The sequence below is a fragment of the Manduca sexta genome, chromosome 8 (assembly GCF_014839805.1).
Source record: "Manduca sexta isolate Smith_Timp_Sample1 chromosome 8, JHU_Msex_v1.0, whole genome shotgun sequence".
Taxonomy (NCBI): Eukaryota; Metazoa; Arthropoda; class Insecta; order Lepidoptera; family Sphingidae; genus Manduca; species Manduca sexta.
In genome coordinates, this window is record NC_051122.1 from 9,263,265 (window position 1) to 9,407,443 (window position 144,179).

Sequence of the window (144,179 nt, forward strand, 5' to 3'; positions counted from 1 at the left end):
GTCTGTTTTCAGGGGCGGTTTTTAATCGTGAAGGGTAGAACGTCCCTCAATTTTACATTAAAGAGGATTAAAGCCTATTCGATAATAAATAAATAAATCTTTGTTGCATAGTGATAGAGTCGGATATTCAAATGAAAGTGTAAATTAAACAATAGTAGTCATGTAGAAAGTCGTCGATACAATTTCCATCTCATTTATGTTGGTATTGTCTGGTATATACAATTCAGAAAACTAACTAGCCAATGAGTTGCCATTACAGTATCTCACTCGTGTCAATTAATTGTTTGTATTTTTGGAAAATTACCGAATATTGCATACAATAATATCTATTATGCCTGAATAGAGAATTAAAAGTAATTTTATGAAAACTTACACATTCTACTAGGTACTTATAATACTCATTCTATATTCCATAATATACAAATTATTATCATATTTTTAATAAAATGTATAGAACGTATGTATAGAAATTGTTAATTCATGCGTCATATTAACAATTAGCATTAACATAGTTATTTTATGAAGATTGACATAATATGTATGTAATTAATTCGAAATAGCATTAACAGCCATCACTAAAATATATTATAAAACAAAATACCCTTTTCTGTTTGGGGATAAAAAAAAATAAAATTAGACAATTTCGAAATGAGTAAATCTATAGACAAATCTCAGGGCAATGACTTAAGGTGCCATGAAGCAAGTGGATGAACCGTACAAAATACTAGTTTTGAAACAAACTTTTCCTTGCAACAATAAATCTTAATTTTAATTGCAAGAAGTTTTTAAACTTCTCAGAATTTTAAGTGATTTAACTTTAGAGAATTTTAACAGCTTTCTTCTTAGTATAATAATCTATATATATTATAAAACAAAAATCCTTTTCCCGTCTGTCAGTATGTTATAGATTTTCTCAAACCCTTCTGAACGGAATTTATGAAATTGGTATGGAGATAGTTTAAGACCTGGGAAGGTTATAGGGTACTTTCTATCTCGGGAAAATATATAAATATGATTTTAGAAAAGTCAGAGCTGTGTGCCCTTGGGATTTGAACCTGCGGACGTTCGTCTTGGCAGTCCGTTCCACACCCAACTAGGCTATCGCCGCTAATAATAAAATTACATTCTTAAAAATCTTTTTTTTTCTTGTACTTATTTTGAATCCAGATAAATATAACATTATATTTTTAATGTATTAAAGTCTGTTTCACAAGTGTATAGTCGTCACATAAATGTTTATAAACCGACCAAATACAAAAGTCTAATTTCCCTCCCAAATAAATGGTAATTTTTTTTATTTTCTTTATTTCTTTAAATGACGAGACGAGCCCGTCGTTCTCCTGATTGTAAGCGATACGACCGCCCATAAACAGCAGAAATACCATCCAGCATCTTGAATTATAAATATAAAGTATTGTTTGGTATTCAACTGCGCTCGCCATCCTGAGACATGAGATGTAAAGTTTTATTATGTCCAGTAATCGTAGTTACACTGGCTACAATTTCCTTCAAACCGGAACACAACAGGTAATAATAGAAGTAGTGAATAAAATGAGAAGCAGTAGAGAGTAGGGAGTAGGTAATAAAATGAGTACTATCTACATGAGCTATTAGGATAACTGTTAAATAAAATTTACTTGAAACTTGTGAAACAGACTCTAACATTAACGTATATTATACAGACACGAACGTCCGTATAAACTATTTTTTCAAAATCTGAACTAAACTGGCGACCAAAACGTCACTGTTATAACTTACTTATTCACTTGAACAACAAATAATTTTTCTTATTTGACCAATATTTTTTATTCAGTTCCAGCTTTACACCTAGAACTCGTTCTGATATCACGAGCGCTACTCCGTACAACCACAAGCTGTCAATATTGACCGTACTAAAGTCCGTTTGAATGGATTGCAGTTCAATTCTGTTGAACACATTGAATATTCGGAACGTCAAATCTAGTACGTAGTAAATATATATCGATGGGCTCTAAATATTGTTAATACTCACCACAAAGTCATGGTGGCGTACGGTAGCCAGCAGCAAGCGAACACCGTTACTATGGTAACCGTCATTCGAAGTGTTCTCCGGCGCGCGCGTGCTAATGGACGCTGATCTGACCGCCGCAGCATCACGCGACTGTGGTCTGACTCATTGCTCCTCTCTGCAAATTAAAATCAGCTCTTTATAGGGGATCATTTTGACATTGCGTTAATAGATGAAATCACATACTCGTTTCTACCTCTGCTACCATTGTGCCAAACACCATGAATAACGAATATTTTCACCAAAAAACCCAGTTTTACTTTTAAAATTTTATGATCATTTTGTTGTGTGAATATGGTGTGTGTGAGTGCATTTTTGACTGAAAGTGTGATGTTGCTGTTGCAACGAATTCTCTACGAGTATTAACGGTGGCACTAGGGCGCGTAAATTTTAAATCAATTTTTACTGATATTTATTTTGTTTGATACACTTTTATATTACATGAACGGTCAAAAAACATAATTTAAAACGTTATTTGAACTTGTTCTTGGATTTGGAAAGGTTAGGTTAAACAAAATTGTAGAACATTTTTTTAGCATAGATTATATTTTATTTGGCAGCATAGATTAGAACTCGACTATTCTACTTGGTCGGCTTATAATTCATTTGATGAGTAACATTTACTCGGAAGTTGTGAAATAGGCCCTTAATTACATACTAATTAAAGCGACAATTATTTTTTAGGGTAATTAGTATTACGGAAAATTTATTCAAGGTGAGTCTTCTCTGTTTACCTTTATTAAATTTACTTACATGGTTTCTTTTCATTTCGTTATTAAATTAAAACAAAATATTCAGCAAACAGGAGTAGTAACAGTCATTTTCGTAAAAAAACAAATCAAATAGCAAATTTCAAACTCTCATTTTTCTTTAGAAAATGCACTATAACAATTTTGTAACATACTTTATTTTTATTTAATAACATAAAAATAGCATACTCTGACAATATGGGTATAATTATTAATAGAACAAAGTATTATTCTATCAGGCCTGTCTCCCAAAAATATAATACTAATCTAACAAGAACACTAGAAAATATGACGTATAAGTATGTGTAATATTATTAGTTATTAAGAATTTATTAAAAAAAACTACTACATAAGACACCTTTATCGATGCCTATAAACTAATGAACAATTTTAATTTAAAAACTCATTAACGCTTATACGCCCTCGACGGAAACATAAGTAAATATAACATACTATATTGTGATATTGACGTGAGCAGCTGATGTAACTCCGATACACGTATTGTCGTGTAAATTTTGAAAGTAAACCTAGTAAATTACGTCTGGGGCCTTATGTTTACAAAGTTAACTCGTAACACGGCGGTGTTACGTTATTTTCATGAAATTTGCGTGGAATTCCGTATAATAATTCTTTTTAACTTCGCGACGCGGTGCGTTATGAGTTTGTTATAAACTGTCAAAATAACGCGAGGCATAGAGAATAAGGCCCAATGGCGTAGGTGATATTGTCGTGGAATCGTATTTCGTAAGGATATTTTTATTGTCTTAAACGCGACACGATGCGTTACGTACTCATAAGGCATTGACAAAATAACGTGTGGCATAAAGAATAAAAAAATATATTTTGCAATCAATAATTTGAAAGGAATATTTGAGGCGTATTTTTTGAGAAAATTGTGAGTGTTAATTTTTATAAGTATTTAATTTCCAGTTCTCTTAGCAACATATTATGTGTGTAGTTTTAATAGTCTCGCTCGAATGTTCGAGAAAGCTTAGGTTAACATAAGATCTCGATATACCTTTTAAATTCTTATGAAACCCGTCGGGCATGTGAGCGGGTGAAACAACAAAGACATGACAAGAAATGTTAGTCATCTTTCTTGGAATATCAGGACGAAAATAAAGGTCAGTGACCTGGGATCCTATCAGAAAACTATCTCGTCAATTACTATGAATCTTAGGCTATCGCTGGATATTAATACAATATATTAAATAGCCCTGTTCGGTCCGATATATGCATACAAGTAATCTAATAGTATTCCTCCAATAAAATAATATATAAACATGAAAAATCAAAATATAAATACAATTTCTAATATGTCTCTAGTACTAAATAAATTTAGATTTACATGTTCAACTAATTTTGGTATTACTTATATTCCCAATTGGATAACCAGAACTAAATATCGCCTCGAAATATGAAATCCGATCGGTCCTAATAGGTATATTAGGACCGATCGGACTGGGCTTTTTACATACAGTATATAAACATACTAAAGTTTTAGTTCAGTAGAATTTGTACTCGATGTAAAGAAAATTATGTCATATTTTTATAATTATTTTAGGACTATTTTACAATTCTAAGAAAATGGTACTCGTCACACAAAAGTCACTCTCTAATCGATGCTCCCAAATAAATGACAAATGAGAACTATCTATATTAGACGTTGTCTGTCAAGTTACATTTACTTGAAACTTGTGAAACAGGGGCCTTATTCTCTATCCCGCACGTTATTTTAACAGTGCGTAACAACACTTAACACAACGTATCATGTTTAGGACTATAGAGATTTGGCTTACAGAATACCATTTCACGCACATTTCTCGAAGATAACATGACACGGGCGTGTTACGCGTTTACACTATCATACAGAATAAGGGCCCAGGCCTATAGCGTTGTGAGATGTATATAATTGTGTGCTTAAGCCGTAACACAATCTTACTGCGGTGAAAAACTACCTTCATTGTAATGAACATGACAGTTGTAAAAGGAATTTAGTACTTTAGAATTAAGGTAATTACAATTCAAATTTGATAATCCTTTTTGTTGTTACTTTACGGAACACTCAGGTCTTCAAATTATTTTTAAATTTAAATGGACCGGCATAATTGTGGCAACTAGCGAGGGATAGTCATCATTCGTCAATCAACAATCTACTTGGACCGAGCACTGCTTACCATCAGGTGCCATGTCGGCTTAAACATAGAATCTGGTAAAATAAAATACAATTTACACAAGGCTACTCACAGAACCTGCGAATTCTTGGCCTTTACAATCGATATCTTTCCAGTACTATTGACATATTGGTATGCATATAAATTGTCTGCGTATTTTTATTTAATGAAATTCCTTCGCGTAGAACATACGAACATTAATACTTTCTCGTACAATCAAGGTATTTCAAAATTAATTATAGTTTGTGGGAAAATTTTATGAGAAAACTACAGCCAAAATATTAATAATATGAAGAAATAAATACCAATATTCAAAATAATTTCTAAGCCACTATTATTATTGAATATTAGAATCATTGTGGTTTTTCCATAGTAATTAATTAAATATTGTAAGATTTAACTCTGTTCTGACAATATATCGAGGTATTTGGTTAATGTATGTGGGCGAAAAATAATAAAAAAAATACCTATAAGAATATGTTTTAGTCGGTACCGACGCAAAAGTCAATAATGAGTCCATTTCAGATCAATCATTATAACACGAATTTTGTTAAATATTGTAATATGATACGATTTATTATATATGATATATTTGTATTGACAGTTTTTTCTATAAAAGATTATAAATACCGTTCCTAATTAAGCAATTGTATTGATTGCTTTCATATAGTAGTTTTATTATAAATACCCTCAATTCGAAGTAACGAGACATTCTGTGTTTGACCATGAGGTAATAAAAATATCGCAAAAATCTTGTGATTTGTCGCCGACATATACAACTCGCTTTACAGTTATCTACAGTCAGCAACAAAAGTAGCTGAAAATTTTGAAATTTTCATAACGCTTCTACACATTAATTACAATCGATATATTTATTTTGTAATCTTGTAATCTATGTTAGTGAAGATAAAACGATTGTTGATACGGACACAAAAGTGTAAAGGCGATTTGAAATGTTAAATTTGTTTAGCTACTTTTGTGCCTAACTGTATAATTAAAAGATATTTAAACAAAAACTATGCAACACTCACCTGAATTTTGTTTTGAATTCTTAAATATTTCGTAAAATATACACACGTAGCAAACACTTATAATCAACAATGGCAGAAAATACATTGCACATAGACAGAACACATTATACGCTAGTTCTTGACTCTGGTTTGCGAATGCTTCAAACGACACGCACTGTTCAAATTCGGGAACTTTCGGATGGTGCATCACTCTGAACACTAAACTCTGGAACAAAACATACTTGTAAGCGACACGAACGCCCATAAACAGTAGCAACACTATATATAACTTTAAATTACAAAATACTGCGTGATTACACTGCGCTCGTCACCAGTGGCGCTTGCGGTTGTCATCAATGGTGGTTGAAGTTTTCTAAAAAGGAACCCGACATAAAATATAAGTACTAATATGCGCAAATGTAGTCTGTACATCGATCTAATGATAATTATATTCTGTGTAAAGGACAGCCGCCAGGTATCGGGTTATATGGACCCTTCATTCAGTAATTACTAGCTATAATAACGATGTTTCTCTTTACCCCCAACGAACAATAACTGTTAAAAATACACGTAAGTTCGAAGTCAAACGTGTATGCGTTGGGTTTTGAACCTGGAAACCATTGATATATACGTCAATGCTGTGGACATTGTCTCGGCAAACGGATCCATTGCTAACTAGATTATCATTTATATTAATTATCATGCACTTTGTTAATCTAATTATAATTCCAAAATTATCTTTGAAATCCATATTTGATTCAGGGAATTTCGCTTACTGCCTCTCCGTGTGTGCCAATTATGCGTTATTTCTGGCATAGGTATTAACAAAACCATGCGACTTGGTCTATTTGAAAACTATCAATAAAAAAAAATAAGAAATATAATGTTAGTCCAGGACACGGTACCTGCTAAATTTAATTTTTATCGATTTAGTTGTGCGATACGTCTACTTACAACTTTAGAAATGTTAACATTTAAAAATATTTTTAGGATATAAGAGATGGCGCGGAGTATACCCCTTCTATTTATTATTTAATAGCCAAAAAGTACTTTAAGAAATTGTCATCCAACCATTTGTGTTGATAAAACAAAAAAACTATAAATCATAGTATGAAAACACTGACCCACGTTTAGCCTCTATTCGATAGATCATAATTCGACACTTGAAAAAAATTATAGCTAAGCGACAAATATACCTAAAATTAATTATATAAATATTTGTAATCCCCAGATTTTACTGCGTGGTTTTTTCTAGGTTTTATATCTTTTAGACAATTTTAATATCATTACATTATATTTTTATCAAGTAAAAAGTTTCATTGTTATGAAATTTTCTTGTGAACTAGAAAAGTTTTATTGGTTTGTTCTATGTATTAGGATACGACGGGACTGACATCCGCTGTGCGTAAATGTCCCTAAATTAATAAAGAAAAAAATCACATTAAAACTTTAAATTGCTCTATTCAAAAGTTAACCAATTGTCGCTTAGATATTATTGCTTTTCAAGCATCGATATATACTATAATAAGAAGGAAAATTACCGAACCGACTCAGGTGAATAGCAATTGACTTCAAAGGAAAACTTTCTAGTACGGGTGTAGGGTCAGCCGAATAGACGTGATTGAGGTCACTGGGCCAGAAAACGAAAGATTTTACTTATACAACGCAATTATAAAACTATCAAACTGTTCACATTAACAATAAGAACACCATATGGCTTGGGTCTTGAACTTCGCCATCGGAGAGTCATTATTTTTTTATATTCTAATATGCATGTTATTAAAGAATATATATGTAAAAATGTGAAAAAAAGCCCTTAAAATAAAGAGAACACCATATACCATGATATTAAGTTTGGAGACGCTTAAATTATAAAACTGAAACTAGTGCATAAAAGTAATTTAAATTATAATTAGAAGAAAATGTCTCAAGACAACTTTATTGAGAGTCGTATCACGTGTCCTAAAATTTAGGCTTGTAGCTTCAAGCAATACGTTGGCGGTCTATTTTTTAACGGTCACAGCAAACCGCAAGACCCCACTGTACCAGATAATAAGAATGTCGTCTGACGAAAGATAATTACCCCTCGACGGTCGACATTATTATGCCGGCCTGTTGGAACCGAATATACACAGGCTAATCCCGGAACGCGATACGCTTACGTGGAACACTGTGGCGGGTTTTTCCACCTTGTGTACAGCGGTATGGTATGGTACGCTATTCGGGCGGTATCCTACCACCAGCGGGTCTGACAATCAGTGTTAATAACTATTATAAAAATTTGTTGTGAAAGTTTTTATGAAATATTAGAATAACATTGGCATTATATTCGTTCAACCTTTGTACCACAGCCTTTGATATGACAAAGACGAGTTAAAATTTCCGGTGAGACAGTAACTCTTTTATGGCACAGTAGATGCTCTCTTTACTCTGCATTATATATTGCCGTCAAGATAAAATCTTAGGGAAGAAAATAGTCGAATTTTCCTTATATTTATTTTGATAACTCATTCGAAATGTTCTCAAAAGAAATAATAATTTAGCAACAGTCCCTGGGGATTAAAAAAACAAATTGGAAAAATTCGAAATGAGTTAATCTATAAATAAATCTTAGGGCAATGACTTAAAATTCCATGAAGCAAGTGGATGAACCCGACAAAATGCTAGTTTTGAAATAAACTTTTCCTTGCAACAATAAATCTTATAAAGTTTTAAATCACTTAGGAAATTATAACTTTCTTCGTAGTAGAGTAATCTAGACATATTATAAAACAAAGTCCCTTTTTCAGTCTCTCTGTATGTTAGCGATTTTCCTAAAATCTACAGAACGATTTCTTATGAAATTTGGTACGAAGATGGTTTAAGACCCTGGGAACGTTATAGATACTTTCTATCCCTGGAAAATATATAGAGCTACTTTTATCCAGGAAAACTCCTTCACGCCAGCGAAGCTTCGAGCAAACGCTAGTATATACTAAAGCCTTAACATTAGAGTTGAAATCTTAATGACTCTTACGAATGTTTTGCTAAAAAAATTCTGTCAGTCTTGGCCTACATGTGGGGAAGCCGATAGTAACCTTACCAGAACTTTAGTGTACGTCCCATTATTGTAAGACCTATCTTATATGGTTGCTAATTTAACAAAGCAGTCGCAATGTTTATTAGGCTTAAAGAGAAATGTTATTATTTTGCATCATTTTCCAAAGACGAATGAACATTATTTACATTTATTTTTAAATTTTATAACAAATATTTTCTCCTCATCATTGTTTAAATAAGTATCAAGGCATGTTCAAAATAGCGGGTATCCAATCTAAAATATTCATGTTAATATGTTAGTTAGAATAGGGTAGTTTTCTATGTTTGACTTAGTTTATTCTTATATATTATGTAAAGTAAGTAATATGAAAAATAAATTATTCTGTGAAATCAGCGTCAAAATTGGTTGTAAAGCATATTTGGAATATTGTTAAGGGCAAAGTGGTGGCGTGGTGGGGTTATAACGCTCTCCTTTTCTAACTCAAGCAGCGTTATGGCCGGTGGCATTGGATGAAGTCACATTTCACAAACCAAAAGCTTCGTAACCTATTTATCATTGTGTGCATTTTGAAAATTCTTTTTCCGATCGATATTTGATGGAATACATTTTTGATAAATATATTTAAAAAAAAGTCGTCAACTACCCTATTACGTACCTAAATGAACCTCGGTATGGATTTGAAATAAATTAACCACATAGATGTTTAGGATAACGATTTGTTATGTTTACGTGAATGTTGGACATTACTTAAGACTAGACTACCATAGGGAGAAAATTAAAATATAAGAGCCACGATAACATTCGAAAAATGTATTAATTTTAATAGATGTTTAGGATTTACGTATACACCACTATTGCCGCGACAAATTTTATATTGAGTTTTATTTAGTCAAGCACGCAAGCAGAACCGCGAGCAAACATAATACGAAATATTTTGAATCATGTAAACGAAGCTTTTACCTCCTATTACACAAATACGTCTAATGTATACACAGGTAGTCTCTATGAAATTATAATTTCATACTTACTCGGAATCGCAAAACTGCTTACAAAAAAGTCCAAAGAAATTAATCTTAAGTAAAATCTCATTCATTTCTTAGAAAACATAATTTGATTATAAAACATTCAAAATTATTTTGGAATGAATAACATTCGAATTATTTTATCACTAACCATTTATTTACACGTAAAGTAAGTACCGAATCATTACTTATTGAGTGAAATCTAACGTTTTATTTAACATTCAACTTTCAATATTTCTGGAAAATATTCGTCTTTTAGTTTAGTACTAAATTTAAAAGTATTACTTTTTTTTCGGTCACGGTTGACTTTCTCGCAAACTTTATCGTTGGAGGCTTGACAGACCTCAAAAGCGGTCACGAAATTATTTCTTTAATGTTTTGTGTGTACTCTATAATGATTTCTTATTGTGTGTACTCTATTTGTCGCTTAATCCGTAATGGGCTTTACGCGTACCTCTTAACTTAAAAATAAATAAATAATATTTTATTTTATTACAAGACTGTGGCAATAACAATTTGGCGGCTTTTTTTTTCAGTCTTTTTTTGGCGGGCGATCGGGTTACGCCCGCCAGGCAGAGACGGCCTTGATAGTGATGTGCCAACTAGGGATAAACACAACTTGAGCTAACTCGAGTTGAAATTCACGTAACTCGAGTTCAACTCGATTTAACAGGGAAAATGAAACTGAGTATTGATTTGTTTTCGGTTATTTTTACAAATGTAATGACTCACCAGGTGAATTTAAATAAAAAAGGAATTTATTTATTCATCATGTATTTATGTTTTATGTATTTAAGATTAAATCTTCGTAACATAAATAAAGTAAGTATTTAAACTCGAGTTAAAGAGAGTTCAACTCGAGTTGACTCGATCTAAACCCAACTCGAGTTAGTAACTCGAGTTGACACATCTCCAGGCCCTGACGCTATAGTGTATCCCAATATAGATATTGGGATCTGTTTATTTTTCTTAACATGGCGTATGTTTTATTGGAAATCAATTATTTCCAATAAAACATATAACACTTACTCTTTTATGAGTGTATTTAGAACTGTTGTAACAGGATAGGTTCTTAACGAGAGCGAGGCCACGAGGAATACATAGTATCTAATAAAAGTGCAAATATGTACTATATTTGTACGCATACACCGCTGCATGGGTATGAATGAAATTTGTAAAGAAGAAAATTCTTAAATAATACATAGTTTTTATCCGACAAAATTAGTTTAAAGGTAAAAAGCTAGTTTCTGAATAAACATTAATAGACTTTCTAGTTAAAATTACGTCAAAATAGAAATAGCTTTTATAGTGTCTATGTTTCAAATCAATTTGACAACTTTATACTGTCATCCAATTTTTTTTTAAAGGCATTGTCGCTTAGCTTCTATATCGCCTAATAAAAGAACATGGATACATTCAATGACTTCACCTTAAAACTAGCCTAAATATTGCTTTAGTTCTATCGAATCATCTTAAATTTAAGAATTATGTAGTTTGTGTTTAAAGGGTTTCGAAATTGAGATATTGAGAGCGAAAATCCGTTTTTTAAGACTTTTTAAAAGTAATTGCTTTCGCTTCGTACGGCTCAAATAACTTAAAGATTTTGTAGGCCAAAAGGCTTTTAAACGAGTCGCGAGCAATACCTAGTAATAAAATAGGGCAAATATTTTCCACATTTATTTGAAATACAGAAACCAAGTTATGTACAGTCCATCACGAAAGTGGTTGAACTAATTCAAAATTTTAAAACGCTTCTAATTTTAATCGAAATATCATTCTTTCTTTATCGAACAAAATCGTTTGAAGTATAATTTTGTAAATAAAAACCGATTGTTGATAACGAAAGAAAAGTTTAAAGGCATTTTTAAATTTTGAATTTGTTCAGCTAGTTTTGTGGCTGACTGTACAAGCGCACAGATTATTTATGACAAGATGTCACAGCGTCCTTAGATATTAATACAAAAATAATATTTTCAGAAAACATGCAATATTTGCATTAAAAACGTACAAATCATCAAGTATTTTACATTGGAAAGAATATGAAGTATTTTACATTGATGTTTAGCTATTTTACGGTAGATTGAGTGACCATCACATAAGCGCAAAATGTTTGTATGACTTTATATCTTCCCAATGTCCGCTCTATATAATTTTAGAACTCTTTGATAAAAAACAATATCGTTGAAATAAATTAACGGAGGAAACTTTTAAACAATCAGCCAGGTGCAGTTATTTCGCACGGGTTATACATTATTATAGGCCATATCTATTTTGAGTTGATTAATTCCGTTCTGAGAAAATGCTTTTACAAACATAATTCCAAACAAATCAAATATTTAATGGTGACAACAGGCATATTTGAGTGAATATTTGCTTCGATCAATCCAGCAACAATTCTATACTAATATACAGGGCCATTTTTACATTGCGTTTATAAATGAAACCGCATACTAGTATTCACCTTTGCTGACATTGTGCCAAAATTCATCCATTAATAATTAATATTTTCACGAAAAATCCTGATTTTAGTTTTCTGATTTTTTGATCATTTTGTAGTTTAATGCGAAAATGGCGTGTGCGTGGATGTATTTCTGACTGAAAGTATGATTTAAACGTTCTTTATGATCTAAACCGATTTTGATTTTTTTTATAATAGGAAGCTACATTACTCCTGAATCCTGTAGGCTAATTTTTATCTCGAGAAATATTTATCCCAGGAATCTATTTCACGCGGACGAACTCGCAGGCAAACGATAGTACATACTTAAAAACACAAAGTCAATATTACTTCGCATTAAAACGCTAATAATAATACTGTTATTTAAACGTGTAAACAAAATGTAAATCCATTATTGGCCTTAAGATAAGTGTGTCAGATTGTGTCACTCTAGTATTAAGGGCTGTGGATTTTTAATAATTAAAATAAAAAATACTTACTTGAGGCAAACTGCAGAGAAGTGCAATTAACCAGGCGAGGGACAACATAGTTTTGCTTCTTTTTCTCGCTACAGGCAATCTCAACGGGTGCAGAATTGCGAAATATCTGGAACAAGATATGTTTTTAAACGTTCCTTATATTACAAAAGTCAAAAATGCTTCTTTCATTTCTATTAACGAGGTGTGGAATCTGGTATGCAAGTAAACTACAAGTAAAATTACAATTTTAAAATTATGTTGAAACCAGTTTTTTATGAGCTATATTCTAGATTCACGCCTTTTAACCCCGAAGAGGTAGGCAAAGACGCAACTGGCGCACCCATTTTCCGCCGCGTGTATTCCGTCCCATGATGTGATAAAGAGCGAGCCTATCGTCACAACGAAACAAATTCTAGACTGCGTTGATACTGAGTAGAAAACCCACCATCTCTGCTCGACCTGGCATCGAACCCGAGGCGTTAGCGCTGAAGTACCGTTATACAACGCCACCGTGGTAGACTGGATCCATTGTTAATAATTCTGTATAACGAGTAGACACGCTTAAAATAATAATCAAAGCGGCTTAATAGTACTTGATGTTGCGTAAAGACCAAAGAAAATAATATCGATCCTCAAGAAACTTTGTATAAATGGATACGTCTAGAGTCCATTGGTTGGAAATTTTGTCAATTGTGCCAACCTGCCTTTTTTCTTTATGGGGGGCAATAGAGCTGTAATGTTGAGGTAACTGTGCCTTACGGTTCGGCGTTGAGCCGCCCGGATTTGATGGTGACCTTCGGGCGACCGCCGGGCCGGGCCGAGTCCCTAACACTATATACATCCTACACACGGCCTACGAACTAAAACTCCGCGAAGGCCCTCTTCTTTGCATTTGGGATGGCTGCAAGCTTCCTCCGTCGGAAGTTTCGACCCTCCGATGGCCCCTATTAGTCGCCTCTTACCATAGGCAGGAGATACCAAGGTGGAATTCTTCAAATGCTCCCAATCCACAGGGCGGGTGCCAACCTGCCTACTTATTTTACTTATATCATTAATTTATAACATCAATCAACAGTGACTATCGAGTTAGTAAATAACCTCGTTAAATTTTTTATGTGTTCATTTTTAATCATTCATTCTTTCTTAATGCATGTTTATAATTAAATTTTATTGATCATATACATCAAAGGACACAGAAAAACAAACGGTTGTTTGACAAAAGCACAATTTCTGTTATTGAAAACGTAAATAAATAACGTCTTTCATATTAATAGGATAAAGGACAAAAAGACAGACGTATTACAAAAACAATAAAGCAATTCTCACTACTGGTATAGAAACGTAAATAATTCTGTATTCGTTTATTTTTGTCTTGTTCTGACGTCAAATTTGTCCAAATGAAACGCAATTTTCAACCCTTATTTAAATGTATTCACATTACAAATATAAATAAGAATCTAATAAATCCAACAAAATGTTTGAAATACATCACATATATCCCTACGCAATCAAAATGAAATCATGTAAGTAGATTTCATCTCTTGACCTGTTTATAAGGGACAGAGAATTTAGATCAAGGATCGGGATAGGCTAGAAAACTTTTATGCCCACAATATTATGTATCAGGATTCGTATTATTATTTATTACTAGCTTTTGCTCGCGGCTTCGCTCGTATGAAGGAGTTTTCCGGGATATTTCTTTTTTACGACTTACTTGACGTTATATTATGACCAAATTACAAAAAATCATTATTAACTGTAACCGTTGTGTTATTTTCATGCATAACGAATTTTACGGTAAAGTTTTATCCAAATCTGTTCAGTAGTTTTTTCGTGAAAGAGGAACAAACACACATACATCCGTTCACAAACTTTCACATTTAGTTTTTAATAAAAGACAGTGAAATTCTGGAGGAAGGTTAGGATTAATAGTACATTACAGTTTTATGTAAATTGACTAAAATATAACGATTATATTTGAAAAGGTCGCGTGGTTGTAAATAATCTCTTGGATCGGGATCGCGGCTTTACCCGCTTGTAAAAGTTATTCCGCGTTAAATTCCCGCTATACATTTACCCCTTTATTCATAAACGTTTTTTATCTAACGACCGAGTAAGGCTGTGATAACAAGTCTGTTTCTCAGTGCTGACGGCATGGCAGTCTTCACAGTGCGTAGATAGGGCCGTTGTGATTGGCTAATATTGAACACAACAATAATAACCAATCACAACGGTTCTATATATTTCTCAGTGCCGTTGGGCACTGAGAAACAGGCTTGTTATCACAGCTTTACTCCGTCCTTAGATAAAAAACGTTTATGAATAAGGGGGTTAGAATAAAATGAAGTATATAATATCTTTTCCAGAGTAAAAACATCACCATATTTCGTCGAAATCCGATCAGTGATTTTTGCGTTAAGATGGATAGACGCAGCGAATATTTTATTTTATAATATTATGTATAATGTATAATAAAGTAAGTAGAGTGGGAATATCAAAGATTTTCGCCGATATAGCCAAATGCAAAAAAATGGTAAGTAGGTTAGTATTATACGTATTTTAATAATACTGGATTTTATACTTTTTAACGTTACGCATGACAACGCCCGGATCAGTAAGCGATAGATAATATCATATGTAAATTATTGTAATTTATTCTATACACAACAAACATAAAAATATTCAATTACTGTCGATGATATGATGATGGTGATGATGATGATATGATATGCACGGAAAAGCTCATCGAGTTTATGATTGCATCAGTTAGAAGAATAAGCTGTGTATGTTTTATCAAATATGTAAAAATAAAAAATAATACTATCTTCTTCAATTGAAATGTAGTAAAGAATTGAAAATGTCAAATCTATTTTCGTTAAAGTTAATTCATGTACAAAATTATGAGTATTCAAATATGATATAATATTTGTATTCAAAGTGTGCAAGGAATTCTATGATATCAAGACATCTTTGCAATATTTTAAGGAAAGTACGAAATGACGCAACATTACTAGAAATATTATTGTTCATAATTTCAATGATAATTCTGGACAAACTTCAAAAGCAAACGCACAATAATAATTTGAGTTCATTAGGCGCCGCGCAGTCTTTAAATTACGTCACTATGAACGGTTACAATGTTTCACAACAATTAGATCACGAGACGTTTCAGTCATCTAAAATATTCGAATTATAACTTCAGACTTCAAAAACTCAATTATAAGTTGCACTGACAGGAAGTTATCACGCCAGCGCTATTTGTAGACCTAGTAAACATTCACTGGGGCCTTAAACCAAATGCCTTTCTACAAACTTTAATAGGATACAAGAATAGTGTATGGGAATGACATATATAATTATAAGTCACGTTGTCAAAGTAATCAATCAATCATTTATTCACTTGTGATACATAGGTAATGACATTGTAAAAACTTAGGTACATATGTAATTACATTGTACAAACAGATAATAAAAAACTGTAGACAGATTATAAAAAGGGAACATTTGCTATCCAACCCTGGATCCGTACTCTAAGAGTCAAGAAAATATGGCACATAACACAGACCATCTCCTGCGTACCTGGCTGATCTCCGTTGAGATTGGCCGCCGTGGTCGAAATTTGGCTAGGAGAGATTCATTCATTTTTAAAAAATATCTATTCTATAAAGGATTTTACATATTTGACATTAGGATTTGTGTGCTGTGGTTACGAGGCTGTGTTTCTCTAGGACTGTAAATACGAAAATGTTTATCAGGCAAAATTAACTTCAACCTAATATAATATAATCAAATATATTTCGAACCCAAAATATATTCTGATTTCTTAGTTTCGTGCCAGCTTTCCTTTAGTTTACAATTTTCCTTCAAGCAATAAATAATGTACGCAATAAAGCTTCTGATTTTCTATAAGAAATAGCCTCAACAAATCTATTTGTTTTATTGTAAAGTTCCTTTATTAAAAAGCAAGAGTATGTCAAGGATTTTGTTACAAAGATTTTATTTATTCGCGTTTTAGTAAAACATTGCAACATTTTATAAGAAATAGCATTTATTTGTCCCTATATCGAGACAGTAGGGTTGTATTTGTTGTGTTAAAAGAAACGTTTTCCGGACATTCTTACACTTTTAAACATAAATAAATCTAATTTTATATTAGATGTGATTTCGAATCCTTTTTTCTAAGGGCCTGTGGACACTATGTAATTTAAACAAATTGATAGGGTGATTCAAATGCATTTAGTTCAAGCAGTAGCCGCAATGCAATCGGAATCTTTATTGAAAATCGAATTATTTGTTATTATTACCAAAACCCAAATATTTTAAATAATTTTGTCCCAGTTAATATCCCAAATTAATGAACCGACTTGTCAATCATTGTCACATAGAGTAGTATTTCCGCGACATGAATAACATGTTATGCCAAAAAAGTATAATTATCAACAAAATACTATATAACACTGATAGTAGGTCTTTCATATGTGAAAGTCCGCATGGGTATGTACCGCAATGTCTATTTCTGCCCCCAAGCAACAGCGTATAATCACTATTATGTTCCGGTTTGAAGGACATTGTAGCCAGTAACTACAGTACATAATGAGATTTAACATCTCATGTCTTAGGAGGGCAATTGTAGTGGAATACCAAACAATACTTGACATTCAAGGTATTGTATGATGTTTCTACTGTTTATGGGCGGTCGTATTGTTCACTATCAGCATAAGTTAGTCTCATCATTCAAAGCAATAAAATAAATAAATAACACACTCACCTATCAACAGAAATGCAGACTAAAACATTAGATGATAAATACAATCCGAAGGCTCGAAGGACCAAGAAAATTTTACAAGCTAAATTGCCAGCCAGCCAGGCGTTCGTGGTTCTCCGAACCAATCTGAAACAAAAAATATCTATGATTAGTATTTAGTACCACTGTAATTGGTAATTTCAAGAATCAACTCATTAAACAAATGAGAGGCTCGTGGCGTAGCTAGGTAACTATGAGTCCAAGGTCAAAAAAGTGTGTTTAATGCGAAGACTCGGGCCGGAACTAAGAAAAAAAACATCCGAAATTTCATCTCAATTCCCGTCGCGGACTTATTTACTAATGATGAAATAACATACATTTTCTACGTTAGATTAACATAAATTGTTATTTGATGTTCCTTTTTCTACCTCAATTCAAGATTCGTGCGCCTGTAATGTTTCTTATAGCAACATAATCAATCTACTTTACTAACACGTGTTATAAATTACTTACGAACAGCAATTTAACTGTCTACTCGTTATATAAATAAGATAATTTAAAGATAAGAAGTAAACAAAATCCGTGGAATGGATTTGTATAAAATTAACACATAGACAATTTCGCATATTATAATCATCCTTAAATGTTTTAAAACAATTCCCCCGCCGGGAGTATCTGAACGCGATAAATTTAAAAACTAAAATGAAAATTTGGTGTGGAGATACGCGCCGATTTAACGCCCTAGGAAGGACATAGGAAAGAACAAAGAACATAAGAAATATAAAGCAGATTTATATCCCCGGAAAAACTAACGCAGGCGGAGTTACGAGCAAAAGCTAGTTATGAAATAAAAACAATTTGCTGGATACTACCTCAATTTTGGTAGAATTTATTGAAATGACCGAGTTTTGATGTCACCATATTTTGTGCTTCAATTAATAAGCTTTCAAAGCGCTAATATTCTGTGATCTAAGTATCCAATCACAGTGCTCAAGCACACCTAATAAAGTAACTTTCCTGTAGTAGGGAATAATTAGGCAAGATTACTTTGACACAGTTATAGCCAATTATAATCCTAAATTAAATCCATACTGCAAGTTTATATATAAAAGTGAATCTCTATTTCGCTTAGTTACACCATAACTTGAGAACGATTTAATAGATTTCATTTTTTTTTCAGTTTTCTTATACTTCGTAGAAGATGTCAATATTGTAAAAGAGAAAGTTTTTGAATGTTTAGATGTTAAGATATTTATTAGAAGTAAACTCAGAAACATCTGAACAGATTTAGATGAAATTTGGACTATGGATACTGGAGACTCTTGTACCCAGTAAGCCTTTACACGCGGGCGAAACCGCGAGCAACGTCTAGTTTTACATTAATATTAATTCTTTTCGGTTCTTGTGTACACGCTATCACATAGTATTATAATAACACTCTTTATGTCTGTTGAAATATAAATGGTGTATACCTTTTATATTATAAATAATAGTTTCGCCTTTTCCCCACGGCCTAACAAAGATAGGTTTTATTAACCCTCTCATGTTCAAGGTTTTTCAAGCATCCGAAACCCATCAAGGTAATATAAGTAGTTTAGCCAGACTCAAAGTCCTTTGTTGCTTAGCGACAAATTCTACTCACATTAGAATATAGATAAAGTTTTATCAAGATATAACGAACCCGCAAATATTTAGTTCGTATGAAAAATATCTATTTATTTTAAAAATATTAATCTATCTACATACCTGGATCATATTATGACCGTGCTGTGAACGTATCAAGCAGGGAAAGAAACACGAAACAGACTATGCTCACTAGGACGTATCAACAGCTTATCATCATCACCATCATCATGCCGTCATGAGGTGCAATAAGGTTTGCTTCGCCGTGCACGCATAAATAAAAAAAATGCTACTGTTTATAAGCTATCGTGAGGCTTATCATCAAGTGAACGGCTGCTCGACTGATCCCACTAGTCAGAAGTCAGTTACCATTCCAGAACACATATATTAATCGATAAATTATATATGCAGTAACGAAATATAAAAGCATTAACAAAATCTTGTAAAGTAAATAAACAAATTATATAAAATAAGTATCTCCTCATGGATGAAAATGTACGTGGCGAAAAGTTGGTGTAGTCTACCTACCTTTTCGTGGATAAAACGCGAGCCTACGTGTGAGAGAGAGAAAGAAATAGCTCATGTTTATTGAAGCCAAGGAACGTACAACAATTAGTCACATAAGTGATTTAATAAGCAAAACATGACGAAAACAGTTCTACTAAACAGATACGTGAACGTAAGTTAATATAGCAGGGGAGAAAGGTGACATTTTCTTAAAGACAACCCGATACAATATATACGTACTAATATCCTTGAATGCGGTCTATAAATTGTTCTAATAACAATTAAATTCTACATAATACATTGGTGGTAGGTCCCTCATATGTGAGAGTCCGTCTGGGTAGGTACCACCGCAATGTCTATTTCTGCCGCCAAACAGCAGTGTGTAGTCACTGTTGTGTTCCGGTTCAAAGGCCATTGTAGCCATTGTAACTACTGGACATAACAAGACTTAACACCTCATGTCTCAGGATGGCGAGCGCAGTAGAATACCAAACAATACTTTGTAATTCAAGGTGCTGGATGGTGTTTCTACTGTTTATGGGCGGTCGTATTGCTTACAATCAGGCGAACGGCAAGCTCGTCTCGTCATACAAAGCAAAAAGGACATTAATTATACATAAAAGGAAGACGTCAGGAATCGGTTTACATAGATCCTTTGCCATTGTAATATAACACACAATACATTGTTAATTGGATCCAATTAAGAAAATTCGTGTAAGACAGGTTACGTTCTGAGAAAACAACGGGATTAAATTAAAATGTATGAGCGAAGGTTCTCCGGCAAAGGCATCGCGCAAACTCTAGCACCTCGTTGCTTTAGATCCATGTTTGTACTTATCTATGTCAATTTTGAAATATTTTCTAGACAAACAACAATTACGAAATGGACAGTTCTTTCAAGTATATTGGTGAACTATTTATAGTTGCTATATTATATAAAGGAGCATCTTCAATGTAAAAGTTTAAAAAAATACATCACGGTCTTGACCATAATAAAAATATTTAAAGTTCATAGACGATATCTTGTATATTCTATCACACACTTACATTAGGGAAGGAGTAATGTCTTTTAATTTACCTGTATATGAGTCGGTAACAAAAATTAGGGATATCACTTACCAGGCATTATATTATATTTTCGTGAACGAAATATATATATATATATTAAGGTGTATTCGGTTAATTTCGGCCGGCTTTTCATTAGGGTAAGTCGAGAAGCGCCGCGTTTTTTTTTTTATAAAATTCTTAAGTTATACCGGCATTTTATACATTACACTAGTTATTATTAAAATTATTCTATGTGATAATTTAATCATCTTTCAATTGTCTCCGTGTAAGATAAAAAAATAGGTAATATCTCCTTAAAAATTTAAAACCTTTAGGAAAGATCGGACGTTCGTAGGATAAGTTCGAACTTCTTTTTAATAACGTTTCTAAAGCTAGTACGATAAGGTCCACACGATCAATGTTAAGAAGAGAATTAATTATTAATTTAATTAGATTAATTTCCACCTCTTTTGTTTCATTGCACACAGCACACCTATTTTGGTTGTAACATCAACTGCGGTATATAGGGCAGGGTAAAAAGAAACAGCCTTTCCGCATAATATGTAGCTTAAACTAAAAAAAAAACATAGTTTCGTGGTATATTTACATTATACGATTTTATCCCGTATCCGATCTTACCCGAACGCGGTATATCGAATACAAAAAGGGTCAAACATGTTCAAAGTTGTGTGCGTGTTGTAAGTCATTCATCTAAATAACGCCTATACTCGCCGAACTAATCTGACCATAGTGTGTATTAATACATTGCCCTTCAAACAAGTCTTTGAAACTCAACATTGTTAATTGTGATAATCTAACTTGTTAATCCGGTTTAAAGCGTATATGCCTTACTAATATATGCTATAAACGTCTGTCCCAGTTACACGATGTTTTGTCTCGCTTCTTCTGTAAATCGAATTCAAACTCCATGTTTCATAGCCTAAACATACTAATAGACCAATGACAATAATTCTTTTTTTAAATATTTGATTTAATTTAATTATCGGTGGTTCTAAATAAGGAAACCAAAGGCAGGAAGTTTGAAGGACGAAAGTTCGAATGAGGAATGTAAAGCTCACCCTAATTCGTAAGCTGTTCATTGTCAAACTTGTAATAATTCAATTCGCTTTTCCAGCACGCTCTAATTACTTATTTTAATCCTAATGGCAAATGTTGCCAATCATTGTTTTAACTAATCACAATTTTGTTTCTATCTGAAGGCCTCGGTGACGTAGTTTTACTACATATATAGAACTATCGCGTTGAGATCTCGGATTTGAATCCCGGGTCGGGAAAAGTGATAAATTAGGTTTTTCTACAGCGGAATCTTGATTTTGCCTGTTACGATGAAAGGCTCGTTCCCTATAACATAAGACATAAAATACGTGGTGAAAAGTTGGTGTACTAGTTGACTGCGTCGGTGGCATTGTGGTAATTGTACACGGTACAAGTACGACTACCGCGCTGAGGTCCTGGTTTCGAATCCCGGGTTGGGTTAAAATAATTGTGACTGGGTTTTTCCATCTTAAAAATTACTCAGTCGCAGCTCAGGGTCGGGAAGTTGGCGGTGTGATACCCCCGTGCCTTGTAAAGCTGTTGTTGGTCCTGCGTCTGATCTTTCTCCGGTCATGTTGGATTTGCCGTCTCAACAGAGAGTGCACCTGTGGATTGCGCACACACTTGAGTACTATAAAATCTCCTGCTTGTGTGACTGATCGCCGTTGAGATTAACCACCATGGCCCAAACGGGGCTAGTAGAGATTCATACTAGTTACACCTCGGCTTGCTCCTGTGATAAATAGGTGGGTATTTGTTGTTTTCAAAAACAAAACAATTACTAGGTTAATACACGATTAAATGTTTATTTGTAAGAGTGTGATTCACAATTTAACTTAATGTTATCCTTCGCTAAGCGTATTATACCGCTAATGTAAATAGTACTCATTTGTTAAGGAGAATAGTTGACTTTGAAATATTTGTATTTGGCAGTATTATATTTGAATTATTGCAATTTTCTCAACACATTAAAATATGTGTTTAGGCGCTTAAACAGCTATGATAATTGTATCATAGCTGTTTAAGAGCCTAAATACAAACTAATAATTGTATTATAAGTGAATATTCTATTAATATATAATATAGTCATCTATTGAATATGGATATGGAAATTTCTGTACAGTAAAATTGATTACTTTTTATTGGTAATTACGCTGTGGCTTACATAAGTTTTAACACTTCAATACTCGTAAAAACATTATATGATGACGCCTGTTAAATCAAAGGAGTGAGCAGAGGCGCATCTTGTGTGTCCATTTCGCCGAAAATATTCATGTTCCTAAGTGTAATAGAAATGTATTCTACAAATTATAACAAAAAACGGTACGAACATTGAGTGAGAGAGATTGAGGAAACCAATTTAGAACCTCATTAATAACCTAATTATGATGAAAATAGACTTTTGGTGGTGGATATATTTTATATCCGCCCTGATAGACCATCGCACATAAGCTGACCAGTTGCAACAGGCCGGCATAATAGTGTCCACTGCCGAGGAGTAATCATCCCTCGTCATTCAGGTGCTTGGTCACTTTACCGTGCTCATATAAAAAAAGACTAATAAAGTGAAAAAACAAACTCACCTCAAGTGGTATAACAATAAAGGTGACAATCAAGTCAGCGACAACCAAGTGAGTCATCAACAGATTGACCCTGGATTTCCTCCGCCTTGATCTGACCAGGGAAGCGAAGACCCCAGCATTCCCCACAGCTCCCACCACTAATAAAGCACTGTACATCCCCACCACAAAGCCGTGCTCCGGCGCAGGCATCACGTCCGCACACTCGGTAGAGTTCAAGGCTTCAGTTGGCACATCCATATTGAAATAGTCCCATAACTTTTGTTCCGGATTATACTGAGGGGGTGTTTGGGTCATTTTGTAGATATTTTAAATAATCGGAGGTGTCCCTTTACCACAAATACTTATTTCGTACATTATCATTTTATTTTTATTATAAAACATTTTATGTTATGGAAATTCTTATTTTGAACACGTATTCCTACAAATATTTATATGCAACAGATATAGTTTAAGACTAGAAACATAAACTTTTATTTTTTATACGATAATTTTTTTTTGAACATTTTATACATATAGATAATCTACCTCTGATTTATACAAATTATACACAATTACTATCCAAATCAAACTTCAACAATTAAGTATATTTAGCTTAATTCACTTTCGAACGCGCCGCGACTCGGACACAAAAATTCGTAGCGGCTGCTACACGTCTAACCGGCGTAGCGACGTAGCTGAGTATAACGTAGCGCGAAACGCCGCCTACGACAACCGACTAGCTGTTGAACAAAATAGTGCAATAAGCTTCATTCATAAGTTACTGCTTAACTTGCTTATCTAATATTCATTGAAGATAAAATTATGTATTGGATTAAAATTAGTTTATCTTCGGATTCACGGTTAATATTTTCAGCAGTATCACTTTACAAACAAATGTATGAGATATATCTACATCACTTGATTTTTTCAATATCTAAAATTAATATGGGATGATTTATGAAATATCGTATAAAAAAACTTTATTTACAGTTTTTAATGTTATTAAATATATCTTTAATTACTATATTCATTGTTATTAAAATGTATATCTCAAAGCTCAAACTAACTAATAAAGAACTCAATTTGTTATTTGTGTTATTAAATAAAGGTCATAAAAGCCGCTTCAAATATCGACAAGGATATTAAATATATAATGAGCAAATAAGCTCCTTAGCCTATTATATTTCTTAAATTTTCTAAGTATCATATTTCGACCTTTTTTGCAAAAACAAAGTTGTTGTGGTATTTTGTTGAGTGTGTTGTGTATTAATAAATCACGAAGTAGTCCAATTAACTGAAGATTGTTGGTGAATATATCTGTACATATTATAAAACAATGTCCCCAAAAGCTGTTTGTCTGTATGTGATTGATTTTCTCAAAATCGACTGAATGGATTTTTGTACGGTTTTTACTAAAAAATAGTGTATTTCTTGAGGATAGTTTTGGTTAACAGTATGTACCGTTTTTATTTTAATTGAAATATAACGAACATTGTTGAAGAGGTGGCGTGGTTGTAATAAATTACGTGGGTCGGGATTTACGCCGGAAAAACTTTGTCACTTACTAATTTCCATGCGGGTGAAGCCGCGGGACACAGGTAGTAGTAGCAATAAATGCTAAAGTGTTTGTTGATTTCTTTCAAGTAGTAACAAATCAAATTGATATGACTTATTAGAAAGTATGTTTTGATATAACGACATGCTTCCTTCTCAGACAGATTTTAACTACACCGCTCCTGTAGGATTTTATTTCGGTTAAAGATATTGCCACGCAGTAGCGAAGGGTCGATGTAACCTGATTCTTGCCGGCTTCCCTTTCATAATTATGTAAAATCGAATTATCATTAGAACGATATGTAGACCGCATTTATACATATTATTAGTACCTATGTACATGTCGGCTTTCCTTTCGGAATATTGCATTCTTCGCCACTGATGCTACGAGCGGAACAACGATAAAAATATATGAATATATATTTATGCTATTTCTACCTACCTACTTTATATCCACACAAGTGTAGTGCTGTTTGCTAGTGGTAGGACATATTTTATATCTGGCTGGATAGCGACCACACACAAGGTATTAAAACCCGCCGTACTGGCCGACGTAAATATGTCGGGATCCGGGATTAGCCTGTGTTTCCAGTGCCAACAGGACGGCGTAATTGTGTCCACTGCAGAGGGGTAATCATCTCTCGTCAGTCGTTATTCTATTGAACCCTACTACATCAGATGCAGGGAAGTCACATTATTTTACCCGTATTAAAAAAAAAATACGCAGGTAAATATTTGCAATTATACGTTTGTTTCAATATTATGTAGATTGGAACAGGGTAAGGTATGTTTGAGATATGCTTTGCTACAGTGGTGAAGGGTTCATATAACTCGATTCCTGCCGGCTTCCCCTTCGTAATTGACTTAAAGACTAATTATCATTAGTAAGATTTACAGACCGCATTCATGCATTTACCTATATTATGTAGTGTCGGGTTTGCTCTCAGGAAATTTTGCCCTTCGCCACTGCTTTGCTATAATAATAATAATATCAGCCCTGTATTATATACTTGCCCACTGCTAAGCACGGGCTTCCTCTACTACTGAGAGGGATTAGGCCTTAGTCCACCACGCTGGCCTAGTGCGCTTCGTTCGTTCGCTTTAACGGTGAAGGAAAACATCGTGAAAACCTGCACATCTGAGAAATTCCTATAGAGAACTTCTCAGGTGTGCAGGTTTCCTCACGATCACCGTTAAAGCGAACGATGAATTCAGAGAATACACACATGATTTCAGAAAAGTCAGAGGTGTGTGCCCTTGAGATTTGAATCTGCGGACATTCATCTTGGCGTTCCGTTCAGCACCCAACTAGGCTATCGCCGTAACTAGGCTATCTGCATTGCTATATAACTATGTTATTATAGTTCTGGGAACGTCCACTAATAGATTTAGTTTGAATACGCGTTACCTACAAAGGAACTCTGGAACTTTTGAAAGCCTGATGACGCATATACTGTCTGCAGGTTCGTGTTGTTTAAGTATTGATTTTATAACTAGAGAAGTTCATATAGTCTGATTCTTACCGGCTTTCCTTTCGTTATTTGTGTAAAATCCAATTACCATTAGAATATGTAGATCACATTTATGTATGTCAGTACCTATATGTTGTGTCGGGTACGGAAAATTTCACTAATGGTAGGATATATTTTGTATATCGGCTCAAATAGCGACCACCGTAAACGATATGTAAAACCCGCCATGGTCCACGTAAGTGTGTGCCATTAGGGAATCAGCTTGAGTATATCCGGTTCACACAGGCCGGCATTATTGTGTCAACTGGCGAGTGCTATCACTTCTCGTCAGTCGACTTTCTACGTGAACCCTACCTCGCTTACCATCAGTAGCAGTAGGGTTACTGTGTGTAAAAAAAACCTATGAAAATATTTTTTTGTTTACATATTTTTAAGCTGACATATAAACGCAGGACGAGTTACATTTTGACATACAAATAGATCAAGACTAGAAGCCGTAGCCAAGACGCCTTTGTACAATCGTTAAAGTTGTTAAGTGCTAGTTTGCCAGTGGCAGAACCGATCCCTATGGCGATCAATGGAGAGGCCTATGTCCAACAGTGGACGATTCCCGGCTAAAAATATGATGAAATACGATATATGTATATGTAGATTTTAAATACATACTTTTGTGATAAATGTCATCTATATAAATAGTTCCAATACTAATTACTGTATAAATATAAAGATTATCAAAATTTATTATCCACTCAAAATCTTATCAGTATTCCTTTGAAGAATGTACCAGGATAAGATAATGCATCCTCAGTATCAAACAAATAATTATATTGATATTAAGTGTCTCAGATAAGTTACTGCGGCTATGGATATTACAAAATCTTTTGATTATAGCAAAAGAGGACAATTCAACAACCACGACAATGCTTCTTAAATAAAAAAACATAATTCAATATGAATATGGCTAGAAACTTACCAACACCTCACAAAGAACTTCTAAATTAGAGCTAGTATAAAAAAAATCCCCATAGTCAAACTTACATTACACGCCTAAAATAATATTGGCTAATACTTTTCAAAGTGCGAGTCTAGTTGGGAGTGGAACGGACTGCCGAGACAGATGTCCGCAGGTTCAAAACCCAAGGCACACCTCTGACTTTTCAAAGATACGTGTGTATTGTTAATCATTTATCGTTTGCTTAAATGTGAAAGAAATCATGCGGAAACCAGCGTAACCGAGAATTCTCCATTAGAGATTCGAAGGTATGTGAAGTCTGCTAACTACGCTAGGCTAGCGTGGTGGACTAAGAATCCTGTCAAAAGTAAGGAAGGCATCAGCTCAGTAATGAGCGATATGTAATACAGGGATAGTATATTATTATATTACATTATAGAAACATATAAGTTATGGACTTAAAGGTTCCGGGTTTGACTCTCAGGTTAGGTAACACGTCGTTTACGCTTTTCATACATAAAATAAAGAAAGCGGTTTTGTAAACTGAGTTAACTCGATTCTACAACATGAATGAAATGGCAAAGACAGCTGCTTGGAAGTGGAATAAACGCAATAGGGAAATAAATTTCTAATATTATCTTACTAATATCATAAAAGCAAAATTTTGTCATAATGTTTGAATGTTTGTTCGAAATAAACTTAGTAACCGCTGAACTGATTTAAATGAAATTCTGCATCCGGATATACCGTGTCCTTAATTCGTATATAGACTATATTTTATCAGGGTAATTTTCTCCCGATCGCATTGCTCCGATGGCGCTACGGATAGCTTCAGTGATTTAAGCACTTTTGTAACAGATATTCTCGCAGGCCAAGCCGCGAGCAACTCTTAGTAATTAATATTATAAATATTGATGACAGCCTTGGTGCAGTAAACATGAAAGCGGATATTAATCGGAAGGCTGGTACGAGAGCCAACGAATAAAATGCTTGTGTAATCTGCAAATATTTGTTTCACGTCTCATTGTTTTGACAGTTAGCATAATATATTGTGTTGGAAAAAAATCCGTGATCCCGCTGGTAAATAACAATGGAAAAAATAATACGGAAACTTAAAATATCGTTTCTTTTAGTCCGCAACAAAGGTTTTGTTATGATCTAATTATTCACACATGACTTCAGTTCTGTTGAGTTTCATTACCTAAGTCGTAGGCGATAGTAATGTTAGATAGTTGATACGTCTAAACAAGCGTATCTTGTATGTGCTTGACGATGTTCACTTAATTAGTTGTTTGTTTAAAGTTAACGCGCAAATATAGGTAAATCATAAACTTTGAGAACTTTCTTAAATTTCGCAGCCATATAATTTATGTTGATTTCTTTTTTATAATAAGTAAGTCATTGATATCAATTGGGTAGTTGACGACTTTTTATAGTAAATTTATCAAATCTGTATGGCATCTAAAATCTATCGGAAAATGAATTACCAATATCCACGCAATAATAAATAAGTTATAAAGCTTTGAAATTTGGCGGAAAGCTGTTAAATTACAGTAATAATAACATCATCACGTCACCCAGGGCTACTGGCCATAAGGCTACACGAGTGAGAAAAGGACAGTGCAATAACCTCACTACGTACCCACTTTTGGTCCCAACAATATTTCAAATTTGTATAACTCTTTAATTTTTCAACTAATTTTGTTACTGTTTACACATAAGAATTTCTTTTTCGTATACTATTCTGTAAATATAATTATGTAAAAAATAAAATATAGGAAACTAATCCATTACCTTCCATTTTAGATGCGAAAGTTTTTGAAGATGTTTGTTAGAAGTCATTTAAAAAACCGCTAAATGGATTGGTATAGAATTTTGGCACATATCTAAGATTAAAATATAGGCTACTATCCTGGTAGATTGTGATTTGCATCCAAGGATGTTTTTAACGCGGGCGGAACCGCATGCAATACGAAGTTAATTGAATATCAGATAGCCTATCTTAATATAATATCATTGAACATCGGTACTTTACCGAACATTGTCGTGATAAGAAGTTAATTATCGATTTCATTGAAAAGACGTGGTGTTGTGATTTTTATAAAAAAAAATTGTTAGCCATTGTGAAATTAAGTGCGTCATATTGAATTTAATTGAAACTTGATTTATAAAAGTGTTATACTCGTTGGTTAAAATTTTGTTTAGGATCTGTGTGTGAATTGTTTATATTGAATTACTTTGGAAATTTGTGTTGTTATACAAATATTTTAAGGTATTGTATTGGATTTAATTTTAACATAGCAGTGAAATTAAGTATTGTAATATTTTACAGGGTTATTATGACGTCACATATTCTTTATCTCTGCTAGCAATGTGCCAAAAATCATCCACGAACAATGAGTATTTGTTAAAAAAAAATCATTTTTGCTTTTCTGATTGTTTGATCATTGTGTAGTTTAGTACGTAAAATTTATTTCTTACTAGCAGCATGTCGTTTCCACTGCGATTAGTTCTTTTAGACCATGAGTAGTGGCATTAGGACGTGTAAAATTAATTTTCTTTTTACTGATATTATTTTGGTCAAAACTTACACTTTTTTTTACATCTACGGTTCGAGCACCTTATCGTAAAATGTTATTGTCACGATTAGTATATGGTATAATTTAGCAACGCAAGATCAAAATAACCCTGTATAAACGTAAGTCAAATCAACTCCAATCCATATAATAATATCAGCCCTGTATTATATATTGTCCCACTGTTGGGCACGGGCCTCCTCTACTACTGAGACGGGTTTCGCCTTAGTCCACCACGCTAGCCTAGTGCGGTGCCAATTCATATAGTCATGTGTTATTGATTTGCAGCACTTTGCTCGTCATTACTAAATCAGTAATACAAATCAGAAATTTGATAAGATTAGTTGTAAGACTACCTAATTTTATTGTTTTAACAAAAACAAATAGATTGTGCTGCAATATTAAAAGACAATAGTCATATAGTCTTTAAAACAAAATATCAATATGAATTGTTTTTAGGTAAAAACCTTTAAAAATAAGGTACGTAAATAAATAGATTCTAAACATGAATTCAGGCTACAGCGGACAAGACGCAGGATAAGTTAGTGCACAAGTGTGTGCGCAATACGCATGCGCACTCTTTTTCTTTTCATTCTCATTATCCGATGAAACAGTAATCCGACATGACCGGTGAAAGATCGGGCAAAGGACCAACAGCTTTACGGCTTACTTTAAGTGAAACTAAATGAGAGAAGCCAGACCTCGTCAGAGTTTAAGAGCTGTATAAATAAATCAATTCACTTCGAGCAAAATCTCAAGTTCATGAGAGGCAAAAGGTGAAAATCTCCGAAAGAGAACTCGACAACATATAGGTACTTATATGCATATATGCGGTCTGCAAATCGTTCTAATAATTATACTCTATATAACTTCTACACAAAGAAAAGCCAGCAGTAATCGTGTTATGTGGACCCTTCGCCATTGAAGTACATATTTTATGTATTGACTATTAAATAAATCAAGGTAAAGCTGCCATTTAAGAGATTGTTCACGACTTTTCTAAGTGACCATGAAGACTACAAAGTCTTCGAAACGACAAGAGAAGATAATATAAAAAACAACGATAAAATCCGGAAAATAGTTTTATTTCAACCTCATTTAGATTCTATGGCCCACTGCCCTTATATTACAGCAGTAATTTTATAACGGCGTTAAATATGAACCCAATCGAAAGATAGTTTGCTGCACTATGTAACTAAATCATTTTGCCGGCACATAATGTTCCCTCCGCTATATTGATCGCATTAAAATGTACGGGTAAGGCTATTACAAATAATAATAGCGATCATCGAGGTCTACATTAGTGATTGCCTTATATTTTAATAGGATTTCCATTTTCCATCGGATCAGTGTAATCTTTAGACGAAGCCCCGACAAAACAGCTCGATAAACTTATTTTTAGAAGCTATCTATTTATAATACACTTGGCTTTTCCTGCAAATACGCCCGCGTGACAAAGTACTATAGCACTCAGGCTATGTAGCTTCGTATTAGTAAAAAAAAATATTGAATATTTGGTTCACTAATTCATGAGATTAGCGCGTTCAAACAAACAAACAAACAAACTCTTCAGCTTTATAATATATTAGAATACATATAAAGAGTACTTAAACGGCACATTTCTACCATATGCTCTGTTTATTTTTTTTATAATATTATTTCATAAATTTCATAATGAGATTGCCACTAAACGTGATTCTGTGCATCTCTTGTTAAAGTACACATCATTTTAATGTTCTACCACTATTAGATAGACTTATTAATAAATAATACTTTGGTAGTTTAAAGTACTCAAAAATACCTTAAATTGTTATTATAAAGCAAATTCATAAATCTTTACATATTCTCGCCCGTAACTCATCATCAACCCTGTATCATTATATACTGTCCCACGGCTGGGTACGGGCCTCCTCCAGTACTGAGAGGGATTAGACCTTAGTCCACCACGCTGAAGTGCGGATTGGTAGACTTCACACACCCTCGAAATTCCTATAGAGAACTTCTCAGATGTGCAGATTTCCTAACGATGTTTTCCTTCACTGTTAAAGCAAGCGATAATTCACAAAGACCTCCGTAACTTATGAGCTCTTAATTTATGGAATGAATACTCAACGCCATCTTCTTAGAAAAGGGCTTTAAAGAAAAGCATATTATGCAATAATACCTTTTAGTGGGTACTTTAGCTATCTTTAAACATCTTTTAGTTTTTATCTGATGCATCCTGCTTGCCTTGTTGACTCATGACTGATAAATACTCAGTAATACTCAACAAAGGATACTAATCATTACAATAAAAATATTTAATGGAATTTATCAAGATTTTTTTTATATTATAATTACATTTTATATATTATGATGCTTATCATTTTAATTAATCACTGTTTTTATCAAATTGCTTTTAGTAGCAGTGTATAATAACATTAACTCGTGAAGTTCTCAGTTCGAATTCGACAACAAAAAGTTGATTTTTTTTCGAAATATGAAAATTAATTAGTCCTTAAATTTGCCCAAGCGCATTTGCTGTTTAAATTATATCTCAGGCAATGCGGTTTATTTTCATTTCATGGATATATTTTATAATATCACTTTATTTCTTATACATTACTATACAGTGTGTTTTCTCAACTAGGAGAGGATGAGGAAATCCAAAACTATAAGAGGTACAGGGAAACCGTTTTACTAAGCATTAGGTTTTTTATGAAAATAGTCTTGGAATGGTCATTTTTTCGGTCAAGCGTAAATTGTTTTTTTTTTTCAAATAAAACATAAAACAGTCGAATTGAGAACCTCCCCCTTTTTTGAAGTCGGTTAAATAAGGTACGTAATAAGGTATAAGTAAAATTGATCAATATTTTTTTGGGCTTGGCCTCAATTTTAAGGATCATTACGGCACACGATCCGGTTATCGGGACGTGAGCACTAATAATCCGCCAGCAATACTGAGAAATCATAATTTTAAGATATCAAACACTGGATAGTAACGTACAAAATCTCCCGCCGGGTTTTCCACGGTAGCCGGGAAATGTAAAAATATTATTGGAAATATTTTTTTATATAAATGACGAAATGAATATAGCACCTGCTGATAAGATTCACTAAATCCCAATAAACACTGGCAACATCGAATTACGAACTATAAATATTTGCGTAGAACCGCACTAAACTCGTCATCTTCACACAAGTCATAATGCAACGCACATTTTTACCTTCAACCCTCTGGTTTAAGGAAATCCAACACATCAACCACCAACATCTAGTCCCCTCCGTGACCTTGAAGGATGCAAAACATCTGGCGAAATAATAATATAAAATACCGCGATAACTGTAAAATAGTTTTATTTCAATGTCTAACATTCGCGTAAACATAAGAAATCATTATACTACACACGTCAAAGTTGGACGATATCGCTTTAATATTTTGACTTTTATAGTATTTTGTACCACTAGCACGTTTTTAATTTCTTCTATGATTTGATCTATTTGGCAGTACTCGCTTTAATCTAACAGGAGATAGGTGTAAATGGGCATACTTAATTAATATTATTCCTTATAATATAGTTAATTTGCATATTGCATAAAATTGTATGAACTAAAGTTTGTTTTGTTTTTAGATCAAATAACAATGCGAAATGATACCGCACGCGCCAAAAGCACGAGATGAATTGCAAGATGACGAACTGGAGTTTGCATACGAAAAAACCAAAAGTGAGTAATTTAATTAATATAATAAAACGCATTATTATTTATATATTCTGAAACAGATGTGAAAAAATGCAATGATAAAGATACCAAATCACGTCTGCCCTCTCAGAATGACCAAAAAAATGCGACTCGTAAGACGATGTCGTTCAATTTCCATGTTTATGATTGAGCGAGCGGCCAAAGCTTCAGTCACACGTCATCTCTCAACCAATCAAAATATAACGAAACGAAATCCTGTAGTATTTGTTTATCACACTCTAAGTACACAGGATATTTTCCAGAGGTCTTTGAAGCCAAAATAATTCACAATATTTTTTGAGATACAAAGTAAATTAATCATCTAAATTTTTTATACACTTTATAATGTCGTGCTAAGCTCAAAAGCGGTATCTTAAAAAAGAACAAAATCTTGATTTTTATGTCGTCAGATAGCTTAAAGAAATACCCATCCAATGAACTTACCGAAATAACGGTATATTGTTTAGAACTTATTAAAAAAAATCTTAAAAGTGTTTCTCTATCTCAGTTTTACATACAAAACTATAAAAGTATATTTACAAAACTTCCATTATCTCGAAATAAGGTTTCGCTGACATACCGCTTTTGCGCTTAGCACGGCAGTATAGACGTATTTAAGTGAGATATTATAACTAATAATTATAAACAACACTTGCGATTTTTATTATGTGTTGTAAGTTGTATAAAGGAGGTTCTTTAACTTTATGAATCATTTATTAAGTTATTATATAATATAGCACTCTGCTCTGTCTATTTTTACATTAAGGCGATACCTCAAGGTCCATTTTCATACATTTTGTTTCGGCTTTAATCTGGGTAACTAAACAAGTATTGGCAAGTAAAGAATTTAAATTCACGTCTAGTTAGTGATTAGTTCTCGCAGTTGAAAGAAAAATGTAAAAATAATTAATAATCATGGATATAAATTCTTTACTTGCCAATACTTGTTTAGTTACCCAGATTAAAGCCGAAACAAAATGTATGAAAATGGACCTTGAGGTATCGCCTTAAAATATTAAATACTTATTTGATCTTTAACATGTTAAAAGCTTTTGCATCAATGTTAATATTTAATTTACTGTAAATTTGGCCATACTGCTTTATTAACTTCAGAAAATTCACGTAGTTTCTATTTGTGTTTCACGCGAATTAGATGACATTTTATGTACTACACTCACATCCAATAGATTGTCAACGGACGAGAAATGATTACCTCTCGACAATTGACACAATTATGCCGGCCTATTGGAACCGCATGTACACAGGCCGATCCCGGAACGCGACTCACATGAAGGGGCCACTATGGCGGATTTTGCAACCTTGTGTACATACGTTGGTCGCTATCCGGGCGGATATAAAATATATCCTACCAACAGCAAATATAACACCAGCAAACTTCAATTAAAATCGTGTTGCTATAAATTGTGGTTAAAGAAAATTACTAGATTAGGGGTATTATTTTTTTAATAGAGTTATTTCAGTTTAGGTGCTGCTATTATTGTAGTACCTACTTATCAATATTTCTGTCTTATAAAATAAAACATATATATATGAATATACGCCGCAATGAAAGATGTTTACCTCATCTATTTTCAATACTAACACAAAATTCAAATTGAAAAATATATTGTAATAACTATATAACAATAAAGTCTACTTATAGTCAATATTCATTTAAATTTTATAATTTGACAATCAACACATTGTTAGAATAAAAATATAGTGAGGGTTTTTGAGACGTGACGAACATTTAAGTTTAAAAGATTTAAATGAACCCCGATATAAAAATAACCCTAAAAAGTAAAAAATAAAGTGTATTTGTCCTTTAAGAATTAACTAGTGATATTTTGTCCCAAACGGCGTCGAGCATTAGCATCGTCGGGGTTCGGTCCCCTGACGCAACGAAATTTGGGTAAAATATTACTAGGTACTTATATTATATTTAACACACACAACATCACGCATTTTATCCCCGAAGGGGTATGCAGAGGCGCAACCATGGCACCCACTTTTCGCCAAGTGTGTTCCGTCCCATGATGTGATAGGGGGCGAGCCTATCGCCATATCGGGCACAAATTCCAGACTCCGGGCTGATACTGAGCAGAAAAACCCAAATATCACTTTGCCCGACCCGGGATTCGAACCCAGGACCTCAGAGCGCTGCCGTACCGCGCATGCAGTACAACTAAGCCACCGAGGCAGTCATTAGTCAGTATTATATTTAATCCAGGTCATAATCTATATAATAACATATATAGGCTACTTTTTATTCCCAGTGGAAGTTTTATAGGGAAAGGTCACGCGGACAAAACCAAAAGCAACACTAAGTCTAGGAAGAGCTAGCCATCTTTTAAAAAAACTTTTCTATATTCCAGATGTGAAATGGCACCACCGCCTGCTTCTCAACAGGCCTTCAAAGGTGGTGTTGCTGGGATTATTACTGGCCATAGCAGCCCCACTTCTTATATACAGATACCTTTTCTTCGTGAGTATCGACCTGCCACCCTCTGACGGGTTCTCCGTCGGATCATGTCTCGTAGCAAGATCCTCGAGAATTAGATGTGGTCTCGGCAACGTCACTAGCGAAGAATGTCATCCCCAATGCTGCTATGACCTGAATAGCAACATGTGCTTCCACAGATTCCCGTCTCGCTTCAGCTACGTCATGGATAGAAAGTGGTCTGAGAATGTAATCATGAATCCAAGAATCGCAACAGTTCCCTTCGCATCCCAAAGCAGTATAACTCGTGTCAGGTTATCGATGGATGAAATATCTAAAACCCATCTATCGCTGACATTTTACAATGCAGTCGAAGCGGATTTAGAAGGTCAAAGACTTGAAGATAAGGAATACTCGTATACAGTTGCATCACCTGAATTGAACGTTATAGTCAGTTCGACTCAAGGTATAATTTTCAACACACTGCGAGGACCTCTTATAGCATCGCAAAACATTTGGGAAATGACATTCCAATTGACAAATGAGACGATGTTCGGCCTAGGAGAATTGCCTTTGGAAGAAGGCGTAACAAAAGTAATTTACAATCACGAAGGTGGAATGAGTACCATACCATTAATATTTGCGAAATGGAATGGATCCTACCACGGTTTGTTGTTCGATGCATCGACGCCGACAGAAATATCGATTCGAAGTGAGAAGTTAATTGTCGTTCGGAGCATCACCACTTTCGGGTTGAAGTTTCACTTGTTTGTTGGCCCGAAACCGGTTGATATAATGAAAGATGTAATGAAGTTCATGGGATCGACTAAACAATTGAGATATTGGATGCTCGGTGCACATGTTTGCGGGTGAGTGAACCTAACTAAGCTAAATCTCTTAGGTGATATTAATATAAGATATTAATTACTGTCAATGTTTGAGCATGCAAGTCATTTAATATATTTTTAAATATCTTGCATGCTTACAGGTTTAGGCAACCGTAAAATTGTTAGTCAATTCACACCGCGACGCGACGGTTCAAATTAACATTCTAGGCTAGGCCATTAATTTTACTGTGACAGGAAGAAAAAATGCCATTTTCTTTACATAAAAGGTTATAGTAACATCTTAATATATGCCGATTTTTATCTATTTATTATAAATGCGAAAGTTTGTGTGGGAGTTTTAATTTTTTTTAGAAATACGCTAACAACGGTTTAGATTTTGGATATAAATGGCTCAAAATAGACCAAGTCCTGGGCTAACATAATATAAATGGGACTGGTGTTTTGGTAAAGGTATTTACGTGGCTATAGCCATTAGCACCACCTAGACCTACTTAGAAATACGTTGTTGAATATATTGTTAGAAAACTGATTCGATTTTAATTAAAATAAAAGAAATATCACAGACCAACCGACCGGTACGACTGTCAACAACCAACTAACTCGATCTGTCAAACGCTCAGTGGTTTTATAGCAAAAACTGTTACAAATACCCTCACTAAAATGTTCTATGCTAACAATATTTTATATGCAAAAATAATTCCAATTCATTGCAATGTAAAATAATATTGTTCAAAATAATCGTCTATTTCATTTACATATTTTCAAAAGTTGCCAAGGGAGAGTTTGATTGCACATCTGGGATATCTTGTACCAGCTATACTCAACAAATGGCCGATCTGACTTCAAATACTTCATTAAAACTACTGAATCCTCCAAGAACATATGAACGTATAAAACTAAAATTATTTAGTTAATTGTGAATACTTTAATTTTCATTTACTTTTGTAACAATGTTGAATTCGCGTGTGCGGTTTGAGGCACAATAGCTAAAACGTTCTGTGGCCCGTATAAAAAAATATGTAATGGAATTGAGAACCTTCTCCTTTTTTTGAAGTCGGTTAAAAAAGGTTGAAGTACGGCTGGTTTCTATTATTTAGGGTGAGAGACGTGATAATGCGTAGTTAATTACTTATTACCCAATTTCTTGAAGTTACCCTTAGTTCTAAGAAATAAGAACTTAATTGATAAGCAATTAAGTTCTTATTTCTTTGGTTCAGTGAATCAAGTGAATTATATACTTGGAATAAACAAACCAAATGATATTCTTGGTATAACAAAAAAAAACATACTTTTTCTCTCAAAAACTTTGTCAGGAATCACGTACCATCCAAGCATGTGCTTGCCTACATACCAATAAATACGAAGGAAACATACATTTACGGTGATCGGAAAACAAATTGCGTGGGTGGTCCCGAACATTCTAGGTCACCAAATTACGGGGTACCTTAACCCAGCCACGATGTCAATAGATTAGTAATAAAAATTCATTGAATCTTCTACACGTGTAAGCATCTTGATATTCATATAATTCACGAACCAGACAATTATAATGCTGTAATATTTATTTGGTCCCTAAAGAATGTAAAGATGTCAAACTCAAGTAAACCACAAGCGGAGCAGTTTCACTGAAAGTGCTAGATACTATGACGCCAAAATGTTAAAATGTTTTGCAAATAAATAGCTTAGAGAATGTAGAAGCAGTAGATGCTATGGGATTGATTGCCTTCTTCGAGTAGTTGTATTGCGTACGTGATTCAAGTACGACTATCGCGCTGAGGTCTCAGGTTCTTGGGCAAAGTGATATAAGGTTTTTCTTCTCAGTATCCGTCTGTAGTCTGGATTTCTGCCCAATACGGTGTCAGACCCACCTCCTTTCACACAGCCCGAATAAACATTCATTTTTTACCATCCAGTTACTTAATTTCCATAACAATTTGTTAACTATATAATTATGGTGACATTGAGTGTTTAGTAGCGCCCTCAGAAAGTAGCGCCCTTCATCAACTGTCACTCACGTTAAAAGCCTTGTCGATATACGGTGAGTGGCGTAACTTCAAGGCTTTCTTCTATTATTGGGCTGACGTACTACGAGAGTTAATTTGCTTTAAGCATCAAGCCGCTGTCTGAAGCAGCGCACGTTGCGATAAATCATTGAAGCGCTTGATATAGTAAATACAAACTTACTTACATAAATCAATTTCATAATATTTTTAAATCCCTCTATCACTTATACTTCTGGGTTTCTGTATAATAAAAAATCTGCGCTGTATTATATACTATCCCGCTGCTGAGAACGGACCTTCTCTACTACTATTTATCGCCTTAGTCCACGCTGGCCTAGTGCGAGTTGGCAGTCTTCATATAACTTCGAAATTCTTAGGGAGAATTTCTGAGGTATGCAGGTTTGCTCACGTTTTCCTTTAAAGTTAAAGCAAGCGAAATTATTGCTTATATTTAAAATACAATCTGTCGCGGTTCCGCCCACGTATCAGACCTTTCCCGGTATAAAAGTAGACTTCATTGTTTCCTTTTCTGAACAAAAAAGGACCTTTTATCATATTATTATGTTAATCCATTGTTTATGAATGCAAATCCACAACAATTCAAATGCAAATCCAAATAACTTCACAAACTTCCACATTTATAAGATATAGAACTTATTTAGACGGGTCATTTATTGCCAGAAATAATCGTACGACAATCGGCGGCGATTAGATGCATAAAGCAGTCAAGCAGCAGACTGGACTCTATGGCTTACCTTGGGAGAGGCCTGTGTCTAGCAGTGGTCTACAACGGGTTAATGATGAATAATCGTATGCAATTAGTCCTTAAGAAAGTTGCCGCATCTGAACGTGCGTAGCTAAGCAATTTTCGTGTTAACCTATAAAAGTCTTTTGACGTATATTTTAAAAACGGTCGTAATCTTAATCTTTGATCCGATCCTAAGAATAAACTTATCAAAATAAGCATGTCAATAAAACTTTGTTTTGATTGGTTCATTTTCACGAGCGATAGAAAAAACGATTGGGATTGATTATTGAAAACGACTGTCAATGAGACTTTAGTTAAATTTCGAGATGTCCGTTTTCTTTTCCACTTCGAAAGTTCTGTACGATCTTGATTTTAATTGAATTATAACCATTCTTACAGAGATTATCGAGGAATGACGGTACAAGCAGCCGTGACTACGCTGAGGACCTTCATAACGCAAACAAACAATCAGAGAGTGCCGTATGACAGTCATTGCGGCATAACACCCATTATATTCGACTCTGAGTGCACGGAGAGGACTCGAATCACTCAGGTCAATGGAGGAATGACGCTGATCAGAAATGCGAGAAAAAAGGTCGTCCCGCACGTCTCTCCTTACGTAAGTAATAGAAATCAAGCATGATACGGATTCTTTATTTTCAATTAGGACGCCCTTAAATTAACAAGTCAGTCGCGCGTGTCTTCTTTATATGAATTTACGTCGCGCGGCTAATTTTTAAGCGCCCTGAGTCATTACAACCATTGACTACCACTATGTAAGGTGTAGTATATACTTTTATTAATGAATTACAAATTATATGACGGTAAATCCATACTTTATCAGTCTACAACATTGGGCCGTGTCTGAGTGTAATATAACGAAAAACTGGCATGAAGTTACAGCTCGCTCTTGGATTTCATAATATGACACAATTTGTTACTTATTGCTTCTACAAATTTCCTTAATTTCTTAAATTTAAACCCTGCATATCCATATTTGTTTAGAATAGTATGTTTTATGAACAACAATAATCACTTATAATACTCCATTGACTCACAGTTTCATATGTTTACGCAAAGAAAAACATAAGTGGATAGATATAAGTATGTTTCAATTTCCAAACCCTAATAAGTGTATACACCACACATATCTGAAGATATAGGCAAGGGCATAATGCATATGGTTAAATATCCCTTGATCTGATCTTGTTGGTAATTTATCATAGAGTATAATAACGCGTTACCCTTCCTTTAAACGCTTCAGAGCGCATCTAGAACGCGGTTCAAGGCTCCTATCATGTTATATTTTATTAAATTCTTCAATTCATTTTGCACTATTTCTTGGAGCAAGTTTCATAACGCTTGGCGTACTCCTGATTTAACCGTATTTCAAAGGATATAAGGTTGTGCCTAGCTGTTTAATTTTGCCTCGCCGGCAATCGATCTGTCTGGGAACCTTTATTAATTGAAATCACTGCCCTAGCTCTATCAGTGGTACTATATAAATTTGTATATTCAAAAAACCCTAAGGGTATACGCGTGGGCTTATGTGTATTTAAAAAAGTCTGTATATTATTATAAAAGGTCATAAAAACGAGCAAGAGAAGTTGCACCCGTCATCATCCCTCAATATGACGCATATCTATCTATCAATACAAAACTTATGTATTATGTATTCCATACCAAACGTTAATAAATTCAATTAAATAGGTTACCGAGTAAAACATAATGTGAAGTCAACTTAACTATATTCAAAACCCGTTTCACTGAATCAAGGTCGATAGAAAATTATATAACGTAATCTTATGCTCGGTCATATCCAAATGAAGTTACTCAACTTTATGTATCCATAATGTATCTTGTAGAATTAATTTGGTACATGAATAATGTATAGAGAATGTATAAACTGGTGGAAGGATATATTTTATATTCCCCTGGATAGCGACCAATCCAGCAAGTTAAGATGTCGCGTTCCGGGATAAGCCTGTGTATATCCGGTTCCAGGCCGGCATAATTGTGTCGACTGCCGAGGGGTAATTATCTATCATCAGTCGACATTCTATTGGATCCCACTCCACTTGCCATCAGGTACAGTGGGGTCACTTTGGCGTGCACGTACAAAAAAAGAGTTGATAATATGTTACAAGATAGCAGTAGCAAGCTTCCATACAACCCGATTCCTACCGGCTTCCCCTTTAAGTTTATTAATGTACGTTTATGTTTTTGTTTTCTGTTAAATTGATCGCGATATGTTAACTAAGGCATTTTGTTTGCCTTGGGTTACCTTTTGACAAATTTCACCCTTCGCCACTGCAAGATAGAAATAAAGAATAACACACTTATTTAGGAATCAGACCAAAATTGAAGACCATGAGTTTATTCAATTGGAACATTCTAATCATGTCTAACAAATAACTTACGTATATACCTTTCTATCAGCAGGTTGAAGCCATGCTATTAAAAAAGTAGTTATAGATTGCCTCGGTGGCGTTACTACGCCATATTATATGTATGTACGTACGTACTTATGTACGTATTGCGAGAACGGCACCACGCTGCTTTGCAGTCTCCGATGTGAATTCCTGGGCGGGCAAGTGGTATTTGGTTTTTTCTGCTCGGTATCAGTCCAGGTTCGGAAATTTGTGCTTCATAAGGAAATGTAGAAAATATTTTAGACTAGCTTTTGCTCACGACTCCGTTATGTACATCTATATTTATCAATGAATCCCTATTTCCCTTGGTCACGCCATCACGCGTGAACGGCTGGACCGATTTCACTATTTTTTTTATTTTAGTGTTTGTTATTGTCAAGATAAGGATCTTATGAAACAAAAAAATTAAGGAAGTTGAGCGGACGTTAGAAAATTTAAGAAAAATAATTACAGTGATTGACAGAATGCGCGCTGCAAATTCATAGTTAAGACGGGACAAATTCTGTCGGGTCAGCCAGTCCGAGATAAAAGTAGTCTATATCCTTGATTCCATGGGCGCCGCCAAGATTTGTTTTAGGGAGGTGCACTTATATTACATAATATCAATATGCTTTATCATAAAAATACCTCTGGGGTCGATAGTTCTCGATGTTGCAGATTTATTCAGGACTTATATCTTTTTGTGATTTATTTCTGGGTGCACGAAATCTATTCACCCTTCATTATGATTTATGTTTACTCTAACCAAAATTTCAACAAAATAAGCAAATAACAGACAAACGTACTTTCACATTTATTATAGAAGTGAGCATGGAATATGTGTGTATTAGGTATCAGTTGATACCCTATCAAGTTAGTCAGTATTTTGAGATCGTGTTTATTTAATACCTATGAATTACGTTACTTCAAAGCCTATTCCTGGTAGCGGTTACGTAAAATTGCTGGTTTTGAGAATTAGCTTTTATGTAGGTCTGATTTCTAAAAAACAATTTGATTTATAGAGTTAATTTATTTAACAGTACCGATTAAGCTTATAAAAGGGATCAAATTTTGTTTACGAAATAGTTCTCTATCATCTAAGCGCACATTGTTTCCCTCCTTCACACACCATTCATCACCGCTTTGGCTGTGAGAAGCGCCTTCCACTTGTGGTTGTATTTGTTTGTATTAATACTGATGACGCGCCAAGGACACGCTCATCAATAACGCACGTCTCTACCTCGTTTATTAAGTCTGATGCAAAAGCCCTTACATGTTTACTTAAGGCACTACTAAAAGATGCTTTAATTTTGTGTAACAACTACTTATAGACACCAGGTAGAAAATTCTGATGATACCCAGCATCTAACTACCGTATTCACAAACGTTACTGAGCAATGCCATAGAGTCCGTTTTTCAGTGCATTTGGCGTAACCACCTCCTCAGTGCGTAAGCATATGGTAGAATAGGGTCATGTGATTGGTTAATATTGAGATATAAATTGGCTATGAGATAAACAAAAGAAAACTATTAAATAGTGATCGCTATGCGTTCAGACTCGCTTTAATTTCTCATAGCATGGTTTGTGAATATCGATGATAGTCTACCGTCATAATATATTTTTTTTTATTGCTTTGAATGACGAGACGATCTTTCCGTTAGGCTGATGGTAACCGAGACGACCGTCCATAAACAGTACGTATACCATCCAAAACCTTGAATTACAAAGTATTGTTTGGTATTCCACTGCCATTCTGAGACATTAGATGTTAAATCTTCTTATGTCCAGTAGTTACGCTGGCTACAATGTTCTTCAAACCAGAATACAACAGTAACTTCACACTGATGCTTGGCAGCAAAAATAGACATTGCGGTGATACCTACCCAGGCGGAGTCTCGCATATGAGAGACCTGGGTGTATCATTCTCATGCACATTTTTGTTAGCCAGTAGTTATACTGACTATAGAAATGAAATGAAACTATACTCATACAAATCATCATAATTTAGATACATTTATCTGTATGATCTAAATACCAAATATCTTAGATTATCGTCGTTATTAGTAGATATTTTCGGCGTTCCAAATAACTTATTACCTTTCAAGACTCCAATCATCCGGCATTATTATTGACCCGAATATCTTTCCGGACTCCTACACGTGAAAGAAACATCATTAATTTTATCTATTCAAGCAAATAAATAGGTCCGTTATCGCTAGTAAACCGATATGAAATTGTTGTCACGGACATCATTTTTCGCTTTGTTTAATACACATATACAATTAGGCTGTCTATCCTCGAAAGGTTAGATAGAGGCGCAACCAGTGCATTCATTGTTCGTCAAATATATTCCTTTGCATGATATAATAATGGGAAAGCCTATCGCCATATTGGAAACAGATTTTAGACTACAGGAACAATAGGAAAATAATCATTATCAGACCCCAATACAACTGCGCCATTTAAATAGCCTTTAATAGGGTCATTGAAATTTCTCAATCGCCCATTTAAAACGCATATAAATTGATTATTTGTTTTTCAGATTTTTTACGAAGAAATAATCCCCGATATTTCTGAAGACAACGAAACCTCAATAACAAGAACCACAAATAATCTATGTTTCGACGTCCAAGATTACAAGGATTTGATGTTACACAAGCCTCAGTCAATGAAGGTTTATCACGGACTAGCTCGTAATCAGAGCGTTGTGTATCCAACTTACCAAAACATCTCCGAAAGGGTAATGAAAGCGTTGTGGGTGTTTAATAATGGGTTTGAGGGAGCCATCCTTGAAGACACATGGCCTTTAGATGAAAGTGAGAAGCAAGTCGATCAAATGCAACAACATTTTCCTTATTTTAATCAGGTTTGTACTCATCAGCTATGTATTGTCTCTTTATTTTTTTTGTCTGCAGTAAAATTTTATACTGGTGATCAGACGACTACGACAAATATTGTTTATTTAAAAGTTGTTCAGTCAGAAATACGAACGTAAAAAAGAGCAATTTAAAGAGTTACATACGACAATAATCATAATTATGTGTACTTCCAGAATTTCGAAACAGTCTTCGAACGCACACCGCTGTGGAACGCCAGTCTTCCTGATAACACAACGTATTTTTACTCTCACAATCAATATCCCAACAGATTTGCAGACGCTATGCAATTAGTCAGAGGCGAGATTGCTACTTACTCTTCAAGCCAATGGTTCAACTTGAACGTCGCTATTAATAGACAAAATATTCCAACCTCCTGGACTAGTTTACGTCGGGAACTAATTGCGGCTGCTTTAGGAGGCGCATCAGGACATTGGCTTTGGTCTTCGCCTATATGCGGAGACACAGAAGGCTTTGACAGTGCAATACATGCCTCCTTATGCATTAAGTGGTACATGGCAGGGAGCTACATGCCGCTTATTAAAATTCACACCAAAGGGGTTAATAGAGATCCCTTGTCCTTCACTGGTAACCCTCGAAACTTAGTCATAAACAGTTTAAATGTGAGACAGAGTCTGTTGCCATACTTCTTCACTGTGCTTCAAGATGGACCTTTACTTCGTCCAATGTTCTTCCAGTATCCTGAAGTGGAAGAGCTGGAAGAAATCCAGACTCAGTTCAGCGTTGGAGACGATTTGCTCATTGTGCCAAATCTTCAGCCCAGTCAGAGTCACGTGCATGTCACGATGCCGCCTGGATCGTGGTATGAACTCTGGAGTGGTTTTAGGATTATTGGAAATGAAAGTGAAACAGTTACCATGGAAACCACTGAAGCTGATTTCTTGACTTTGGTGCGCGGTGGTTCTATAATTCCATTACAAAGAGTAAGTTTGACAATCAAAACATCTTGAGTTAGATTTAATAGATTCGTTTATACACATTTTGTTAGAAAAATCATTCAACCAATACCTGCCACGGTTTGAACTGTCCGAGATTCTAGGATTACATCACGCAAATACGAACCTATTATTTAGTAACATTAACCGAATCTTTGTGACCACAGATAATTAAAGATAAATTAATTGAAGTAAACATAATATGATTACTTACTAAATACTATTACATAGAATAACGTGTAGATTTTATTTATTCTATTAATGCTTATATAAATGAAGTATTTGAATAAATCAATATACAACGAATTAATAACTTCTCTTTGCAGGATGTAAGACTGACGGCAGAAGAAACACGTCTTAATTCTCAATACAGTATCACCATAGCATTGCATTGTGAAACCGTTAACACTACACTAATGACAACAACAGCGCCCGACTACGAAACAACAATAGAAAAACTATCCAGAGACAAAGTAGCTGAGAGTCAAGATAAAAATAATAAAACGAGTGAAATGGAAACTCGGTGCGAAGCGTCTGGTCATCTTTACATGTCGCCAAACATGACGCTAGCTTTTAAAGCTGACAATGAAAAGTTAACAATAACTGCGGTGGGTGAGGATTATGCTGTTTTTTGTACGAACGGACCCAGAGTGTGGGCGAATCTAATCAGAGAAGTATATGTTTATGGTTTAGATGAGGATTCAAATAACCTTGATAACGACAGACGTGTTACAGCTAATATTAATTTGTGCACGTTACAAAACCAGAAAAATATTGTTTTTAATTTTATAACTTAATTGGAATTATATTTGAAAGGGTTAAAAAAGTATTCGATGTGTGTTTGTGTTTTATTATATAACATGTTTTAGAAATTGGAAAATCTTTATCATGTAACTGATTTATTTTACACTCGTATTGCATAATCGATCCCAATCTTAATCTTCAATCCGATTCTGAGAATGAAGCAATGAATTTAACTTATTTGTAAGCGTGTCAAAAAACTCTTCCGATTTGTCCATTTTTGAGATACACTGGAAAAAGCGATTGAGATGATTTATTGTAAATGGGTCAGTCCTACGAGCTTCAATATAAATTAAATATCAGAAACAATAATATAGCTGGCAAGATTAATAATTTACCTAATATTTTAACTTAGTCTCATCAATTTATTCTCCAAAAAAATTTCTAGGAGAATACTAAATTAAATAAATTCAGAAATATTGATATCACTTTTTAATTCAAAAAGTTTATTTCGTAACACTATCGGTGTTGAGAAAACAAAAAACAATATAGTTGTTAAGAAAACAACGACCACGTCCATACAAACATATCTATATTTACACAACGTTGATCACTGACGCAACATTGGAGTTATTCGTCTTATCATTGCAATAAGTGTCACAGGTCGGGGGCGATACTCGTTCGATGGCTTTATTTACCTGGAGGTAGCCCTATCATCAATATTTTGCTATACAGTTCGGTTTGGTTAAACGTATCTGACACAATTTTGAAAATCGAACCCTTGATTTAAAATTTTGTAAAGTAATTTTCGTTTTACATTAATTTAAACAAAACAAATTGGATTGGATACATAAATTTATTATGCTATACTTGGTTATTTGCAAATTTCTATACCAAATTTCAAACGCGGGCCTTCCATTTACAAATTTTACGAACATCAATTATTTTTAATTAGAACAAAATTTCGTGCTAAGGGTAATTTCCGAATGACTTGTTCCCATTTCCAAAGTTACAGAAAAAATATTCTCAATATTTATTGTAAATTATTCACTTCTTTTATATCTTAATTCACGCGTCTTCTTTTAAATATTAAATCGGAGTGAATTCCCAAGGACAGCAACATGGGTAATGTTACAAAACTGAATAAGAATTATACACCTACACTCTAAATATTGTCGGTACAATTTAACTGTTTATTATGATATAAACGGTTAGTAATATATCCTGTCGCCGGAATTCCGCCATTCGTCAACGGAAACGGCTATTGTTCCTGGACTTGTTTACGTTACTAAATAGGTGAAATAAATTATTGTCCTTAAATAAAACATTTATTATTCTTAATATATTAGTATCAGTGCTACGTATACTTAACACACGAACATAGTGTTTTTGTATTACCAGTTATAAATAATTTAATATTAAGATGAAAATATATTATTTTTGCATTATTAGTACACAAATTCAAGATCCGGCCGTCATAGACAATACCTACCTACAAAATAGCTTTTATGAATCCTTATACACAAAAAGGACATGATTTAACATAGATTGTATTTATAATATAATTTTTACTGCAATCATTGTAATATTTTATAATATTAACTGCCTCCGTGGCGTGCGCGGTGCGGCAGCGCTCTGGGCTCCTGGGTTCGAATCCCCGGTCGGGAAAAGTGATATTTGGTTTTGTCTGCTCAGTATCGGCTATGTCTGGGATTTGTGAGCGATGTGAATAGCCTCACCCCCTATCACATCATGGGACGGAACACACTTGCCGAAAATCGGATGCCCTGGTTGCGCCTGCGCTTGTCCTTTCAGGGATAAATGCGTGATGTGTGTAATAATTACTTTAAGTATAATCTGTTGGGCAATTTTCTTCAGGGGATGCAAACGTCATGGAATTCCGTAATTTTATAAATATCTTGTTAAACGCTCTTTTTACAGTAAACATTATATTAGCAAAATAATTACAGAATAAAATTTTTATACATTCTTTTGACAACGTCCAACCAGAAAGAATAAAAATAAAATAGTCGCCGCGTGACAATCTTCTCTTCTGCCAGCCTGCCCGCGCAGCCGAATACTTCCGTAAACGCCCGATGTCATCGGCTAGGTTAGCGGCGCGTAACAATCTAATTCTAATTTTATATCAATCTTTCAATTTTATCCCTCAACTTTCATCAATGAATAAATTTATTGCGTAATTGTTATCAGAGCTGTTATTTTTATTAAAGTTTAATATACTACGCGCTCATGTGATTACGTGAGGATTGACGTAAGTCCTAAGTTATATTGCATTGAATAATTAAATTATAATGCGTCCGTAATTATATTTATTATATTTGTTGTGTTAGCCATGGATAGGATTCTCTATAGTTATCAATAAACGATCCCAACTTTTATCTACGATCCGATCTCAAGAATGAACCAATATCAAAACCAAAACCAGTCGATGGGGACTTTTGACATTTTATTGATAACTAGCTTTTGCTCGCGGCTTCGCCCGTGTGAAGGAGTTTTCCGGGATAAAAGTCCGGCTATATATGTTCCTGGGATAGTAGCCTACAATCTTCCCAGGATCTTAAACTATCTCCATACCAAATTTCGTTTAGTTTTACCACATTGTATGTCACGTCCCGTTCCCATGGGAACAGGATAAAAAGTATCCTATGTCCGTCTCCTATTTCTAAGCTACCTCCACATCAATTTTCAGCCAAATCGGTTCAGCCGTTCTTGAGTTATAAATAGTGTATTTAAGACAACTTTCTTTTATATATATATATATATATATATATATATATATATATATATATATATATATATATATATATATATATATATATATATATAGATGACGTATTTAACGTGTATACCAATTTTCAGCTCTATGCGCTCTATAATTTTTCCTTATTCACATGTTTTTTTGTCTATTTTGACTGGACTACAATCCAAATTAGCCATTTGTAAGCGTTAAAAACTTTGTGCTGTTTGGTCTATTTTTGCGATGGATTGAAAAAAGCGATTGGGTTTCGTATGTTGGAAACACCGATACCTCTATAGGCCGTATTTTCCGTCTCACATTTTCCTGCTAGAATTTAATTTTTCTTCTCTATTGGATTTATAATCGCCTCAGAACAATGACAAGCTGAGATAATCGCACAGTCCATACTGTCTATGGATTTACGAATACTCATGAAGTCTGTCTATCAAGACTGCCTATAGCATTTTACAACCTTATTTATTAAACGGTTGTCATAGCACCGTAACAGTTACCATGGAATTCACCAAAGAGAATATAACACTACGTTAGAGAATTCACCTCAGAGAATTCACGAATGCTTATTGTCAATAAGACGTGAATACAGCAAATTTAGCAGCAAAAAATAATCCATGGACGAGAAATTGGCACGCATAACACGCATGAGAAGTAAGGCATCCATAAGAATTGCGTATGGAACTAGACCTGTGGTACGAACGGTTCACGACCTTTGAATATGATGAAAAATGAATATCAAAAGTATGGCAAATTCGTAAACGGCTTGATAAAGACATTCGTTCGGGTCAAACAAAACAGATGGGCATATACATGAGTAAATATGTTGATTTTTTGCTATTGATCATTGTTTACTTGAATAAACACCGATAAGAAACAGTATACTTCCATTGGGGTACAAACAGATTACCAAACTGACCTCCTCGAACTCAGATAAATCTTCGTTCATAGCAAATAACAGTTTATTTCACTATCGTTTGCTGACGTGAAGTGAACGCTTCACTTAAACGAGCGCTGATGAAAACTGACGAAAATCAGGAGAAAGAAGATAAACGAGAAAGGAACTTTAATAATCCAAGCGCAAGGATGCCGAACATTAAAGTGTTTACGGGAAGTTCTCACCCTGAAATTGCGAAGAAAATTGTAGCACGTTTGGGTATCAATCTGGGGAGAGCTACCACGAAAAAGTTCAGCAATAAAGAAACAAATGTCGAAATTGGAGAATCGGTGAGAGGCGAAGATGTATACATAGTACAGAGTGGATGTGGCGAAATCAACGATAATTTGATGGAGCTGTTTATTATGATCAACGCTTGCAAGATCGCGTCAGCTTCAAGAGTGACTGCTGTCATTCCTTGCTTCCCATACTCACGACAAGACAAGAAGGAAAAAAGCCGGGCACCTATCACGGCGAAGCTGCTAGCGAATCTCATATCAGTTGCCGGAGCGGACCACGTCATTACCATCGATTTACATGCATCACAAATCCAAGGTTTCTTCAACATCCCAGTGGACAATTTGTATGCTGAACCAGCTATCACTAAGTGGATCAAAGAGAACATTCCAGAATGGAAGAGCAGTGTGATGGTGTCTCCAGATGCTGGCGGTGTTAAGAGAATGACTGGCATCGCCGATAGGTTAGACATTGATTTTGCCATCATCCATAAAGAAAGGCAGAGAGCCCATGAAGGAGATTCAACCGTTCTAGTTGGAGATGTTAAGAATAGAATAGCAATTATGGTTGACGACTTGGCTGACACTTGTGATACAATCGTCAAAGGCGCGGAAGCATTGCGTGAAGCTGGTGCTAGTAAAATCTATGCGATATTGACTCACGGAGTGTTTGCTGGTAACGCTATTGAAAAGATCAATAACTCTTATTTGGAAGGTATTGTTGTGACGAATACGATACCACAGGACAAGCATATGAAGCTTTGTCCGAAGTTGCAAACGATTGATATATCTGTGATGTTGGCCGAAGCGATCAGGCGTACACACTACGCTGAATCCGTTTCTTATTTATTCACTAATGTTCCTTATTAATGTTATATAACAGAGAAAAATATATTGTAATTATTCTAGAATAAGTACAGACAGCCTTCAGTTAAATAGCTCCGAAGGTAATATTAAATAGAAATTGTGAAATTATAATTCTATTTTATTATTTTTTTTCAAGAATCACAAAAAACATAATAGATTTTTACCGATGTTGTAACGTAAAATTTCATCTAGTAACTAATGTACATTATTATTTGGAATTACAATTTCTTAGAGTTCTTAATCTGTTATTATCTTGAATGGGCAATTAATAGAAATCTTTTTTACTTATACCTACTTAAAAGCGATAAGTAACGTCAGATAACAATAAAAACATAAAAGATTCAATATTACAGCTCAAGAAAATACCAATTTTAAATCTTTTAAATTAGAAAGTGTGTTATAATAACAATTACTAATCTCAGTATGTTATATGACAACATCATACCAAATATAATATTGGATGATTATGATTAACCTCCCTTTTGGAGTTGAAATGGGTAAAGAATTTTAATTAAATTATAATATAGTAAGATGCCTAAATACCTATAATGAAATTTTTATTTAAGTTATTTCGGTCACACACTATTACAGACAATATATATTATATAGATATAATGTTGTACTGTAGATATGAAATATTATGCAATACTTGTTCCAATAGCAAATTATCAACAAAGTAATCAGTATCACACATGCACATATTGTACTTTATAAAGTCCACAAAACATAATTTAGCAGCAATAGATAATTATGTCAAGTATCATTACAGATAAAGGGAACTCGAATAATTCGTTGAAGGTTTGACAAACAAACGTCAGTAGTATCTGTATATCCAAAACAATAACGATTAAGATTATTGAAATAATTTCGGTACAGTACTTTTGAACATGATACAAACTACGATAACTTCTCAGTTCCACACATGATTATCGATATAAATCTCAACACTATTAGATAGACAATATTTTAGTAGTTTAATTTTTTAAAAAAGATCTTAAATTGTTTTTTTTTTTAGAATTTTTCCGTTATTCTGCATATTCTTGTAATTCATGCGCCTTAAACGATTGAATGAATGCTCAAAACCGTTTCCTATGGGGGTCTTAAAGATATATAAATTATAATACACAATTTGCGATGTTAATTTCTAATTGAAAGACTTGTTTGTGTTCTGGAATAAAGTTGCGCAATAGAAACTACTATTCTAGCCGTCGAATGGGAAACAAATAGGTAGGTAATACTTAACACTTCTTTAAGTCTACTTATTTTACCTCACAATACCACAGTAAAACTCCACGGTAAGTACAAAATAACGAGACAAGTCTAGCTAGTCTCGCTCTGCAGACATTCTGTAAGGCTCTTTCGCCCGATTGCACTTGTTGAAGTCTTCAACTATAAATAAAACTATTGCTCTTAGCTACATCCGTATTTTCATATGATAGCATATGAGAAACAACAATAAAACCTCTGCGTCACCTAGATGAGCCTTTGAAGAATGAACAGCAATTGTTCTCTTATGTGCGTTTTAGTAATAACTAAATAAAACATTGTCCGAGAAAATTAATAAGAATTTATTAATTGATTAGCACGCCATCTATTGGTATTACTCCAAACTAATTTATCAAATAGAATGTTATCATAATATTGCCCTGTATAATATTTTTATCTTTGATAATAAAAATGTGTATGATTGAGGTAACTACAAAACAAGAGTCAAAGTTCAGCTTTTAAAAAGAAAACAACTCAACTAGTTCGTATATAATTAAATCTTTTGTACTTTGCAATTAGTCTTCTTGCAGAGTTCTAAAAGTTAGGTTATAAATAATTCTTGATTACTAACAACTAGTTTCGAAAGTTTTAAAATGGGGAAGCCTCCGATATTGTATAAGATGGATGCAAGCCCCCCAGCACGGGCAGTGATGATGGTTGCTAATATATTGGAATTGAGTATTGACAAACAAGACTTGAATCCTGTTTTCCGGGAACAAGATACACCGGAATTTGTCAAGGTAAGTAGGTAATTGTTACCTACATGTTCCTAGGAACTTTCTTTTTTATAATGACTTATGTTTTAGCAGATTCATGTACCTAGGTATATGTATATCCATATTATTATTTTGTGAGACAATTAGATATACTTACTTGAATTTTCTTTATTACGGTACCTACTCATCCACTTTTACAATTTAGTACGTTTACTTATTACTATTGTCAGGTATTTTTGTTAAGCCTTGTTACCAAATCCTCTTCATAGTTCAACTTTACCTAATTTCCCCTAATTATTAATTGATTTTTATGCTTCTAGAAAAATCCAATGAAGACAATACCAATATACGAAGAAGATACATTCACATTGGCAGACAGGTGAACTATTACTTAACTTACAAATGTATTTTTTTATAAATATTTGATTCTAAGCCTTTCTCATCAGTTAGTTTGATATTCACCTAGTTCTTTTTCTTCATTTTACGAATTCAATTAATAAAAAAGTCATCACAACATTTGTATGGAATATGAACTAATAAACAAACGCTAATATGGCAACACGCGTATCTTTACTTCAGAGTTTAGACCGTTTATTTAGCGGGTCCAAAGTTAATAATGAGGAAGTATGTATTTTAGAATTACTTGTAGCAGAAGTAGCACTTGTAGAAGTTTGATAGCAGACATTTGATAGAAATTAAAAGCAGTTTTATAATTCTAATTCAATGGCGAAGGGTCCATATAAGCTGGTTCCTGCTGGCTTCCCTTTCGAAGTTATGTAAAATGTAATGATCATTAGAACGATATGCAGACCACATTGACGCGTATTAGTACCTACGTATATGTGGCTTGTCTTTAGGAAAATATCACCCTTTGCCAATGTTTATTTCATTGGTAACAAACTGCAAAACCCAAAACTTATATAGCTAATAGACTCCGTTCAGACATGTTAGACGTGCGTAACTTTATGTATTTCATGTCATAAGCGCGTTAACATGTGAACGGCCAGATCAAAATACACACAGACACGCACGTCTAAACCTTGTCATCTAAACGAGGTCATGGTGTCCGCAGTGTTATATAGAAATCATTTTTCTTACAGCCACGCCATAATAATTTACCTAATGGAGAAATATGCTAAACCCTATCATTACCATCTCTACCCGTCGCATCATAGAAAAAGAGCCGTTATACACCAAAGGCTATTCTTCGACAGTGGTATTCTATTTCCGAGACTGCAAGCTGTTATGGTAATTATTAATACATTTACTTATATCAACAATATACCAAGGTATGCCATTGCGTTACTAAATGAAACCACATACTCTTCTTTGAAATAACATTTTTCAAGTTACTCGAACCATAGATGTAAAATAAAAAAGTGTAAGTTCAAACATAATAAATATCATAAGACATTTTAATTTTACACGCTCTAATGCCACTACTTCAATCCTAAGAAAATTCGTCACAGCGACACCACACTTTTAGTCAGAAATACATTCATGCACACGCCTAATCGAACTAAACTACAAAATGATCACAAAATCAGAAAACAAAAACTGGGATTTTTGTTGAAAATATTTGTAATTCATGCATGATTTTTGGCACAGTGTTATGGTTTCAATTATTAACAATATATCGAAATGCCCCTGTCTTTGCGAAGACAAGATGCAGAAGGGGAAAAGGGGAAACGTGGCAGTCGGAAGCTATCAAATTAAGCACACCTGTCAACCAAACTTAGTAATAATCAGCAAAATACGGGCAATGACCTCGTGGAAACCTGAAGGTTGGAGGAGTTGGGAGACAATAAAACTTAGATTTTTGTGAAAGTTGCGTGAAGTTAGTTGTGATCTCTCTGGATAATTTTTTTGTAAAACCCAAATCGTTTCCCACCCAAATCTTTCGGTGTACTATCAAAGTAAATTATTAGTGGCTTAACTTATGCATCAAAATCGAACTAGTTTTCGGATTTTATTGCGGTTTTACGTATAATTTCTTGGAACGCTTTAGAACCTTCATGATAACGGGACGGACAGAAGTGTAGGCCGCCTCAAAATTAAGATCCTTCATTTATAATTGTTACAGATTTGTAAAATGAAGGTAGATAAAATCTGAAAACTAGTTTTACTTTGATGTCTAACATTTTCGTCAACCTAGGTGGTTTCTCATGAACTTATGCATGTTTCATATTTTTAGGCTCCTACTTACGTCGGCCGGTTGTCAGAGATGACGCGCGGCATGATAAAGAATATAGAGGCTGCATACGATATCCTTGAATCTTATCTGGCTGATACTATATACATAGCCGACGACTTGATTACTATAGCAGATATTAGCATTATATCTACTATGGGGACTTTGGACGGACTACTGCCCGTTAATGAAAAAAGGTTTGTTCAATACTTTTTATTGATAATGCAAGGATCATTCTTTAGTTAGGTTAAGGAAATTCGAAGTGTAAATTTTACCTCGAAATTATGATTTAGGTAGCGTAGTTATATTACAGTACGACTGCTGAGGTCTCGGGTTCGATCCCCGGGTAAGACGATATTGGGATTTTCTAATCTGTATTAACCGGAGTCTGGAATTGATCTACGATAACTCGTCCCTTATAACATCATGGGACGGAATACACACAGCGAAAAATGGGTGCACGACCTGCTTACCCCTTTAGGAATAAAAGGCGTCAGTGTATGTGAATTGATGGAAAAAAAAATCAATGTTATAACAATGATTTATGATACAATTGTTAATTCTCTGTAAATAGACTCGTGTATAGATGACGACATCGCGGACGGATATAAAACACACTCGAGGATTGAGGTCTTGACGTTTTATCTAGATTTAGTGATAATTTTTATGGTATTGCTGTCTATTTAATGGTGCTAAACTAATTGTTTGCAAAATTAGTAGATATTTAATGATATTACGCGAATGTTAAAATAATTTAAACAATAAATAAAACAGTTTTGCGGATTTTATCACGGTTAAATACGCAAAATAGTTTTATTTTAATATTTTAATGGGTAGATATTTCCATTATTGGCGGTATAATGATTTTACATTTCGATTCGTTTTCAGGTTTCCCAAATTAAAACGGTGGATGGAAAATATGAATAAAACGTATTATTGCAAGAAAATAAACATTCCCGGCGCCAAAATGCACGTAGAAAGCCTTCTGACGTGTATGGAACTTACTAAACAAAAGAAATCGAAGTTATAAATGTATAAGGCAAAATACTTGCACTAAAATTACTTTTAAGATAGGGATGGAATATATAAGGCGAAAGATCAAATGCTTACACTATAATTACTATTAACTAGCGCGGCGATAGCCTAGTTGGGTGTGGAACGAACTGCGGAGACGAATGTCCGCAGATTGAAATCCCACACCTGTTTTTTTCTAAAATTATGTGTGTATTCTTTGCGAGTTATCGCTCGCTTTGACGGTGAAGAAAAACATCGTGAGGAAACCTGCAACCTGAAAAATTCTCTATATTCATTTTGAGGGTGGTGAAGTCTACCAATTCGCAAAAAGCCAGCGTGGCCCACGCGTGGGACAGTATATATAACAAGGCTGATATTATTGTATAGGAATGGTATATTTATAACATATTCAAAGGTAAATGGCAACAATTAAAATCCAAATAAAGAATCACAGGTTTTCATTTATTTCAATAACTAAAAAGAAATGCAAAGAATTTTTTAACTTTACACTCCAGTAACGTCTAGGGCTACCATATGGATAACTTTAATGAGAAATTAATGATTACAAAAAACGTTACACATTTAAACATTTTCTATAAGTCTTGGTAGAGTCTCTCGTTACCGCCCGCACTTAATTCAAAACATTTAATACCACTTAACGATTACAGTACACGTACAATACTCGAGAAATGTCCATCAGTCATACTTAAACACATACATTGAAGTGCGCGTCGCGTGAAACAAACTTTACGGAATCATAGTAATACGCAAACTGAGTCACTAGTCGAATTTAGTGTGTTGTTGGGCGTAACTGACATGGTCGCACGTTAGTCTTAAATTACGACGGCTGGCGTGGCCGCGATTAACCATCCTCCTTCGGCGGTGTGAACCATCCTGGAATAAATGAGTTTTATATCAGTTTTTATCGTTTAAACGTTATATTTTGGTAATGAGTCGTTAAGGGACAAGTAGCACTTCTGCCTTAAGCTTAAAGCGTCATTTACTGCTATTTTAAAATTTTAATAAACAATCCCAATATCAATCTTCAATCCGATTCCGAGAATGTACCAACTCAAAAATAAACAAATCAGAACAGTTTTTTTTGGCCATGCTTATAAATGACTTATTTTTGATTGGTTCATTCTCGGAATCGGATTGAAGATTGAGATTGGGATCGTTTTTTGAAAAAGGCTGTTAATCCAAGCTAAAGCTGGATATATAAAGAATATTTTTTCTAGTCTTTAAACATGACCATTGTGTTGAGTAAACAAACAAAACATTCTTTTCAGCTATATTGTATTCATTATAATAATGCAATCAGACACCCAATCAGAGTAAACCAATTAGCAAACAGACATCATATCTTGATTTGTTACCGAGTCAATCGCAAATATGACGATCGGCATAGATATCACCCAATAGTAAGTGTAGTGAGTTACCATTCTTCTCATGTATCTGCACGAGACATTTGAAGCTCTGCTGCGCACGCGCAAGACTGTACTGCGACTGCGACACCACCTTGGTGGCTCCGAACTGGATACGCGCCTTGCCCTTAACCAGCGTCGCGGCGATCTGCATGATCACCGCCTCCACGGTGTACGCGGACGACCAGCCCTGCTTGGTCAACAGTTCCATGCATATCGCGCCGCCCACCAGCACGTAGCCTCCTGGAAACAATGGCAAAATAATGTTAATATGGTACATTGTCGCATTTTTTTATATGTGTTAAGGGTGGTACGGAATATATTTGGCATTAAGTTTGTACATTAACAGTTTGAAGTTCATTGTATACCTTTTTTCGGAGAAAAAAAAATATTACTTGTTCCTAACTACATTATAGAAATATATTACGTTCGCACCTAAAATAAAATTACTGGCAATCTTAATACGTTTGAGCAACTTCGAGATTAAGATGAGAAAAACATAGGTAAATAATTAATATAAATAAAAAATATATTTATTTGGCCCAATATAAAAATATACAGTTACAGGTTTTGGCGTCTCCTTTTGAGTATAGCAATACTTTAATATTTTAATCTTAGCTATATTTAAATACAGTGTTCTTCCATATCTATTGAAAACTATTAATTAAAATCTAAACAGATCTATATACGTTTAAAAGTACATGTCCATTTTATATGGGCGCTGATTCTTTATTTCGAACAAATTCCAAACAACCTCAAACTTATTGTATAATTAAATGTCAAAAATGTGGATCTTGGAATCGATAAAAGAATAATTTATGACCAAGTTTTCGAAAAAAAAATACTATTAGTAGTTTTAAATTCATATAAAATAACAACTATTTCAATCATATTATAAACAAATCAATGGAACAATCTAGAGATAACGCCATTGGCATTTGCTAAACAATGTGAAAACCATAACATTTATGTATTATTTTTGCACCAGGATAAATATTAGTTAATAATTTTGAAGTAAATTATTTAGTCATTTAATAATTTATTTTATCAACATACTACCTTTTGCCCGCGACTCCGTCCGCAAGGAAGACCAGGTCACATGCGAAGGTTCAAAGAGTCTACAGACAAATGAGCATTTTAAATTTATGCCCCTAGGCGCCCTTGGGTGGGTTAAATTGAATCTCCAACTTTGCAAAACTTGATAACCAAACTTTTTTACTATAGGGCACAAATCACCACACATATTATGGGTTTCATCTGCCAAATTTTCATAGAAATAAGAACCCCAGCGCTAGACATGGACATCTGTAGGTTGCGTGACATTTACAATGCATATCCTTTACAAAACTGCAAATTTATTAATTATTTTGCGCAACTTTTTAAATATGTGCACAGCAAAGCGACTTCACGGCATCTAGTAAGGAGATAGTAATCCAAAATAGACTACATCGACCATGTCGGCCTCGTGGCAACTGCAAAAACATTACTAGATGATTATCCAGGCACTAACTGAATAATTTAGTTAATTTAAACAATACTGACCTGATATAATAGGATAAACAACGCGCACGAACGGCGGCTCGAACGGGTACGTCTCTTTGAACATAATGTTCAGCAGTATTGAGTCCTTGCCCTCCTTCTCTTTAAGCAGTAACAGATCATTGTGCAGAGGGCTGTCCGGATCCACCGAGCGCAGCCTTATGTTCCACTCGTATAGGGAATCGTTTACTAGTTCTGTGGACAATATCAATATAAAAATCACATTTACAAAGAGTTACGTGTTTTACACCCGAAGGAGTAGGCAGAGGCGCAACTGGTGCAGCCACTGTGCGTATTCCATACCATGACGTGTAGGGGCGAGACAATTATCATATCGGGAACAATTTCCAGGCTCCAAGCTGATCGAATATTAAATAAAATACTTTATTTATCACGTAAGGCGAACAAAGTTGCATGATACGTCAAAACAACTATTAAAATTACTTATATAACTATGGGCATTCTAAATTAGGGATAAAATTTATAATAAAAACAAGGTACAAACCGAAGTAACCAGCACGGGCTGGCAAGTAGAGGGAAATAGAAGGATAACGCGTCGCGATCCTCACCGGCGAGGACATGAGCCCTAACCTAGCTAACCTACCAGCCTGTCACTAGCTACCTAAGTGATGACTACCCGAAGAAGAAAGGCAGAAAGAAACTCCGGGCTTTCTTTTGGCTATATCACAAAATCACTGCCCGACCCGGGGATCGAACCCGACACGTCAGCACTGCTATCGAAATGAAACTACGCCATCAGTGTGGTAAGCATAAGGATTAATAAAAAATCACAAGAATTGTTGCAATGACTGTTAGCACCAGCGGTTCGTAAACCAGCCAGAGCCTATACTTTGGGAGATCTTCATGAGAGCTACCAAAAAAAATATGAGTACAAAATTAAAACTTTGAAAAAATTAGATAACGTCCTACGCATAAGTTTTAATACTTACTAATATAAATGCCAAAGTATGTGTAGATATTTGGTAGTTTGTTAGAAGTAAACGGAAAAACCGGTGTGAAATTTGGCCAACAATAAGCCTATATCCTATATTAACTACTGTCATATAGGTTTATTTTAATTCTGTAACAGGATTACCACGCGGGCAGAATAACATCTGATTGATAATAAATAAACCTAAAGCCTTGTGCCAGATATAGTAATTAGCTCACCCACATCATTCCATACCTTTTGAATAACAGTGGGTGCATAAGCGCCTGCGCCTTCGAGAATACAAACGTCAAGATATGAGTTAAAATTATACGATGTACATTTCTAGCGATGGTAATGACAAATGACAAATTTAAAATTAGATGGTAATGACTAATGACAAATTTAGAATTGCCATTGCAAATAATGTCAACTCACCAATGGAATACATGTTATTTTTGAACGAGTGCGAGCGGTATATGTCTCGCAACTCCTTCATGAGTCTGTCTGTCGCCTGCAGGCTGCCGGACACGCTGCCGGACAAATAATCTTGCCTCTGATTCTGCCGCAGCCGTTCTAATGTCGCTAAATGTTCTGTCTCCATATCATCCTGTAATTTAGAACATTTTATTTAGCGAAACCACTGCACAGGAAAAAAAATTAAAGTCGATCTCGCGCAAACTTGCAATCACATTCGCCGCGAGATTAAATTTGCCCTTACTTTGTGTTGAAGTTAGTGATAGAGTATAAAATTAGGTATTTTAAATCTTCCAAATTCTACAGCATACGCTGAAAATGCAACTGTATTCTCTTGGGACCACCGTTCAAAAGTGGTAAGGCCACCACACTAGCCCACGCAAATATATCGCATTCCGGAATCAGCCTGTGTATATCCAGTTCCAAACAGGCCGGCATAATTGCGTCGACTTTCGCAGGATAATCTCTCGTTAATCAATAATCTATAACCCCAGTCCACATACCATTAAGTCCAGCAGTCACTCTATCGTGCCTACGTAGAAGGTTTTAATACATCAAAAATGCGCACCCGTACCTTGCTGCTACGGCCGGCGTCATCGACCATCTCTAGCGGCAAGTCATCCTCTCCTTCCGATTCATCCTCCTCGGCGGCCATTTCCTCATCCTCCTCCGTGCCAGACTCCGCACCGTTTGATGTCACACTTGGGACTCTACAAGCGCATGTAGAGATTTGTTATTGACTTAAGGAGATAAAGAATTATATTAATACACCTGACTATGAAAAGTGGTTTTGTGAGAAATGTATATTAAAATGCCAAAAAACTAATCAACTGAATTTCCATATTTGACGGCTATATTAATTACGAAGCATACAATTGTAACACAAATTATCTCAACTCATTACCGTGTCATTTAATTTTATCACTACAAATATTCCGAAATGCTATTTGCATAATTTAATTTTGTAATTAATTTGTCTTTAGATAAGTTAATAATGATACAGATTTGTTTTAAAGTCTAGACTTCCATTCCGATCTATTCACCTTTGTTGCGGGGCTGGGTGCACTGGTAATGATAACGAGTCCAAATCTGGTGGTTCAGGCACGCCGTGTAACTTGCATAGTTCCCTCAGTAATATACCCACCTGGAAATAAAATAAACCCCTATTAAGTTACTATTCATTACCATACTACTTTTAATGTCCATCGAAACTAGGCGAATTTATGCTTAAACTAATCTAGATGTATGTAATCCGCAATTTTTATTTCGTAATTATGCCCTATACAAAGACCGAAGAGTTCTAATAATATTTGTAATAACCACATGATTAACATTCTGTTGTAAAGGACTGTAGGAGAATGAAATATAATAATAATAATATCAGCCCTGTATTATATACTTGCCCACTGCTGAGCACGGGCCTCCTCTACTACTGAGAGGGATTAGGCCTTAGTCCACCACGCTGGCCTAGTGCGGATTGGTAGACTTCACACACCTTCGAAATTCCCATAGAGAACTTCTCAGATATGTGCAGGTTTCCTCACGATGTTTGCCTTCACCGTTAAAGCGAACGATAATTCACAAAGAATACAGACATGATTTTAGAAAAGTCAGAGGTGTGTGCCCTTGGGATTTGAACCTGCGGACATTCGTCTCGGCAGTTCGTTCAACACACCCAACTAGGCTATCGCCGCTTAAAATTAAACGTTAACGTTAACGTTAAAAACGTTAATGAAATATAACCGCTTATAATTTACTAAGTGGATTCAGTACAATGAGCAAATACAACGATGATAAGCAAACAATTTTTTACTTGCCATCACCTCTAACTCATTCAAAAATGGTTACTATATTATTTAACTAATCGCAAAAGGATACAATGAAGGAAATTTTATCTTACTTCTTACTCTTACTTATACCTACTATATTATGAATGTGAAAGTCTGTGATAATTATTGGATTTTTGTTAGATGTAAACGCAGAAACAGCTGAATGGATTTAGATGAAATTTGTCACGCGGGTAGACCATGTACTGGATTAACACATTGGCTACTTTTTAAACCAGTAATTAGGGAAATAACGTTTTTTTTTTTAATAGATGAGGCTAACGTCGTACATATGCATCGCAACAGTATTTTTGGGTCTTTTGTAGCGGGAAAAAAAATTACGCGGGCGAAGCCTAGTAACACTTTGTGACTAATAAACATGGAAAACATTTCGTACTTGACATTTAATATCTGATCGATAATATTAAAAGTTGCATAAAACCAAAGACATTAAACTATATAGTTAGTTATATACCGGATATTAGTGCCAAACTTTTGCTCCAAAAGTCATTACCAATTGGTAAATAAGTCGCTGTCTCGTTTGAAATGTGCGTATGACAGCGTACTTAGATATTAATATAAAAATGAGATATTTACAGAAAATATGCTAAAATGCGCATTAAAAACGTGCAAATCATGATATGGAAAGAATATGAAGTATTTTACATTGATGTTTGCTATTTCACAGTAGATTGAGTAACCATCACATAAGCGCAAATTTTTGTATGACAACCTTCCCAATGTCCGCTCCATATAATCCTAGAACTCTGCATAAAACGAATGCTTCAGTCACGACCTTAGACCGTACTCGAAAATTGTGATATTGAATTGCTCAGCTGTCTGTCTCGTGAATATATGAACGTAATTTAAATAAGTGCATTGCCGTCTCTAGCTTGGAAGTAAGAGGCTACGTATTTATATGTTTAAATTAAAATATTGCATACATTATTGTATGAATGGTAACAATAAGCAAACTTGATACTAAAGTCGAGACATATTGGAATAAACCTATATCACATCCTTAGAATTAAGGTGACCTGACTGAAAAAAGGCGATCTGTGGGAAACAAATAAAAAAGATTTGAAAACAATATAAAAGGCAGTGAATTGGGCGGTCGCGGCGAAAGTTATAATCTGTTTCTATTCTACAATTTTGTCTTTTTCTCGTTATATGGTTACAGAGCACGCTTTGGAAGGTAATTTTTTAACAAAATAAGAATATATATACATTTTCAAGGACATTTTAATTCTAAGGGTACGTACGATATTTACTAAACAGTAAAATACAGATAAAATGTGTGAACATAGACATTATTTCCAATGGTATTATTTGCCTAAATTTCGTTCTTCCTTCCTTGAATATAGGCAATTGTTGTTCGTATAATAATAACAAGGCATGACGGACAATGATTCATAATATTATATTTTGTTTAACTATGTCATATGTGTTTACGGGTAAATAAAATCAATGCGCATAATTCTCCTCATAATCTAACAACTTCACTTGACGAACAAGCTTCTTGTTCCTCCATTACGTAATGATTTCATGACTTCATGAGTGACGTGTAGTTAGCGGTTGGTTGGTAGATTCTGCTAAAATCATATGTTCAGAATGGTATCGGGTACCTACTATTATTAACAATAACAGAAGATACTAGCATCTCCAATATACATCATACTGTGCCTCTACGGGCGATGGCAGAAATATAAAAAAATATATAATACATCATCAAGCCTAAGCGGCGATAGGTAGTTGGAACGGACTGCCGAGACGAGTGTCTGCAGGTTCAAATCCCAAGGTAACATACCTCCGGCTTTTCTAAAATTATGTATGTATTCTTTGTGAATTAATGCTTGCTTTAATAGTGAACGAAAACATCGTGAGGAAAGCTGCATATCTGAGATGGTTCTATACGAATTTTGAGGGTGTGTGAAGTCTACCAATCCGCACTAGGCCAGCGTGGTGGACTAAGGCCTAATCCCTCTCAGTGGTAGAGGAGGCCCGTGCCATGCAGTGGTACAGTATATAATACAAGGCTGATATTATTACTATTAAAATAATAATAATAATATCAGCCCTGTATTATATACTTGCCCACTGCTGAGCACGGGCCTCCTCTACTACTGAGAGGGATTAGGCCTTAGTCCACCACGCTGGCCTAGTGCGGATTGGTAGACTTCACACACACCCGAAATTCCTTATAGAGAACTTCTCAGATGTGCAGGTTTCCTCACAATGTTTTCCTTCACCATTAAAGCGAACGATAAATTCACAAAGAATACACACATGATTTTAGAAAAGTCAGAGGTGTGTGCCCTTGGGATTTGAACCTGCGCACATTCGTCTTGGCAGTCCGTTCCATACCCAAGTAGGCTATCGCCGCTTTTTATTACTGTTATATTACTATAATCAAACCACCCAACCAAATCTCGTTCAACATAAAATATAAATACTGTAGTTCCACGATTATTGATAAGATGTTTTTATTTACTCACAGCGGAATTCTTGCAGTAATTATTTACTGGACGATACTTTTGACATGTGAATGAAACTTGGTCGCCATAATTGGTTGAAATTGATATATCCTCGAAGTGTCAATGGCAAGGTTACCCGCGCGACAATACGTTCAGTATTTATGAATCAAATTACTAACATCTTATACTTATATATTGTACGTATGTTATAACTTTAACTTCAGGAATAATGAAGATGTCGTATGCGGAGTCGGTTTGGTTAGGCGACCGCTATGTTTACCTTTGGCATTAATATATACTAATATTATTAAAGAGAAAATTTGTGAGTTTGTTTGTTTGTAACAGAGACGAAGGGTGACAAATTCGGAAAGTAAACCCGACACAACATATAGGCGATATGGTCGTACAGCGACAAAGCCCTATTTGTTAATAGATAAAAAAAAAAACAAATAGGTATTGATAAGCATAAATACGGGCTACAAATTTTTACAATAATAATTAGATTTTACATAAGTTATGAAAAGAAAGCCGAAAGGAATCGGCTGGTATGGACACTTCGCCAGTGGTGTGAAGTTTGTATGGACTAATTTCTGGAAAAAAATCAAAATACGTTTAATAATTCCGAAGATTAGTGCCTTCAAACAAATTCTTCAGCTTTATATATTATTATAGGTATGGATACTAATAAATGTATGTATTCTGTTCTATTCAATTATTCGTCTTTTCATTCGCATCGGAATTATTATGATTTTTTCCTCATTAATTATACATAATACTTTAAAACAACAAATATTATTATCATAAAATGACCGTTGATCATAACGAAAGAAAACAATTATAATAAATATCCTAAAATATTTTTATATCTAAAATACTTAAATTTCAAAATATACGTAACTAGTAAATAATATGCAACATTAAATAAAAGAAGTCCGCTCTGATTGCGTACTAATAATATTAATACAAAAATTTGTTAGTACGTCATTCTATCACACGGTGCCAGATCGATATGATTCTTTGTAAAGGCGTTTTTATAGGCCGGAGAGTGACCTAGCCTACTTTTTATACGGGAAAATTGTACAGTTCCTGTGGGATTTTAGTTACGGGAAGAGGCTTTCACGCCGGCGAACCCATAAGCAAGAAATATGATGTTATTCATATAAATGAGCTTTTATTTATAATATAATAATATCAGCCCTGTATTATATACTGTACCACTAAAGTAAACGGGCTCCCTCTACTACTGAGAAGGATTAGGTATTAGTCCACCACGCTGGTGCGGAATAGTAGATTTTACACAACCCCAAAATTCCTAAGGTTTCTTCAAGATGTTTTCCTTCATCATTAAAGCAAGCATTAATTCGTAGAATACACACATTGTTTTAGAAAAGTCAGAGATGAGTGTCCTTGGGTTTTGAACCTGCGAACATTCGTCTCGACAGTTCGTTCAACACCCAACTAAGCTGTCGCCACTATTAAGGTTTAATATATGTTTGAGTTTTTATTAACAAAAAAAAAAAACTTCTCTATACAGCATGTACGATTAAACTAGAACCTAAATAGTGGGTACATTCAACATGCACCATGTTCATTGATTGCTGTCTGATCACTTGAAAATCCCTTTATAATCTGGCACGCAAGGGCCATTGCACCAGATGCCTGATGATAAGTACTATGCAGTTCAAGTGTAAAGTCAACTAACTTCAAACCTAAGTGCCTCGTTGGTCGCCAAAATTATGTCAGCCTGCTCAACTCAATGGTACTTACACGAGCTTATCCTAAAGCTATGTTGAAACTTACAAGTTCTCGTTGTAATATATTGCAGAAGAATTTCCCGTTGCGTTTACACACATGCGACTTGCGCATTTCGGCAGACTTTGAATTAACAGGAGTCAGCTTGCTACAATCCGGAAGCCTTCAAAAGTTGCAGGAGTCATGTTGCAAATTTATTCTAAATGTCTATACTATAAAAATCGCTTGGAAAAGTCAACTTACGCAAGTTTTCTTTCTAATCGAATTCTAAAAGACTTTCCAGAACGAACTGTTGTCGACAGATTAAAAATCATGAGTACAACGATACCTACATATGCTCTACCTACACGAAACAGAGCAAGTAATCATTACCAATCGTAAAGCCTGTCACCTAACCCTTTGCGACTTAAAAAGGCAGTTAATATTCTCTGGGTGACCACTCGCGAACAATAAGCAAATTATTACCTGGTTTATTACATGATTGTCCCTTCCTTGTGTGTTGGTGAGGATTTGAACAGCGTTTGTCACAATTGGATCTTCACTGTCGGCAAACCATACTGGCGGTGTGTTTGGGTATGTTTCCTGTAGACAACAAATATAATATTATTTCTTTGCATAAGTAAAACAGGGTAATATATCAGGATGTTTCCTTTCTTTGTGCTACAACAGTTCTTGAACATTGCTATTATTGTTTTAAAAGAATCATTACAAAATTTGGTAGCAATTATTATGCCTATACTATGTGCCATTTAAGTTAACATCCAGAATATGATTTAGGATCACTAGATTACATATACATTTTACTTAAACCAATATAATTTCAAGCACAGCGTTTGATATTGAGTATATTCAAAATTCATGGCAGTTATTGCAGACCACTGTAGAAATAATGCTTTATTCTATAATTAGACAAGACTTTTTCCTTAATGCTAATTTAAAACATTATTAGCACCAAATTCTATTACAGCGTAAGATTATTATTCAGATAAATATTTATTCAAAACTGGTCTTGTAAAGTGTATATGATGTTTCTTATCTTTTATTAGATTCAACTCTTATTAATAGACATTTGAATCTTGATGAGTTTATTTAAAAACTCCATAATCCAAACATAGACTGCCTCTGTGACGTAGTTGTATTGCGTGAACGGTATGTACCGCTACGGTCCTGAGTTCGAATCCCGGGTCGGGCGGTGATATTCGGATTTTTCTTTTCAGTATCAGTCTGGAGTTTGAAATTTGCGCCTGATATGGCGTTAGGCACGCCAACTATCATATCATGGGACGGAACACATACAATGAAAAGTTGTTTGCAAATCTGTCTACACCTTTAGTAATAAAAGTGTGATGTGAGTTTGTTTCTTAAGGTAAAGTATTAAACATGGCTTAAAACCTTCGAACAACAATCTTAAAACACACTTTTCTTGAGACATTTTTTGTCATTAGATGTGAATGTTAAAGTAAATAACTTGAAAAGTTATTGATATATTGTAATATAAACAAATTTAATCCATATAAAACAGACATCTAATTTGGTGCCAACTGCAAGTCCACATTTCATGAATATTGCACAGAGGCTATTACTTAGTTTTTATGAAAATGTATTTATATGAGTATTCAAAAACCAGTCTTGAGTTATTTGAAACAATTAATGCAATGAATAACAAATAAAAAAGTCTATATAAATGCCACACAAAGATAACATTAAATTTATGATTTAAACAAATTAAGAGCTGGAGCGGTATTTGCATTTCAATTTAGGATAAAGCACCATCATTATGCCTGACATACATCATAAATAAAGCCACACCCAGCTAGGGGCTAATCAATTTAATGGTCATATTACGGAAACCTTTGTCATATGAGTATGGCTTACGGTTAAACATCAACACTTTCTTCTTTGTAATCAAAATTTGAAGAAAAGTGAAAAAAAAAATTACAACTATAAATATTATTTATAAATTTAGTTTCGATCCAAGCCTATTAAAAGACAAACAGAAATTGTTAAATTATTCTATAGGTAATTGACTATATAAGTTGTTTAATTTTATGACTGCAATTAATAGCAAAAAATAGAGTACTAATAAAACATTTCTGTGGTTAGATTGTTACCAACATATCTAAGATCATTTCCTGTATTAATCTAACAGGTTAAATTTCAACACTGTTATTCTATATTATTTATCTGTATGCATAAAAAAATGGCAGCTAGGTTTTTCTTACAGCGTAAATCTCTATTTATATTAAGCTTTTGGTTATATATTCATCCGTGTTAATGCCCATTCTGATAATAAAAATTACTTTGTAGCACTCCATGAAAACATTTTCAAAATCATATGTGTAGTTTTCTCTTTATTATATTAGTTTAATCAACTAATTGATGACACACTAAATCTATTTGAATAATAGTAAGCGGAAGGCTCCAAAACAAAAGAAACACTGTACAGAACATAGCACAGCATTGCACTCTTCATCCGGGGAAGTGTGAGATTGTCCCATAATTCCCAGAAATAACAGCTAATAACAAGCTACAATTACTTTCAAACTGGAACACTACGTTGCGGTGCTCTGTTTTGCTCAGTGTTAGAACCAGACATTGTGATAGTATCTACTGAAATATTACCACATACAACGGACCTTCCCACATGTATGTTAGCACAGTTTTTCATCATATTGTTAGCACAAAATAGTATAAAATATAAAATGATTCTATGTATTAAAATTGGAAGAAAATTTTTTTACCCTATTTTTAACATATTGCATGCACTCAGGGGATTGAGATTTGGTAAAATTAAAGTTCATTCAGGAGTGCAGCAAATAAAATCTATGTGTTAGAAATATATTAAATACAAGGGACAAATTTCAGCTACTAGTTAACAGTGGTTTATATTGTATACATTGGCTTTATATTGTACTAGTCACTAGTACAATATAAAGGGCTTTGTTTGATACCAAACATTTCAACATACACATAAATGAGTGCAATATGTTTCTCAATTGTGATTATTATTGCACATCAAATTTCAAATAGGGCAATGTATTCCAATCATATAGATAACAGTGCAAATAAATTCACCTATTCATCCATACAAAAGGATGAATCACGAATATCCATCAAAGATGTGTCAGGGAGCTGAGTGGACGCTAGGAATCACGCATCAATATTTATTTATTTATTAGTTTTATACTTTATTGTACACCAGGGACAATGATAATAGTACAAAAAAAGAGAAAAAAGTACAAATAGCAGTCTTATCGCAAAACGCGATCTCTTACAGACAACCATGGGATGGATATAACAGAAAACAGAATAAAATAATAATAGTGTCATTTAATTACCCAGCCTTGCTTATATCATCTCTAATGGGAAAAAAATATCAGAATACATCATACCATTTAAGAGACCTATTATATGTCATACGCAAAGCTTAGCCATACATATCTTTTGATAGAAACACATCCTAATTTGAATAATTTTTGTGACTTGTGATTATTTAAATGCATGAAGCCATCTACAAAAGACAGTAAACCTACTTTGAATCATAAATTTCATGTAAACCATACCAGAATCTAACAGCAAAGCTAAATATTTTATTGCTAGTACCTACTAGTTAACATTGTTTTTGTTACTTATGTTTGTTATTATGACTAATTAAGGGGGGAATGGCAGCCCAAAATCAGGTATTCAAAAGTAATTTCAGAATTTAACCAAAAGACTATCGAGTTGAGAAAACTCATAGAATATGGATTTATAATAACTATACATATTTGCAAATTAAAAATTGCTTTTATTAAATAATTTCAAAGTAGATATGTTTATTTAAATAAAACTTCTTTAACTATACAGCAAATTTATTTTGCTCACCCTAAGAATCATGTGTAGAAACTATTTTATAATATTGTATAAATAAATAAATAATATATTTTTGATTTTATCAAATACTATACTTAATTTATACTCAGATGAAGACACAACCTTAAGACATTTCTATACTAAGCATGTAGTCTGCCTTCTGATTGGTTGACCCATTTGGAAAATCAATACTGTAATTTACCACATACCTACGTACTGAAAAAAGTGTAACACTATAAAAGTATGCAATCTACACTATTTGCAGTAAGTACTGTATTTGTAATAAATATGGAATACTATAAAATATTTACTAAATGTTGTTGACTAGTTTTAACTACACATAGTTAAAGGTAGCAGTAATTTAGCTAGTTGGGTATGCTGCATAAGTCAATATTTCCATTACAACAATCTAAACAAATCGTTTATTTACATATGAATTGTCAACATTGTAAAGAAAATAAGCTAAAAACATACATAAGAAAACTAAACTAACACTTGATACAATAAAACGCATTTCGGCATATAAAAAAATATATTCACACGACGAAGTGTATTCGTGACAAAAAGCAGGTAAATAGGATGAGTAAGAGCCTTTGTGCTCAAAACCGAGCCTATATACCGTTACCCAAACAAAACAGATGTTACATTCTCTGTGAAATAGCTGTAACATCGAAATTTTGACGTTCTGAAAACTAGATGATCGATAGAATTCGTCACGCCGACGAAAACCAATAATCACATCGCCGCATCAACGCATTCGCACCATGAAAACATACAATTACTAAATATTGCATTTCTGTAAATCCTGGTGAAAAGATTTAGGTGTAACAAGGAAATATAAATGCATTTCCGTAAACCTTTTGTTGACAGCCCTGCCCTCATAAACAACGACCCTTTGTCCCAGCTAAAGATAATCAATACGCGCGACCCTGCGGTGTAACCTTAATTACGGTGCACATTTATAATGTAAATTATTTACTTACAGTGATATTTGCATGTATTTCGTATTTCTTTCCATTTCTGCCAACGAATCTGCAGGTCAGTTCGTCGACACTAGCTGACATTATCTGAAACCGTTCATGGTTCTTTGGAAACACTTGCTCTAAGGTCTTGATTTCTAACTTAAGTGTATTTAAGCAAGCCATTAGTGTACAGAAACACTAAATCTAAACTAAATAACTGATAACCACAATAAAATACATGAGAATAATTTTACGTTCACTCCGCGACCAAGCAAAATGGCGGAGCGCAATGGCGGAAACTAATATAAAAATGTGTTGTACACGCAACAGAGGGCGTTATTGAGTAAGAAAAATAATTGCTATTGGGACTAAGGAACTTAGGTCATACGGAACTATAATCGATACATCGAATTACGCGATATGATATCCTCATACAAATAACGTAGTAAATAATAATTGCATGAATGTTCCATTTATATATTATGATAAAAGTTTAATTATTTTCAGTGATCATAAAAAATATTGTAAGTAGTTGACTTTACGACTTAATTACTCTAGCAGGCTTTTACTCAACATTATATAAAAATCATTGATACAGATAACAATTCAACTTCCATAATCTAGATTCCTCAAGCTCAGGCATACTTTAGGTGAGTATGTTTATCATGCATTCGGGTATTGAATTCATTAATACCACCATTATTTAACAAATCCAACTTTGAACTGTTTTACGGATTTTATGGCGGTTTTAATATTTTATGCCATAAAATATTTAAATTTAAATGTCTAACATTCGCGTAAACATGAGAAATCATTATGCAAATCCAACTTTGACTTATGACTTGGCAGCATGATTTTAGATCTTCGCCAGTTCCTTGCTTGCGGATTGCATAAAATAAGTTACAAATGACAACTTTGACAAGCTGTTGACTCTGCTGTTGACAAGTGTCACTGATAAGCCGAGTAGGTACAAATAGCTATATAGTTTATAGTTTAATTTGGGTGATAGCTAGAATAAAAACAGTGTGCATTAAATTATATTTTCTATAAATTTCTTCTCTTTTGAAATACCAAAATGGGGCGAAGTCCTAGTCCTCGCCATAACACAAAAAGGAGGCGCCTAACTTCTCCTAGTAAAGATCGCCGCAACACAAGAATTAGCCCCACATCCACTCAAAGTACATCTAAAAATTTCGAGACAGAATTCAGTTTCTTTAATTATAAACGAGATCTAAACAAAATATTGCTATACAGCAATGAAAGTAACACAGTAGTTAATAGTTTGGAAGATTTTTGGGTATTTCTAAAGAAATACGAAGCTACAATGAGGAAAGCCGGCAAACCTATAGTCGATGTCCAAAATGATTCGGACACTTCAAAGTTTTCCAAATTCAATTGCATTAATTTCATAACAGTCATAAAATTCGTAGATACAGCTTCTGAAAAGCAGAGGAGGTTGGATAAAAAATTGTTTGAAGCATTTTTAAATGTGGTGTCGATTTACATTGATTTTAAGAATAAAGAGAAATATGAAAAATTAAAGAAACTGCGGCAAGCTCAACAGGAGTTGCCAGTGGCTAAATACAGGTAAATGAACTTACTACTTTGAATTCAGAATCTTGTATGTAGTCAGTTCAATAACCACAGTTGCTCAAAGGCAATGGCAATCCTCTACATAATTAACTTTGAATATTGCATCTGTAAATATTCTACAAATTTAAATAATTTTGTGTTTTAATTATTTATTCTTGTGGATCAAAATCTTAAAAATTATAAGCAATAAAAACTCCTTTTTTCAGACATGAAATTGTGTCAGCAGTACAAAATGAAAAGGTTGTGGTTATCGCGGGTGATACTGGATGTGGTAAATCAACACAAGTACCCCAGTATTTACATGAGGCGGGATTCCAGAATATTGGTAAGTTTGTTAAAATTTTCATTACCAAAAAAAAAAAAACTGTAAATCAGTTCTTGCTTCTTACTATAATAGCCTATTAATTACTTTTCAAATAAAAACATTTATACTACAAATAAAAACAATTATACTGGACCTATTTAGAAGTATGGTTTAAATTAAAAATTCATTTTCTAAATTGGTTAATGACAGAGTCCTGTGGTAACAAATATAAAATACATGTTGAATAAAGAACCGCTTCCTTTTTTCAAACAATTTATTTATGTTTTTTTATTAATTAATTTATCTCCAGCATGTACTCAACCAAGGAGGATAGCTTGCGTGTCCCTGTCAAAAAGAGTTGCATATGAGATGCTCACACAGTTTGAATCAAAAGTTGGGTATCAGATAAGATTTGAAAAAAGTAAGACATCGGATACAAAAATATGTTTCATCACTGAAGGACTGTTACTAAGACAGGTCAGGTAAAATGTAACCAGTAACTATGTTCTATTATAAACTATTTTTATTTTTGGTAATCTAGCAAAAAAATTGTGAATTACTGTTGATTCTGAGAGTGATATTATTCAACAAACTAGATGTCAATTTAATGCAAATAGCTCTTTCATTAGTAGAGAAGGCGTGTACCAAACAGTTGGGACAGATATAAATAATTTAATACCATTCAATTATTAAAATTAATAATAAATGAAATATTGAAGAAAAAAGCAGAATTAGTTAACTTACTTCTGCAAATACATTCAGGCAATCTAATTTTACAGCTGAACCTCCTCACCAATGATCCTGTAGTGCGATATTAAACAGATTTTTTTTTTAATTCTCACTTTCAACAAAAATATTACCTTGGTTGATTATTCTCGACGAGATTTATGAATAATAACAGATGGCAATCAGCCATACCAATGTCACAGCTGTACCTCATCACCAATAGGGCAATAGCGTGAGACTAAAACATTTCTTTTTAATTCTAGCTGTCATCAGAAAATTTACCTTCTTATGATGTGATTATTCTCGACGAGATTCATGAACGTCACCTAATGGGCGACTTTCTGTTGGGTGTGTTGAAATGTTTGATTCACACTCGTAACGACATTAAGTTGGTACTTATGTCCGCCACAATTAACATCAAACTATTTCAAGATTATTTTTCTGCTGAATCAGCTGTGGTTATACAAGTGAGTAGAAGTTATACTTTTATTTATATTATGCACTTGGATATGAATGCCTATCACAAAACATACATACAGACCAGGGATGTTATGGATATGAAATTTCGGATATGGATACGGATATGGATATAGGAATAAAATTATATCGGTTTCGGATACGGTTACGGATATGTAATTATTTCGGATTATCCGGTAGTTTCGGATAGTTTCGGTTACGGATATTAGATTAAAGTAAAATAAAAATATTATGTAATACAGTAGGGCGACGATTACTAACTATCGTTCGTCAGCATCGTCAATTATTAATTATCGATAAACTAATTGGGGGACATGGGTTTTTCGAAAGACCTCTGTGTTTTAATTTGAGATGCAGTTTCATTGATTTAGTGCCACCTCCCCTCTGTGAAAAGTTTTTATTACACTGTTTAAGTACATTTTGCAAAAGTACCTTCAGCTTGATCAAAAACTGTCCAAATTAAATTACTTTGGACGCATTTTTATAAATCAATTAAGTACGTAACACAACACTTTTCCTTCACTTTCCTAAATTAAGTACCTACCTACTCCTAAATAAAATAAAATACTATTTATGAATGAGATTATGTTATGATTAAAAATAACAAACTATACAAAATTAACGCGGGAGCGGTGATACAAAACCTGTCGGAACATATTATCCGTAACTTATCCGAAACTTTTATAACGGATACGGTTACGTTTACGGATATATTTTTATTTCGGATATCCGATAGTTTCGGTTACGGTTACGGAGCTCCATAACATCCCTGATACAGACTTTCATCTAATAATTTTTTTCTATCTATTCTTGGACAACTAGTAGATTAGGCTAAACCACACAATAGGTCTATGCTCTTACATTTGATTTCGAACATTGATTAACCAAACAGATTGGTTGAAGGTTCCCTTTGACAGGCTATAAGGACTTCTGCATAAAGCATATTGATTAAATAACAAGTTTTGTTACTTAACCCTTCCATACTTAATTTCCTTCTTACCACACAGATAAACAAGATTGATACTACAAATGTATATTTTTTATTGGTATACTGGTACATACATAGAAATATACAGTTCTATTAGCCAAATAGACCAGGTTTCCGAACATATGTCTTCCAATTAATTCGGATGATTGACTCTATATCTGTCAATAAATTTGTAATCAAACTAGTTGAAGCACTAGAACCATTGTTCTTGATAAGTGTAAAAACCGAAAACAATATTAAAGGTGTTCTTAACATGTGAATAACCTAGCATAGATGGTGAATTAATAATATTCTTTATGCAGTTTTCATCTAAAAAAATGATATACTAAATAAATATATAAAAATAAATAAATTTCATTTCAGGTGCCAGGCCGTTTATATTCTATTGAGCTGAATTATAAGCCAATATTGGTAGACGATAAACCCACTAGGGATGACAGACTTGACCCTCAGCCTTACATACAGATCATGCAACTAATCAACAGTAAATACCCAAGTAAGTTATTGAAGTTATAATTATTGGTAAGGAACCCATAAATCCTCCCCTCCCTTTAAAAATATCAATACGACTGCTATCCTTTATCTTTTTTTTAACTCAATTAAATTTATAGTTATATATATCTACAAATACTATGATTATAATTGACAGGTGACGAGAGAGGTGATCTATTGATCTTCATGTCCGGAGTACAGGAGATAACGACGATATGCGACGCGGCGCAGCAGTATGCGGAGAAATCTAAGAATTGGATAGTGCTGCCGTTGCACAGTGCGCTGTCTTTAGCTGAACAAGACAAGGTAATATTTTGTCTTCTTCTGACTGCACTTATTCGTATGAGGAATTGGCACATATTTTTTTCAAAGATACATACATTTATGTACAAAAGCGCCTAATAATTTTCGAATAGCAACTTTGTATGTCTATGACCGATTTCAATAAACAATTCCAGTCGATATTTCCGAGCGATTGAGAGATGAATACTACTTAGCGGGCCCCAACGCTAGGATGCTAGGATCAAAATATTACTAGGGTACCTATAATAAAGTTAAAAAACAAACTCCTCTTATTTTTATTCCTTTATTTTTTTTGTTCCAGTGTTGCTTTATTCTCAGTATTAGATTGAACATTATAATTGGGATTGTTTATTGAAATCTTTTATGAATGTGTCTGTTTATTTAAATAGCGCAACTGTAAAAAATATATAATGTAAAAAATTATGTGAATTTTAGGTATTCGACTATCCACCAGAGGGCGTTAGAAAATGCATAGTATCGACGAATATAGCAGAGACATCTGTTACTATAGATGGGATCAGATTTGTCATAGATTCTGGAAAGGTAATTTATTTATTTCTTAAAAAAATATTATGCTATTTAAAATAATTACTTATCTCCATTAGTTATGGAGTTAGGGTCATTTATGAAGGAAAGGTTTGTGAGTTTTTTGTTTGTTTATTGGTTTGTATACTTACCGATTATGAAAATAATTTCACTGACGGGAAGCTACATTTATTCTGATTGCGGAGCCGCGGGCAATAGCTAGTCAGAAATAAAAGAAAATCGATACTTGTTTACGTTTTTATAACTATATTATTTTGTGATGATAGGTAAAAGAAATGAGTTATGACTCCACCACGAAAATGCAGCGTTTAAAGGAGTTTTGGATATCGAAAGCCAGCGCCGATCAAAGGAAGGGTCGCGCTGGAAGAACAGGTATGTTTTTATTTTAATTTCACTGGGCATCGGTCTCTTCTACTGAGAGGGATTATTATTATTATTAGGGCTTCTCTTCTACTGAGAGGGATTAGGGTGTGGTCCACCACGCTGGCCTAGTGCGGATTGGCAGACTTCACATACTTTTCAAATAAGAGGACTTTTCAGGTATGCAAATTTACTTAAGATGTTTTCCTTCGGTATTAAAGCAAGCGATAATTCACAAAGACTACTTACATTTAGAAAAGTCAGAGGTGCCCTTGGGTTTTGAACCCGCAGACATTCGTTTCTACAGTCCGTTCTTCCACCAACCACGCTATCGCAGCTTATTTACAATATATATTTAACCGACTTAAAAAAAGGAGGAGGATCTCTAATTCACTGTATTTTTCTTTTTTATTGTGTTTGAAGCGGCGATAGCCTAGTTGGGTGTGGAACGGATTGCCAAGATGAATGTCCGCAGGTTCAAATCCCAAGGGCACACACCTCTGACTTTTCTAAAAAATCATGTGTGTATTCTTTGTGAATTTATCATTCGCTTTAACGGTGAAGGAAAACATCGTGAGGAAACCTGCACATCTGAAAGGTTCTCTATAGGAATTTCGAAGGTGTGTGATGTCTACCAATCCGCACTAGGCCAGCGTGGTGGACTAAGGCCTAATCCCTCTCAGCAGTAGAGGAGGCCCGTGCTCAGCAGTGGGCAAGTATATAATACAGGGCTGATATTATTATTATTATGTTGTATCTTTCCTGCGGGAAATCACGGCATAAAGGCCGGTCCTTTTGGAAGGCTTGCGAGGGGACATGGATCCAACACGTAGAGGCCCCTTTAAGATACATTACTCTAGTTGGGGTTTATACACCTTGCGAGTACTCTCTCTGTCTATACTTATGGAGGAAATACAGCCAAAGACAGCGCTTGCAAGGTGCAGGGACTATTGCAGAAAAGATGTGAATTATACTGGGTCTATGGATGGGATCTAGCTGGACTGGTTGCTGGGCTATTGATTGAGACAACGGGACGCCTGCCAAGTAAAATGTCTCAATCTTATGTATTCAAGGCAGGCGGTGACTTGCCCCCACTAGATGGGCATCCCATAAGTGGCGTAAGCCAAGGACGCAACACCGGTGTGGGTGGCTTAAGGGTGTCGAGAGGTGTGCACCGATTTCACCATCGCGGGTCGCTATCGCGTCCCGGAGCGGGTTTCCTCGCTATTACGCAGATTGAGCACTTCCACCCTGGAGCTGAGGTTCTTAGCTCTTGCGACTTCCACCCCTAGCCGGCCAGTTAAGGCAAGCCAAGGGTCAGGGGGTCTCATTTAGCCCCCACGGAATCAGGGAACGCGGTGTCGCCACTCACCGTCGGCTCGCCACAAAGCCGCCCCTGCGGGCTTATTATTATTATTATTGTGTTTGTTATCTCAGAACGTTTTTTAAATCGCCGTACTGTTTTCTCAGGTCCTGGAGTCTGCTATCGAATATATTCAGAACAGCAATACTCTGATATGGACGCGTTCAGTACTCCGGAGATATCGAGAGTGCCGCTAGCGTCGATACTGTTGCTCATGAGTTCGTTGGGAGTGAATGATGTGAGACGGTTCCCGTTTATCGACGCGCCACCAGAGGAGGCTATCGAAAATGCCCTTCTCGAGTTGAAGCAACATGTATGTAGAGCTTAGCTTTGTTTGGTCTGTTTGCTTCAGAAATATATGTTTCATGCGATTTATGAAATATAAGTGGTATACGGTTTATGCTATACAAACCTCACATTGTAACTCGCCGTGTACCTATAGTTGCACGGGCGAGTCAGCATTTTACGTTACTATGTCATTTTCATTATATCAATGTATTCACGTCAATTCACCTAACGCATTCATGCAATCAATATTACTTATATTTTAACTATTTTTAACAATCAACTTTTGTGAACTCAAATAAACAACGCTAAGTGATCGTCTTTGACTTCAACTCAACCTCAACAACATTAAAAGACTGTGTGGTAAACACCATAAAAGTGGGTATAAATGAGTTGGTAAGCAAAACTGGTTAGTTTTTTACATAAACATAGTCGTCATTGGTGACTCATTTACGACTTTTTACTATACTATAAGTCATTTCATACACGAAGACGCGCTCCACCACATTTGTACCATGGTGTTGCGTGGTGTTGCAGGGTTAGGGGACTGATCCAAGCCTCAACCTCGACGCTGTCTATCGTAGTGTGTGTGTCCTCATACTGCTCACGCACTCAATATAGGAACTGGCGTAAAATAACATAATTAACAAACGTAAAACACCGCCGTTCTACGAAGTCTGTAGTCGATGAACACTGAAGGAGGCTCCAATCATTATCTGCGACTAGACAAGCCACAAATTATTGTCAAGGATGATTCGCGAGGCTATTAAAATTGTTTAAATCAAGAATTTCAATAGAGAAGATGGTTGGAAGCTTGTACAAGCCTGGGATCTAGTTCTACATTTAATCAAATCGGAACCCAAAAGACCGGATGCTAGACTTAGACACTGTGAGCTTATTCTGCGTAGATCACACAGTCAACAGCTAAAAAATATTTTTTAAAAATTGTATAATTAATTAATTTTGTAACTTTGACTTGCGGGTAACCAACAGTTCAGTCCGCCCCGTGACTATGAAGGCAGCGAAATCATCGAAACGTCGGGAGAAAATAAATAATATTAATAACTTAGATAAAATCCGTAAATAGTATTATTTACATGTCTAACATTCGCGTAAACATAAGAAATAATTTAAATATATATATTTTCAGGGTGCGCTAACGTTTAATGAAAACTTACATCATTAGGCAAGGTACTTGCTAACTTACCAATAGAAGTATCGCTTGCCAAAGCGCTAGTAATAGGGAGTGCAACTCTGCCTGCCCACAAACGGGACTCGGCGTTAGCATTGACTGCGGCGCTCGGAGTTAGATCTATATTCACAAGGAACGCGCATCGGGATTTTGAATGTGAGGTAATTCTTTTTTACTTTTTAGGTTTGTGGCACTAGTCTTTTGAGCCGGTGTACTGCTGCGGTTTTTTATGCTTTTATTTTTTCTACAAGCAAACTACTTTAATAAGGCAATTGTTTTAAGCTGACCAGATTTCGCAGCGACTATATTAATTACTTAAAACTAAAGACATTATTTTTATTTACTATAAAACAATATTGTTCATGCAACTTTCCTATATCCGCTTCATTTTAGTCCACAGTAAAAAGTAATAAAGTGTATTTTTGTGCTTCACAGAACGCCCGCAAACCAGACGAATCCGATCACGGCGACCCTCTCACACTAGTGTCGTTGTACTGCGCGTGGTTGCGAGTGAAGTCGGAGGGCAGAGGTAGTGGCGCGTGGTGTTCGCGGCGCGGCGTCGAGCAGCAACGGTTGTACGAACTCACCAAGCTCGCCGCACAGCTACGGGGACTGTTGCAGGTCGGGTTTTGTTATAAATCACTTCGTGGCAATACGATCGTCATTCTAATACGTTATGACCTCATCTAGACTATTGGCGAATAAATATGAATTATGAATAACGTCGTGGCAGTACAATAGGGTACCGGACTAATTTTTGTTCTTTACTATTATCAAATATTTACATAATATAAATTATAACACAGAAGGAATTATTAAAATCCGTTAAAAATCAACAAGTTATAAGTCTTTGAATTTCGATGGAAGGGGTAATTAACAAGAAACAGAAAAGAGACGAAATACCCGCATGTGACGTCATCGGGAATTAAGACGCGTGCGAAAGAAAGAGATGAAGCGATATCCCCACATCACGCCCACTTCTGCACATTACAATATTTTAAATATGAATTACTCGCTCATTTTTTAACCATTTTTATGCAGTTTTCGCAGGAGTGCTTCTTTTTCGTATTATTAACCATTAGATATAGAATAATGTACAAAATCAAGCATAGGCCGGTCCCCTATTAGTATACATACCGCCATCTCGTCAACATCTATAGAACTAGGAGAAGACCTACGTGGTATTGACACAACAGTAGTGATTTATCGCATAGCAATCACGCAAGATGGCGATAAACGATCCTGGATTGCGATTACAGAATTTGAGCGACACGCTGCATATACCACCTCCGAATAGGAACCGTTGGAGATGCCGCGGCCGGCCACAAGCAACATCTGCCTGACTGGAGATCTTCCTCTTCCCTAGGGGAAATCAACTACCTACCTATAAGCCGCTACAATGTTTTTAAGATAGTTTTTCGTGTACGAAGACGCGCCCCACTACTTTCCCTAATCGTTGACAGTGTGTGTGAGCAGCGTGAGTCCACTCACACTACGACAGATAGCATTGAGTCTTGGATCAGTCCCTTCACCCCGCTGCAGCCTTTGTGGATGAAATGACGTATAAGCTGTTTACTAGTATTACTAGTATTAAATTAGATATCATCATTATGTTCAGTAATTACAATATTACAATGTTACATATACAATGTTCTTTAAATCAGTGCATGCTGTTGCTTAGAAGCAGAATTAGACTTACTAAATGAGATCTGTATACTACCTATCTACCTAGAGCCTTCGAAATCGTCTTATAAAATCACATATATTTATTTCCTTACTAAACCATGTTCGCCTGCGAAAGACCTATCATGCAAAGCCTTCGAAATTGTATTACAAAATCATATTTTTATTTCAGGACAATAATCTGATGGAAACTCAGGAACCGGAGACGATGTCGTCCGCGGAGAGAGCGCTTCGACACGGACAGTTAAAACAGTTGAAGGATATGAGAAGGTAACTACAGACCACAATTTGTTTATACCAACTTTTGTTTTCGAATTATCGGCCCTCTTCGCTAAAATGCTTTTAATTAAAGCCTTTAATTTAAAGCTAAAGAACTTTAGTCACAATCAGACCGGTTGACATTTTCACCTCGCTCGTGGGTTTCTGGAAAGAACATAAAAAGTTGTTTTTTCTTAACATAATAGTTAGGGCGAGGCAACTTTTTAAAACAACTTCCTACCAGAATTTTGTCTTGTCTAATCCTTACGAAAAAAAACTTTGTATATTTCAGGCAATACAAACAGAAAGCGGCCGAAGATTTAAAGCGAAAGAAACGTCTCAAAATGGACTCGTGGGAGATAGTGGACGAGCGAGCGAATGACGATGACAATGATTTGGACATACGCGATATAGAGTTTCGTATGACCAATGACGCGTCGAGGATACAAGCGCTTATAAGCGGCTCGAGCACTTCGAGCGGACGAGATTTGGTTATGTTAAAGGTATTTTGGAATGTCTGTTTGTCGTTTAATTCAGTCAGTTGATAAATAATTTTACGTTGGCTTATCAAAGGCCATTCATCGTGTATTCGTTTTTTTGTAGTAGGATATATTTTATATCCGGATAGCTACCACCATACACAGTGTTAAAACCCGCCGTAGTGGCCAGATAAGTGCCGCGTTCCGGGATCAGCCTGTGTATATCCGGTTCCAACAGGCCGGCATAATTGTGTCGACTGTCGAGGGGTAATCATCTCTCGTCAGTCGACATTCTATTGACCCCACTCCACTTACCATCAGGTGCAATGAGTAACTTTGTCGTGTTGATATAAAAAAAAATATTTGTTTATTGATTTATTCCATAGCTTTATTGTACACCATAAACAAAACACTGTCCTTAATGTTAAAAGAATAAAGGCTGAAAGAAGGTACAATTGGCGGTCTTATCGCTCGAGGCAATCCCTTACAGACAACTATTGGATGGAATAAGAGAGAATGATGAAAAAGGAAATTATATATATTAATTAATAGGAAATAATAAAAACTGTTTTGTGTTTTAGCTTGTCCTGTGCAGAGCGTTATACCCTCAGATTGCTGTAGCGGACGAGTTCAATCATTGCAAGGTAAGAATCAGCAGTAATAAGATGAAGTCATGGGGTGCTCGTAATCATAATTTTAGTAATATTGCTACTGTTTATGGAGTTCTAGCGGCGTAAAGGTTAACGCCACTGTAGAGGAACAGATGGTTACGTTCTTCTATGGAAGGGGAAGATTTCCAGTCAGGCATATGTTGCTTGTGACCGGCCGCGGCCCCTCCTACAGTTCCTATCCGGAGGTGGTATATATGCTGCACGCCGCGCAAATTGTGCAAGCGTAATTCAGGATCGATGTCGCCATCTGTCGTGATTGCTGTGTGATATCACTACAGTTGTGTCACTGCATAGATCCTCTTGCAGTTCCGGCGATGTTGACAAGATGGCGGTATATGCACTATCTGTACCGCCACAGAGTCTCATCTCTTACACTAGCCTAGCTCTCTCTTCCTCTCATTTATATAACCATTTCCAATTCTGTTTCCAGTCGCCATCCGAGCAGCTGTACCACACGTGGAGTAAGCCGTTCGTGTTCGTGCACCCCGCGTCGTACTTCGGCAAGCAGCCGCGCGCGCTGCAGCTCACGGAGGCGGACATACACACGGACGCGCCCGCCGGGTACAAGAGCCGCTTGCCACTATCGGACCGGCATCAGATATTGTGCTATTTGTGAGTTTCCATCTCATTTCTATGTCAAATAAGGTTAAAGACAAAAACTGAATAAATTATATTTAAATTTTATATTTTTGTCAATCACTTGAAAAGCTTACGTGACAGTTACGTACAACCATAAACTGCATAAAAACATAGATAAATATCAAGCACGAAGGTTTCTAATAAGATAAATACAAAATAATATAGATTAATTATTTGTATTATAATATTTAAATAGGGGACCGGACAAATTTTCAGAAGGTGTTTTAAATTGATCATTGTGGATATAAATAGCCAAGAAAAATAGGATTTTGCACAAATAAAGCTTAAAAAGTACATAAAACCATGCCTAAACGTTAAATAGCTATAATTCCCGCGCAAACGCTACATTATGTCATTTCGTCTCGTGTGACGTCATACGTGGATAAAGCAACTTGACAAGTCTTGTCATTTGGACAGTGATTCAATAATGCCAGATTAGGGTTATTTACCCTAGATTTAGGGTAAAACTGAATCAGCAGGGTATTTGTTTTATGGTAATTTTTGGGGTAATTCTACGAGTTAAGGTATTAAAGCTATTGTTTCACGGTATTGTAATAAATATTGAGCTAAGAGAAAGATGTTTCCTACAAAAATTGTAGGCCATGAAACAATTATAATTTTTTATTCAATACAATTTTCGTGTACAGCTAGTTGTTCCTAATAAAATGAGATAATTAAATTAATAATTATTGAAGTGGAAGTGAAGAAAGAAGTGGCGTCTGCATAGATAAGGATATAGAAAAAAAGTACCGAATTATTTATGATTGGTTTAAGGGTAAAATTTTAAAATCCAAATAATCCTGGGGTAAAGAGAAATTATGATCTGGCAACACTGCATAGACCGTGTTAATCTCAGGCAATCTGAGGTTACTGTGTAACAACCAGAATTGTATATAAATAAATATTCTATTCCATATCATGTGGCAGCTAAAACATAAATAAATACATCTCATAACCATAACTATAATACATACTATAATAAATACATCTCAAACCATATTTTTTTTTATTTACTTACATCAAAGTGATCCTCACAGAAGTAAATCGGTGAGTCTGCAGACATTCCGTCGTAGGTTCGTCTTGCTAACTGCAACCACTTTATTCGTATATCTGCTTTTCGTGGTACATCAATAAATAATTTGTTTGGTAAAGATATAGAAGTATTATTACATTCAGGTACGACGCACCAACGATATTTTTTGCGGTCCATTATGATTAACGATTAAACAATCTGTAAACGTTAAGCTGGAAGATAGTAACAACGTCCCATGTAAATTAATATTAATTATAAGAGCAGTTCTGTGTCAAAAAACACCTTTAAAGCATTAAAATAACACAACGCGGTATGACATCCAGATGACGTCTGTTTGTTTACATTTTACCCACGTGTGACGTCATGCGCCGTGATTGTGGTGTTTCATTTGCCGTAAAGAATAGACTAAAAATATTATAATTATTGTATTTTATTTATTGATTTAAAAATACAAATCACAACTCTTTTACAAAAACAAATATGAGATAATATTTTTAATATTACAAACTTTACTTTAAACTGAATTTCAGATTTTTTGGTAATACCTGTCCGGTCCCCTATTCCAACAATTTCTGAGTCAGTAAAAGACTCAGACCCAGCGGAAAAGTTCTGGAGTGGCAATCACGAACCGGAAGCCGTATGGTAGACCCCCCGAGATGGACCGACGACCTGGTGAGGGTCGCCGGAGTCCGATGGATGAGGATCCCAGAACCGGTCCCTATGGCGCTCAACAGAGGCCTATGTCCAGCAGTAGACGATTCCCGGCTGAAATGATGATGACTGACTCAGTGACGTGGTACTGTTGCATGGAGATCTCGAATTTGGTATCAATGTGGCAGATCAACTCTGGGTCTTTATTTTTATCGATCCGTGATTTGCATAATATTCAACTGGGTTGTGCAATTATGATTATTGGTTTGGACTGTTTGTGCTACAAATATGTTTGTTTTGAATAGCAGTAGTCGATAATAGTGTCCGGTTTGGCAATAGGCTTGCCCCGGGAGAAGATGCCAACACACACACATTTCGCCTATGTTAGGTATATAGGGGAAATTTGGGTGTTGTCATCAATTCATCATTGCCTAACCGTGAAAAAGGTATCCCCCCGAGGCAATTCTTGTGCGCTTGGTCTCCACACCAAATGTACGCCCATGCATGGGGGGACATTTGTCGCGGACCTAGACACACAGAGCGTGTCTATACCTCCATGGTTGCAAGTTCACATGGGGGTCTAACAGGGACTCGTTGAACATTTCCCTTCCTCTTCACTCCGCCCATCTTAGTATGGTCCTTTTCCTTCCCCCTTCTTTCCCCCCCCCTATTTCTCCTCTTCCTCTCTTCCTCCAGGGCTCTGCAGTCGTTAAGCCGGAGGGTTCGAAGTATCCCGTTCGCTCGTCCCCCCGGTGTGGACTGTGGTGTCTGTAACTAAAAAAAAAACGTGAATAAGGCGTGATGTTATGTATATCTTTAAGTTATATATGTATATTTTCATCTCCAGGTCGCTGTTGGAAACTACAAAGCCTTACATAGTGAACTCTATGCGCATGCCGGCCGCGCAGACTCTGTTACTGCTCGCGCACTCCATCGACACCAATATTGGATTTACCAGGTAAGAATTGTGTTGTACTCTCAATCGCCATTTGTAAGTAGAAGTAATAATGTAATGAAGCGATTACTGTGTCGTTTCTTTTTTAGATTTTATTAGCACTATAAGTAATCTTAAAGAGAAATTAAATAAAAAATTAAGGAAAGTAAGGAAATGAGCTGATCTTCATACGCCTGAGCAGATTTTTATTGATTAATTCAAAAACAAACTCCATCACATCAGCTTTCAAACAAAAAGCATCAAAATCGGTCCATTCGTTTGGGACCTGCAATGCCATAGACAAATACAGATACAAATCTTGAACTTATAACACCCTTCCTGGCGTCGAGGGGTTAAAAATAAGTGTATGTGAATGTCTATCTCTTTCCTTTTCTCTCTCATATCGCTAGCTCACTATTACAAGGTTCTATGTCTTTTACAGTGAAAATCTCCAATAATCAAGAAATAAATGAAGGGGAACCTCGAATTAAAGTTTTTTTCTAATTTTTTATGTATGAAAATTTGTAATTTAAATTTTGCAATATAAGTAAAAATTAACATAGGACCTTGTACTAGTGAGTCAGCAATATGCCTATGGTAATGTATAAAATTTATGGAAATGATTTTCGCTTAGTGTTAAAAAAATATATTTTTACAGAATAGTGTGCGACTCATGGTTGCTACTAGAATTTCCGTATCCCGAAACTGGTTTAAATTTGTTACTGAAAGCTGTTAAACTGCGACGGAGGTGGGACGCGTTGATAAACAGCCGGCTAGCAGGTAAACTATTGGATATGATTTACACACACACATGCACGCACGAACGCACGCACGTACGCACGAACGCACGCACGCACACGCATGCACGCACTCGAGAAATCGCGAGCAAATGCTAGTAATAATATATTTTTTGCTCTAAATTATCGCTCTCTTAATAGAATAACGACCTATTCCAAAATTGTTAATTTCTGGGAGTCGACCAAAAACACATTTCTGTTTGCGACCTTTTTTATTTTTCCTTTTATTTTCATGCTATAGCTTTCATTTTTGACTTATCTTTAACAATTTCAATTTTATAGCAACTTAAAAAAACGGTCGCAAACAGAAATGAGATTTTTGACAATTCCCACAAATTACAAATTTTGGAATAGGCCATTGTTTTATTAAGAGAGCGTTATATATTTGAACAATTTAATTTTTTACATTTAAACCTCACGATAATTTGTATTTGTTCTTATGATTCATGTTACTATAATTAATAAACGTCTAATATTTCTGAAATTACAAATGAAACATTTCAGTCTACCGGACATCTTAGTATTAATTGCACATAATTAGAGCGAGGGCTCTAGCATTATTCGTCGTAAAATTAATTTTGACCTTTTCGAGGCGTTTTTATTGGCAGGTTTTAGTTACTTCGTACCCTGTTTTAGTTAATTGATTACCTGCATAACAAGTGTTAGCATAATAGGTTGGGCGTTGCTTGCAAAACGAACCTTACTATTTTGTTTTTTTTTTTTTTTTATTTTATCACCCATAGTCATTACAAGATATCTATCCTATGTAGAAAAATATGTGTTTGTGTGTGTGTTAGTATAATCTTACATACACACGTCACGCTTTCTAGGTTGCGGAGGTGCAACCATTTTTCGCCTATATGTTCCGTCCCATAATGTGATAGAGTGCGAGCCTGTCGCCATATCGTGCACTAATTCCAGACTCCGAGCTGATATTGAGTAGAGAAACCGCATGACACTGCCCAACCTGGGATTCGAACCCAGTACCTTAGACCGATGTACCGCGCACGACACTGAGGTAGCATAAATTGTTAATTTCTGAAAACAAAGTAAATTATAATTACACAACTACACTATATTTAAGTACTATATTTTATTTTCCTTCCTAATTAAATCTGGTAGTTATTTTGAATATTTAACTTTCAGATGCAAGCCCAGCAAAAGTCAGTGGAAGGCGAATTAGAGAAACAGCGGACGACAAAGTTATCGTATGAAGAGCTGCAACACGACTTGTCATGCGATATCAGCTCTTATATGAACAGCCAAGTTTATTATACCATCAAGCGGCTATTGCCAGGTATGTTCAAAAAGGTGACCACAAACAACACTCTCTGGTAGCATATATTTTATATAGCGGATAGCGACCACCGTACACAGGGTGTTAAACCCGCCATAGTGGCTCACGTAAGTGTCGTTCCGGGATCAGCCGGTGTATATCCGAAACAGGCCGGCATAATTATGTCGACTGTCGAGGGGTAATCTCTCGTCAGTTGACATTCTATTGGACCCCACTTAATAACCATCAGATGCAGTGGCGTGACTGCCGTGCGTGTAAAAAAAAATTACTCATCCTCCATCAAATGGTGTTAAAAACTTTTTGTGGTAGGCAGCGGTGTGCGTTCCTCTGGTATTACTGACGTCCATGAACGACGGAAACCATTGACTATCAGGTTGACCGTTAGGTCGTCAGCCTTCGGACACAAAAAAAACTGGCTGAATACAAAGATGAAACATATATTTTTTTATATGACTAATATTTTAAATTAATTTATGTTTTAATAAATTCTATTTAACTATCCATAAATCAATCTCTTGACAATTTATTTTTCTATATTGACGCTTGTATATTTCCATGATTTATTTCGAGCAGGTGACCTCAAGGTCCTGTACCAGGGTGCTGATGAGGCGCATGCGAACGTCGATCCGAATCCATTCGACGAGGGTTACGCGTGTCACCCCAACGAGAAGAAAGGTGGCGTGTATGTCACCGACAACGTTGTTTATAACTGGTTGGTATATAAAAAAAATCATGATCATCATACAGTCGTAGGGACCGTTCAAGTATTACGTAACGCAATTTGGAGGGAAGGGGGGGCTTGTAAAACGTTACGATGCGTTACAGTAGCGGGAAGGGTGTCTGGTACAAAGTGTTATTTATTTATTTATCAATTAAGTACCACGAAAGCTTACAGCGGAAAAAAGACGCTTGAGTGAAAAAAAACATGTTAAAAATGTTCAATGTCGTTTGAACATTTTAAACATATGTTTTTTTTTAAAACAATAACAAATGTATTTTAGCGACTTTCCGGTATTTTGCGTAATATAATTGTGAATATTAAAAAAATTACACTTTAAAGTGTACACTTTTAAGTGACTGCCTCGGTGGCGTAGTTGTACTGCATGCCCGGTACAATAGCGCTCTGAGGTCCTGGGTTCGAATCCCGGGTCGGGCAAAGTGATATTTGGGTTTTTTCTGCTCAGTATCAGCCCGGAGTCTGGAATTTGTGCCCGATATGGCGATAGGCTCGCCCCCTATCACATCATGGGGCGGCACATACTTGGCGAAAAGTGGGTGCCCTGGTTGCGCCTCTGCATACCCCTTCGGGGATAAATGCGTGATGTTATATGTATGTATGTTAAAGTTACATTACTTTTAGGAGGGATGGCGGGAGCGTACAGAAAACATTACGACGCGTTACACAGGGGGTAGGGGGCTCAAAAATCTTCAAAAATTGCGTTACGTAATACTTGAACGGCCCTTATTTATAAAATTTTCGCAAAGCTATGCTTAGTTAAAACACAAATTTACTCGATCAGCTGTAAGTCGAAACCCGCCATCTTGCCTCTTAATAAGGCTTAAACTAGGAACCGGTGTTTTTGACAGCTATTTAAGCAATTTCTAACCACCTCTTAACGCTAAGACAAGTTTATAAGTAAGACTATATTCAGATTAATATAAAAATATTGTTGTGACATTTGTTGAAGAGTTGAAAATTAAATTCAATTGTAAGTTAAGTAGGTACATTTAAAAAGGTTCTATATATCCTAAAATCAATATTTATTAATTTACAATTATTATTTATTTATTTACATGAAACTAAAAGCTAACACAGATGTCGTTTGTACGAATATTATATGAAAGAAGGTCAATTAAAAATTGTCATAATGATCTGATAATGTAGATTAGGCGCGTCGAATCGAATAGAAGCGAATCGCATTAATTCTGCTTTACATTTACTATGATATTCATACATTATACACGCATATTCTTGAATATCTACAATACTGCCGTGGTAATCGAGAGGGCAGTAAGTTAAAGGCGGCCAATTTTTTATTTTTGATTTGATTTGTATGTTAAACGAAGTTTCTTCCTATCTAGGTTTCATACATCTACGTAAATTATTACTGCATTTTCTTGTTTCATAAACAGCAATCAGAACGATAAGTTGATCTAGTTGGCTATATAATAGAGCAGAACCGCCTTTTTTGCCGTACTGATTTCTCGATTATGACAAAATAAATATTATAACCATATCGCCCCGCATCCTTACAAGTTATTTAAATTAATAAAAAAAAATATAAGTAAATAAAAAAATATTTTTAAAAACTACTTTTAATTATATGCTGTAAAACATAACCTTTAAAATTAATCAGGCTTTGTTTTATTAATGCGAGATTTACTTTTGTCAAGATAAAGTTACATAATTATTGTATCTACACAGTGTGGTGGACACAGATTGGAGTTACAACAGCTATGAACAAACATACAGTTTGCCGTGGAAATGTTCGAAATGCGACCTTACGGTCTGCCTCTCACCGGTAGAACGACTGCAGCACACGCAATTCACCTGCTCATCTAGAACAGTCGAGAAAGAACCAGAAACTCCAAAAGTGGTGCGAGAAAATAAGCTCAACGCGATAGATTTTAAGTGCGAAAATTGTAGTGAGACATTATATTTGACGCCGGTGGAAATATTGAAGCATAAGATGGGTTGTAAAAAGAAATAAATATTGTAAAATAGAATTTGTTTTATTTGAATGTTAGGCATCTAAAATTAAATACAAAGGTCATTTATTTAGGATTGTAAATCGAACGATTAACAGCCGTTTTCAATAAACGATCCCTATCTCAATGGTCAATCTGATTCCGAGAATGAAGCAATTAAAATAACTTAATTGTAAGCGCGGCTAAAAACCTTTGTTCTGATTGGTCCATTTTTGAGATAGATAAAAAAAAAGATTGGGATCGTTTATAGGAAATGGCGATAATTAAATCGACGAGTGAAACCGTCAATGGTTTTTTTTTAAATACTAAGTGGTGAAGTTACCTATGAAACTTCGTCCTACAAAAAATTTTAATACACGTCGCCTGTCTTAATACAATTCGTGATCTGCATGCAGTCACGGGTCTATATAAGGGTTATTTGGGCTGTAGTCCAGGGCTCCGTGGATTGATGGGGCCCCCAGCCCCCATTAAAGACGATTGACAATAGTTATTGTTTGTGTCTGTTACATTAATATATTTTACTATCCTCCTTTTTCCTTCTATAGATACGGATAGTTCATAGAGTAAGTAATATACTACTTAAGATACATGGTTATCAAGATGAGAATTTTTTGATTAATTAGATAGGCCTCTTGTTGATTCTCCGTTTATGTTTGAATTTATTAAAATTATTTTAATTAATAATAGACTAATAACAATTAGTATGTGTAGTTGTATTTTATTTTCATGTGTTTCTTACGGTAAAAAATACCATTATCAGTTAGTTACATAAAGTTCACTGCTGAACATAGGCCTGCATCCGGCGTGTTCCAACGATCTTAAATTACCATTATTATTTTAATTTTAAAATCTCTCAATCCTGAAATGATGCCTATTCAAGTTTTTTTTGCATAATATTTACTCTATTTGTGTAAGTTATTTTTGTTGACATTTTCACCCGGCCAGAATTTTTTTTATACACCTATAGCACGTGTTTTCTACTTTTAAACTTGACATTGGTCGAATAGTCGTAAAAACGACACAGCCAACAACAAACATTTTAATATTTTAATTGGACAACTCGCTAAACTAAACATAGCCCAAGGCCCCCAACTCCCGGTCCGCCCCTGCCTCCAGGTATCCCTACGATTACAAATGTAATACATATAAGTTCGCAATAGTCAGGCTCAGTTGTTAAAGTTGCTTACCCGCTCATTAAATGGAACAATCAATTGCGAGCATTTAACTAAATAAAACATTAAACATTACATAATTAACGGGTATTTCGTACTAGCGTGTTCCACACAAGCTGCTAAGAAAAGCGTAGTTTCAAGATCAGCATAAATTCCATGAATGCGACAGGGTCCTATTAAGGTTTATTTCGTGCAGCAGAATTAAATAGGTGTACACATTAATTGAATTTTCTGTTCTTAACCGCGTATTTTCTTTTTTGTATTTTTTTTTATCTGTAGGTCATCATTGACGTATATTCTATAAACACGAACGGCCATATGAACTATTTGTTCAAAATCTGAACTAAAACGGCAACCAAATCGTCACTGTTTTAACCTATTTATTCATATTTTTACTTATTTGACTAATATTTTTTATTCACATCCAGGTTTACACTTAGACTCAAGTTCTTATATTATGAGCGTCACTCCGCACGTAACCAAACACTGTCAATGTTGAAATCATACTAAATCGAAGTGGGCGGATTGCAGTACAGTTGATTCGAACACGATGACTGTACGGAACGCCAGATCTAGTAAGTAGTAATGAATTCAACAACATTCTACCCTATATTTAAGTAGGTTACAGTGGCGGTCCCAGCCGGCGTGATGAGCGAGAGGAAAATTAAGTGGTCACCGATTTCAACCATTTCATAGGTAAAGGTAACCCCCCAGCCCCCTTAAATCCGCCACTGGGTAGGTACGTAGTGCCCCGCGCCGGCCCTGTGCTGGCACGTTAAACACAGCGTGTCATTAAGCCGGGGCGCTGCGTCGTGACCTGCCCGCCGGCCGCTGCCTCACATCTCTTTTAATTCGCACAATAACGCACCGCGCGTCCCCGTGTATTCACCGCGTTCTCACGGGACGAATTTTTTGTATTTTTAAACAATTATGAAATACGGACTAATAATAATGCCATGCTTTACTTGAGATATTTCGTATTCAATATTACTTTATTCATACTATGTAATAAAATCGAAAGTAACTTTGTTTGTCTGTTATGTTTTCATGGCTGAACTACTGAACCAATTTGAACGGTTGGTATGGATAAAGATTGGAAAAATATAGCAGATATTTTATGCCGGAAAAAAATTACGTTGCCGGCACTTCGAGCAAAGCCCAGTAATTATTAATATAACTTTTTAATTCCATTTTATAAGTAATGTTTATTAGCTTGTTTTACAATGTTTGGTTGATTACTAACCTTTTCTTCTAACTTTAGTATTCATGATTATCATTATTCGTCAAAGTGTGACATCGATAAAAACTAACCTGTTGAAAATGTTCTGCATCTTGCAAGTTCCTACGACTTTTCGTCATCTGTCCAACTCGTAGGTGGATGTCCAACACTACGTTTTCGGTACATCTCCATTCGAGAACTTTCCTGCCTCATTAACTATTAGTTCTGCAACACAACCTTAGTATTGCACAAAAAAATCCAGTTCCTGCAACCTTCCTCTAGTTATTTGTTTGGTATCTAACGCCACGCTTTTGGGAACTTTCCTATTCCATTAGTAATAATCGATCTCTTAATAAAATAATGACCTATTTCAAAATTGTTAATTTGTGGCAGTCGTCGGAAACCTATGTTTTGTTTGCTACCTTTATTTGAAGTTGCTATAAAATTGAGTTTATTAAAGATAGGTAAATAATGAAACCTATAGCATGAAAAATGGAAAAAAAACTAAAAGGTCACAAACAGAAATTGGTTGTTTGACGATTCCCACAAATTGTCAATTTTGGAATGGGTTAAGAGTGCGATTATATTCCACTACACAAATTTACACATATAATTTTCTCCCGGTAAGGAATGACGCCATATGGTTCGCGAAATGCGAGCGCGCTGGGCCGTCGTGAGAGATAGTACGCGCCCCGCCCTCGGCCACTCGGACATTGTGGGACATTCTGCGACTTTATTTCTTTTTAAGTTTTTTACAGTTATTATTCTTCAATCTTGGCTGACGACTAGTAGTCTAGTCTTCTTGTAGTAATGACATTATTTTTAGGTCCGTAATTACTAACCTTACCCGTCTTATAATTAAGAGTCTTTCTCTATGTGTTTTATTCAACTTTTCTGACAGCTTGAGTATTTTGTAGAGTGTAATTTTTATACAAAAGTAATTTTGCATTAAATAATTTAAAAACTTATGAATTTTCATATTAAAATCAAAACTTTAAAGCACTCTACCCAAAAAATAGTTGATTGTCGCCTTTCAAGCGTCGAAACATAATACAACAGAAAATATATTAAGAAACAAAAGTAGAGATTTGTACTTTTGTATTTGCCACGCAAGTATTAGGTATATTATCAATTGTAATTACCTATAATTAATTTCTGACACGGATTACGTCATGATTAATACTAAAATATATCGACGGTTGAAAGTCTAATTGACTTAAGCGACATCTTTTTTCGAAAGTTTTAATTACATTAAAAAAACATAGAAAAAAGTATTGAATTGAAATATGTATGAAACTTCATCACATCATATTATATCATATATTCTTCAACTATCGCAAAAAAATGTCGCTTAAGGTGGTAGCTCAAGGTCCATTTTCATATGTATCACCAATCATTACAATATCAGATAAGAGGCCATTCATAAACTACATCAAACGTTTAGAGGTGGTCAACAAAGTGTGACATACTTAATGTAACAAGGAGGCGAGGTTATAACTTTTATTGACGTCATAAAAGTTATAACCTCGCCTGTCAAAATGTTAAGTATTAAAACATTAACGAAAAACAAAAAAAAAATATCTCTCGCTGTATAATGTTTATTTTACTTTGTTGGCAAATCCTCCCTCACGGTGAGCTGCTCGCTGTACTGTTGAGTTGTTCGTCGGCAGCATTTAAGCAAAGTCCAAGTTATTTAAAAAAAATCACTAATTTTAGAACTGCTGTTTTAATTTATTCAGGTGTTAAATGTGACGTCATACTAAGAAGTCCCACAAATGATCTTTGATAAGAAGAGAATCAAAAATTATGAAATTCATGCATCGTAATTTATGGCTAACCCTTAATCTGAATTAATTATTTTTTCCAACATAGATTATGCATTTGTAAAACATGATACGTGAGGTTTTATGTTCGAAATTCAAGTAAAAATTTGGAAACTTTAATCTACTTATGTAAAAAGGAGTGGACCAACATCCGGTGATTACATTATAAAGTAGCAAATATTATGTATTTTTAATTGTATTACTCCAATCTGCTTATTATTATAATCTGATTTTACTATCTTGTTAAACACGCATTACGCCTAATATCATCCATTAATACGGATTAGATACGTGTTATTAATCGTTTCTGGACACATGCTATATCCACGTGATAGCATAACATAACATACTTGGTACTGTTATGGTTTTGAAAAGCGATTCGGGAAAACCGCTGATAAAATAAAAAAACAATAAAAAATACGCAATAAACCTTAGAACTTTCAAATTCATGATGAATTTTCTACAATAATAATATGATTTAGGCATCTAATGTTAATTTTCTACGGGTAATAAAAGTAAGAAATGGAATATTCCATAGCACTTTTACTACTTACCCCTAGAAAATACATAGAGCATAAGTTCATATGAACTTATGCTTATAATTAGTTTCCTAAGTGTTAAACAATAAAAGCTATAACTTATTACATTTAGTAGCTTCTACTTCGTATTAATAGAAAACCAGAATCTAAATAATATTGTTTCAAGGTATTTAGTTTAAAAAAATGTTTTCTTAAATTTTCTGTAAAACTCCATAAGAATAAACCTGCGTAGATACATTAACGTCGCGAGCGAATCTGTAATTCTTGGACATGCTTCCCATTCGTTTACAAGCAATTATACAGATTACGGGACAGAACGCGTCACGGCTGTCAATTGTTGTATCACACGAACGTAAACAGTTAAGAGTTTACGAAAAAAACCTTGTTGTTATGGATATGTGAAGGAGGTCAGAAAATACTTGAAATTAACTTGTTTTTTAAGTTAAAATTGAGGTTAATAGACGACGGGCTCATAAGATCAGTGTGCAGAGCTGTAAATATAAAAAAACAATCGCTATAAATTAGGCGTCGCAATGCTGCGATTTATTCAAATTAAACTTAAAATAAACTATTTTACGAATCTTATTGCGGTTTTTTATATTATAAATTTCTCACGACGTTTCGAAGACTTTGCAATCTTCATGGTAACGGGGAGAATGAGTAGTTATTTACACTAAGGTCAGTCGGGGGAAGTGCGCCATAAAATTTTCATAGCTGGATTCAATGCAAAATAATTTCTTTTTGTGCTGACTTAAGAATGTAATTTTATTAATTTAAGAATATTTGGTATTTTGTGATAACAACCTATAGCCATTCAAGGAAATCGGACCATAAATTAATAATATTTTGCTCAAAGTAAAAATAAATGGTAGTAGGCGCACTTGCCTCCGGAAATGGGGTAAGTGCGCCTGTGTAAAAAAAACGCCAATATGTAACATTATAAAGAAAACACTCACTTTAGTCCATAGAGAAATAAGTTTTACACGCATTGCTCTTGGATAATTTTAATCAATCAATATTATAACAAACTATGGCTGTCAAATCAAATTCGGGGTAAGTGCGCCATATATATGTAAATCAGGGCTTGAAAACATTTTAGAATTTTTATTGATATATAATTTTTTGCTATGTTAGAGTTTTGTGTGCGGATATGTTGGAATAAAAAAATGTTAGCCCCAATATAAAATCCATTTTATTTCTAAAAATTAAAAAAAAAACATACAAAAATTTAGGAATTAACAATTTTGAATGTTAATTCCTAAATTAATTAATTCCTAAATTAACAATTTTGAAGAATTTGGCCTTATGACATTTGATATATTTTAGCTGCATTATATCCAGATAACGTGCCTGATCGAACAGCAACCTATTCACGTAAAGTTGCTCTAGACCAAGATATTTCAGTTTTTCTTTTGTAAAAACGAATTAACTAATACGCCCTTTTATTTAAGTCGGCTCAAAACAAAATACCTTGAGTACAAAAATTCTGCTGTTAAGTATAACATTTTAATAATAATAATTCATATTAGTAAAACTTATTCTCAAAAAGGTTGGTTATATATGGATCAGGGGCACGTGCGCCATACGACTATTAACTGTGGCGCACTTGCCCTACTCGACAATTTTAGGTACATTTTTTCGCATTGCTAAAAAATCATTTATTTGAGTATATATAATTAAAATTCAGGCAGGAAGTTAAAATAAAAGGTTTAAACTATGTATTCACCTTACTGGTTTACAGAAATATGTTGAATATCTTGAAATATTTGATGTTATCTTTCACGGGGTCATCTCGGTTTACAGGTCTAAATGACACTTAAAATAAAATGGCGAATAAATCGTATTAAAATGAACATAGCCATTTATGTTTTTTAGTGGAACTGTATTTCAGTTAGTAGCATAGATGTAAGATTGCGGTAATTGTATAACATCAATAGTTCTCGATTTTTTTAGGGTAGGTGCACTTACCCCGTCGGCGCACTTGCCCCACCTGACCTTATCTACCTAAATTTTACAATAATACAATTTTTTTAATTGTTTTAGCTATTGACGGTCCGATCTACGTAGTGTAGCTCACAGGGCCGTGAAAAAAAAGTAAAATAATTTAAATTCAAAGTCGAACATTTGCGTAAACATAAGAAATCAAATTAATATTTTTTGTAATCATGTAAATATATACACCTACCTATATGATATTAAATGTCGTTGAGTCAAAATAACTTACTTATATTTACGTGATTTTTTTTAAACTTCGATCACTTGTACACTGTTATTGATGATTGTTAATGATTATGTTAAGTATAGCAAATTCAATATTTCTGAAAAGGCACCTTTTGACAATATTATCATAAGTTGTTAAAGGATGTTTTCGAGTATAATCTAGACTGTATGTTAAACTTGCATGCACAGAACTTGATTCCAGTCAAAGAAATTAAACAGTATAGTTAGATAATTATAGGCTGGACATCAGGACTAAATTTGTGCTCCTTAAGTTATTACCAATCAGTAGTAATAAATCGTTCTTATTTGAAATGTCAGTGTGACAAGATGTCACAGCGTTCTTAAATCTTAATACACGAATAACATATTTACAGAATAGATGCTAATATGCGCATTAATATGTCAATCACGATTTGAAATAAACATGAAGTAGTTTCACTGTAGATTGAATAACTATCGTATAAGCGCAAAATATTGATATGACTGTCTTCCTAAATTCCGCTCTATATTATCTTAGAATTCTTTGATTTCAATATATTGAGTGAAATCGAGAGAGTTGTTTTAAGTCTGATTTGTTATGCAGGATAAATATATAAGATTGTTACATATTTCACATTATAAAAATATTGAGCATAAGTATACAAAAAATGATATATTTGATATTATATGTTTAAATATTGTAGTATTAAGAAGTGTATTAGTTAATAGTTATTATAGTTAAAAGCGACAATATTGTATTAAGTTTAAGGTACCTGTAGGGATATTGTCAAAATGATGATAAATAAATAAATAAAAATATTTTTTTTTATTACAACCGTGGAACTATTTTCTTACCCCATTATCATCATGTTTGTTTATTAATAAGTATAGCCTAAACAAATTTTCACGTAATCTAATTAGGTTATTAGTTTTAATTTGCTTTAAATCAGGGATTTGTAAATACCCACACGCGGTAATTTTATGACTTAAGTACTTATATAATATCTGTAATGGATATAAAGATGTCCCTACTATATCACAATTGTTTAAGTAGGTATAAATGTCTATAAATAATTTTATTTTGATAATTTTGTTACTGGGTATGTTCCGTTTTAAATATATGGTAATTTGTCCTTCCAGAGAGACCATATTTTAATATTATTGACTTGTATTTGCAGAGTATATATTAACCTATATATTATGTTTAAATATACACAATTGTTTCCAAACAACAACATAACATATTATCTCATTCTTCCATTATGCAAATTTTATAGAATTACTTATGTTTTGGGACTGTCCTAATGCCTGATGTCCAGTCTTATGATTATCAATCAGCCTTTGCTAGTCCACTGGTAAATAAAGGCCTATTAAGCCATACTTAATTCTATAACAGGTAATTTAAAGTTCTTTTTTAAAATTCTTGTTAACGATATCTCATTGAAGGGATTTTTTCGGTAAAGGGACACAGATAAATATTTATCTCAACGGATTATTTTCTTCCGTTATGAAAACCCTTGATAACTTAGTAATAAAATGGTACGTAGGTGCCGTAAAAGCAAAAAAATGTATGTTTTACATGTTCCGCTTACTTTTATGTCCTTTATTTATTGCATTTTTTTCGTTTTTACGTATAAACATTATGTTTGGTGAATTTCCTGATTTAAAGTGTCTTGTTTTTCTGACTTGACTTAAAATATAAACAACTACTATGACATCAATTTTACGTGTACTTAGTAAAAATAAATTTTACTAAGTACACGTAAAATTGATGTTTTAATAAGAGCTTGTTATAAGGTCAGTCGGGGGAAGTGCGCCATAAAATTTTCATAGCTGGATTCAATGCAAAATATTTTTTTTTTGTGCTGACTTTAGAATGTAATTTTATTAATTTAAGAATATTTGGTATTTTGTGATAACTGCCTATAGCCATTTAAGGAAATCGGACAATAAATTAATAATAATTTGCTCAAAGTTAAAAAAAATGGTAGTAGGCGCACTTGCCTCCGGAAATGGGGTAAGTGCACCTGTGTAAAAAAAACGCTAATATGAAACATTATAAAGAAATTACTAATTTTAGTCCATAGAAAAAGAAGTTTTATCCGCATTGTTCTTGGATAATTTTTAGTCACTCAATATTATAAAAAACTATAACTGTGAAATGAAATTCGGGGCAAGTGCGCCATATATTTGTGAATCAGGGCTTCAAAATATTTTTCAATTTTTTTTTGCTCTATTTAGGTATTAATATTGGAATTTTGTGTGCGGAGATGTTGGAATAAAAAAATTGGAGCCTTAATACGAAATCCATTTTATTTCTAAAAACTAAAAAAAAAACATACAAAATGTAGGATTTAATAATATTGAATGCGTTATAACTCAATTACTTAGAATTTGGCCTCATGATATTAATTGATATGTTTTAGCTGCATTATACCCAAATAACGTGCCTGATCGAACAGTTGCAACCTCTTCACGTAAAGTTACTCTAAACCAAGGTATTTCAGTTTTTTCTTTTGTAAAAAACGAACCATCTAAAACAAACAAATATACGACGAAGTAACTAAGACCCCTTTTATTTAAGTCGGCTCAAAACGAAATACCTTGAGTACAAAAAATATTGCTGTTAATATCGTTTTAATAATAATAATTTTGGAAAGCCAGTAGATAAGCATTAGTGCCTAATGTCTTACAGTCTTCGTAAAAGAATGTAATAATCACAAGTATTGTGACCTACCGGTAGTAATTCTCTCTTATACGAGATATGGTCTTAGTAAAGGACCAACGGACCACAATGTCTATTTCTATTGTAACACAACAGTGCGTAAATATTATGTTACGATTAGAAGGATATTGTAGCCAGCGCAGTTATTGAGCATTATGAGTCTAACAACTTGTGTCAGGGTGACAAGCGTAGTGTAGTGCCAAGCAGTACTTTGTCATTGAAAGTTCGGTTTGATGTTGAAGCTGTTTATGGGTGGTTGCATGGCTTATGTCTCGTCATTTACTTGCATTAATTAGAATACTGTTTCTTTTGGGTCGGTAAAACATATTCTCAAAAAAGGTTGGTAATATATGGTTCAAGGGCAAGCGCGCTATACGACCATTAACTGTGGCGCATTTGCCCTACTCGACAATTTTGAGGTACATTTTTTCGCATTGCTAAAAAATCCTTTATTTTAGTATATATAAAAAATTCAGGCAGGAAGTGAAAATACAACGTTTAAACTATGTACCTTACTGGTTTACAGAAATATTTTAAATATCTTGAAATATTTGATTTTATCTTTCACGGGGTCATGTCTGTTTACAGGTCTAAATGACACTTAAAATAAAATGGCGAATAATTCGTATTAAAATGAACACTCTGCCTCGGTGGCGTAGTTGTATTGCACGTCCGGTACAATAGCGCTCTGAGGTCCTGGGTTCGAATCCCGGGTCGGGCAAAGTGATATTTGGGTTTTTTCTGCTCAGTATCAGCCCGGAGTCTGGAATTTGTGCCCGATATGGCGATAGGCTCGCCCCCTATCACATCATGGGACGGAACATACTAGGCGAAAAGTGGGTGCCCTAGTTGCGCCTCTGCATACCCTTCGGGGATAAAATGCGTGATGTTATGTATGTAAAATGAACACAGCCACTTATGTTTTCTAGTGGAACTGCATTTCAGTTAGTTGCATGGATATAAGATTGCGGTAATTGTATAACATCAATAGTTTTAGATTTATTTAGGGCAGGTGCACTTACCCCTTTGGCGCACTTGCCCCCCTGACCTTACTTAAGTAATGTGGAATATTATGGCGAAGGGTGTATATAACCCGTTTACTGCAGGTTTCTCTTTCTTATTATCATTACAAAGATACGCAAACCACATTTGTGCATCTTCGTACCATTATGTACATACATGCATGTTATGTGCATACATCAGTACATTTGTGTATATGTTGTGTCGGGTTACCTTTCGGAAGACCCTTCGCCGCTGTCGAATATGTCTAGTCGATGATCTAAATATACTTAAATGTGATAAATATAAAGGACATTGTCGAAAACGGCCCCAGAACCAACAAAGGTGTGACTAGCACCATAATTATTTATGTATTTTTTTATATTATTTACAAATATGTGTATAAAACGGACAAGCTGCTACATCCAAAATGAATATATAAAAGTATTGTAACGATTTAAAGTCAAAGTCGCCGACATGTTTACAACTAATTGTGTATAGGGATGTATGATGTGATTATTGAAACATTTTAATATATTCGATTTGTGAGGCTATATGTTCTTTAATTATTATAATAATATTTAATCGAGCAGTGGATGCGTCTCAAATAAATAAGTAGTTAGTTTTAGGACTAAATTGATTATAGATCAAGTCGTCTATGAAAAAAGTTTTTTTTTTTAGTTTTTAATTCATATTGATTTACTTTGTTTATTTAGATTCTATATTAGCGACCCGCCCTGGCTTCGAACAGACAACAGAGCATAATATATTATGCGAACATTTATTTTTCTGTCGTACAATATACTTATGAATTATACATATAAAAAGTAGCGTTCTTCTTTCTCCCTCCATCCGGGGGTCTCAAACTCTCTCCATATTAAATTACTATCGGATCCGCCCGTGTGAAAGATTTTCCGGGATAAGGGTCCCGCTAAATATTTTTCCGAATAAAAATAACCCTATGTTGAATAAAATCGATTTTTGTATAAATGATCGATATAATCGATCCAGAATCTAGTCGAGTAGCATCCCTAATTCTTACTTCATTTTTCAATTCAATTTAATGTCACTCACACTTCAATCCAAAGAGAATTATAATACTTCAATCATCAGAGACAAATAAACTAGACTCTCACTTTCCATATAATATATTATAATTCTCTGACTCTCACTATATCATTGACGATTCGGCTATTATAAAGACTCTGTGCGATTGATTACGATATCGACATACACTGGCTGTGATTTCTGGACTTTGTGAACTGATGTAACAATTTACCTGGCATTATAACGGATACGAAATGGAAATTGCTTTTTGCATTAATTGTGGCTCTGCTGGCGGATCCATGGTGTTGGAAAACGAGTAGATTCGCCATTGTATACAACAATGGACAGCGCCTCTTTTGGTAAGCACATTTTTCTTTAATCGTACAAGTTTAACTGCCGCCAAACTTCTAGTTCGCTCCTCAGTTCCTGTTCTTGGTAACTGCGTGGAGACAGCGAACAGAGTCTGTATACTACCTACTACACACTTTAGCATGTGGCTGTGGCAACTTAAGAGCAAACTAGCAAGTATATTGTTGATTAAAAAATGTGTGTCATATGCTTGAAGGTTTCTTACATTTAATTCAGCTGGAAGATTTGAATACATAAATCTGCTTTCCGTGTGACACAATAGTTATATATTGCCATTCTAATTTAAGCACGTGTTTATTTTTTTTTTTCAGGTTGTAGCCCTTGATCTTATATGTACAGCATGTTGGACCACGGCCCCAGAGCCTATACATACTTCAGCTGTAACAATGTTAGTAGAAGCTGCGTGCTGTGTAATAGAATGTTGGAACTCCGAACTCGGTGATTGTGATTGGCAAAACTGAATTGATAAATAATACCATAACAACAACCCTCCTGCACAATACTCAGATAATATTTTATAAAACAATGTAGGTGATGAGGAAATAAATAATATGAACTTAAAATATTTTTTTATTTGTTTAATTTAATCCTGCATGCCCTAAGAGTCTACCAAAAGTGTGTAAATATGCCATGCTTCTGATGAAGCGTGAATGCTCAACAGTGCGCCTCTGTCTGTCTCTTCGGGGAACACGTACGACGTACGTATATATAGAAAATACATAAAATCTGAACGGTACTCTTAGAGGATGTAAATACTATAACTACATAAATAGGTACCTTTTTACTTATAAAAAATTATATGAATCAAGTCTTAAAATAGCCTGATTTAAGTAAAAAATAATCAGATACCTACATAGTGATGAATCTTTAGAGCTTATATATATTAGATAGGTACTTGTATCAATAAAAAGCATATTTAAAGCGTAATTGATAGAACTATAAATCTACATTGAACATTGAAAAGCTTTCAATGATTACTATCAATTATAACCTCAAAATCTCATCGTTTTTTGGATTGATGCGATATCCCAGCTTGTCCATTTTATAAATAATATGTCATGAGAATTTATTAATGATTCTAAATATTACAAATATTTTTCCATTGTTGTTGGTTCCAGGGCGAATTATGTATGGGCACAGAACAATGTCCTTTATAGTCGATTCGAAGTCATTAGTCAAAAAGCAAGTTTCTTTAAGAATACAGTTCGCGAACACGGGGTAATGAATGAATGAATGAATGAATGAATGAATGAATGAATGAATGCATGAATGAAATTATGATTGAATGAATCTAATCCATGCCGATTACAGTCACGGCGACCGTTTTCTGTTGTAAGTTATTGATGAGTCTTCACATGGCTGATGTATTCAATTTTAGCTGTGAATCGTGTAACACGTAGTTACATTAGCATATCTTGTTTAATTCTTACATCCAATTATGACGGTTATTTAAAACGAAAGGCTTATTAAACCTTAGACAAGAATATTAACTTGTAACTGCATGTTATAAACTTTTTACATTCATCCCATCTAATAACTTATTAGTGACGAGCCTTAATGCTTAGAGTGTAGAAGTTCAGCATCAAATTCAACACGACCATGGACCGAGCGCTCACCGGATGGGTGGTTAACTTTTAACCTCCCGTTTTACTAAAATACCAACATAAATTTGCGGTGTAAACAACTCTATAGTTTTGAAAATAGAGTTAAATTCCGTAAAGTTTGTGATGGATGTAATTTTGTAACACACCTGAGCGGCTGTCAAGCTGTCACCGCGTAGGAAGCAAAGTCAGGGCATCTGTTGTGCTATTTAATGAAATTATTTTAGTGGAAGAAAATCGGAACGCAGCGGGTGTTATTTGTGGGGCGACGGAGTAATGCAACTATAAACGAAGTCGTGGTCGAATGTCCGAAGTCGATATTGGTATATCATAGATGATTCTGCTCCTTCGAGTTGACAATGTTATGCAAAATTAAATTATTGTCGTTAAGTTTTCTTAAATTCTCTAATTTTCCGCGCAATTTTTTGAATTTTTTCTTCCATAAGAACCTTCTCCTGATACTTACAAAAACACAACAAAAGAAATAGTGAAATCGGTCCAGCCGTTCACGCATGATGGCGTGACCAAGGGAAATAGGGATTAATTTTTATATATATAGATAGATAACTATTCGTATGAAAAGAGACGGCTAATATTTGTCTTCTAAGTATATAGTGACAACGTCCTAATTAAGACAATTTTGACTCTTAATATTATTAAAACTTACGCGAACCGTGTAGTTTTCGACTAATTTTGAGTTTTCATCGTGCGCGTTCTATATATATATCTATACTATTATATAAAGCTGAAGAGTTTGTTTGTTTGTTTGTTTGTTTGTTTGTTTGAACGCGCTAATCTCAGGAACTACCGGTCCAAACTGAAAAATTCTTTTTGCGTTGGATAGCCCTTTGTTCGTGGAGTGCTATAGGCTATATATCATCACGCTATACCCAATAGGAGCGGAGCAGTAATGGGTAATCTCAGGAACTACTGGTCCAAACTGAAAAATTCTTTTTGCGTTGGATAGCCCTTTGTTCGTGGAGTACTATAGACTATATATCATCACGCTATACCCTATAGGAGCGGAGCAGTAATGGCTAATCTCAGGAACTACCGGTCCAAACTGAAAAATTCTTTTTGCGTTGGATAGCCCTTTGTTCGTGGAGTGCTATAGGCTATATATCATCACGCTATACCCAATAGGAGCGGAGCAGTAATGGCTAATCTCAGGAACTACCGGTCCAAACTTAAAAATTCTTTTTGTGATGGATAGCCCTTTATTTGTGGAGCGCTATAGGCTATATATCATCACGCTATGACCAATAGGAGCGGAGCAGTAATGAAACATGTTGCAAAAACGGGGAAAAATTATTAGTTTTGAGAGCTTCCGTTGCGTGCGCTCCGTAAACGGTTAAAGTTATGCAACAATGATGTATGACGGGATTGTTCCTCTTAAAAGTTCTAAAAATATATATTATAAAAACAAAGTCCCCCGCTGCATCTGTCTGCCTGAACGTGTTAAACTCAAAACTACCCAACGTATTAAGATGAAATTTGGTATGGAAACAGTTTGAGACCCTGGGAAGAACAAAGGCTCCCGGGAAACTACTACTTTTATAACGGAAAACTTTAGCCTGAAAAACTTTATAACGCGGGCGGAGCCGCGGGCAAAAGCTAGTATATATATATAAAACCAAATAGGGATTCATTTATATATATAAATGAATCCCTATTTTTTTTTGTTGTGTTTGTTATTGCCAGGAGAAGTTTCTTATGAAAGAAAAAATTCAAAAAATTGCGCCGAAAATTAGAAAATTTAAGATAACTTAACGAAATTACTTTTACGAATTAATTTTATATGACTGTCAATTGTTTGAAATAACTGTCAGCGATTGACAGAATGCGCGCTGCAAATTCATGATTAGGACGGGACAACGTATGTCTGGTCAACTAGTTTTAGTATAAATATATCACTGACCTTAATGTAACTATAACGCGTCACTTAAACGGCTGTTAAAAATAAGTGCTTTGTATTTTGTAATTTTTATTTAATCTTATGTAATAACAAATTACGTAAACACTTAATTTGTTTTTCAAGGGCATAAATTACGTAAACACGTAATAGTACCTACACAAAGACTCGTAACTATACAAAAAATCGATCTCAAGTACCCTTGCAAATGTTTTCTAGCCACCTTCTCGACGTTTTAAGGTTAGAATAATTTATATATTTTATTATGTGCTAAGTGCAAAAGCGGTGAGTCAGAGAAAATTTATCTCGAGATAATCGAAGTTTTATAAATTATCTTATAGTTTTATATGAAACTGAGATAGAGAAAACTCTTTAAGGTTTTTTAACAAGTTCTAAATAAGATACCGTTATTTAGGTAAGTTCATTGGATGGGTTCTTTAAGCTATCCGACGCCATAAAAATCAAGATCCTGATTATTTTCTTTTGAGATACCGATTACCTTTTGAGCTTAGCACGGCAGCATTGGTCTGCCAACTAAGATATGTGGCACCCCCTGTAGAGCCTGGCGTTCCGGACAATCGAAAAGACGTTAGGCACGAGGAACGTAAGGTTCTGGATTTGAATAAATTAAATATTTGTTATTCTTCGATTAAAGAACACGCGTGAGTTGTCTTTGGTTGCAATTTGTAATGTTTTTGATATGACAAACTCGATCCATCGAGCCGTACGGTTATACGCTGTTATGAAAAGTAGCCACTAGCCATACAGGTATTTTAAAATACTTAATACAAAGTTTAAACTATACTAACTTATTTTGGAAAGTCTGATAATTTCGTCGAAGTTTTCCTGCGCATAAAATATAAAATGCAATTTTGTTTAAATAAAATAAAAAATAAAACACTTTATTTATCACGTAGGCGAACAAAGTTGCACTTATGATACGTCAAAACAAAGCATAAGAATAATTATTATTTATTCTAAACAACTATTAAAATTACTTATATAATATATATAGTTTGGTTCGTTTGTATTACATTGTTTTGTATAAAACTATTTTATCGGAAACTTATAGTATATTTGCTACTCATATGCATATGACATAGATGAATCTAGACAAATAACACAGTGTCTTACTTATTAAAATTTCGCAAAGCTATGCTTAGTTAACACAAAATTTACTCGATCAGCTGTAAGACAAAACCCACCATCTTGCCTCTTAACAAGGTTTAAACTAGAAAATCGGTGATGTTTTTGACAGATATTTAAGCTATTCCTAATCACCTCTAAGAACGCTAAAACAAGTTTATAAGTAAGAGTTATTATATTTTAGTAATGAACATAATTTTTCCTGCCTTGATGACTTAGTTGTATTGTAATGTTTGGAGTGCTGAGGTCTCGGGTTCGATCCCCAGGATGGACGGACACTCGGCTAGTGGGTGTACCAGTTGCGCCTCTGTCCACCCCTTAGGGGATAAACTTCAACTTACGATTTTCTGTGTTAGGACATGTTGGGCCTGAATTATTAGGATAGCTTAGCATAATTAAAGAATTCAGATCTGTTTCGGCTCCTTTTTAACCGAATTCAAAAAGGAGGTTATAATTTAATTATAGTACAGTAAATGGGCAAGCTATAACGAATAAGTATAATATACAAAAAATAAGACTAGTGAGTGCCATGAGCATTCACGGACGCGATAATTATGCCGGCCCACTTAATTGCTTCTTCACACTTTACGAGGGTACAACCAGACACTAATAAAACGGACAAAATTACAGTAATTAGGTGTCTTAAAAACATCGCAGGGAAATCCTTTTAATTGGGAATTAAATCATTTTTCTAGTGTTTTGTATTCATTATCATATATGAAATAAGTAAAAATTCTTGAAAATTCCGCAACGTCCAAATAATAATACACATGCAACTAAATAATATTTGTAAATGTCGTAAATTTTTCATAATTTAAATATCGGGACCAGCAGTTAAATGTAAAAAAAAATATGTCGGTATTGGTTGATAAAAAAAAACAAATGTCATACCTTAATCCCTGAAGGGGGTAAACAAAGGTGCAATCAGGTCTTTTTATCATAATATGTTCTATTCTATTAAGTAATAGGGCGCGAGCCTATCGCCATATCGGGCACAAATTTTAACCTTCATGGTGGTACTGAACAGAAAAACTGGTCACTGTTGGACCCGGGATTCGAATCCGTAACCTCAGGGTGACGTACCCACGCAAATACTCACAAATACAGTAAAAGAGCAGATAAGATACAAGCAAAACACGAGCTTATTACTTTCATTTCTAATGCCTAAATTGAAAATCTCTAAACACTTTAAAGCTAAAACCATCTGACTCTTATCGCTGCAGATTCAGATCTGGTAGTACTGACAGGGCACTTTATCTCGTTTACAATTAGAGTGCAGTACAAACAACTTCCATTATCTATGCAAGTGATGCTAACATGTGGACTCACGAGGATTTTCAATTTGCGCCGTCTCGGACGCAGCGCTGTATGCTTGTATATACTTTATTTCTTGTTTCAAATGTAAGTTCTTTGATGTTTTTGGGAAATCTATACTAGTATATTACCTTAGGTTTTGAAACTTATATCTGTGCTGCATTAGGCTGTGGAATGATTTGCCAGCATATGGTGCCCACCTTCCTATAACTGGGGTTCTTCAAGCGGCGCTCCGCTTCACGCTTGAAGCAGTTATGCAGGCCGGCATGACTGTGACGACCGTCTGGGGATGCTTGTATCTTTTGCCGTTCGGCATGTTCTTTAGGTCTCACTTCGCTTAACATTAGGTGCAGTGAGACCAATTTTCCAAGTTTTAGTAGTGGGGGACAAAGGGGGGGGGGTAAAAATAAAACAACAAAAATGTGCATGGAATGATATTCATATTCATTTGGAAAATATAACAGACGATTGTCAGTCTTAATGTCTTACAATGAATTGTTAGTTTAACAATCTTTTTTCGGGGTTTTTGAACCCCTCCCGCCTACGTCCATGCATTTAAAAGTCCAAGACATTGCACTTGACAGTTATTTTTCAATGAGAGTCTGATCGAGTTGGCCTAGGTCCTGCCAAACATACGCTTGATAAGATTATCATAATTAGTTATTGATAATCCCTCATCATACGCCTTTTAAATTTTTTGGATCAAATATGTATTTGGGTAATGTTTTTTAATTATAACGCAATTAACGTTATCAATTAAATAATCTTCAGGATTACAAAATATGTTTTTTTGTGCTACATTAATTCACAAACCGCATTAAAAGTACGTGAGTGCTAACTTCTTACCCCCTTATTCATAGACGTTATTTATCTAAGGACGGAGCATTGCTATGAAAAGTCTGGTTCTCAGCTTTGTTTATCTGATAGCCAATTAGATTCAATTTGTATCTCAATATTAGCCAATCACAACAGCCCTATGTCTACGCAATGCGAAGGCTGTCATGCCGTCAGCACTGAGAAAGAGACTTGTTATCACAGCAAAGATAGAGCTTAGATAAATAACGTCTATGAATACGGGGGTTAATCTTTTCAAAAGATCCAATAGTAAATACATCTTTGTGATACAGCAAAGGTAACTTATATACAGCCAAAATAAAAAAAAAAAACACGTGTTTTAGCACTTTCTAATCTCCGAAGACCCATCAAATGATTCCCTTGCCGGTTGGTGTGCGGCGCGGGCCGGTCGCACGGCAGTCGCGATGTATCGCCCAATAGAGCAGTAAATCGTGCGATATCTCCAGATCGTGATAGATCTAACTAGAAGTTCACTTCCAATACGGTCGGAATTTATTTCGACCAAATAATTTCTATAGGTTATTTAATTTGAAGCTATTACCTTTACTGGATTGTATTGTATATGTTTAATTGTTCTAGAAAATAATCCAAAAATCTAAATGTGCGATTATTAAAATACTATAGCCTTATTTTTTACAGCAATAAAATACAGTAGAACCCGTTTAATACGATCACGCTTAATACGATTTCTCGCATAATACGCCATTTTGCATCAGTCCCTGCAACTTGAGACATGTTTTCATACATTCTTTAACGCATAATACGATTCATCATCCCGTTTAATACGCTCTAACGCCAACACATATTACCTCTGCGGTAGCGGCCAGCGGACTGACTGAACTGCGGCGAACTACGAAAGTTAAATTACGTTGAAAATCTTGTAATTGCTAACGCCTCAAAATCTTTTTGTCAAACTAAAATAAGTGATTATTTTAAATAACGTGGTAGATACACGGCATTTTATATAACGTACATAATTTTTAAATGTACAATTCAATACCTAATATTAATACATACGTATATAGTTGATCCGTTTTTTATTTCCCTATATCCCGCATAATACGCTTTCCCGCTTAAGACACGTTTTTGGTTGAGTCCCTGTGAAATCGTCTTAAACGGGTTTTACTGTAATACAATTTTCGCGTTTTTTACTCATTCTAATATAGTTTTATTTTTTGTGATATTTGTGTCATTTATTTTGTGATGTTACTTTTATTGACTTTAAGTTATTCCAAAGAAGGTAACAAAAAGCATAAATTCAGATGATTCTAATTCAAGAAAAGAATTTGACTGATATTTTTTAAACAAACAAAGGAACAAATGACAATTCTCCCGATAGGAACACACGCTGTTCCGTCGAATGCGCGTGAGCACAACACCCGCGGTCACACGACAGCGCCGGCTAATTTGTTAGCGCGCCTTACCATACAAAACCAATGAGAATACACTAGAGAGTGTGACGGAGTCTAACTAAATGTATTATATTGTAAATGTATGGGTTAGGTAAAAGATTCATGAATTTTGGTGGTAAGAGTTAAAAAAGAAAAAAGAAAATGTCTATGACTTTAATATTGTGGTAACAATTATTTATACCAGCTTTGTATATTAACTTGTGTCATTCATGGGAATAGGCATTTTCTTAAGTAATATTTATATATATAATTCTACGACACAAGTCTGTATTTGGTTTGCGAAATTCGATTTTTTTTAAAGAAATTCGAAAACCCGAGCACCTTTTTTCGTCTCTTGTGTGCGAATAAACATTAATTTTCATTGCAATACTCGGCTCATTGAACTATATTAAGTTAACATTTTTATTTTCGTGTTAAGACAAGGCAATGTCTAGAATGGAGACACCTCAAACAAATTCAGGTTGACGCCTTGGAATCTGAGCTTCGTATGGTTTATAAGAAAAGAGACCAACTAAAGGTCCTTCCATCTGTAGCCATTAATTAAAATCGGCGACGTATTGTCATGCCCAAAGTGTGCTTGTACTTTCATAAATAAAATTTTCTACATAAGAGCGTATCAAAGGGACGAAGTACGGTTAGAGGATACCCAGTCTTATAATAATAATAATAATATCAGCCCTGTATTATATACTTGCCCACTGCTGAGCACGGGCCTCCTCTACTACTGAGAGGGATTAGCCCTTAGTCCACCACGCTGGCCTAGTGCGGATTGGTAGACGTCACACACCTTCGAAATTCCTATAGAGAACTTCTCAGATGTGCAGGTTTCCTCACGATGTTTTCCTTCACCGCTAAAGCGAACGATAGATTCACAAAGAATACACATGATTTTTTTAGAAAAGTCAGTGGTGTGTGCCCATGGGATTTGAACCTGCGGACATTCCTCTCGGCAGTCCGTTCCACACCCAACTAGGCTATCGCCGCTTGTACCCAGTCTTAATTCGAATTAAATACGCCTGTCCAGGTTTTACAGTCGCCGTGGTCAAAATCGGCTAGGAAGACATCATTGTTACATCGTTTTATTCAAAATTTTTAATTAGCCACCCTTTGCAATACTATATATAAAATTCTTATAGAGGCTACTCGTATTTATACTTTTTTCGATGTTAAATTAAAATTCCATAAGCAATATCAGCCATGTATTATACTATCCCTCTGCTGGACACGAGTCTCCTCTACTGCTGAGAGGGATTAGGCAGAAACTAGTGAAAGTAAAAAAGCTTATCCCAGTCATCCGTGTCTTTCCACTTTATTGAGTATTATGATAATATATCGCATCTATCATGAAATAGCCGACAAGTTAATAGACCATAGCGAGGTGATAGATCTGCGTCTTACTTTAAGTTGCCGAATTATCGTAATCCTTTACACTTATACAAACGGAAATAGCATTCTTTTAGCTAGTGACGTGGGTTTTAGCCGTTCGAACCAAAAAACGCATGTGGTGATAGTAATAAACGAAGGAATTTTTAAGAAATTATTGGCACGCATTCCTCTCCTCCCTAGCTACTAGTAAATGAATATGGACAAAAGTAAAAACAAATAAAGATTTTTTTTCATATATTTTCCACCTTAAAAGTAACGCCGGTTATACCCCAAACTACGTTACGCCACTGCAATTCCCCGAGTACAATGCTCAACTGATAATTGATGCCCTAATCGTTGATTTCATCCTCTCACAGTGACAGTTCTGAATCGAGGTTCGTAAATCGTAACGCATTAGTGAGTTTCATCATGGTCGCTTTATTTTCAAAGCAAGCGCCTAAAGCGGTCACCCAAAATTACGGTGTGTTTGCACAAGCAGACCCTAACAAACGAGATAGGTCTACAAAAAGTACACACATAAATAGAAACCAACTCACAAAAAATTATTAGTTCATATCGAAATAAAATTTTGTCCTTAATTGTAAAATGTACTTAGATATAGTCACGTTGATTTTTCAGATGACAATCATCAGTCCCCCTCGTGACCATAAAGACCGCAGTTTTCAGAAGAAAATTATAGGTAATATAAAAGACCGCGATTATATCCGAAAAAAATGGTCTATTTTGATTTCTAACATTCGCGTAAACGTAATAAATTATTATCAATTATTTTATGTAGAATTTAAATATCTTTTTGTTCAACTAGTCTAATGGCATAAACATCCTGGACAGTTTTCTTTATGTGAAAATAAAAACCTGCTTATTATAGTGAAAGTTGTATAACTTACTCGAATTTGAGGAGCATGTAACATTTGTCCAATTTAAATGATCTAACGTCAAAAATATAGTAATATACTTCTTATCTTATCTCTTCTTATCTATCTCCATAATTATGATGGAGGAAAGCAACAACTGATAGAAGAAAATTTTTTAGTTTTAACAAAGCGGATTATACCGAATTAAATAAGCAAAAATAAAAATGTCGTCACCTAAAGAAATCGTTGACAGTAACTAATGCTTGGAAATTAGCTTATCCTAATTAATCCGTCTTTTTCTGCTCAATTGCATATTTAAATAAGTTTCGCATCGATCACGCAACAAACAAGTCAACAGAGCATAGCATTGTGATTAACGATTAGATTTGTTCCTATAATAGGTGATTTAGATGCCGTATTATCATAATCCTTTATACCTTACATTTACCTGGTGTTATAGATAGATCTGCCTTTTTTTTTACACGTATCCCATTCAAATGTCGCGCAACATATTCTGCCGTGCTAAGCTAAAAGCGGTATGACAGTAAAACCTTATTTCGAGATTATCGAAGTTTTGTAAATATAGTTTTGTATGTAAAACTGAGATAGAGACACTCTTGCAAAGTTTTTTTTAACAAGTTCTAAACAAGATATCGTTATTTAGGTATGTATGGATGGGTATTTCTTTAAGCTATCTGACGACATATTTTTTTTTGAGATACCGCTTTTGAGTTTAGCTCGGCAGTATTATGTTTCAAGCAAGTGATTTGGTTACATCATGCGGGATTTGACGTTAATTGTCATGTCAAATCGTACTGAAGAAAAATCTATGCAATTTTTTTCCCAACCTCGTATTCGAACTAAGAAAGTCCATAAATATATGCTACTATTGAACCGAAGAAGCATCATCAAATCGGTAAACGACTAACAGCCGTTTTCAATAAATGATCCCAATCTCAATCCGATTCCCAGAATAAACCAAATCTCCATCGATTCTGGGAATGAACCAATCAAAATAACTCATTTGTGAACATGACGTCATGAGCTAGAAATCAATGTGATAAAAAGGCAAATCCAGTTTGACCTAATTTATGTACGTCGTTTTAGACTGACCATCACTTTAGTGATTAGATCCGTGTCAAAAAATATTGACTGTGATTGAAATCAAGGGACACGAGGCGACGAAGATCATAATCATGAAGTAGATAATAATATAAAAAAATATCAGCCCTGTATTATATATTTGCCCACTGCTGAGCACGGGCCTCCTCTACTACTGAGAGGGATTAGGCCTTAGTCCACCAGGCTGGCCTAGTGCGGATTGGTAGACTTCACACACCTTCGAAATTCCTATAGAGAACTTCTCAGATGTGCAGGTTTCCTCACGATGTTTTCCTTCACCGTTAAACCGAACGATAAATTCATAAAGAATACACACATGATTTTTAGAAACGTCAGAGGAGTGTGCCCTTGGGATGTGAACCTGCGGACATTCGTCTTAGCAGTCCGTTCCACACCCAACTAGGCTATCGCCGCATAATATTATGATTTCTTACAATCTTAGGTGTTTTATTATTTTAATCGGGAGGATGTGATAATTATCGCAATATTATTTTGTTCACGTAGGTTTTACTTCTGAATTTAGCACACCAAAATATTTTTTTCAAAAACGTCAATCGTACGTCTTTTACGCATATAATCCGCGATTATTGGAAAAACCGTCTGAAAAAAAAGATAAATAATAAATGGATTATGCGCTAAGATTGCTTATGATAATCAATTGTTAATTACAATTATTGTGTATTAAAAATGAACTGAAACGTCACGGTGAATAATTTATTGTCTTTTGAACACTGATGATCATGCAGCCTGATCATGCATCTCTTACGTGCCGTCATCCATGACCGTTTAGTTGCATTGGTTGCAAATGACACCCAAACTACGTGCTCGCAGTTTTACAAATATAAATAAATAAAAAAATGCTTTATTCATCTCGTAGGCGAATATAGTTGCACTCATGATAAGTTAAGGTATATGAGTATATCTAATTATTACTCAAATAAAGTTGCTTATTCCTTATACTTTTCCATTATGCAGTTTTCATTACCTACATCGGATATAATTAATTAACTTAGGGCCCTTATTCCCCATGACAGTGTAGACTCGAAACACAACAGTTACCATGTCTTCGTGAAATAAACGTGGAATGAGAGACGAGATGACGAGATGAGCTTGCCGTTCGCCTGATGGTAAGCGATACGACAGCCCATAAATAATAGAAACACCACCCAACAGCTTGAGTTACAAAGTATTCTTGGATATTCCACTGCGCTCGCCATCCTGAGACATGAGATGGTAAGTCTTATTATGTTCAGTAGTTACACTGGCTACAATGTCCTTCAAACCGGGACATAACAGTGACTATACACTGTTGTTTGGCGGCAGGGATAGACATTGCGGTGGTACCTACCCAAGCGGATTCTCACAAATAAGAGACCTACCACCAGTGCCGGCGTGAGTGCGGATGCAAAGGACTTCGTTTTGTTATTAATATTTATGTTAAAAACCGTTCTCAGTTAAACTCTAAAAAAGAAAGAATATTTAATTTATAATATTTTTTATAAAAATATTTCATCGATTAGTTATAGGTGTTTCAATAAATAATGTTTGGATCACCGTTTAGTTCTTTTTTCGGCGTAAAGTTGTAGTAAATGCAAAAAATACGACATTTTCTCTAAAATAGCAAAGAACGTCTTCACTGTACTCAGGCTGAAGTGAGAAAAATTAATTGTGTATGTATCGAGTCCGCCATGAACTATGATAATTCATGTCACGGTGTATTAATGTCTAGGAAATGTTTAATCGTGTAATAATTATTAACTACATAATTACTATCACGTTGTTGTCCCACAGGTAGATACAATTAATGCAAACGATTATAAAATAATTAAGTATAATAAAAAATAAATATCCGCTTTGACACGAGAGGATATAAAATATACAATTATTTATTACTAGCTTCCGCCCGCAGCTTCGCGACCTTATATATATACAAAATAATCCTTATAGCATGATTCAGTATTCACGCATGATGGCTTATTATTAGCGTATTTCATGTATAACTTTGGTGTTTCTATACCGATTTCTATGATTCTTTTTTATGGAATATTTAATAATGTTAACTTTTTTAATTAGGGATGACTGAGAGTGGTAGGTATAAACGTAAGAGTAGACAAATATAATAAGAAAGCTTCGAACTGCTAAGCTATCGGGAGTTACACGTGTTATTGTGAGTCAACCATAAAAGATAGACATATTGTTGTAGAACCTCTTGTTCTAATATAATTTAAAAATTAAAAACATAGATGTCTTATGTCAACTCATGTAAAACAAGTGCTCAATGATAAAAAAACATTCTCTGAATTTATCCGTATTTTTCATTTCACGTATAGTATTTCATTATTTTTACTACAAATCGTTATCAGCACGAAGTTATCGTATTTAGAAGAAGATAATAATGGCAGGACCTGTAGGAATATTGAATGGAATTACTATGTTAAAAAATCGTGAAGGATATGCAATTTGGAAATTTAAAATGAGAATGTTGTTGATCCATGAAGAGTTGTGGAGTACTGTAAGTGGCTATGCTGACGATGACAAAACGCCTCGATTTGTAGTAAAAATAATGAAATACTATACGTGAAATGAAAAATACGGATAAATTCAGAGAATGTTTTTTATCATTGAGCACTTGTTTTACACGAGTTGACATGAGACATTTATGTTTTTAATTTTTAAATTATATTCGAACAAGAGGTTCTACAACATATCCTCCCTTAATAAATTAAAAACATAAAATAACAACATAGTAAAATACAGTTTCTTATAAAACTAATACATAACTATGTATTAACTCATACCTATGCCTTTCATGGATTTGATATGCTTTATTGGACCCAATGGCTTTGTCAACAAATCTGCAGGTAGCTCATCTGTAGGCATATACATTAATTCTACAACCTTGTCATTAACTTTTTCCTAACAAAATGAAACTTTACATCAATGTGCTTAGTCCTATTGTGATGGACTGGATTCAATGCAAGTTTTTGCGCACTTTGACTATCAGAGAAAATAACAACATTTGGTGATCTACCAGTTACTTCAGTGACAAAACGTTTTATAAAACAAGCTTCTTTAGTGGCTGAAGTTAAAGCCATGTATTCGGCTTCTGCCGAAGATAAAGCAATAGTAGGCTGCTTCCGTGATTCCCAAGATATTGGACCACATGCGAACTCGAAATAAAATCCAGTGTATGAACGTCGATCAACTGGACAATTTGCCCAATCTGCATCTGCATAAGCTTGTAGTTTAAAATCTTCCACTTTCCTATAAGTTATACCAACATCTTTAGTGGCACTCAAATAGCGAAGACACCGCTTAGCAGCACGCCAGTGACTCTGATCGTTGTTTGTATTAAATTGGCTCAAATAACTTACTGTATAAGCTATATCTGGTCTCGTGTTAACAGCCAAAAACATGAGAGATCCAATTAGAGCTTGATATGAATCATTAGACTCACCTGTACCAGGTTCTAATTTCTTTAATGCAAGTGGTGTTGAAATACCTTTGCAATCTTGCATATCATATTTCTTCAACAACTTTTCTATATATGTTCTTTGATATAATTTTATAGAATTTTCTTGCGAACATATATTTATTCCCGTAAAGAAATTAATTATACCTAAATCTTTTGTTGTAAAATATTTTCCAAAATCACATTTGAACTTCTCAAACGTCACATTGTCTTTATAAATAACAACAATGTCATCTACATAAACTGCCAGTATTAAAAAGTTTTTATTCGAAATCTTTTTGGTAAAAACACAAGGTTCAGAAGGAGTTTGAATAAATCCAATAGCCAACAAAGTTTGTTTTAACTTTGTATTCCAGGCTCTTGGTGCCTGTTTCAGACCATACAAAGATTTTCTTAATAAACAGACTTTATTCTCATCACCTCTACGAACAAAACCTTCAGGTTGTGTCATATATACTTCCTCTTCCAAGTCACCATTTAAGAAAGCTGTGTCGACATCCATATGCCGAACTTTGTACCCTTCCTGCACTGCTAAAGCTAGTAGGGTTCGCAGTGATGAGTTGCGTATAACCGGTGAAAAGGTTTCATGGTAATCTACACCTTCTATTTGTGTGAATCCCTTGGCAACTAATCTAGCCTTGTACTTCACTACGTTACCATCAGCATCTCGTTTTAGCTTATAAACCCATTTACATGGAATGCAGGATTTATGACTTGGTTTATTTACCAAAATCCAAGTTTCCTTTTTTAATAAGGAATTATATTCTTCCTTCATTGAAGAGATCCAATTATCTTTGTCGTCCCTAGATATTGCATCATGAAACGTTTTCGGATCATCATTCAGAATATCATCGACAAGAGCACTATATGAAAAATAATCTGGAGGCTTACGTTCTCGTTGAGGATATCTTGACTCAGACCCACCATAATGTTCATCATTAGTACCACTTGATGGCAATGAAGATGAATGATCTAAATCACCTGAGTTGTCATCAATATCATCAACAGCATCCACAAAGTCATTTTGCTCTTCCGGCAACAAAGATGGATTTGCATCAGATGATGAAATCTGCGATAATAAATTAATAACATTGGGATTAAAACTAAGGTTTAAATTATTATTTAGATTGTTCTGTTCGTTTACCACAAAATATAGCGTACATTGTTAATTCAGAGCTTTCAAAGTTTCAGCTTTGGCATAAGCGTCTTGGACATCTGTGCCGTATTGGTATGGACCTACTCAGAAAGGGTCTTGCTGTCGGTGTGAAGTACGTAGAAGTTGACAAAGAACCATGTATACCTTGTATTGAAGGTAAGCAAGCTAGGAAGCCCTTCAAGAGGCTGAAGTATAAGAGAGCTACATCAGCACTGGAATTAGTTCATACAGATGTTTGTGGACCGATGTCAACTACTTCATTCAAAGGCAATAAATATTTTATTATTTTTGTAGATGATTATACGCGTTTTATATTTGTTTATTGTATGAATTCTAAGACAGAAGTCATGTCAAAGTTTCTTACATTTCAATCACTTGTTGAGAGACAGACTGGTGCGAAAATTAAAATACTGAGATCGGATAATGGTACTGAGTATGTCAATAAAGAGATGGCGGCCTACTTAGATTCTCAAGGAATCCAACACCAAACAACGGTTCCATATAGCCCTCAACAAAATGGTGTTAGTGAACGTTGTAATCGCAGTATTATAGAAAAGGCCCGTGCTTTGCTGTCACATGGTTCGCTTTCTAAGGCATATTGGCAGGATGCAGTAGAAACTAGTGTTTATTTAAAAAACCGGTCTCCTCATCGCGCAATTGAAGGTAAAACACCATTCGAAATGTGGTATGGGAGCAAACCTGACCTATCTCATTTAAAGGTTTTTGGATGTAGATGTTTAGTTCATGTACCGTCATGTCATAGAACTAAGTTAGACATGAAAGCAACGGAACACATCTTTGTTGGATATTCAGATGATCCAAGAAGTTATTATTTCCGTAACGTGGAAACGCCACGAAGTTTAATTAAGTCAAGGGATGTTACATTTTTCGAAAATAATTTTACAGGACTGAAAGAGATGCCTGAAAATAATTTAAACCTTAGTTTTAATCCCAATGTTATTAATTTGTTATCTCAGATTTCATCATCTGATGCAAATCCATCTTTGTTGCCGGAAGAGCAAAATGACTTTGTGGATGCTGTTGATGATATTGATGATAACTCAGGTGATTTAGATCATTCATCTTCATTGTCATCAAGTGGTACTAATGATGAACCCTATGGTGGGTCTGAGTCAAGATATCCTCAACGAGAACGTAAGCCTCCAGATTATTTTTCATATAGTGCTCTTGTCGATGATATTCTGAATGATGATCCGAAAACGTTTCATGATGCAATATCTAGGGACGACAAAGATAATTGGATCTCTTCAATGAAGGAAGAATATAATTCCTTATTAAAAAAGGAAACTTGGATTTTGGTAAATAAACCAAGTCATAAATCCTGCATTCCATGTAAATGGGTTTATAAGCTAAAACGAGATGCTGATGGTAACGTAGTGAAGTACAAGGCTAGATTAGTTGCCAAGGGATTCACACAAATAGAAGGTGTAGATTACCATGAAACTTTTTCACCGGTTATACGCAACTCATCACTGCGAACCCTACTAGCTTTAGCAGTGCAGGAAGGGTACAAAGTTCGGCATATGGATGTCGACACAGCTTTCTTAAATGGTGACTTGGAAGAGGAAGTATATATGACACAACCTGAAGGTTTTGTTCGTAGAGGTGATGAGAATAAAGTCTGTTTATTAAGAAAATCTTTGTATGGTCTGAAACAGGCACCAAGAGCCTGGAATTCAAAGTTAAAACAAACTTTGTTGGCTATTGGATTTATTCAAACTCCTTCTGAACCTTGTGTTTTTACCAAAAGATTTCGAATAAAAACTGTTTAATACTGGCAGTTTATGTAGATGACATTGTTGTTATTTATAAAGACAATGTGACGTTTGAGAAGTTTAAATGTGATTTTGGAAAATATTTTACAACAAAAGATTTAGGTATAATTAGTTTCTTTACGGGAATAAATATATGTTCGCAAGAAAATTCTATAAAATTATATCAAAGAACATATATAGAAAAGTTGTTGAAGAAATATGATATGCAAGATTGCAAAGGTATTTCAACACCACTTGCATTAAAGAAATTAGAACCTGGTACAGGTGAGTCTAATGATTCATATCAAGCTCTAATTGGATCTCTCATGTTTTTGGCTGTTAACACGAGACCAGATATAGCTTATACAGTAAGTTATTTGAGCCAATTTAATACAAACAACGATCAGAGTCACTGGCGTGCTGCTAAGCGGTGTCTTCGCTATTTGAGTGCCACTAAAGATGTTGGTATAACTTATAGGAAAGTGGAAGATTTTAAACTACAAGCTTATGCAGATGCAGATTGGGCAAATTGTTCAGTTGATCGACGTTCATACACTGGATTTTATTTCGAGTTCGCATGTGGTCCAATATCTTGGGAATCACGGAAGCAGCCTACTATTGCTTTATCTTCGGCAGAAGCCGAATACATGGCTTTAAGTTCAGCCACTAAAGAAGCTTGTTTTATAAAACGTTTTGTCACTGAAGTAACTGGTAGATCACCAAATGTTGTTATTTTCTCTGATAGTCAAAGTGCGCAAAAACTTGCATTGAATCCAGTCCATCACAATAGGACTAAGCACATTGATGTAAAGTTTCATTTTGTTAGGGAAAAAGTTAATGACAAGGTTATAGAATTAATGTATATGCCTACAGATGAGCTACCTGCAGATTTGTTGACAAAGCCATTGGGTCCAATAAAGCATGTAAAATGCATGAAAGGCATGGGTATGAGTTAATATATAGTTATATATTAGTTTTATAAGAAACTGTATTTTACTATATTGTTATTTTATGTTTTTAATTTATTAAGGGAGGATATGTTGTAGAACCTCTTGTTCTAATATAATTTAAAAATTAAAAACATAGATGTCTTGTGTCAACTCGTGTAAAACAAGTGCTCAATGATAAAAAACATTCTCTGAATTTATCCGTATTTTTCATTTCACGTATAGTATTTCAATATTTTTACTACAAATCAATATTTATTGCCTTTGAATGAAGTAGTGGACATCGGTCCACAAACATCTGTATGAACTAATTCCAGTGCTGATGTAGCTCTCTTATATTTCAGCCTCTTGAAGGGCTTCCTAGCTTGCTTACCTTCAATACAAGGTATACATGGTTCTTTGTCAACTTCTACGTACTTCACACCGACAGCAAGACCCTTTCTGAGTAGGTCCATACCAATACGGCAGAGATGTCCAAGACGCTTATGCCAAAGCTGAAACTTTGAAAGCTCTGAATTAACAATGTACGCTATATTTTGTGGTAAACGAACAGAACAATCTAAATGAACCAGTCCACCACTATAAGAACCATGAAAAGCAGCATTATTTAAATAAGATACATCATCAGTTTTATAAAAATTACAACCATTTTTATCAAAAATTACTAAAAAACCTTTTTCAACAACCTGCTTTACTGATAGCAAATTGCAGTTTAGGCGTGGAACATGTACGACGTCAGATATTCTGCAGACTCCATTATTTGTATCAATGGATACATCACCAACGCCTATAGCTGCCAACTTCTCTCCATTTGCCACAGTAATTGTACCTCCATCTATAGGACGATAGTTGATAAACCAATCTGCACGGGGAGTCATATGAACTGTTGCACCTGAATCCACAATCCATCTGTTAAAGTCTTTACTTTCTAGTGCAGATAAAGACATTTCAGTGATAACTTGCTTCGAATTCGTTACCCGTTCTTCCTCATTATTCACAACAAGACCCGTTTCACGTTTTGCTTCCTTTTTATTATAAACAAAACTTGGTTTATCCTTTTTAAGAGGACAGTTGGGAGACTTATGCCCTGGTTTTCTGCATTTATAGCATATTATACCCTTCTTATGCAATGAGCGCAGTGCTGGTACATCACGTTCAGTTTCTCTACTCATTTCGCTCAATAGTTTAGTTTTCACCATTTCGCTAGTGACTTCTATATTACTATGCTCTAGAGCCATTATCAGGGGCTCATATCGTGATGTAAGACCACCTAGAATGATTGCAGCAAGCGAACTATCTTCAATTTTCTTACCAATATCGGCTAGGTCCTGCGCGGTCGTTGTTATAGCTATTATATAGGATTCTAAATCTGCAAAATCTGATAAAGTATACCTATATAACTTCCGCTCTAGTGCTAACTTTCGGCCTAAGCTTTTATCTTCAAATGCTGTTTGCAAAGCATCCCACGCCATTTTCGCCGTTGTAGATGTTCTGACATGCGTGATAGCACCACCGTCAACCGTTAGGCATATTTTTGAAAGAGCCTTTTGGTCATTACGGAAACGTACCTCAGGAGGCGTTTTGTCATCGTCAGCATAGCCACTTACAGTACTCCACAACTCTTCATGCATCAACAACATTCTCATTTTAAATTTCCAAATTGCATATCCTTCACGATTTCTTAACATAGTAATTCCATTCAATATTCCTACAGGTCCTGCCATCATTATCTTCTTCTAAATAAGATAAGCTCGTGCTGATAACGATTTGTAGTAAAAATAATGAAATACTATACGTGAAATGAAAAATACGGATAAATTCAGAGAATGTTTTTTTATCATTGAGCACTTGTTTTACACGAGTTGACATAAGACATTTATGTTTTAATTTTTAAATTATATTCGAACAAGAGGTTCTACAACATATCCTCCCTTAATAAATTAACAACATAGTAAAATATAGTTTCTTATAAAACTAATATATAACTATATATTAACTCATACCCATGCCTTTCATGCATTTGATATGCTTTATTGGACCCAATGGCTTTGTCAGCAAATCTGCAGGTAGCTCATCTGTAGGCATATACATTAATTCTACAAACTTGTCATTAACTTTTTCCCTAACAAAATGAAACTTTACATCAATGTGCTTAGTCCTATTGTGATGGACTGGATTCAATGCAAGTTTTTGCGCACTTTGACTATCAGAGAAAATAACAACATTTGGTGATCTACCAGTTACTTCAGTGACAAAACGTTTTATAAAACAAGCTTCTTTAGTGGCTGAACTTAAAGCCATGTATTCGGCTTCTGCCGAAGATAAAGTTTGTGGATGCTGTTGATGATATTGATGACAACTCAGGTGATTTAGATCATTCATCTTCATTGCCATCAAGTGGTACTAATGATGAACCTTATGGCGGGTCTGAGTCAAGATATCCTCAACGAGAACGTAAGCCTCCAGATTATTTTTCATATAGTGCTCTTGTCGATGATATTCTGAATGATGATCCGAAAACGTTTCATGATGCAATATCTAGAAATGACAAAGATAATTGGATCTTTTCAATGAAGGAAGAATATAATTCCTTATTAAAAAAGGAAACTTGGATTTTGGTAAATAAACCAAGTCATAAATCCTGCATTCCATGTAAATGGGTTTATAAGCTAAAACGAGATGCTGATGGTAACGTAGTGAAGTACAAGGCTAGATTAGTTGCCAAGGGATTCACACAAATAGAAGGTGTAGATTACCATGAAACCTTTTCACCGGTTATACGCAACTCATCACTGCGAACCCTACTAGCTTTAGCAGTGCAGGAAGGGTACAAAGTTCGGCATATGGATGTCGACACAGCTTTCTTAAATGGTGACTTGGAAGAGGAAGTATATATGACACAACCTGAAGGTTTTGTTCGTAAAGGTGATGAGAATAAAGTCTGTTTATTAAAAAAATCTTTGTATGGTCTGAAACAGGCACCAAGAGCCTGGAATACAAAGTTAAAACAAACTTTCTTGGCTATTGGATTTATTCAAACTCCTTCTGAACCTTGTGTTTTTACCAAAAAGATTTCGGATAAAAACTGTTTAATACTGGCAGTTTATGTAGATGACATTGTTGTTATTTATAAAGACAATGTGACGTTTGAGAAGTTTAAATGTGATTTTGGAAAATATTTTACAACAAAAGATTTAGGTATAATTAGTTTCTTTACGGGAATAAATATATGTTCGCAAGAAAATTCTATAAAATTATATCAAAGAACATATATAGAAAAGTTGTTGAAGAAATATGATATGGAAGATTGCAAAGGTATTTCAACACCACTTGCATTAAAGAAATTAGAACCTGGTACAGGTGAGTCTAATGATTCATATCAAGCTCTAATTGGATCTCTCATGTTTTTGGCTGTTAACACGAGACCAGATATAGCTTATACAGTAAGTTATTTGAGCCAATTTAATACAAACAACGATCAGAGTCACTGGCGTGCTGCTAAGCGGTGTCTTCGCTATTTGAGTGCCACTAAAGATGTTGGTATAACTTATAGGAAAGTGGAAGATTTTAAACTACAAGCTTATGCAGATGCAGATTGGGCAAATTGTCCAGTTGATCGACGTTCATACACTGGATTTTATTTCGAGTTCGCATGTGGTCCAATATCTTGGGAATCACGGAAGCAGCCCACTATTGCTTTATCTTCGGCAGAAGCCGAATACATGGCTTTAACTTCAGCCACTAAAGAGGCATGTTTTATAAAACGTTTTGTCACTGAAGTAACTGGTAAATCACCAAATGTTGTTATTTTCTCTGATAGTCAAAGTGCGCAAAAACTTGCATTGAATCCAGTCCATCACAATAGGACTAAGCACATTGATGTAAAGTTTCATTTTGTTAGGAAAAAGTTAATGACAAGGTTGTAGAATTAATGTATATGCCTACAGATGAGCTACCTGCAGATTTGTTGACAAAGCCATTGGGTCCAATAAAGCATGTAAAATGCATGAAAGGCATGGGTATGAGTTAATATATAGTTATATGTTAGTTTTATAAGAAACTGTATTTTACTGTATTGTTATTTTATGTTTTTAATTTATTAAGGGAGGATATGTTGTAGAACCTCTTGTTCTAATATAATTTAAAAATTAAAAACATAGATGTCTTATGTCAACTCATGTAAAACAAGTGCTCAATGATAAAAAAACATTCTCTGAATTTATCCGTATTTTTCATTTCACGTATAGTATTTCATTATTTTTACTACACATATGCTGTCGTGGGATATTTTTTACATAATTTTAAGGAGAACATTTCCGTCATACATGATTTCTGTGTAACTTTAACCATTAAGGTTGCACACGCGACGGAAGCTTAAAAATGGAGTAACTTCTCCCGCTTTCCCAACATTTCCCTTCACTGATCTGCTCCTATTAATTGTAGCGTGATGAAAAGTATACTATAACCAGCATAGGAGTATGAAAAATAATTGTACCAAGTTTCGTTAAAATCCGTCGAGTAGTTTTTGTTTCTATAACGGTTATACAGACAGACAGACAGACAGACAAAAATTTTACTAATTGCATTTTTGGCATCAGTATCGATCCCTAATCACCCCCTGATAGTTATTTTGGAAATATATTTCATGTACAGAATTGACCTCTCTACAGATTTATTATAAGTATAGAAGAAGAAGATAGATAGAAGATAAAGTTAAGACGTATCAAGCCAGTAACAGGGTTCTATTTTTAAAAATAAAAATAAATATGGCGTGCTAGTAATTATCAAAATAATTTAAATTTGCTTTATTGCGTCTTACTTTAATTTAAAGTGTTCTTTGTTTAAATATTGCGTCAGTTTCCAGATGACACACATTGTTTGTAACAATAATGATAGGAAAAAAAGAAAAAAAATTAAGCGACTCCCAAAAAAGGACAGGCACAATTTGTGTTAGATTTTTTTTCACCGCACAAAATGGCTTCCGTTTTGCAAAAATAGGTAATAGATATTTCTATTTATCTAAATGATAGTTATTGTTTGATATCCACAAATTTGAAACGTTTTATCGCACTCAAACAAATAAAGAAAGCCGTGTTGGTTGCACACCGATAAGATCTGAGAGAGCTCGGCAGCGAAGCATCCAAGTCAGGACATGAGATAAGAAAGGCTTGCCCTTGCGAGTTGATAGGGCGGTAACACGCAACAACCTGTGTTTCCCATACGATTTATGGTTTTTGGCCGTTTTTCGACGTTTCGAGCGGGGTTCGCGAAAGTTCAGCGCGATTAGGAATCTTCAGTTTTTTGTTTTTGCATTAGAGAGGCGATTAGCTTAAAAAAATTATGATTAGGAAGTCACTGTAATATAAAATTTTGAATTAATATTTTCAACAAATCTACACATAATTTTTCTTATAATATTTTTAGATTATAATCATATTTATAAAAAAGGTTTTCGCGAATAAAAGTATAAAATGTCTTATGTACAATTCCAGACTATCTCTATGCCAAACTTCATCCGCATCCGTTCAGCCGTAATTGTGTAACAAATATCCAAATTTTCGCATTTATAACAGTAGAGTTAAACATCATCGGCGCATGCAATGTCGCTCGACAAGCCGCGCGTCAAGTTTCCTAGTTACGGATAAAAGTGTAAAGAAAGGTGGTTGCGATTTGTCGCTTCCGATGGTATCTCCGGTCGTAATTCGGCCGCGCCGCTGCCGTGCGTGTCCGCATTCGTTGCGATTGCACGCCCTAAACCACGCGACATACCGAGTGTTTTGCTGGTGGTAGGATATATTTTATATCCGCCTGGATAGCGACCTCGTACATAAGCTGTTAAAGCCCGACATAGTGGCCCACCTAACTGTCGCTTGTCGGGACAAGCTTATGTGTATGCGGTTCTAACAGTTTGGCATAATGACGTCAACTGCCGAGGGGTAATCATCTCTCGTCAGTTGACATTCTATTAGACTCCACTCAAATTACCTTCAGGTGCAGTGTGATATAATGCTGTGCACGTATAAAAAAGTATGAATTATCAAGTAAATATCTTTTTTAAAAAAAAACTCGACATTGAGTACTCGACATTGATAAATAAAATGTTTTTTATGCAGTAGACATTTAAATATAGAACCGTTTAAATTAGGAACAGATACACGAATGTCGTAGGCACTATAACACGAATCCCTTGATGCTGTTCGATATTGAGTAAATATTAAAATAATAGTTAAAATAAATAAAACTGTAGGTCTAATAGAGCATTTAATATTTTTTTTAATTATCAACTTACATAAGTAATTTTTAATTTAATATTTATAGTGCTAAAGTGTCTTTGTTGACTCGTCTTCGCCCCCCATAACAGCGGAGCAATCAATAAACATACTTTTTGCATAAGACTAACACGAGTCACAGTTTACTAGAAGAGAAAGACAGCTGTGTTCATTTTTCTTCGGCAAATGGAGTCGCGGAACCTACTTCATAATATAATATAATTAAATAGAATATGATCTCAATACACCAACAGCCTTACAACAGGTCCAAGCTAGATAGGAGCTCTGAGTCGGTTCGTGAGCGATGCCTTCGCAGATAACAATTGCTTTGTTTCGCTGTAAAACTCGAAAATTAACATCATTTGCCAACGTTCGATCGCAAGGGTGATACCGCCGTTTGTAACACTGCATAAGTCATAAGCTAATCTGTGTTTAAGCTAGAGATCATTAGATGCTGCTAGTAGAATATTTTTGATCTGGCCAGATATCGGCCACCGGCCATAAAGTGTTTTAGAGAACCTTAAGGGCCGTATTTTGGGATTAGACTGTGTATATCCGATATTGAATAGGCCGGAATAATTTCGTCGATCGGACAATCGTTAGAGTTAATTTATTTGGACATTAGTATTTACTCCTATCGCGCTAATATCTCACAGAACCATAATGAAGTGACATCATGCTGCACCGCTCCTTATTGTTAGATTACATCCCATCTGCTTATGCTTATTCCTTTTCTTTAACACTGTGCTCCCAGCAAAACGACGCGCTAAGCGTATGTTCAAAAGCTATCTATTCAAAGTCTTTAATTCATATAGAAAGAATATATTATTTTTACGTTGGTTACAATATTTTTAATAATATTTTTGTAATTTTATAATGACAATGCCGCTAAATCTGTTGAAACCATGCATATCCTCGTAAACTTCGACATAATTTTAATTGCAACCCACACTCTTAGATAGACAATATAATAACAAACATTTTGGTAGTTTGAATTTTTCAAAAAGACCAATATTTTTTTTATTATTCGCAAATCTTTGCATATTCTTGCATGTAACTCGTGCGCCGTAAATACAACGTATGAAGGCTCAAGGCCGTTTATTGGTGGTAGAGTCTTAACGTTAGCAACGCATCCCTGTTGCTTTTCTTTTGAAAATGGATAGCTACGGTGATCATTTAACATCAGATGATCCACTTATATAAACAAGAAGGTCTCAGATATAAACAAGATCTCAAAATTCCAGAACTAGATTGCACCGGTGGCGTAGTTGTATTCGTTGTACAAATGATATTAAGTTTTTTGTCAGTATCAACCCGGAATTTGAACTTATTTTTAATATGGCAATATGCCTGCCCCTTACCACGTCATGGGATGGAACACGCACGGTGAAAAGTTGGAGCCCTTGTTACATTTCTACTTAACCCTTCAGGCGTGCTGTGTTTGAACTTTAAATTCGAGAAAAATCTTTACGCAGCATTCTTTCGCTTGGACCATTTATGTACACGACATGCAATATAATTTTGATAAAGGCGGTAATGTTGGAATTCGATGACTGAGCTCCGGTCTATGGCGAGTCAAGGCAATATCTAGTTATTGCTGTAATTCATGTTCAGCGCCTGTTCCACGTTTTTTGAGTGCATTCGTAAAATTTAAGATGACTAAATCCGAATGTCATTGGTAATCATAATATGTGAGCGCATTCGTTAATTATAAACCGACCAAATTCAAAAGACACTCGTAATCGAAATAATATGTGATATCTACGTTAATTAGCTCCGGTTATAATTTTGACGGCCGTAATGGATTACTGGTATTAGGAAATTTTCTTGATCGCATATTATGCAATTATGCCAGAAATGTCATAATTTTTATTGCATAAGCCACAATATTATGATATTTACCAAAATTATAGTCTCGGTGGCGTAGTTATAATGCGTACGAAGTACGAGTACGACTCTAGAACTGAAGTCCTGGTTTGGAATCCTGGTTTGGGCCAAAATATCAGAATAAACGAACAGACGGTACGATTGTATATTGCGCACACACTTGTGCACTATAATATCTCCTGCATACGTAGCTGATCTCCGTTGAGATTGATCGTCTTGGCCGAAATTCGGCTAAGAGGGATTCATTCATCCAAACAATGCTTAAAACGCAAGCGTAAGTATAATCATTACATAATAATAATCAATATTGATTGTTTTGTAAACCAAAATAACAAACATACAAAAAAAATTCACTTCGAATTGATAACATCCTCCTTTTTTGAAGTCGGTTAATAAAGAAAACGGCAAGGAAATTGACGTGGAGTTTGTGACGAAGTCGCAGCGAATTCCAGTTTAAATAACCATACATTACTGTCATTTGAGAGCATGTTCATCCTACCAAGTAACAATGTCTCAGGACGTCACAAAAATAACTATCATCATATTGACAATTACATATACTGAGAAGAAAAAACTTGTCCGAGGGAATCTCGCGAATCAGTGCACGCAACACTGTAAGGATACATAAGCCATGGGAAAGGGCCAGGTCTAATTGTCCACAGGGGGGGCGGGGGGGGGGCTCTTTGTAAATAGCCGCCAGGCAATTTGCGTATCGAGAGCTGCCGCGATCGGCACCAGTACTTACGTGCTAATTACGAAGTACCGTCCGCACGTAAATCAGAATGCAAACTTTTGTTACACTTTTCTGAATCAAAAAAATGTGTAAAGTAGTAAGGTAGGTAGCTAGTTTAATTGTAAGTACTTACCTATATACAATTTTACTTGCCGTTGAATCGGTGTTATATATGTTAAACATTACAATGTATACCATGTTTTTAGCTAAACAAATTGATTTTGTTTTATAATGTACTTAATATCCTAATATCATCCCTGTATTATATACTGTCCCACTCTTGGGCACGGGCCTCCTCTACTACTGAGAGGGAATAGGCCTTAGTCCACCACGCTGGCCTAGTGTGGTTTGGTGACTTCACACACCCTCGAAAATTCGTAATAGAGAATTTCTCAGGTATGCAGGTTTCCTCATGATGTTTTCCTTCACCGTTAAAGCAAGCGATAATTCATAAAGAATACACACATATTTTTTTTAGAAAAGTCAGAGGTGTGTACCTTTTGGATTTGAACCTGCGGACACTCGTCTCAGCAGTCCGTTCCACAACCAACTAGGCTATCCTATAATATACTATATAATTTACTTGTTCTATTGTAATTATTGGCACTTGTGCGTAGAAAATACATGCTAACATACTTTTACAACGTCTCTCACTTGTTTTAAATCAGATTGTGCTTGTATTGAGTATTGACAGATTTGAAAGTAATCGTTGACTAGATACAGCTGAAACTTTTAGGCTTATTTCAGTATAGTACCATTTAATCATCAACATCATCACTGACTTGTTATATATATTTAGATGATTTAAACAGCGTCAACTATTGGAGGTTGTTTTGGACATTTTCTTTGATGGCTTTAACACGACATATAAAAATTAAACATATAAAACTCGAAAAATCGATATAAGTATTTGTTTGTTGTATTTTTCAGAAGCCCCCGCGTAACCGAAGGACGCTCTCGGCGTCAACGGCAGCATGAGGCCTACCTTCCACGCTGCCGTCCATCTCGGGGGTCATCACAATGTGCGAGATGTGCACAACGTACACTAAGGGCGGACGGCCCCTAGCCGCCCGCCGACGACCCCCGATGGCCCCTATTAGTCGCCTCTTACGACAGGCCGGGGATACCGTGGTGGGATTCTCCAAACGCCCCCATTCCACAGGGCACAACCTAGACACAGTGTTGAGTGTGTATACCTCATGGTTGCTAATTCAGCTTGAGGCCTATAAGGGCTCGCGAACATTTTTGGCCTTCTCCCCTAAGAGTTTTCCTTATCCTTCCCTCCCAGCTATATCCCCAAATTTCCTCTATGACCCTGCAGTCGGTAAGTTGAGGATTCCGGTATCCCATTCGAAGATTTCTGCCGGTGTTGATTACGGATTCGATATAAAAAAAAAACATGAATCATATGTTACTTATTTTTTACAGTTAAATAAGTCCACCCAAATGACTGGAAGAAATGGACGAAGTTAATTGCTTGTAATTTTATGTTATTTAATTTACATTCCTACCCTCAATGTAATCTGTATAACGTTATAAAACAAAATTCACAAGAGCTGTCTGTATGTGATTGATTTTCTCGAAATCTATTGAACGAATTTTTGTAAGGTTTTTCTTGAGGAAGGTTAAGCTTAACAGTACATTACGCTTTAATGTAAATTGATTGAAATAAGACAATAGCTATTAAAGAAGTCGTGTGGTTGTAAAAAATCTCATGGGTGAAAATTTACGCTGGAAAAATTTTGTCACATAGATTTCGACGCGGGCGACGTCGCTGGCACAACTAGTAGATTACAAATAAATCAATTTCACCGCTTTTAATGTAAATAATTTTGTGGAATATTTTTTTAGACTTTTGTGCTATCAGTACCAACTCATTTAGTTACCGAAGTTGTGTTCTTTCAAATGCGCATTAAATTTGATGAGATTCCCGAGAACTGCTTGTTAAATCTCGGCTCAAACCGCGTCCTCGTCCCTGCATATTGTTTGATTTAATTAAAAACATCGCCATGCCGTTATTAAACAATAGATTCAATATTGTTAAATTAAATTAAACAATTGGAATTATATGTTTGCATTAATTGTTGACAAATTATAAAAATATCTATTAAAGAAAGATTAATTTTTAAATTTTTTTATAATATTAATACAACTTTGTGTAGGCTTGTTGCTATGAGGAAATCTTGAACAGTGTACACTGTACATTACACACATTTTACAATTACAGTTTTTTTTAGCCGTTGACAGTCCGATCTACGCAGATGTTTGTGCCTTGCTTAAATACTCAGAAATTATTTTTACCTTAAATTAAAACTGACTCTTAAAATATCAACTTTTCTTACACCAATTATCGTATATTTTAATGCAATTATATTTCTGCAATATTCATTGAACATCAATAGGCTAAGGGCATTCACTTGAAGAGATATGACAAGGTATGACGTTGAGACCTCCTACTTAGATAACCACAATGCCAGAGAAGAATCGCTCTTATGCCGTGGAAATAAGATATGTGGGTCTATTCTACCTGGCGCTAAGATAAACGGTGAAATATTATTTAATGCTTTCGATGTTCACGCTTCCGTGAACTTGAATGGAATTAACTTGGTAGTCAAATTGCGTACCTTTTGTTGGGTTTACTTGTAATTGTTAATTTACTAAATAGTAAGGCAACGAAATTTCTGAACGTTCTGCCATATAAATTAGTTTTAATTTCGTTCTGTTTGAAATCCGAACGACGGTAAAATTATTTGAATGACTTTAAAAAAAAAAACTAAATTCGCGATTGAAGAAAAGAGTGTATAAGTATTTAAAGGATTCAAAGATAAAATATATAATTGCTTTTCGTTGTTTCCGTTTCTGTAACATAAACTAGGTTATATCGCAGATTTGCGCGCGTAAAATTTCTACCTCGGTTTACGACGTTTATCCCATTACGTGTGCATTATTGCACATTACAATATTTGAAATATTAATTGCCGACCCATTTTTAACCAATTTTTGCTGGTTTCACAAAATAATTAATTATTCTTATTATTAGCCTTTACGTATACAATAATTGTTAAACTCGAAAAAGTAAAATACCTTTTCACATTTCCTATAACTCAAAATTACTTTTATAACTACATACATTTACAGATAATTTGTCATAAAAGTAATATTTAAAAAGCAGACCATAATGTTATTAAAAAACACTTATATTCGTTAATATTTATTGAACAAGTTCTACTAACTACTAACTTAGAAACACCTCTACCTCTACATATATATATATAATTTATTTTAATTTAATTAATTCAATAGTAACACTATCAGTTTACCACTATAACTTTACAACTAAAGCAATGAATTTTCATATACTAGGTGCAAGACTTATATTAGCAAGATCACGCTGTGGTTAAATATATAACGCTATAATTAAAATTATATTATAACCAATAGACTCACAACTTCTATCTATAAGAAAATGTCAGAATTACTAAACTTGGTGGTATAACCCGATTCCCGTCGACTTTACTTTATATAGAGTTTATGTAGAATCTAATTATCATTAGAACGATTTGCAGACTGCATTTATACATATTAGTATCTATATGTTGTGTCGGATTCCGTTTCGGAAAATTTCACGTCTCTGGTAGCCATAAGCTCTATTCTTGGATTATAACATTTATCCGTTCACATTTCTTATTTTAGTAAAACGGAATGCACTCAAAAGTGATTGTCATGTTTGCATTCCAAAATAATGCGTAATTCAATCGAAAATCGACTTGAAGTATATAATAGTTACCTTTAGAGATTAGATACCGGATGTAAAGAGCTACTTGCGTCATTGTATCAAAAACAAATTTATATTCGGATTTAACGCCTCATTCCCATATTACGCGTTCCGGTTGAGAATCTTTAGGTTTTGAGTTTAATTTTCCAATCAAGTACCTATTGTTTTTTGGTGAATTTTTCTATTTAATTCCTTCGATTCCCGGCTTTGCAGTTTGTGAGTACTATGGCAATATTTTTACTACACAGAATGGATATAAACTCGGGCTAGTGTAGATGCATCTGTCGCGCCTTTATATTAAACAAATACAGTTATTATGTTTAATTATACATTTACTACAATTAAGTTTTTAATCGTATTGATTTAACAGCAAATTTTGACTTATAAATACATACATGAACACACGTATACTTTTAGGACTATAATAATGTTCCACACATTTTTATCATATTTCTATCTATACTTATAATAAATCTGTAGAGAGGTCAATTCTGTACATGAAATATATTTCCAAAATAACTATGAGGGGGTGATTAGGGATCGATACTGATGCCAAAAATGCAATTAGTAAAATTTTTGCCTGTCTGTCTGTCTGTCTGTCTGTCTGTCTGTATAACCGTTATAGAAACAAGAACTACTCGACGGATTTTAACGAAACTTGGTACAATTATTTTTCATACTCCTGTGCTAGTTATAGTATACTTTTCATCACGCTACAATTAATAGGAGCAGAGCAGTGAAGGGAAATGTTGGGAAAACGGGAGAAGTTACCCCATTTTTTAGGCTTCCGTCGCGTGTGCAACCTTAATGGTTAAAGCTACATAGAAATCATGTATGACGGAAATGTTCTCCTTAAAATTATGTAAAAAATATCCCACGACAGCGTATGTCTATCTTTTATGGTTGACTCACAATGACACGTGTAACTCCCGATAGCTTAGCAGTTCGAAGCTTTCTCATTATATTTGTTTACTAATCTTAGAACTATCGGTCCAAACTGAAAAATTCTTTTTGCGTTGGATAGCCCTTTATTCGTGGATTACTATAGGCTATATATCATCACGCTATACCCAATAGGAGCGGAGCAGCAATGGCTAATCTCTGGAACTACCGGTCCAAACTGAAAAATTCTTTTTGCGTTGGATAGCCCTTTGTTCGTGGAGTGCTCTAAGTTATATATCATCACGCTATGACCAATAGGAGCAGAGCAGTAATGGCTAATCTTAGGAACTACCAGTTTGAACTGAAAAATTCGTTTTGTGTTGGATAGCCCTTTATTTGTGGGGCGCTATAGGCTGTATATCATCACGCTATGACCAATAGGAGCTGAGCAGTAATGAAACATGTTGCAAATATGGGCACAAATTATTAGTTTTGAGAGCTTCCGTTGCGTGCGCTGCGTAAACGGTTATAGTTATGCAACAATGATGTATGACGGGATTATTCCTCTTAAAAAAAAAAAAATATATTATAAAACAAAGTCCCCCGCTGCATCCGTTTGCCTGAACGTCTTAAACTCAAAAACTACCCAACGTATTAAGATAAAATTTGGTATGGAGACAGTTTGAAACCGTGAGAAGAACATAGGCTCCCGGGAAACTACTACTTTTATAATGGAAAACTTTAGCCTGAAAAACTTTATAACGCAGGCGGAGCCGCGAGCAAAAGCTAGTATTAAATAAAATAAAGTAATTATGTTTGATTATTTATTCACTACAATTTATTTGTTAATCATATTGATTAACAGCACATTTTGACATATAATATGTACATTAACACATACAGATTTAGTACTATAATGCATAATGTTCCACACATTTTTATCTCCGTAAAAGATCACGTCCAGCAATTTATTCGCATCGTATAATAAAACGGGGATGTCTTATGTCTCAGTCGCCCGCGGCGAATCATATCGCACACTCGGTCACATTCTTGCGACTACCCGCGTTCCGAAAAAAAACAAAAACACCTCATTCCGCCCGCAGCTATGGTTGCGAGCGGACGTCTCTTGTCGTATGCTCGTGAGTGTATAATGCGGTTGTTTATTACACTGTAGTGTAATAAACATATATTTATTTATTTTAATAGGTATATCAATATTATATATTGAACAGTCTTATATATTTTGCTTAGGTTTTATAACTAATATGCACCAATCAAAATGTACACGTTACTTAAATATTACTCCATTACATATAATAAAATAATATTACCAAAGCCGCGATAGCCTAGTTAGAGGTGAAATGGACTACCGCGCCGAGACGTATGTCCGCAGGTTCAAAACGCAAGGGCACGCACCTATGACTTTTCTAGAGTTACATAATATGTGTGTATTCTTTGTGAATTATCGCTTGCTTTAACGGTGAAGGAAAATATCGTGAGAAAACCTAAATACCTCCTCCATAATAATGTCGAAAGTATGTGAAGTCTATCAATCCGTACAAGGCCAGCGTGGTGGACTGAGGCCTAAATCGTCTCAGTAGTAGAGGACGCAGTATTATTGGTCACAGCACGTGTATTGAGAGGAGATTCCTCACTTTGAATTGCTAATTACCGGCCCGCTCTCAATCCTCGACATCGGAGTGATTCATTTTTTGTAACTCTATTATATTTTTACTTTCAAAATGAAGAGAAATAATAAATTATGCACGGTGTGCGGAGAAGTCGTTCAAATATGCTCACATCGATACGAGCCAACAATGGCTCATACCTCGAGGCGAGTGCTTTGTTGCGAAACCACATGTCTAACTGTTGGTGATATTATAATAAAGGAGCCGAAATATTCATAAAATGTGTCTTTTCATTTTTATATAGTAACTAACGCCCCGCCATAGCTTCGCATAGGCACTTCTTATCCGTAACCAGATGAATTTTGGTCTCATTGCTACAAAACTCGCAGGATCAGCTATTGAGCTATTCTTAAGGTTACTCATATAAAGTGGAAAAAGTAGATTATCTTTTTTTTCTGTAAAGGCTCAGCAAAGTGACATCATTGCATCTGGTAAATGGAGAGGGGTCCAAAAGAGTCGACTGACCTTTCTTCGAAGAAATTGCTTAAAATTTTAACCCGGGGAGGCAATGTTATATTGGTGTTGAAAAAGGCATAACGTCTGTCTACATAATGATAATCATAAGGAAGAGAGTACCCTTCAGCAAAGGACTTCTAGGTACCGTGAGGCATGCCATCACTGGAACCATCTCTGTAATGTTTGGTTACATTAGAAAATTATATTATTTAGTAGAATCAGTGTCATTATACAAGCTATGTACCAGTTTCCACGATAATAATTTGCATGAATTTATATAAAATTTATATATATACAGTCATAAAGTAACAATAATTCTTCAGTCAATTATACTTTTGTCACCAGATTACCGCGCATAATAACTCGGATTTTGAACCTAACCTGTTACAAGTTATACTAGTTAGGTTGTAGTAGTAAATTCTCATTAAAAAAAAGCTTGAAAATTAGCCAGTACTTTGGATTAATGTCGATGTAGGTTTATATTTTTTGTATCTTTTAATTCTTATCAGCGTTATTACTTATAAGACAAAGATTTAATTGATGTGGTTTTTATAATGATTTATTATGTTTATACGATTTTATGATAAGCGATAAAGATTGATTTATTGTAGACATTAGTATTTGTACTTACTTCTGTATGAGGTACGTAACAATGAAATTAGAAAAAAAACTTTTTTTGTTATCCAGACAAGGCTAAGTGATTCTACTGCACCTGATGGTAAATGCAATGGTATGCAGTAGAATGTGGACTGACGACTGATGATTAACCCTCGACAATTAACAAAATAGGGGACCGGCCTATGCTTGATTTTGTACATTATTCTATATGTAATGGTTAATAATACGAAAAAAAAGCACTCCTGCGAAAACTGCATAACAATTGGTTAAAAAATGAGCGAGTAATTCATATTTAAAATATTGTAACGTGCAGAAGTGGACGCGATGTGGGGTTATCACTTCACCTCTTTTTTCGCACGTGTCGTAATTCCCGACGACGTCACATGTGGATATTTCGTCTCTTTTCTGTTTCTTGCTAATTACCCCTTCCACCGAAATTCAAAGACTTATAACTTGTTGATTTTTTACCGGATTTTAATAATTCCTTCTGTGTTATAATTTATATTATGTAAATATTTGATAATAGTAAAGAACAAAAATGAGTCCGGTACCCTATTATGCCGACCTGTTGAAACCGGATATACACAGGCTGATCCCGGAACGCGACACGTGCGTGGGTCACTATGGCGAGTTTTAATACCTTGTGTACGGTAGGCGCTATCCAAGCGGATATCAAATATATCCTACCACCAGCAAAAACAATAAGCCAACCAAACCATATCCTAAAAATCAATGGACAAAGCATGGTTTTTTTTTTTGTTCTGTGGGCAAGTGTTCCGTACGCACACATACTTGTCATTATATGTCGTGTAAAAGGGTTGACGTATACAGTTGCGCTTTCTAATGGCATTTTCTAAGTCTATTATTATACATAAATCATTACATACGTATGTAAATTATTATACTGTTTTATCCCCATATATTAATAATAGAATAAAAATGTATTAAATCATTATCTGCGCGGGATGTAAACAAAATTAAAACTGCTAATGAATCTTAACTATGAAGATATAGTTTCTTAAAAATACATGAAATATTATTATTAATTTAATAATTCTATAACATTATGTAAACGTACGTACTCGCACAAACACTATAATATTATATACTATATTTTAGGTACACAATAATTATTTTTATTTAAGACTAGCTTTGGCTCGCGGCTGCGACTGCGTTAAAAATTTTGCGGGGTAGAAAGTTGCTTATATATTTCTCAAGGTCTCAAACTATCTCCATACCAAATTTCATAGAATACCGGGGGAAGCCTGCGAATAAGATACTGGAATCCATCGTCTTAACGACTGCAAGTGACCTGGAGGAAAATTAGGAAGGGATATCTAGGGTAGGACGTGTGGGGGAAGGAAAAGGAAACCTCTTAGAATGGGCAGAGGGGAGGAGTCAAGTAAATTGTCGCGAGCTTTCATAGACCTGAAGGGGCCGTTCAAGTATTACGTAACGCAATTTGAGCGGGACAGAGGATCTTGTAAAACGTTACGATGCGTTACAGGGCCGGGTGGGGGCTTTCGTACAAAGCGTTATGTAACATTGTTTATTTTATTTTAAAACAATAACAAAGGTATTTTACCGAATTTCCGGTATTTTGCGTAAAATAATTGTGAATGTTAGAAAGAAATTGTAAATTTAGAGTTACGTAACTTTTGGAGGGGGGGTTATAGGAAAACGTTACGACGCGTTACATGGGGGGGTCAAATATCTTCAAAAATTGCGTTACGTAATACTTGAACGGCCTCTAATGTGAATTGGTGACCATGAGATATACACACTTGACTGTGTGCCTAGGCTTGTGACGAATATCCCCCGTGTATGGGCGTGCATTCGGTGTCCCTGTGTCGATTCTTGTGCGACCGAGCGCACAAGAATCGGTCGGGGACATCGTTGGGTTAGATTTTTAAACAGCCGGACAAACATATTCATTGTATTATTATCATAATATACATTCTCTTTTGCAAAAAGCGGACTGCTCATATATTTTTAAGTAGTTCAACTGTCGCCTATGCCCATTGTTTTACAAATGTGAAAAAAACGCCTCTCAATTAATTATTTTTAATTACAATATGTTAGTAATTAATTAAAATTGAATGAGACAATAACAAGAACCGGTCTCATTGAATCTTTATCTATACTATCATAAGGAGGAAAAGGTTGTGACTTCTTTTGTTTGTTGAGGCTAATCTATGTAACTACTGAATGGATTAAGAAAATTATTTTAGTAATACGAAGCTATATTACTCCTTAGTATTATAGACTTTATACCGGGAAAATATTTATACGGGAAAAGTTTTTAACGCAGGCGGAGTTGCAGGCAAAAGATATAATATACAGTAAGGTCACCAGTCCAACAATAAGTCAGTAGTATACAATGACGTTGCCATATTTAGAAGATTTGACGTTTCTGGACTGTACGGAACACGTTTCGATGCTAATCGTCCTGGCTCCATTCCGACTACCCTAATGTGCGTGTGCGGCGCGCTAAAACCAGAGGGTCTAATGATTTCTTATGTTTACGCGAATGTTAGACATTGAATTTAAACTAACTTTCGGATTCTATCGCGGTTTTAGTATTTTATTTTCTCCCGACGTGCAAAGTCTTCGAAACGTCAGGAGAAAATAAAATACTAAAACCGCGATAGAATACGAAAACCAGAGGGTCTACTTCGTGAAACGAAATCCGTAGTTTCGGATGACGGATCGCACGTTTTATTACTACGAAGTGTTGCGGATCCGATGACGGATCCGATTGGTTCATCGCAATATTTCACTCATGGAATTTTTAAGAACTTATAGGATTTCGCCCATCCCTTTTTAAAATCTGCGAGGATAAAGGGCCATTGCTTTCTCCAAAAAAAAAAAAAAAACGGGGAATTGATCCTACCACTAAGGTAAGCTAGAATACAAAGATGCGAAGTAATTTGGCAGTAAAGTTAAATCCGAAGTTCACCGTTTCTACATTTCGGACAGACGTTTCGACGTACGTTTTTCAGAGTTGACCCTCTGTATTGCTGCGATAACGGATTTTCCCACAGGAGAGTAAGACTTTTCAGTCAAATAAATTATTAGTCATTTTTCTTACTGATGTATGACTGTATGAATTACATATAATATAGACACACATTTGTAATATTCCTTTATGTAATTATTTTGAGGGTATTTAAGTCATAATAGTCACTAATAGTACAAAAAAAGTTGACGTTGACGTCATAATTTGTTGTATACCACGATGTTAAATTATAATGTTACCGACATTAAAAAGCGTTATGTTAATATTTAATTTGTATTACTCGCACTAAAGATTATTAAAAAAAATAAAGGTAACCATACATCTGATGACATGCTTCAAGGTTGGACTCCTACCTACATAGACGTAGCCAAACTTTAACTCAGACTAGGGCAGGGGGTCAATATCTCAAAATTTTATTGAAGGGAAATGGAAATTACGTGTAGTTAGATTTTACAATAATTACTTCCTTGGGAAGGGCGTTAACCCCTTCTCCTTCTGCCCACCCGCATACTTTATAAAATTCTTTATGAAAATAGATCTATTTATACGATTAAGGGGAATATTTCTATAAGAAATAATTTTATTATAAAATTTTCTAGAATTAGAACAAAATTAATATCAAAATGTACACAATAGTGTGTTGGACCTTGGTTCATTGTTTAGGCTCATTGTGTTCACACTTAGATACACAATTAACCTCTTTTTAAAAAGCTTTAGTCTTGCAATAACTATAAATTTGATTTTGTGTTAGTATGTAACTTGTTAGTATTTTAGGTCAGGGGCCCTATTAAGTCTATGGGGGCATAACCGTGTTTTTGCAATTGCGGGCGTTCTTACCGAAGGACAACTTTGATAGACTTATAGGTAAATAGGGGACTTCTTGATTCTCTTACCTATACGTCTATTAAAGCTGTCCATCAAATAGAAGCCCGTAATTACAAAAAGACAGAATCGCCTCTATAAGCAGAACAGGGCCCCCTGACCGCTCATATAAATTAATGTTATGTTTGAAATATTAGAAAACGGCAGCGATAAAGCATTGATATTTTAAAGGCTCATTGTTGGACAGATTACGCAGCTTATTTGTACCCTATATCTGTTTGATTACAATAATAATAATATCAGCTCTGTATTATATACTGTCCCACTGCGGGTGCGGGCCTCCTCTACTACTGAGAGGGATTAGGCGTTAGTCCACCACGCTAGCCCAGTGCGGATTGGTAGATTTCACATACCCTCGGAATTCTTATAGCGAACTTCTCAGGTATGCAGGTTTCTTCACGATGTTTTCCTTCACCGTTAAAGCAAGCGATAATTCGAAATACACATATAATTTTAGAAAAGTCAGAGGTGTGCGCCTTTGTGTTTCGAACCTGCGGTCATTTGTCTCGACATGCCGTAGGCTATCGCCGCTTTTTGACTACAAAGGAACGCAATTTATACAAGTTATTGATTATAATCATTCCATTTCACCGTAATTCTTATAAATATCTTAGATTAACGATTGCTGTAAAAATATAATGTTCAATGCATTACAAAAAACCTTGAAACACTGTTCGACGTCAGCGCCATCTAGTTTTTAAGTATATCCAGATTTCGCATGTTTTTGTCAAGTATAAATCTTTGCTGCAAATGATCAATTATGTTTTAGGCTTTGGCGGAAGTATGAACATGAATGTAAGGATATGAAAAGTAACAGATGAAGGATTTATATGTTCCTGTCAAGTGGTCTGTATTATATTGTTTATCTGTCTAGTGTTCAGATTATGAAAATCTCGCATAGTCTCCACGAGGTTAATTAATATAGCCAGGATGTTATTAATTTTTATAACTAATATACAGTCGAATCCGTTTATAATGACATCGAAAGGAATTGACAAACACCTCATAATAAGCGGACGTCATACAAAGCGTTTTGTGAAAAAAAAAACATTTTTATGTAAATAGTATGCATGTATTTAAGTACTTTAATAGAGAAACATAGTAACTTATAAAATAAAAA

At 34.7% G+C, this 144,179-nt stretch overlaps 6 protein-coding genes across 7 annotated transcripts; 4 read left to right on the forward strand and 2 right to left on the reverse strand.

Moving 5' to 3' along the window:
- Positions 1–2,007: 2,007 nt before the first annotated feature.
- Positions 2,008–23,812, reverse strand: LOC115445369 (gonadotropin-releasing hormone II receptor-like). The gene is made up of 5 exons (XM_037436573.1): positions 23,512–23,812; positions 17,727–17,841; positions 12,980–13,085; positions 6,002–6,206; positions 2,008–2,165 (listed from the first exon to the last, which is right to left on the reverse strand). Exons 1-5 carry the CDS (start codon positions 23,810–23,812, stop codon positions 2,008–2,010), a joined length of 885 nt encoding a protein of 294 aa, XP_037292470.1.
- Positions 23,813–29,531: 5,719 nt separating this feature from the next.
- Positions 29,532–46,892, forward strand: LOC115445379 (alpha-glucosidase 2). The gene is made up of 7 exons (XM_030171617.2): positions 29,532–29,747; positions 33,663–33,756; positions 36,147–37,080; positions 40,210–40,429; positions 44,765–45,088; positions 45,275–46,042; positions 46,381–46,892. The coding sequence occupies exons 2-7, from the start codon at positions 33,681–33,683 to the stop codon at positions 46,849–46,851; spliced, it is 2,793 nt and encodes a 930-aa protein (XP_030027477.1). The 5' UTR covers positions 29,532–29,747; positions 33,663–33,680; the 3' UTR covers positions 46,852–46,892.
- A 2,960-nt stretch (positions 46,893–49,852) lies between these two features.
- Positions 49,853–51,716, forward strand: LOC115445373 (ribose-phosphate pyrophosphokinase 2). Its single transcript, XM_030171612.2, has one exon. The coding sequence runs from the start codon at positions 50,583–50,585 to the stop codon at positions 51,606–51,608; it is 1,026 nt and encodes a 341-aa protein (XP_030027472.1). The 5' UTR covers positions 49,853–50,582; the 3' UTR covers positions 51,609–51,716.
- Positions 51,717–53,296: 1,580 nt separating this feature from the next.
- Positions 53,297–57,240, forward strand: LOC115445374 (glutathione S-transferase 1-like). The gene is made up of 5 exons (XM_030171613.2): positions 53,297–53,611; positions 53,908–53,966; positions 54,688–54,835; positions 55,782–55,975; positions 56,667–57,240. Exons 1-5 carry the CDS (start codon positions 53,465–53,467, stop codon positions 56,806–56,808), a joined length of 690 nt encoding a protein of 229 aa, XP_030027473.1. The 5' UTR covers positions 53,297–53,464; the 3' UTR covers positions 56,809–57,240.
- LOC115445372 (ubiquitin-conjugating enzyme E2 Q2) lies at positions 57,236–72,339 on the reverse strand. 2 transcript variants are annotated; one of them, XM_030171610.2, is made up of 8 exons: positions 72,048–72,339; positions 67,678–67,794; positions 62,204–62,304; positions 61,729–61,870; positions 61,122–61,293; positions 59,759–59,950; positions 58,232–58,459; positions 57,236–57,686 (listed from the first exon to the last, which is right to left on the reverse strand). In XM_030171610.2, exons 1-8 carry the CDS (start codon positions 72,207–72,209, stop codon positions 57,655–57,657), a joined length of 1,146 nt encoding a protein of 381 aa, XP_030027470.1. In that variant the 5' UTR covers positions 72,210–72,339; the 3' UTR covers positions 57,236–57,654. The 2 variants fall into 2 exon arrangements, with proteins under 2 accessions (XP_030027470.1, XP_030027471.1); XM_030171611.2 differs by having other exon boundaries at positions 61,735–61,870; positions 72,048–72,337.
- A 621-nt stretch (positions 72,340–72,960) lies between these two features.
- Positions 72,961–91,821, forward strand: LOC115445381 (probable ATP-dependent RNA helicase DHX34). The gene is given in 22 exon segments (XM_030171620.2): positions 72,961–73,613; positions 73,826–73,944; positions 74,234–74,400; positions 74,913–75,116; positions 76,478–76,610; positions 76,764–76,912; positions 77,345–77,452; positions 77,722–77,827; positions 79,286–79,491; positions 80,614–80,629; positions 80,632–80,816; positions 81,091–81,276; positions 82,511–82,608; positions 82,889–83,099; positions 83,657–83,719; positions 84,177–84,358; positions 86,917–87,027; positions 87,662–87,783; positions 88,947–88,960; positions 88,962–89,097; positions 89,671–89,809; positions 91,523–91,821. Coding segments are annotated over 22 exon segments (3,453 nt in total). The 5' UTR covers positions 72,961–73,101; the 3' UTR covers positions 91,809–91,821.
- The last annotated feature ends 52,358 nt before the right edge of the window (positions 91,822–144,179 follow it).

Excerpts from the sequence above, each read along its gene's own strand:
- LOC115445374 (XM_030171613.2), top strand. The coding sequence starts at position 53,465 with ATGGGGAAGCCTCCGATATTGTATAAGATGGATGCAAGCCCCCCAGCA. Across the intron at positions 53,967-54,687 it reads ACATTCACATTGGCAGACAG|CCACGCCATAATAATTTACC; the intron begins GTGAACTATTAC and ends TTTTTCTTACAG. Across the intron at positions 55,976-56,666 it reads CTGCCCGTTAATGAAAAAAG|GTTTCCCAAATTAAAACGGT; the intron begins GTTTGTTCAATA and ends ATTCGTTTTCAG.
- LOC115445373 (XM_030171612.2), top strand. The coding sequence starts at position 50,583 with ATGAAAACTGACGAAAATCAGGAGAAAGAAGATAAACGAGAAAGGAAC.
- LOC115445379 (XM_030171617.2), top strand. The coding sequence starts at position 33,681 with ATGATACCGCACGCGCCAAAAGCACGAGATGAATTGCAAGATGACGAA. Across the intron at positions 40,430-44,764 it reads TCCCGCACGTCTCTCCTTAC|ATTTTTTACGAAGAAATAAT; the intron begins GTAAGTAATAGA and ends TTTGTTTTTCAG. Across the intron at positions 45,089-45,274 it reads ATTTTCCTTATTTTAATCAG|AATTTCGAAACAGTCTTCGA; the intron begins GTTTGTACTCAT and ends GTGTACTTCCAG.
- LOC115445369 (XM_037436573.1), bottom strand. The coding sequence starts at position 23,812 with ATGACCCAAACACCCCCTCAGTATAATCCGGAACAAAAGTTATGGGAC. Across the intron at positions 13,086-17,726 it reads GTCTGCATTTCTGTTGATAG|ATATTTCGCAATTCTGCACC; the intron begins GTGAGTGTGTTA and ends ATCTTGTTCCAG. Across the intron at positions 6,207-12,979 it reads TTCTCTGCAGTTTGCCTCAA|AGTTTAGTGTTCAGAGTGAT; the intron begins GTAAGTATTTTT and ends GTTTTGTTCCAG.
- LOC115445372 (XM_030171610.2), bottom strand. The coding sequence starts at position 72,209 with ATGGCTTGCTTAAATACACTTAAGTTAGAAATCAAGACCTTAGAGCAA. Across the intron at positions 67,795-72,047 it reads AAATACATGCAAATATCACT|GAAACATACCCAAACACACC; the intron begins GTAAGTAAATAA and ends TGTTGTCTACAG. Across the intron at positions 61,294-61,728 it reads GCCGTAGCAGCAAGGTACGG|GATGATATGGAGACAGAACA; the intron begins GTGCGCATTTTT and ends TCTAAATTACAG.